Genomic DNA, 121,896 nt, shown 5'->3' on the forward strand with positions numbered 1-121,896 from the left:
GAAGCCCTTGCCTCTGCACTGTCCACTAGGTCATGCCACTAGACTTGCCACTAGGCCATGCGGCTGCTAGAGCCTACCGGATAGCACTCAAAGGGCAACACTTCTTTATCGAGGTATTTTTAAAATACAGTGTGCCATGGACTGTATAAAACACTGAGATAGATCCAAGAGAATTAGATCAATCTGTCCAACAAGGGGCTTACACTTTGAGAGACTGGGAGAGTGGGAATTGATCCTAATTTTACTAAGGCCTAGAGAAACTAGGTGACCTCCCCATGATCACGTAACAGACCAGTGACAGAGATAGGATTAGAAGCCAAATCTCCTGATTCCAGCCCCAGGCTCCTACCATTAGGCCACAGCATCTCATTATTCAATTTTATCAATGGCTGGACAACGCTTCAACTCAACTTAGCCCGGGTGGCGTGGTCAAGAAATTGGCAGCCATTGTGGAGACCAGCAATATTTTATGGCTTAAACAATACAGAGATGATAAAGAAATTGGTAATGGGTGGCTTGAAAACTAGCCACATCAGAACAACTGATAAGCGGGTTACATTTAAGCCTTCCCACCAAGGTCATAAATCCTTCCAGCCTGGGCAGGTTGGTTCTGAGTTCTCCACCCTACTCAGGACCAACCTGTTTGTACTTGGAGTCCCCCAGGCTGCATATTTACGGGCTCACAGAAAAGGCAAGTAATAAAAAAAGTTAATGTTTGAATAGAGTGAGCCAGTAGGAGCATTGGCACAGACTTAAGGTGCTGAGGGGTCGTTGCCTCTCCTGTGAGACAAGACCATGTGCCTCCTTGCACTAACCTTCGCCAGGGCAAGAGGGGGAATAATAATAATAATAAATATGGTATTTGTTCAGCGCTTTCTATGTGCCAAACACTGTTCTAAGCACTGGGGTAGATACAGGGTAATCAGGTTGTCCCACATGGGCTCACAGTTCTAACAATAATAAGAATAATAATAATAATGGCATTTGTTAAGCGCTTACTATGTGCAAAGCACTGTTCTAAGCGCTGGGGGGGATACAAGGTGATCAGGTTGCCCCACGTGGGGCTCACAGTCGTCATCTCCATTTTACAGATGAAGTGACTGAGGCTCCGAGAAGTTAAGTGACTTGCCCAAGGTCACACAGCAGATGTGGGGGAGCCGGTATTCGAACCCATGACCTCTGACTCCAAAGCCCGTGCTCTTTCCACTGAGCCACGCTGCTTCTCTAATCCCCATTTTACAGATGAGGTAACTGAGGCAGAGAGAAGTTCAGTGGCTTGGCCAAGGTCACACAGCAGACAAGCGGCGGGGCCAGGATTAGAACCCATGACCTTCTGATTCCTAGGCCAATGCTGTAGCCACCAGCCATTCTGCTTCTCAGGAGTGTCAGAAAGGAGTGCCAGTCAGTCCTGGGGGCTAATGAAGCAGCACTTCATTATTGAGTCTGGGAGAAGAGCCTGAGTTAGCCAGGCTGAGGCCTATCAGCTGGGGCATTTCTCCCAGAGGCAGCGCTCAATAAATCATCAATCGTATTTATTGAGCGCTTACTATGTGCAGAGCACTGTACTAGGCGCTTGGGAAGTACAAATTGGCAACATATAGAGACAGTCCCTACCCAACAGTGGGCTCACAGTATAAAATAAATGCAACTGAGCCACTGATTGAGAAATGGGGAATGGAGAGAGATACAGTGTGATTGATCTACAAGGAACGACTCTTATCTCGCCTGTCTTGCTGCAGACCTCTGGACCACATCCTGCTTTTGGCCTGGAATACCCTCCCTTCTCAAATCTGACAGACAATTACTTGCCTCTGCTTCAAAGCCTTACTGAAGGCACATCTCCTCCAAGAGGCCTTCCCAGACTAAGCCCCACTTTTCCTCATTTCCCACTCCCTTCTGCATCACCCTGACTTGCTCCCTTTGCTCTCCCCCCTCTGCTCCCACCCCACAACACTTTTATATATATAAATATAAAAGATATATATGGCCCTATATATATAATATATATAATATATAATATATACATATTATATAAATATATATAGCTGTAGTTTTATTTATTTGTATTTATGTCTGTCTCCCCCTCCAAACTGTGAGGTTGTGGTGACCAGAGAATGTCACTGTTTATTTCTGAATTGTACCTTTCCAAGCACAGGCTCTGCACACAGAGAAGCAGCGTGGTTTAGATATAAGAGCCTGGGCTTAGGAGTTAGAGGTTGTGGGTTCTAATCCTGGCTCCGCCGCTTGTCAGCTGTGTGACTTCGGGCAAGTCACTTCTCTGTGTCTCAGTTAACTCATCTGTAAAATGGAGATTAAGACTGTGAGCCCCAGGTGGGACAACCTAATTATCTTGTATCTACCCCAGCGCTTAGACCAGTGCTTGGCACATAGTAAGCACTTAACAAATACCATCATCATCAGTAAGTGCTTAATAAATATGAATGAATGAATGAATTCTGGTTTTCTGACTGGAGTAGGGGGGTGAGGGCAGGGAAGAGGACTCAGTCCTTCAAATGACCTGACTTCCTCGTCCTCTTCCTTCCTCTCCCCCTCATCCCCCTCTCCATCCCCCCCATCTTACCTCCTTCCCTTCCCCACAGCACCTAGTATATATGTTTGTACATATTTGTTACTCTATTTATTTATTTATTTATTTTACTTGTACATCATCTATTCTATTTATTTTGTTAGTATGTTTGGTTTTGTTCTGTGTCTCCCCCTTTTAGACTGTGAGCCCACTGTTGGGTAGGGACTGTCTCTATATGTTGCCAACTTGTACTTCCCAAGCGCTTAGTACAGTGCTCTGCACACAGTAAGCGCTCAATAAATACGATTGATTGATTGATTGACTTGCCCTTGGTGTCACCTGGCCATGCCGCCCTTCAGAACTGGCCTCTGGTAGGGACAGCTGGAGTTCTGGCACTCTGACCACAAGGAACGACTGAGGCAGAACAACTCAGCATTGTTGAAAGGAAAGTTAATGAGAACAGCCAGCACAGCCTACAGGGGTGCTTGGTAGGGAGTCAGGAGAATCAGTCCGAGGTGCTACTATGCCACTGACCCGCTGGGTCATCTTGACAAGATTCAACCTCTCCAAACTACCATTCCTCCATCTTGAAAATAAGGATTCTTGGGACCTCTGTACTGTGCATTGCACTCCAAAGCTCAATAAATCCCCTGTCTACTACTCCTTCGGTCCCAACAATCACTGTATCTGCCACTCACAGGAGTGTGTGCACAGGAGAAGCAGTGTGACCTGGTGAATAGAGCACGGGTTTGGGAGTCAGACGATCTGTGCTCTAAAACTGTCTCTTTCACTTGCCTGCTGTGTGACCTTGGGACAAGTCACTTAACTTCTCTGGGCCTCAGTTTCTTCATCTATAAAATGGGAATTCAGTTCCTATTCTCTCTCCTACTTAAACTGTGAGCTCTATGTAGGATAGGAATGTGTGTGTATTAGATCTATCCCACTGCCGTAACACTTGGTAAGTGCTATACAAATACCATTATTATTATCAGGTGCTCAAATAGTGTTTCTTTACTTATAGAAGGGACTTAGCTTGTTAAAGGATTTCACTAATGCCTTTGTTTGCAAACGTGGGTTTCCTCTCCAGAGTGAAGCTTTCCATAAAAAGGGTCTCCTAATTGGCTGCTATAAGACCCATGTGCTCTGGTTCACAGATAAAAGGCTGTAGGTCAGGGGAGTGCCTGGCCTTTCTTTAACTCCCTCTTTAGTTCCTAGCCCAGGTGGCTCTGAGTTCAGTATCTTATGTCTACCCCATTATTTGACCCATAAGCAAGTGCTTAATGGCTTTAATCAAGCCATACCCTTGTGGAGAGACAACCCTACCATAGTGTCAGCAAAACCACTGTTTTATGGCCATTTCCATCCTGACTTGAAACTTGAGCCAAAAAGTAAAGGTGGAAGCCCAAAAGTAAAGGACAGTTGCAGAGAAACTGCAGGCCTGCCAGAACTGAAGACATAAAAATCAGACACAACTGCAGGAAGAAACTGCCGAGTTCACAAGTCATGGCATTGAAAGGTCACATCCTGGAGATCTCTACGTTTTGAAGCTTCTGTTGCTCAAGGTGGGGTGAGTGATTTCTTTGATGTACTAAATTTCCATTTGCCTCTAAGAGAAAAGCAAAATAACAACTTTATCTGTAGCTTATTTTAATGCCTGTCTTTCCTGAGAATGAAAGCTCCTTGTGGACTGGGATTGTGTCTACCACCTCATATTGTCCTTTCCCTAGTGCTTAGTACAAGTATTCTGCTCAATATATACCACTGATTGATTAGCAGGAATGCAGGCAACCCAGTGCAATGGACTTAACGCTCTTAATGGTGATTGTCATTATCTTCTGCTCTGCCTTTCAAGGGTTGGCCTTTCGATCACCCCTCTGACCAAGGGCCCTACTGGAGAGACCTTGGTTCAACTGTTGTATCTGTTGAATCTGTTCTGGTTTGTATTTTTGATGTCCTGCAAGGCTTTCCCATGACCAGGACTCCAATCATGTATGGTATCTTTAAGCGTGACTCATGGCTTTTTAGGCTGTACAAGTACCAACATAAAAAGGCTAAATACTGTCATTTCCCTAGGTGTGGACCGTTGGATAATTTAAGGGTGGGGAAAACACTAAGCATTTATTCACCTTTCCATTTTTCCCTTCTTTTTTTTCCCCTCAGCAGTAAATCATTTTGTTCCTGCCTTTTCCATTTGACTATATGATCTTGGGATTATTATTATTGTATTTATTATATGATAATATTTTATAATTTGCTACTTGTTAAGGGCTTACTGTGGGAGCACTGTTCTAAGTCTGGGACAGATAGAAGTTAATCAGGTTGGGCACAGTCCCTTTCCCACTCAAGGCTCAAAGTCTAAGTAGGGGGGAGTAGGATTAATCCAAGTGCTTAGTACAGTGCTCTGAAAATAATAAGCACTCAATAAATACAATTGAACGAATTCCCATTTAACAGATGAGGAAATTCAGGCACAGAAAAGTTAAGTGGCTCTCCCAAGGTCACACAGCAGACACCTGGCAGAGCTAGGATTAGAATCCATTTCCTCTGACTCCCGGGCTCTCAGGCACTCTTGACACTGTGTCTCCTACCTCGACTGTACTTTCTCCAGTGCTTGTAGTAGTAGCATGTATTGAGCATCATCTAGGTGCAGTGCACTGTACTAAGTGCTTAAAATGAAGTGTTTTTTCTGCCCACTAGAAGCATCCACTTTAGTTCTCTAGTTTTGTGGACCAGTTTGTACGGGGATCCTCAGCTTTAAGGGAAGAGGGATTTTGTTTTGGTTTCACTAGTCCCTTTTTACAGTTGCAACCTACAAGTAGGAGTACTTAACTCAATAAACATCAGAGCCTTTTCTGTGAATCTCTAAAGGGAAGGACAGCGTGGCAATATCTGCAGTTTACGGGTGGGTAGTTCATATGCTTAGCTTGACCTCTGATGTAAAAGCACACGGTCGTGCTACCACGTAAGTGATTCATTTCTTAAAGGATCTCCCAGAGTGACTTTCATTCATTCAATTGTATTTATTGAGCGCTCATTGTGTGCAGAGTACAAGTCAGCAATGTATATGACTTTCCTTCATCACTGTGTCACTGACCCAGTCTGTGAAGCTCTATGGTTCTGGAGTCTTGTGGGCTGAAATCCCTGGGACAGCAGAGTCACTGCCAGGGGGCCGCATCTGAGTGGCTGGGCACTATCTCTGCCCCCAAACATTTCTGAGTTATTGAGTCCTAGTGACTCTGCCCAGATTGGCAACTGTATTTCTGGGACTACCTTCTTCCTCATGATCTCGGTAGAGGAGGGGGCAGGGGGAGTCTCAGCACTCTAGCTTTACATCCATGACTTTCCTGTTATTGCTTTTGTTCCTGTTGCCTGCAGGGAATAGGGGGTCACTCAAAACTCCTGTGAGTTTCCCCACCAAAGAAAAAAGATGCATCACAGTGCGTGTGCTCTGAGTGGCAGAACCTCTCCTAAGCATCGGAGGTTGAATCTGCAATTTTTTTTAAAAAAAATAGCATTTGTTAAGCACTTACTATGTGCCGGGCACTACTAAGCACAGGGGTAGATACAAGCTAATCAGGTTGAAAGAGTGTAAGGTTTTGGAGGGTAGGAATCATGTCTACTCTCAGTTGTTCCCTCGCAAGTACTTAATACAGTGATCTGCAAACTGTAGGGGCTTACAAATACTATGGATTGATTCTGAACCCTAGGCCTAAAATTCACCAATTTGTAGTGAATGACTCAAATGAGCAATAATGAGCATTTCTGCAGTGTTTGGCCCCTTTTGGATGTGGTTCCAGGATCTTGAACCTAGTGACAGAGGCAGATTGGCAACCCAAGATCTCCTGCCTGTGTTGTTACCAGACTCAAAAGCAGCAGCCTTTCCCCTAGTCTTCGGTCTACCACACTGGATATTTGCCCCACAACGCTTCTGTTCATATCTGTAATTTATTTTAATTTCTTAATGTAAGCTCCTTATGGGCAGGGAATGTGTCTACCAACCCACTTGTATTGTTCTCTCCCAAGTGCATAGTACAGTGCTCTGCACACAGTAAGTGCTCAGTAAATACCATTGCCGGATTGACAGTAACCAGCATTAGGTGGTTGACACGTTAAGGAGTTTATATTGTACTCACAGCCTCTCGGAGCCCCTATGTATATAGTGATTGATGTACTCCATTTTGATTCTTATCGATCCACTTATCCACCGTTCCATTCTCTCAGAATACAGTCAGACACCCTCATTGTATTGTCAACTCCTGGAGGGCACACACTTTGCTTATTGTACTCTCCCAAGGGCTTAGTACAGTGCTCTTGCACACAGTAGGTGCTCAGTCAATCCCTTCATTCATTCATTCGTATTTATTGAGCACTTACTGTGCGCAGAGCCCTATACTAAGCGCTTGGGAAGTACAAGTCGCAACATAACATTTGTAGTGTTAAAGGAGAGCTTTAACCGCCCCTCACCACAATTCCTAGTCCACAGTAGTCTGGGTTAAGCAGCTGGCAAGTGTGACTTCCCGTACAACCCCGAGGTGTGTTGCAGATGTTCGGCTCCCCAGACCTCTCCCCGAGCCGAGCCCCAAAAGTGCTTACCCACAGTTGGTCTCTACAGCCCAAACCAGATTCCATAATTTAATGTGAATTTCCTGCATTTACAGTGAACATTTCCATTCCAGCATTTAGACAATAAATATGGAAATTCTAGACAGGCTCCCATACTGACGAAAGGGGAAATCAAAGGAACCCTGGAAAGTTTGGGTGAATCGGCGGTGCAGAAGTGAATCAATCACCACAGGGGTAAATTCTGACAAACTCAGAGACACCAGGAGTGTGTGTGATTGAGGTGAATGGATGAGTCCACAGAGAAATCCCAGAGTTGCTGATGCGGGGCTGAAGGCACCAAGGCAGTTTCAATTCATTGTCTCTGATGAAACCGAGCCAGAAGTCCTAGAGCAATTTTGGAGGCTGTGTTGGAATTCTCCTTCCCAGACTATGTCCCTTCTGGTCCTACGATGCAATATGTCCACTTTGCCCCTGAATTCCCAAGGGTTCCTTGTGTTGCTGGGGCAAAGCACATCCTTCCTCTATGGTGATGGACGGAATCTTACAGGAGGGTTAGATGAGTGAATTCTGGGGAAGACTTCCTACTCGATAAGCTACAAAAGGGGTTATCTTTGAAAGGGGAAAATGGACCAACCCCTCCAATGTCTGTATTCAGCCTTCTTGAGTAGGAATGCTCTTTCAGGGAAGGCAGGGAAAGGATTCCAGACCCAAAGAAACTCAGCCCAAACTTCCAGCCTCATTTAACTGCTCTTGTTCCCGCAGAGGAGTGCAGGTTTGCTCCCTTCTGGACTCCCTCCAGGATCAGAGGCAGGTGTTTGAGTCCCCGCCGAGGTGACCGGTGACTTGAAATTCACATACTCGCTTCTCCAGGATGGAGAGCAGCAGAAGGAAACCATTCTCTCCATTCTGAGAGCTCAAAACCCCTCTCACCCCCCACCCCCAAGTCATCTTTTCCTCCACACCCTGCCCCAGTGGAATGGGGAGGAGTTCCATGAATCAGCATGAGGCAGGAAATCACATTCCAGAGGAATGGCCTCAAGGGCTATCAACTTGGTTCTTCTAAGTTGTCTTTTCTGGTTTTCTTTTCCCCCAGCTACTGTCCAGAGAAACCACTAAGGCTGTGATAGTAGGGTGGCCACTGCCGGAGTCAGGAGCAGAGAGCAGGTGATACTCACACCAAGCTAGGAAGCCCAAGATTTCTTCAGAAACCACAGCTAGAAGTTGGTGATGACAGGTTGGAAAACTAGCTTTTTGAAGAATCTTCTGATGACCCAGGCAGGAAGTGTGCAGGCAGGGTTTCCTAATAGACAAATTCTTTTATCAGCACACCATTGCTGAATCCCACCTGTTGTTCCCAGGATTAGCACAGTCAAGGCCCAGCCTGAAAATGTTAGGTTTGTGGTTTTCTGACCTTCCTTTTTCTGCCTGTACCCTGGCCCTAACATAGCATGGCATCGTAGTGGAGTGGGGAGAAGGTTTTAGCAGCAGCAGGGAAGCGTTAACCTGAGCCTTTCTGGAAAGATGCACGTGGCAAGAACATGGCATGAGACTGAAGCCTCAGTGAATGAGGAAATATGCCTGTCGAGGACCATGCCATAGGCAGCTGGCCCATAACCAAGATGGTCTTGTGCCACTGGATCGGGGGTACCTCTCCTTGTTCGGGGGTGTTGGAAAGCGACTAGGCCCCATGTCTTACTCAGAACTTCCAGGCCCAGATGCTTTTCTGTTGGACGCAGCAAAAGAAAGAGCTGAGGCGATGACTCTTCACCCCTGGGACGCGTCGTGCTTGAGCTAGGAAGGACAAGAGCTGAGGGAATGCTCGGCTGTTCTGCAGAGGGGGAAACGCCTGCAAGTCGAGGCAAGAGACACGTACAGTCCAAGGCAAATTTCTTCTCTTGCCCCACCGGCCAGAAAGCGGGTTCGGGCCGGGAAAGGGCTCAGGCATTGGAGGAGTCAGCATCCTCCTTGACAGCTGGCTTGTAAATCACTCCCTTGTTGTCCTCTCCTTTTTTGGTCCTGAAACAACAACAGGGATTATTAGCCAATGGTGTTAAGCTGTGGGAAGGTGGTGTGTGGGACAGCTGTCTTCATAATACCATCATTATTGTTACTAGTTGGTTAAGATTAGGGGGGCACAGGAAGGATAGATGGTTCTGGAATCGTTTCTCTCTGGGCTGGACTGGTGCTCAGGGACACCATTCAGCAGTAAGTGCAGTAGGATTGGCCAACTGATCGTAATACAAATAATAATAATAATAATGATGGCATTTGTTAAGCGCTTACTATGTGCAAAGCACTGTTCTAAGCGCTGGGGAGGTTACAAGGTGGTCAGGTTGTCCCAAAGGGGGCTCACAGTCTTAATCCCCATTTTACAGATGAGGTAACTGGGGCACAGAAAAGTTAAGTGACTTGCCCAAAGTCACACAGCTGACAATTGGCAGAGCCGGGATTTGAACCCATGACCTCTGACTCCAAAACCTGGGCTCTTTAAATGGGCTCTTGGCTACCAGAGTCTAGGGAAGAAATGCCCTAAGGTAATCAGCTTCCACTCTGCACTAGTAGAAGTAGTAATAATAATAATGATGGCATTTATTAAGCGCTTACTATGTGCAAAGCACTGTAGTAGCTCAGTCAAGTGCTCACTTGATGTGATGTGCTAAGCAGGAGGGTGTGTGGGACTGGTTGGGTATGATAATAATAATATTAATATATTAATTGTGGTATTTAAGTGCTTACTATGTTCCAGCCATTGTACTAAGCACTGGGATGGATACAAGGAAATCAGGTTGGGCACAGTTCCTGTCCTGCATGGGGCTTACGGTCTTAATCCCCATTTTACAGATGAGGTAATACGGAAGCACAGAGAAGTGAAATGACTTGCCCAAGGTCACACAGCAGACAGGTGGTGGAGCCAGGATTAGAACCCATGACATTTTGAGTCCCAGGCCGGTGCTCTATCCACTACGCCAAGATGGTATTTGTTAAGCACTTACTATGTGTCAAGCACTGTTTTAAGTTCTGGTGTAGAAACAAGATCTTCAGATTGGACACAGTCCCTGCCCCACATGGGGCTCATAATCTCAATCCCCAATTTACAGATGAGGTAACTGAGGTACAGAGAAGTGAAATGACTTGCCCAGGGTCACACAGCAGACAGGTGGTGGAGCTGAGATTAGAACCCAGGTCCTTCTGTCTCCCAGGCCTGTGCTCTATCCACTAGATACTTGCTAAGACGCTTACAATGTGCCAACCATTGTACTAGTACAGTACAAGTGGTGCCCAGCTCCACCACTTGTCTGCTGTGTGACCTTAGGCAAGTCACTTCACTTCTCTGTGCCTCAGTTCCCTCATCTGTAAAATGGGGATTGAGATTGTGAGCCCCACATGGGACAGGGACTATGTTCAATGTTATTTGCTTACATCCACCCCAGAGCTTAGTAAAGTGCCTGGCACATAGGAAAGGCTTAACAAATACCACAATTTATTTTAACTAAACTTTGGGGTACAAACAAGACAATCAGGTTGGGCACAGACCCTGTCCCACATTTCACCCTGGTTGGGATCTGGAACCCAAAGCTTGCTGTTCCTTAGAGGCAGATCCCAAGTTCAGCCCCTCTGACCTTGCATATGTGGCTGAAGTCACTGGACTTCCTTTCAGGAGAGCGTGGACATTCAGTTACTTCCCAGGATTGGAAGGCTTATCATCTGCTTCTTGCCCTGTGCCAAATCCTGTCAGGGGCAGGACTTGAAATTCACATACTCACTTCTCCAGGATGGAGAGCGGCAGGATGAAACCATTGTCTTGTGAGTAGGGTTGAATCCTCATTTTACAGATGAGGAAACTAAGACACAGAAAAGTTAAATGACTTGCCCAAGGTCACAAGGAGGGCAAGTGGCAGAGCTGGGATTGGAACCCAGGTCCTCTGATTACTGGACCCGAGCTCTTTCCACTAGGCCACGCTTCATCAATGTTGCCCCAGTACTGCTGGCTGAGAGATTGGGGGTGGAGCTTCTGGCAGATGGGAGAGAAATTTTAACCTCCTTACCAGTTTCCACAACTTAAAGCAGATTCTTTCATTCATTCAATCGTATTTATTGAGCGCTTACTGTGTGCAGAGCACTGTACTAAGCGCTTGGGAAGTACAAGTTGGCAACAAGCAGAAATCTCAGCCGGGAAAAATGGGCCCAGAGCAAAGTGTATGTGAAGTGGGCGGATGGAGGAACTGAAGAGAAACTGGGAACGTGACTCCCCCAGACCCCGCTGTCATCTCTGCGGCTGGGGGACGTGATGGCTGCGGGAAGAAGGCTTGTTCCAGTTACTGTCTGTAGCCACCCTCCCTTCTGGGGCAGAGGGGCAATGAGGAGGGGGAACTGTGTGCTATAGCCGGGGCAAGGGCATGGCCCCGGAGAGGTAAGATGAGCCTGGCTGTGCCGGTTGCCATCGTGGGCGGGGGAATGGATCACTCTCTGGCCTCAGGAACAGCCAGTCAGTCAATCGTATTTACTGAGTGTTTACTGTATGCAGAGAATTGTACTAAGCGCTTGGGAGAGTACAATATAACAACAAGCAGAAGCAGCACGGCGTAGTGGATAGAGCACACTGGGAGTCAGAAGGTCATGGGATCTAATCCCAGCTCTGCACTTGTCTGCTGTGTGACCTTAGGCAAGTTACTTCACTTCTCTGGGTCTGTTACCTCATCTGTAAAATGGAGATTGAGACTGCGGGCCCCATGTGGGACAGGGACTGTGTCTGACCCTATTTGATTGTATTCACCCCAGCGCTTGGCACACAGTGCTTAAAAATACCATTATTATTATTATTGTTACCAATAATAATAAACACACACACACATTCCCTGCCCACAATGAGTTTACAGTCTAGAGGAGGCTGACAGGGTCAAGGGTGAAGAATGCTTTCCTGGCCAGATGCATTTGACTACTGGAGCAGGAAACAAGGGACCACAGAGGGGTACCCCACCTTCCCTCTCCCCCAAACCACTTACCGCTTCATCCTTCTGTGCAGCCAAAGTGACACGGCAAGGACGAGGCAGACTCCAAGGACGCAGGCTAACACCACCAACAGAATAATACCTGGGAAGGAGAAAAAGTACAGACACGAGGCAATTGGTTTTCCTTCCTTCTGGCTCCATTTCACCCAGTGCGGGGGAGTTCGGATATGACCCTGGATCCTGCTACAGTATCACCCGAAGATAAGGAATCTTAAGTGGAGACATGACACTAAGCTGGTTCCAATTCTGTTTTTGATGGAAGGAACCAGCTGGATGTCTTCCTGGGAGAACTCTTGTTGGAAATCTAAAGTCACAGGTTGGCCCAGATGAGACTATGCACTCTGTCTCATTCTGTGTCTCTAGCTCTGTGTCTTCCTTCCCCACACCCTAATCTGCTGGATCTGGGGTACAGGAGATGGGGAAGGGGAACTGCAGGAAGAAGCTCTCATTAGCGTTGCTTGTGATCAGGCCCGCTCCCAAGCCCCCTAGAGCATGCACACCCTTACCCTATCTTCCCCTCTCCTTCTCTCCCAACTCTTTGGCGTTGTACTCTCCCAGGTGCTTAGTACAGTGTGCTGCACACAGTAGCCACTCAATAAATACCATTAATTGATGACCCCCACAGCTTTGCGGGCCACTCGATCCGCCTTGTTTTTATCTGCCTCAAAGCAGAATCTCCCAAATCAATCAATCAATCAATCAATCGTATTTATTGAGCGCTTACTATGTGCAGAGCACTGTACTAAGCGCTTGGGAAGTACAAATTAACACATAGAGACAGTCCCTACCCAACAGTGGGCTCACAGTCTAAAAGGGGGAGACAGAGAACAGAACCAAACATACCAACAAAATAAAATAAATAGGATAGAAATGTACAAGTAAAATAAATAAATAAATAGAGTAATAAATATGTACAACCATATATACATATATACAGGTGCTGTGGGGAAGGGAAGGAGGTAAGATGGGGGGATGGAGAGGGGGACGAGGGGGAGAGGAAAGAAGGGGCTCAGTCTGGGAAGGCCTCCTGGAGGAGGTGAGCTCTCAGCAGGGCCTTGAAGGGAGGAAGAGAGCTAGCTTGGCGGATGGGCAGAGGGAGGGCATTCCAGGCCCGGGGGATGACGTGGGCCGGGGGTCGATGGTGGGACAGGCGAGAACGAGGTACAGTGAGGAGATTAGTGGTGGAGGAGCGGAGGGTGTGGGCTGGGCAGTAGAAGGAGAGAAGGGAGGTGAGGTAGGAGGGGGCGAGGTGATGGACAGCCTTGAAGCCCAGGGTGAGGAGTTTCTGCCTGATGCGCAGATTGATCGGTAGCCATTGGAGGTTTTTGAGGAGGGGAGTAATATGCCCAGAGCGTTTCTGGACAAAGATAATCCGGGCAGCAGCATGAAGTATGGATTGAAGTGGAGAGGGACACGAGGATGGGAGATCAGAGAGAAGGCTAGTGCAGTAGTCCAGACGGGATAGGATGAGAGCTTGAATGAGATGAGATGATGATGTAGCAGCTTTCTCTGGCAAAACGGTTAGATCTCAGGGGTAGGAAAAAAGACAGGATAAGGTGGTCCTTGTGATTTGGTGGAAGTTAAGCAAGCCATTTAAGGGTTAGTTTCTTTGGGACAGATGCTCTGAACTGATTGTCTTTGTGGTTTGTGCCCTAATGTATTTTGACTGGGTTTTCGAAAGGTCAACTCAGTGCCCAGGTGGGACGCCTGCCTCTGGATTTCCCCACCCCAGGAGGTCGCTGGTGACGGCAACACATGAGGTGGTGCCAAGGGCTGGCCAGCTGCCCTTGCCCCCTGGGCCTGATGGAAGGTGCCCAGCTTTGCCTGCTGAAGGGCAACCTGGGGAAGAATGAGCCCCCTTAGAGTCTGGTCCCGTTCTTTTAGACTATGAGCCCACTGTTGGGTAGGGACTGTCTCTATATGTTGCAAACTTGTACTTCCCAAGCGCTTAGTACAGTGCTCTGCACACAGTAAGCGCTCAATAAATATGATTGATGATGATGATGATGGCTCTGCGGCAAGTGGGTGACAAAGGTGGTGGAGGTTGGGATGGGGGTGGACTTTCACCACCTACTGTCCCAAAGGCACAGGACAGTACCAGTCCAAGTCAAACCTCCCCACTGCTGCAAGTCAAACCCGGATCATGCTTCATTACAACCTCTCCCACCCTTGAGAGGCTCCGTGCAGTCCTGAGTCATTCAAGCTTTCATTGTTTCAGCTCTGATTGGCAATTCATCTTCATTTGCAATTTGAGAGCTACCCACAGCAAGGAGGCAGGCAGGCAAAGAGCCAGGTCAACAGTGCAGAAAAGCCAGGGGGAAAAGGCCAAGGTTATTACAAGCACGAATCACAATTTTGAATCACAGGGATCACGGCTGTAACTCAACAGCCGGTCACCAGTTACGTACCCATGCTCAGTCCTGCGGCTACAGGGTCTTGGTCTTGAAGAGTGGGGAAGAAAAGAGTCAAAATTAACCTAAAGGCAAAACACTCCTGATTGGACCAACATGCTCCTCTGCTCTGTCCCCTTTTCCGAGGGAGGGAGGAGCAGTTGGGTATTTATTGAGCACTTACTGCTTGGGGAGCACTTCACTGAGGACTCTGGAATGTACAATACCATAGTTGCTAGACATCCCTGCCCTCAGGGAGCTTCCATTCTAGTGGCTGTGGTCACTACGCCAAGTTTGGAAGGGTGGTGCCAAGATGGTACCAACTTGCCAACTTGTACTTCCCAAGTGCTTAGTACAGTGCTCTGTACACAGTAAGTGCTCAATAAATACGATTGATGATGATGATGATGGTGGAGAAGCCCTTTTGGAAAGTGAGCCCACTGTTGGGTAGGGACTGTCTCTATATTTGTGCCAACTTGTACTTCCCAAGCGCTAGTACAGTGCTCTGCACACTGTAAGCGCTCAATAAATACGATTGATTGATTGATTGAAAGATGAAGTGGCTGCAGCTTAGTGCCGGTGCTGGGCTGTGGCTCAATGGAAAGAGCCCGGGCTTTGGAGTCAGAGGTCATGGGTTTGAATCCCGGCTCCGCCACATGACTGCTGTGTGACATTGGGCAAGTCACTTAACTTCTCTGAGCCTGTTACCTCATCTGTAAAATGGGGATGAAGACTGTGAGCCCCTCGTGGGACAATCTGATCAACTGGTATCCCCCCAGCACTTAGAACAGTGCTTTGCATATAGTAAGCGCTTAACAAATGCCATCATTATTATTATTATTATTATTATAAACCAGCAGACAGTTGCCTTGGTAGCTACTGTGCCTTTCCCCACACACATCAGCCAGCTGTATTTTCAGGTCCTGTAAGACTGTAAGCTCCTTGAGGACAGGGATCATGAAATACAATTGATTGATTGATTGACTATTAACTCTGTCCTGAATACTTAGTACTGTGCTCTGCATACAGAAGTTGCTTGATAAGAGCTATCGATTTGATTGATTCCTGCTGGGCATGTAGGTGGAACCTCCCAGGTGGTTCTTGGGTCAGAAACCTTTCACCACGGATGGCACAGCTCCAGCTGGCTTTCCCTGCTTACAGAGCTGGGGCTACAAATGCTGAGTCTCCTGATTCCCAGAGCCACATCATATTTTAATGTCTGTCTCTCCCAGAAGGTTGTAAGCACCTTGTGGGCAGGAATCAGCTCTACCGATTGTTCCGTAATGAATGTTCTCAGGTGCTCGGTCCAGTGCTCTGGACGTGAAATAGAGGAAGAGCGTGGCCTAGTGGAAAGAGCACAGGCTTGGGAATCAGAAGGGCATTCTAATCCCGGCTCTGCCACTTGTCTGCTGTGTGACCTTGGACAAGTCACTTCACTTCTCTGAGCCTCAGTTACCTCATCTGTAAAATGGGGATTGAGACTGTGAGCCCCACATGGGACAGGGACTGTGTCCAAATCAATTTGCTTGTATCCACCCCAGCTCTTAGTATAGTGCTTGGCACATAGTAAGTGTTTTATTAATATAATTATTATTAAACCCGCAAAAAACTCCACTGATTGATCATCCACTGGATCAACAATAGGGCAGGGCTGAAGACTATAAGCTCGCTGTGGGCAGGGAATGTGTCTGTTGCTGTATTGTACTTTCCCAAGTGTTTAGTACAGTGCTCTGCACACAGTAAGCACTCAATAAATGCAACTGAATGAATAAGTTACGAGGACGAAAACCACCAGGGTCCATGCAACCTGGATTCGTCACCAGTCATTCATTAATCCATCTGGGCAGGAGTTGCATGCAGTTGGAAGGGGTCAAAGGAGCATGGTGTAAGTCCCAAGGCCCAGCCGGCCCAGAACTGCCAAGACCCGCCTCTCACCTGCAGGCTCAGCTGTTTGTTTTCCTGGAAATGAGCTTCAGTTCCCAAACTGCCAAGGGGGTTGTGTCAACTACTGATACTCATCCCCACTTCTGCCCTTGTACTGATGATGATGATGTTGGTATTTAAGTGCTGACTATGTGCCAGGCACTGTTCTAAAAACTGGGGTAGCTTGTATCACAATATTAATCCCCATTTTACAGATGAGGTAACTGAGGCCCAGAGAAGTGAAGTGACTTACCCAAGGTCACACAGCCGACAAGTGGTGCACACAAAATTAGAACCCACGTCCTGACTCCCGGACTCGTGCTCTATCCATTAGGCCATGCTGCTTCTTCTCCTCACCCCCAGCCGATCCCCTTTGCATTCATTCATTCATTCAATCGTATTTATTGAGCGCTTACTGTGGGCAGAGCACTGTACTAAGCGCGTGGGAAGTACAAGTCGGCAACATATAGAGACGGTCCCTACCCAACAACAGGCTCACAGGCTAGAAGGGGGATAATAATGGCATTTGGTAAGCGCTTACTATGGGCAAAGCACTGTTCTAAGTGCTCGGGGGATACAATGATGATGATGGCATTTGTTAAGCCCTCCTCTGCCTGTAGCTATGGGACTCTGTAGTCTCCTCTGAGCTCAGGGAGGTCACACCAGGGCCCCCACTGAGCGGGGGACGCATGTGCCCAGGACAGAACCCTAGCTGCTTCTCAGAGGGGTGGCTTGTCTTGTCTGATTCCATTAGGTTCTAGGTGCCCAAAGGCAGTGATGGTGTTTTGTACCTTTGTTGTTCTCTCCCAAGTGCTCAGTGCAGCACTCCAAACATAATAAGGGCTGAACAATTAGTTCAAGGCACTAGGCAACTCTAAAAATTCAGCTTTTGTTTCTTTCCATTTTCTCTGGCCCCAGACTGCTCTTTTCAGAAAGGAATCCGTCCACTTCACCTCCTGCAGTTAACCCATCCACCCTTCATTCCATTAATGGGACTGATACCCGCCTGGAAGCAGGGACATGGACCACCAGCCCAGGTAGTCCAACCCATCAAGAGCAGAGGACCAGGTGGAGGAGGGGGCTCCCTATCAAGGCCTTCTCCATTCTTTCCCTCTCTCTGCACCTGAACCTGGAAAGGAGTTAGCAGGGTGCTGACAGCTGCCCACGTGAGGACACTGCCCAGTTGGAAAGGAGCACATTCCAACTCCCAAGAAGCAAGTCAAGCTGAGCCGGGGGGAAATAAACATTAAAATGTGCTGTTTATCTAAGCTCCTTGTGGGCAGGGATCATATCTCCCATCTCTATTATTTTGTACTTTCCCAAACGGTACATATGCTCTACACAAAATTAGCACTCAAATACCATTGATTGTTTGTTGAGCCATGACTATGTGCCAAGCACTGTGCTAACCACTGGGGTAAGCACAACATAATATGAGACACAGTCCCTGACCAATAGGGCTCAGAGTCCACACGGGAGGAAGAAGAGGTATTTGATCACCATTTAACAGCTGAAGAAAATGAGGCACAGAGAAGTTAAGTGACTTGTCCAAGATCACACAGGAGGCAAGTGGTAGAGCTGAGTATAGAACCCAGGTCTCCTGAGTCCTAGTCCTGTACTCTTTCCACCAGGCCATGCTTGAGGGAAGGAGGAATGAGCCGCAAAACTCTGCTGAGGACAATTAAAAGCCACATAGTGAGCTGCAAGAAATCTGGGACTGAAGCATGCCGGGACTGTTTGCCCTTAGGAGGGTATCAATGGGTGCTCAAGTAGTCTGCAGGCCCAATCTTTTTTTCCCAAGCCCAACCTGAGTCAAGGGGAAATTCAGGAGAGGAGAAGGGGAGCTCTTGGGGCATGAGTATTTCCTGGAAATAAGCAGTTCCCCAAGTCTGTGATAGAATGGTTGTGACCACCACCTCTGTCTGAGTGCCCCCCCCCCGCCCCCCCCACACACACGAAGTTTCCATTCCTGAGGCAATGATGCCATTTCTCTGTCCTACAGCTATTCTCGGTGGACACTCAAGTCCATTTCCAACTTTGCATTACAGGGAGTCTGTATTTGGAAAATTATAAAGGACCAGAGGAAATCTCACAAGAGGTTAAGCTTGACACCTAGAAGTAATCACTTGTGATACTGAGTTGTTGCATGAGTAAAAATTAGCCATCTTCTTAGATTGGCCCAGTCTAAGGTCCACCATCACCACTTGCTGCCAACCCTAGGGGTGACTTGGCATGTAATTAGCTGAGGGACAGATGGAGCTTTGCACTGCAGCCAGCTCTCTAAAAAGCTGCCCCCGGTTTCTGCTTCCAGAGCTCAAACTCTGCCTTGACTTGGTGAAAATGCCACCCTGTGCATCTGAGGATTGATTATAGAAACAGGGCCAGGCAGTCCAAAATCTCTCTCCTTTCCAGAAGAATGATCAGTTGGCAGGCCTGGGTGGTACTTACTTAACTTTCTTCTCTCTCTCTCTCTCTCTCTCTCTCTCTCTCCATTTCTTTTTTTCTCTCTTTTTCTTCTTTCCTTCTTTCTTTCTTATTTCTTTCTCTCTCTCTTTCTTTTTTTCTCTCTTCCCCGCCCCCACCTTGCTGGGAGGTGCTTCCTCAGTGGAGCTGACCCGACTAGAGATTGTGAGATCCCTGAGAGCAAGGATCAATCAGGGGTATTTATTGAGTGCTTACCATGGTAGAACACTGTACTAAGCACCTTGGAGAGTACAGTAGAGTAGACAGACATGAGCCATGCCACAAGGAGTTTACAGACTAGCGGGAGAGGCAGTTATTAAAATAAATCATAGATAAGGGAAATGGGAGAGTACAGGGGTATGTACATAAGTGCTGTGGGACTAATATTAAGTGCTTAAGGGGTAAGGATCCAAGTACTTAGATGATGCAGAAGAGAGGGTGAGCAGAAGTCCACTTGGAGATTTGATTTTAGGAGGGTTTTGAAGGTGGGGAGTGTGGTGGTCTTTCAGATATGAAGGGAGAGGGAGTGCCTGGTTAGAGGGTATGGTCAAAGGATTGGCAACAAAATAGGCAAAATCAAGGTACAGTGAATAGGTTGGTGTTAGAGCAGCAAACTGTGCAGGCAGTGACCTCCTACTTTGAAGTAGGAGGTCAGCAAGGCAAGTTGGATGGGAATGATGACTGAATGCCTTAAAGCAAATGGTAAAGAGTTTCTTTTTTATGCAGAGAGGGATGGACAACCAGTGGAGTGCTCTGCACACAGTAAGCGCTCAATAAATACGATTGAATGGATGAATGAAGTGGATAGAGCACAGGCCTGGGAGTTAGAAGGTTGTGGATTGTAATCCTGGCTCTGCCACTTGTCTGCTGGGTGACCTTGGACAAGTGACTTCACCTCTCTGGGCCTCAATGACCTCATCTGTAAAACGGGACTTGAGACTGTGTCCAACCTGATTTGCTCGTATCCACCCCAGTGCTTCATACAGTGCCTGGCACACAGTAAGCACTTAACAAATACCACAATTATTATTAACTTCTCTATGCCTCAGTTACCTCATCTGTAGAATGGGGACTACGGGATTAAGACTGTGAGCCCTATGTGGGACAGAGGCTGTGTTCAACCTGATTATTTTGAATCTATCCCAGCTCTTGGTGCCTGGTACACAATAAGCGCTTAAAAAATACCTCCCTGCCCCGCAACTAAGGAGCATCCAGAGAGATAGGAGGAGAACCAGGAGAGGACAATGTCAGTGAAGTCAAGTTTGGATAATGTTTCCATGAGAAGGGGTTAGTCCACTGTCAGAGACAGCTAAGAGGTTGAGGATTAGGATGGAATAGAGGCTGTCGGATTTGGCAAGGTGGTTGTTATTGGTGACCTGTTTTCTTGGAGTGAATTGGGCAGAAGCTAGATTGGAAGAAGTCAAGGACAGAATTGGAAGAGAGGAGGTGGAAGCGGCGGATGTAGACAGTTCGCTCCAGGAGTTTGTGAAGGAATGGTAGGAGGGAGCTGAGTGCAAAGCACTGTTCTAAGCACTGGGGAGGTTACAAGGTGATCAGCTTGTCCCACATGGGGCTCACAGTCTTAATCCCCATTTTACAGATGAGGTAACTGAGGCACAGAGAAGTTAAGTGACTTGCCCAAAATCACCCAGCTGACAATTGGCGGAGCTGGGATTTGAACCCATGACCTCTGACTCCAAAGCCCGCGCTCTTACCATTGAGCCACGCTGTTAGGGGCCAAGGGAGGGTTTCAGTTTTTTTTCTTTTAGAATAGGTGATGCATTGTGCCTCAGGCACTTAATACATTGCTCTTTACCTAGTAAGTGCTCAGTAAATACCACTGATTTATTGACTATCCCTTTTCCACCACAGCCAATTATGGCAAGCCCCCTGGCAGCAACCTGACTTAAGTGGGGTATTTCAGCATGGGGCGAAATACCCCAAGGGGAAACCCCCTTGCACCCAAGTATGGTTACAGCTGGGACCTGATTGAGTCCCTCCCGTGCCCGCCCCCCCAAACAAGTCTCAACCTCAAGCATGGGCCTCTTCAGAAATGAACCATTAAAGAAGACTGGTGGGTGAGGAATGTGGACTCCATTTTGGTATTCATGATGGAGTGCAGGCCCTGTGGTCCAAACCAGTTCACGTTAGTAGGGAACTAAGGAATCAGAGCAGGCCTTTGGCACAACCCTAGAGGGGATTTACGGGAGACTGTTTGGATTAAGGCCTACAATACAGTGTCCAGTTGAAAAGGCAAGGAGCAGACAGATTCAAGGCGATTGGCATTATTCTACACCTTCAGGCTAAGTAACACGTTTCCTCTAGCAAGTTTCCAGGATAGAGAGGGCCCATTTGTTCCTATAATCAGATCCTCAGCTGGCTTGCTTCCCTAAACTAGATGCAACCTACAGTAGAGTCTAGCTAAAAATCACATTAATGTCCAAGAGTTGTGAAAAGAGGATCCCATTTTTCCTCCCTGGTGCGAATAAGAACATTGTGAAAATGCTAAGGTTCGCATCAACTGCTTACTTTAGTTAACTTACGATTATTGGAATTTACTTGAACGAAAAACATTTTGAAACATCTAGAGCAGAAACCATGAAAGCTTAAGAAACTCAGTGATTAAATATCTGTTGAGGAATGAGCTGAGGCATGTCTGGGGTTATTTTGGAGATTAACTGGGTTTGCAACTTGGCCTGGTGAGAGTTAGTGAGGTTCTCCTGGAAAGGAAGCCCTGCTTTGACCTAAATGTCCTTGCTGATTACCCAAAGCTCCAAAGAGCCTAGAAATAACCCAAAGCTAAGATGGCTAATTTTTCAGTAAAATAGCATTTTGTCTATGGGTTTTGGAAACCACTCGAGGGATTATTTTTCTGCTTCATAATTTATCATTTTGAAGCATGCTCAATCAATTGCAAATAAAGGATCCAACTTGGTAATTATTGCCTCATGACTTCTAAATAATTACAAATTTTGAAGGAGCCATATGAAACCACTTTCAAAATACTGAAAGTATTTTGAAACAGAGAGTAAAGTCTAACAGGTTTGGAACAGCAGGTAATGTCTCCCAAAGCAAAGGGGTTGTTACAGTAGGGTATAAAAATAATTATGGAACTTGTTAAGTGCTTATTATGTGCTAACCATTGTATTAAGCACTGGGGTAGATATAAGATAATCCCACTGGACACAGTCCCTGTCCCACATAGGGCTCACAGTCCAAGAGAAAGTAGCATATAATCCCCATTTTACAGATGAGGTAACTGAGGCATAGGGAGGTTAAGTAATTAGCCTAAGGTCACAGTTGCCACAGCAGACAACTGTGTGAACCCAGGTGCTCTGACTTCTGGGCCACTCTCTTTCCACTAGACCACAGTGCTTCTCTAGGTTATTCACTAATTGATTAAAAACTTACTCTCAGTGGAAGATATTATTAATAGCGGGTCCACACTGTCATAACTAGGCTCCTTTAATGCGGCAGATCATTTTTAGAGGAGAAGGGCAGAGGAGAGGAAAGGGGAATAACAGACTTGGATACAGGCCACCTGCGTCCTCAATGAGAACTGGTTCTCAGTCCCCAAATTTCCATTTTTTAATAATTACATTTCTCTAGAGCCAATATACCAATTCTCTTGTCTCCAAACAATTAATACATTCATTAAAGAAATGCTAAAGATTGCAAGAGCTAGCAGTTTATTTTCATTTAGATAATCCTCTCTTACTGGATTTACAGACTTAAAGGTCTAGAAGATATTTTCCAACTGACCCTGTAATGTTCCACTATCGCTCTCGGTAAAAAAAAAAAAAAATGAGAATAATAAATTCCCCACCATCCCACCATCCATCTGTCCCATGTGGTTTAAGTCACTAAGGAAACCTCTGAGAGGAACTGGAATCCTTGGAACCCTGGATCCTATAGGTAGGGTCAAGTGTCAAGTGGTCTAAGGAATATTGGTGGATTTACTCTGGCCCAGACTCAGTTTCCCCAGGATTGATTTAGCATTTTACTAAGGGATGATCCAGAGGTGCTTAAAAGCTGAGGAGTTAGGCATATTTTTCCCAGATGTCTTTCAGGGACTGTGTAGATTTGAAATCATCCATGTGTTTGAAATCACGGCTGTCCTACCTCCTGTTTCCATTAAAATACAGGGCCTTGTTTCTGTAGTCTATCAGCAAAGAACTGTAAAATAATATTTCCTTTAAATGTTAAAGAAGCATGTATTGAGTTCAATACATGTCCCTAGAGAATATCAGTAGCTGCATGCTGTTTGAGCAAGTGTGTCTCTGCCTCATTGAATTTTCTGAGTTTACCCTCTGAGGTGCTGGAGATCCTCATGATGCAATAACCAGCATCTCACAATTCAGCCAGATGACAGCATACCTCTCCGTTCCTGCCACCAAGGAGTGAGCAAAGAACCAGGTCGCATTGCCAATGTAGCAGCCAGTATGAACAAATGCCCTTCAGAAAGTGCTCTGCAAACTCACCTGAGTTTACAGCATTTCAGAAGACAGCTCTTAGGCATTTTGGATAACTGTTTCCAAACGGATTTATCTGTGTTTGGGCCTTTCCAAAGGCAAAATTTTGTGTATGTGTGTGTCCTGTCATCCTGTCTCTTCAGTGTGAACATTGAGATGCTCTTTCTTGGGTTCATCTACCCAGATCACTAGCCCACTGCATCTGCTTGACATCTTTGCTTTGACCAGTCACCTCCAGTAAGCTTTGTCGCAGAGTCTGAAGAGCATATCTGCCTGATCTCTTAGTTCAGCTGAATCGAACTAGCGACTTCGATTTCTCCTTTCTAATCCTGTTGCTCAGTAAAAAGGTTCCTCTTCTTCCCTGCCTTCCTCTTCTACCCTCGCTGCGGTCAGCTAGACCCTTAGATAAACAGATTCTGTTCTCACCTTTGATCACTTCCTCAGCTTTCCTGTTTCTGACAGGAAATGGTCCTGCCTCACTCCAGAGCTCGTTTTTCTTCTTTCGTCAGTGTCACCAGGGTGGGCCCTTCCTACCTCATGGAGGAGAAATGATTCCTAGAGTTTTCTCTGTTCTGTTTCTGTGCTGGTTACTGCTTTCACCCTGGTTGGGATCTGGAACCCAAAGCTCAGAGGCAGATCCCAAGCTCAGCCCCTCTGACCTTGCATGTGCGGCTGAAGTCACTGGACTTCCTTTCAGGAGAGCGTGGACATTCAGTTACTGCCCAGGATTGGTGGGCTTATCATCTGCTTCTTGCCCTGTGCCAAATCCTGTCAGGGACCTCTTGCTGCTCCTTTGCTGACAGGACCACCTCTTGGTTGACTAGTTGCTACAGCATCTTGCTGTGAATCCTCTCTTTGTGAAAGCCAAGCCTGTGTGCTACCAGCCCCTAAGGGGAGAAGCTTTTTCCAGGGCCTTTTTGCTGCCCACTGATTCCAGACAAGATGGCTGTTCGCCAGTCTTTACACACCTGTAGCATAGACCTCCCCTGGAGGGGCATTCTTACTGCTGAGGAGGCACAATCGCCAGCATGCCGCTCTGATGGCTGTTTCCTTCTTGCTTGGAAAAAGCCATATCTGTCTTCAGGCATCCAAGCCTGTGAGCAAAAGCTTTTCTTTCTCCCTTGGCCTCAACCTCTCACTTCCCCGAGTCTCCATAACTGTTTGATGTCAGTTCCCTCATACCATGGAGCTGGAGTTCAGCAGCCCCTGATAAACTGGGCTCCAATGGGCTCTGTCAGAGAAGCAACACTGACTAGCCACCATCCTGAGGCTCCTTCTTCAGACTCTGAGGGATCATCGAAAGGGTGACTCTTCTTTTCATTCTCTCGTTTGGTCTCGTGACCTGGCTTACTGACGAAGACTGGTCCTGAGTTGGGCTTGGAGAGCCCCCTGCCCAGGGCCTGCCCCTGCAGGGACCAGTTTCTGAGCGAAGGATGATGAGCTTCTGCTCCTGTGGCCACTGAGCTGAGGGCCAAGAGAGTCATTCGGGAGCTCACTAAATACTTTATTTTGATGTACAAACAAATCAGATATCTTTAATTTCAATCTCACTTTGCCCTATAAGTTGAAAAATATTGGTTTTGAGAAGCTGGAGGAAGAAAGAATCTAATGTCAAGCCTGACGCCAGCTTCACTGCCCAGAAAGTGTCATCCCCAGCCGGAGGTGGGGAGGAAATTCCTGCTTTCTAAGGCCCCTGATACACTGAGTTGACTCATGGTGTATTAGGATAGGTGGGGGAGAGAAGGGAGGAAGGAAAGTCCCTTTGGTCTTGGCTTCTCTGTCTCCATGGTCAATGCCCCAGAAAGCCCTCACATTCACCCAAAGGGTTAGGATTGGCTGTTGGCCAAACAGGGCTTGAAACTCAGGATGTTTGAAGTAGTCACCAAAAAGGTGGCTTTAGGAGCTTTAGGAGTTTGGGAGACTGAGGCACATGGGCACTTGGAAGGGATGGTTGTCCATTAAAGCCAGCCTGGAATTCTGAACCAAGAATGAGGGGCCAGTCCAGCAAGGAGCTGGGAAAAAAAAAAACAAAAACAGGAGGAGGAAGATTTCCTTTCCCTATTTTAGCACCCGGCCAGAGACCCAAGCATCCTCAAACACAGCGGGCCAACCCTTGTGTCCAGAGGGTAACTGAAATAATAATTCAGAGAAGCAGTGTGACTCAGTGGAAAGAGCATGGGCTTTGGAGTCAGAGGTCATGGGTTCAAATCCCGGCTTCACCAATTGTCAGTTGTGTGACTTTGGGCAAGTCACTTAACTTCTCTGTGCCTCAGTTACCTCATCTGTAGTATGGAGATTAAGACTATGAGCCCCCCATGGGACAACCTGATCACCTTGTAACCTCCCCAACGCTTAGAACAGTGCTTTGCACATAATAAGCACTTAATAATGCCATCATCATTGTTATTTGTTGAGCGCTTACTACAAAGAGAGGAGAATCTGGTCAGAAAAAGCCGCTCTTCTGCCTTAGTTGTATGGGTGAGGGGAGGGTGGTCTCTCAGGCAGGTGGGCCCCTTCTGTCCCTACAGCAGCAGATCCCACTTTGAGACCCCAATTCCCCTGGGCCCCGAGACCCCAACACATCAGCTGTGCGGTGGGGATTGGGTGAAGCCAGGGGGCTGAGACTTGCAGGAGTCAGCCGGCTCAGCTCACTCAGTTCTGAAGCCCCAACAATCCGTGTGCGGAGCACTGTACTAAGCACTTGGGAAAGTCCAGTACAATATAGTTGGTAGGCATGATTCCTGCCCACAGGGAGTTTACGGTCTATAGGGGGAGGCAGACATTAAAATAGATTACCACTAGGAGAAATAGGAGAATATAAGAATATATACATAAAGGCCCTGGGCCTGGAGTGAGTATAAAAGTGCTTAAGGGGTACACAGCTGAGTGCATAGTCAATGGTGAGGGGCGGGTGGGCGTGTGAAATGAGGTCTTAGTCAAGGAAGGCCTCCTGGAGGAGATGCAATCTGAGGAGGACTTTGAAGATGGAGAGAGAGGTGGCCCAATGGACATGACAGGAAAGGGAGTTCCAGGCCCAAGGGAGGATGTGGGCAAGGGGTCAGTGGCAGGATAGATGAGAATGAGGTACAGAGAGTAGGTTGGCATCAGAGGAATGGAGGATGCAGTCTGGTTGTAGTATCGGAGGCCACAAGGATCAGCCTCAGGAGCCAAGAGCAGATTTGTTCTGTTGTCTGTCTCCCCATTCTAGACTGTGAGCCCACTGTTGGATAGGGACCGTCTCTATAGGTTTCCAATTTGTACTTTCCAAGCGCTTAGTACAGTGCTCTGCACACAGTAAGCGCTCAATAAATATGATTGAATAAATGAATCATTGCCGAGCAGGGGGCAGGGCTGGCCTTCCAATGCCAATGAACTTTTTTTGAAAAGTTCAGAGATTATCTCTTTCAGTTGTCTAGTGAAGAACCTGAGCTTGAGAGAGGGGCGAAGGCATGCCCAAAGTGGTTAAGGGATGAGAACTCAGAAGACGATTACTTGGCTCGTTCTTATCCTTTAGAAGGACCTCTCAGCCGATCGAACAGAATATATATCTGGCTTCTCTTTGGACAGGTTATAGAGCTCTTGTGACTGGGACAGGCTTGGGAAGCACAGTCCTGGTACAGAACTCGGTCCAGCGGCGGTGAAAGTTACCCCCTTCCCATAAGATGGAAGGAGGAAATCTGGCCCTTAAGTGATGAGAGAAAATCCTGGCAGAAGGGCCCAGAAGGTCCTCAGGGATGGAGAGGATGCTCCAAAGAGAAGGATGAGGTCTACCTGACTCATGGAGAGTTTCTCCTTATAGTATGCTGTCAATGGCTCTGCAGCTGTTCTTCCCTGCTTGCCATATGAGGGGCTAGCTCAGCCCCCTTAATTTCACTGGACAATGGCTTGGTCTGGTGGTTACTGAGGGGGATGTCTTGATCTGGTCCAGGAACTCCTCCTCTGGCCTCCAAGAGGCCACAAAACAGTCGGCACTATTGAGAGAGATACTTTATCCTGGAAGATATCCTGGGGCTTGCATCACACACATCACTTCCATTGTTTTGTCTTGGGCATGGAAGACCAAAAGGGTAAGGGGGTTGGAGACCAGAAGAAACTGGAAAACAAACTGTTCCTTCTGGACCTCAGCTCAAGAAGCCTTGGCATACCATTAAGACACTTTTATCCCTCTGTGGTGGCCATTTCAAGAGGAAGTAACTGGCTTGAGCCCAGTGAGGTAGGATTCAGGCAGCAAGGCAAAACAGTGGATTGCCACAAGTGATCAAACCAAGGGGGCTGAGACTAACCTGAGCCTGAAAAGCCGGTGAGAAATCCTGATGAACATAAACCACATCCTTCAGGGGCCAGTGCCTCTGCTGGAGAGAGCACTTGAGGTGGCCCACAACCTCTCTGCATTCTCCATGCACCCAGGGAAAAGTGATCCTGGAGGTCTGACCCTACCATGTCACCTTGGAAGTCCAGGCTCATGGACTTTGATGTATGTTTGACAAATAGAAAAGCAACCTCTACTAGCCAAAAGAACAGATTAAAATATCAAGGGTGGGGTGGGGGGCAGTTGCGTGTGTATGTAGATACTGTGCCTCTTGTGTGTTGTGAGCCCCTAACATACTGAGAGTTTTCAAATATGAAACCCCAGGCATGATTCTGGAAGTCTTCTGGGAACACTTAAGCTGATGGTGACAATAGAGGTCTGGAAGCAGCCCATGGGTGGCTGAGCCCCCAGTTAAACCTGGTGGGAGAATCATGGCTAATGGGCTAGGAAAGGTAGGTTCATGAATAAGCCCAGGAGTGGAAAGAGGTCTATGGCTTCTTAAGGTTACTTCTGGATCAGCCCTTAGGATCAGGAAAATGCCAGAGAGGACTCGCTCCTCTCACCCTGAGGAGTTTTCCAGATTGTTCATGGCCTGGGTTCCCTGATTATTACTCCTTTAGTTGGGGAAGGTCTGATGCAGAAAAGAGTCAGGATGGGTAGAGATGGTATGGGAATCCTGGAATTCCTGAGGTAAGAATGGCCTATGTAATCACTAAGTAGTCACAGGTACCAAATCCCCTACTAATCCTAAAACCTCTAACCCGATCCTTTCTTGGCTCAGTGTTAACAGAAACAAATATTACTTTTTTCCTCCCAAGGCTTACCCAAGATGGCAATGGAATTGTCTCCACCCCCCTCAAACCATTTGAACCCCTTACCTTGGTGGAAAGAGACATACACAAATCTCTCTTTAAGCTCTTGGACTTGCCGGTAGTTGTTAACCATTTCTAAGGGAGAAGGGTCATCCATGAGCGTGCAGTAGAAAGCTGTCTCCAGGGCCAGCAGCTGTGGGGAGCGAGCAGACACAAGAGTTCAGCTGCCACTACTGGCAGAGAGAGGGCCCGGATTTGGATCTGCTCACTTAGCCCCGTGTGATGAGGAGGGTGCTCAGCTTTTGGCCTGCCTCCCTCACTCCCTGGGCTTCTGGGAGGATCTTAGCAAACCCTACACAACTGGGACCTGGTTTCCTATGTTTTCCCCTTCTCAGCCCTTCCCCACAGCTATTTCCAGGCCAGTCAATCTGCAAAGAAGTACTAGATGCTGGACTCTTTAGTGCCAGTGTGGTTAAACTCTATGTTAGGGTTGACGTTGGAATGCGTTCCGGGAGATCTGGGGGTGGTCAAAAGGGAATATTGACTTTTTCTGTGGGTAAACTCTGCCCATAGTCACACAGTAAAATGGTAGAAGGACCAGGATTGGATTTCAGGACCAGAGATTGGAGGTTCCCAACTAGAAGCTTCATGAGGACCCCCAAGCAGAACAAGCAATCACTAGAAGGGACCACGAGCTCATTTGTTATGATCTGGCACTAATTTTCATACCCCTGTATTGATAGGGAATGGTTTCAGCAGTTTTAGAGTTAATGCACTACCTAGGACATACAGGCATTTGCTGTGGGAATTTATTGGCATTCTCCCTCCCTTCCATCCAATCTTTTAAAAAAATTATTATTATAATAATTTGTTAAGTGCTTATTATGTGCCAGGCACTGTATTAAATGATGGGGGTGGATAGAAGCAAATCGAGTTAGACTCAGTCCCTATCCTGCATGGGGCTCACAGTCTTAATCCCCATTTTACAGATGAGAGAATTTAGGCATAGAAATGTGAAGCAATTTGCCCAAGGCCACACAGCAGACAAGTGGTGAAGGCAGGATTAGAACCCATGACCTTCTGACTCCCAGGCCATAAGACCATAGTGGGCAGGGAACATGTTTCCCAAATTTATTATTTTTAGTAGTAATATTGTATTTGTTAAGCACTTAATATGACCTGGGGCAGGGGAAGCTCAGGACTCCCAGGGACTGCAACCCAGCTGGGAACTTGCCTGGTCCTGGGAAATCTTGATGGTTTCTCGGAAGACGGTCCAGAGAACGCTGGGATAACAGGGAGGGGTGGTCAGGGAGCCATTGTAGCGGTAATACTCATCCAGCTGGTCAGGGAGGAGTTCTTGGAGATCAAAACCCTGGATGGTGACTTTCTGGTCTGAAGGAGACACAACTCACATTTCACGCTGCTCCAGGCAGGCGCAGCAGGAACGCTATGGATCAGAGTTTTCAGGGAAACAAGGGGCCGAGGCTCCCGGGTTACAACAAAGCCGGGAAGTCTGACAGTGAGAGAGGTGACGTAGTCTAACAGTGCATGACAATGACTCAAGAGACCTGTGTTCTAATCCCAACTCTGCCGCTGGCCTCTTGTTTGATCTTGGATACATAACAACCTCTCTAGACTTCAGTTTCCTCCTCTGTAAAATACAGAAAAGATACCTATTCTTTGTAGCTCTTAGACCTCCCTCCTCTCAAGTGCTACTCCATTCACCTGTGCTTCAGACCCCATTCCCTCTCATTTTATGTAGTCTCTGGCCCCTTCCCTCCTCCCCTCCTTAACTTCCATCTTCAACCGCTCACTCTCCACTGGTTCCTTCCCCTCTGCCTTCAAACATGCCCACATCTCCCCATCCTAAAAAAACCCCTCTCTTGACCCCACCTCCTCTTGTAGTTATTGCCCTATCTCCCCCCTACCATTCCTTTCCAAACTCCTAAAACGAGTCGTCTACACCCGCTGCCTCAAATTCCTCAACACCAACTCTCTCCTTGACCCCCTCCAATCTGGCTTCCAACCCCTACACTCCACCGAAACTGCCCTCTCAAAGGTCACCAATGACCTCCTTCTTGCCAAATCCAACAGCTCCTACTCTATCCTAATCGTCCTCGACCTCTGAGATGCCTTTGACACTGTGGACCACCCCCTTCTCCTCAACACGCCATCCAACCTTGGCTTCACTGACTCCATCCTCTCCTGGTTCTCCTTTTATCACTCCGGCCATTCATTCTCAGTCTCCTTTGTGGGCTCCTCCTCCCACTCCTATCCCCTTACTGTAGGGGTTCCTCAAGGGTCAGTTCTTGGTCCCCTTCTGTTCTCTATCTATACTCACTCCCTTGGTGAACTCATTCGCTCCCACGGCTTCAACTATCATCTCTATGCTGATGACACCCAAATCTATATCTCTGCCCCTGCTCTCTCTCCCTCCCTTCAGGCTCATGTCTCCTCCTGCCTTTAGGACATCTCCACCTGGATGTTTGCCTGCCATCTAAAATTCAATATGTCCAAGATTGAACTCCTTATCTTCCCTCCCAAAACCTGCCCTCTCCCTGACTTTCCCATCACTGTAGATGGCACTACCATCCTTCCCGTCTCACAAGCCTGCAACTTTGGCGTCATCCTCGACTCCACTCTCTCGTTCACCCCACACATCCAATCCGTCACCAAAACCTGACGGTCTCACCTCCACAACATCACCAAGATCCGCCCTTTCCTCTCCATCCAAACCGCTGCCTTGCTGGTTCAATATCTCATCCTATCCTCACTGGATTACTGCATCAGCCTCCTCTCTGATCTCCCATCCTCCTGTCTCTCCCCACTTCAGTCTATACTTCACTCTGCTGCCCGGATCATCCTTGTGCAGAAATGCTCTGGGCATGTTATTCCTCTCCTCAAAAATCTCCAGTGTCTGCCTGTCAACCTACACACCAAGCAAAAACTCCTCACTCTCAGCTTCAAGGCTGTCCATCACCTCGCCCCCTCCTACCTCACCTCCCTTCTCTCCTTCTACAGCCCAGCCCGCACCCTCCACTCCTCTGCCGCTAACCTCCTCACTGTACCTCGTTCTCGCCTGTCCCGCCGTCGACCCCCGGCCCACGTCCTTCCCCTGGCCTGGAATGCCCTCCCTCCACACATCCGCCAAGCTAGCTCTCTTTCTCCCTTCAAAGCCCTACTGAGAGCTCACCTCCTCCAGGAGGCCTTCCCAGACTGAGCCCCTTTTTCCTCTCCTCCTCCTCATCCCCCCAGCCCTACCTCCTTCCCCTTCCCACAGCACTTGTATATATATTTCTACAGATTTATTACTCTATTCATTTCACTTGTACATATTTACTATTCTATTTATTTTGTTAATGATGCATATATAGCTTTAATTCTATTTGTTCTGATGACTTTGACACCTGTCTACATGTTTTGTTTTGTTGTCTGTCTCCCCCTTCTAGACTGTGAGCCTGTTGTTGGGTAGGGACTGTCTCTTTATGTTGCCAACTTGTACTTCCCAAGCGCTTAGTACAGTGCTCTGCACACAGTAAGCACTCAATAAATACGATTGAATGAATGAATTGTGAGCCCCATGAGGGATATAGGGGCTGTGTCTGATCTGACCCACCTAATAGGTGCTTAATAAAGACTCTAGCTAACATGGTCCTGGGGGAATGGTAGCGGCTGCAGCCTCAGATTCCGCAGAGATCTCCCTGGAGAGTGATGACGGACAGGGATTGAATGGGTTTTCCTTCTCAGCATGCAGCTGCCCTTCTAGGATGCAGTTTATCCCCTTCAAGATATACCTGTGCCATTCCTCCGGACTAGCTTTAATGGAGAGTATTTAGTATATACACTTCTTTATGCATGTGTCCCTGAGTGGCTGTGTGTATATAATCTTCTGATGCAGTCCGGTTAAAACCTGGATGAAATGTCAGTGGAAGGAAATGATCCCAAGGAATATGGGATAATAACATTTACTATCAGCTGTAAAAAGCCACACAGCAGGATATGCATATATATTGATTTAGAAATGCACTGGGCACAGCCCATGACCACCTCCCTCTCCCGCAACCCCTTTTTCTCTCTCTCCTTTCCTCCTCCCCCTCTCTCCGATCCTAATGCTCTAAACCCTTACCTACTAAAACACCCCACTGGTTACCACTGAATTTCCCTTGTCAGCTAAAAATACCCTTTGATTTGGTTTCCAAACACCCCTGCCCTATGAGAAAGGAAAATCCACAGCACATTGCACACAGCTGCTGGAACTGTGGGCCAAACTTTGGCCATTTTTCTAAGTGTCAGTCAATCACTGGCATTTATTCAATGCTTACTGTGTGCAGTGCACTGTACTAAGAACTTGGGAAAGTACAGCACAATAGAGTAGGGAAAGGGATTAAAATATGTTTCAGATGGGGAGGGAATTCTGACATATCCTCCAGAAAAATGAAAGTGCGAGGTAGCCCTTGGGTTACTCACCTTTGTATTTAATGTTCTGAAATTGACTGAAGATCTTATCGTATGATGGATTGAAAGGGCCCACCTGCAACACAAACCAGACCACTGAACCATTTGGGCTGAAGGAAAAAGAAGAGAATTACGGTCCGAAACTCTCAAGAGATGAACAGGTCCTTACTGCCCTGCTTTTCCCAGCTCAGATGGTCAGAGTCCCATTCCACGGAAGGTGGCATTGGCAGAACTATCAGTCAATGGTATTTAATAATAATTGTGGTATTTGTTAAGCGTTTACTATGTGCTAAGCGCTGGGGTGGATACAAGCAAATCGTGTTAGACACAGTCCCTTTCTCACATGGGGCTCACAGTCTTAATCCCCATTTTACAGATGAGGTAACTGAGGCACAGAGAAGTTAAGTGACTTGCCCAAGGTCACACAGCAGCTACCTGGCAGAACAGGGTTTAGAACCCAGGTCCTTCTGACTCCAGGCCCTTGCTCTATCCACTAGGCCATTCGGCTTCTCCATGTTTCTTTATCACCATCGAGTGCAGGACACTCTACTGAGCACTTGGGAGAGAGCAATAGAGGTAAAAGACACGATGCCTACCCTCAAGAAGTTTACTGTTTAACAAGGGAGATAGACTGAGACAAAAATATTTACAGCTAGGATGAAAGAGAGATCCAACTTGTTATAACAAGAGAATAGAAAGATGGATAAGGGAATAAAAAATTGCTTAAATAGAATGTGTAAATCAGTATATAAGAAAGTGCTGTGGATGGCTGTAAGGGCATAGGTGCTGAGGAGATAGATTGGGAGGATACGATCTGAAGAGCAGAAAGTGAATCAGGGAAGGCCTCTTGGAGGAGGAGGAATTCCCAGTTCATTCATTCAATCGTATTTATTGAGCACTTACGGTATGCGCAGAGCACTGTACTAAGCGCTTGGGAAGTACAAATCGGCAACATATCGAGACGGTCCCTACCCAACAATCGGGCTCAATCAATCAATCGTATTTATTGAGCGCTTACTGTGTGCAGAGCATTGTACTAAGCGCTTTGTCTAGAAGGGGGAGACTTTGTCACAGTCTGGAAGGGGGAGACAGCTGCTTCAGGACTGGCAGAAGAGCCTGCCGTCCTGTCACTGGAAACATTAGCCCTGTGCTTTCTATTGCACCTGCTTCCTCCAGCGTCACAGTCCGGGTTTTCTCATCTCACCTATGGGGCCCTGGCTCACCCTCTCAGCAGTCTCATCTAGGCATTTGAAGCTAATGGGAGGGAACATCTAACCATTCCCCCTCTCCATCCCCCCCCATCTTACCTCCTTCCCTTCCCCACAGCACCTGTATATATGTATATAAGTTTGTACACATTTGTTACTCTATTTATTTATTTATTTTACTTGTACCTATCTATTCTATTTATTTTATTTTGTTAGTATGTTTGGTTTTGTTCTCTGTCTCCCCCTTTTAGACTGTGAGCCCACTGTTGGGTAGGGACTGTCTCTATATGTTGCCAACTTGTACTTCCCAAGCGCTTAGTACAGTGCTCTGCACACAGTAAGCGCTCAATAAATATGGTTGATGATGATGATGAACCAGAATGTGACAAAACCCTGCCGCCTCTGCAGGCAGCTCAGTTGTTCACGGTGAACCTACCATATAGGGACAGAGAAAGTCCTACCTAAATTTCTTCCAGTGTACAGAAAAATCAATCATATTCGCTGAGTGCTTACCATGTGCAGAGCCCTGTACTAAACACCTGGGAGAGTACAATACAATATAGTTGGTTGAGAAGCACCGTGGCCTAGTGGAAAGAGCACAGGCCTGCGAGTCAGAAAGACCTGGGTTTTAGTCCCTGCTCTGTCACTTGTCTGCTGTGTGACCTTGGGCAAGTCACAATTTCTCTGTGCCTCAGTTACCTCATCTGTAAAACGGGGCTTAAGACTGGGAGCCCCATAAGGGACAGGGACTGTGTCCAACCTGGTTATCTTGTACCAGCCTCAGACCTTAGTACAGTATCTGCAACATACTAATCATTTTAGCACAGTGCTCTGCACACAGTAAGTGCTCAATAAATACGATTGATTGATTTTACAAATACCATCTAAAAAAAAAAAACCAACCACAACAAAAAACGGTGGTAGGTACTTTCCTTGCCCTCACTGAGTTTACATTCTAGAGGAAAGACATGGGTCCCTCCCACACACAGCCTATCCCACCTGCAAGGCCAGGTGCAGAATCCCTGTTGCACTTGTCCATTTGTAACCTCAAAGATCTGAATGCCCCCAAGATGGGGCTTTAAAGGGGGGAGCAGAGGAGGGTGGGACTAAGCATTGCTTAGAGAAGCAGCGTAGCTTAGCGGCAAGAGCCCGGGTTTGGGAGTCAGAGGTTGTGGGTTCTAATCCCGGCTCCGTCACTTGTCAGCTGTGTGACTTTGGGCAAATCACTTAACTTCTCTGGGTCTCAGTTATCTGAAAAATGGGGATTAAGATTTTGAGCCCATGTGGGACAACCTGATGACCTTGTATCTACCCCAGCACTTAGAGCAGTGCTTGGCACATAGTAAGCGCTTAACAAATACCATTATTATTATTATTATTATTATTGCATCTTACCTCAATAAGAAAAGCCAAAACAGCCAGTCCGTCTGGTTTGTCGGATGCCGTCGCTGCATCCGGGTAACGGTCTGAATTGTAATATACAATGTGCAGCTACGGTGAGGAAGAGACAGCCAATTAACAATAATATTGGCATATTATTAGCATCCAGTGGATTCCCCAAACTAGCTGGAACCTGGCTCTTCCAACTAATCAGTCAATCAGTAGGATCTATTAAGAGCTGACTCTACGCAGAGCACTGTCCTAAGCATCTGGGACAGTGCAAATAGAGTTGTTAGACATGATCCCTGCCCTGCAGGATTTTGCAATCTAGCAGGGAAAGCAGACACTAAATTAAATTACAGATTGGAGGGAATGGTAAAGTATAAAAAATAATGCATAACTGTTGTGAGGACTCAAGGGCTTAGGTGTGGCTTAACTGCCACCCCTAATCACTCCCTCTAACAACTGCTATGCTCCTACCACCCCCCGGCCATGTGCTCTAGGGCGACTGACACCCTCACTTACCAGCTCAAATCGGTCCTACCTTAGTCCACACGTTCACTGGGCTTAGAGTTGATCCTCTTTAGCCTGGGTTGATTTCTCTTGCCTAACTGAGCAAACCTCTAGCATGGCGTAATGGCTAGAGTACAGTCCTGAGAGTCAGAGGCTGTGGGTTCAAATCCTGGCTCTGCCACTTGTATGCTGTATGACCTTGGGCAAGTCACTTTAGTTCTCTGTGCCTCAGTTACCTCATCTGCAAATTGGGGATTGAGACTGAAAGCCCCACGTGGAAAAGGGACTGTGTCCAATCCGATTTGCTTATAATAATAATAATTTATATTATATAATTTATATATAATAATTTATATTATGTATAACATGTATTATATTATAATTATAATTTATTAAGTGCTTACTATGTGCAAAGCACTGTTCTAAGTGCTGGGGAGGTTACAAGGTGATCAGGTTGTCCCATGTGGGGCTCACAGTCTTAACCCACATTTTGCAGATGAGGTAACTGAGGCACAGAGAAGTGAAGTGACTTGCCCACGGTCACACAGCTGACAATTGGCGGAGCCGGGATTTGAACCCATGAACTCTGACTCCAAAGCCCGTGCTCTTTCCAGCGAGCCACGCTGCTTCTCCACTCCAGAGCTTAGTACAGTGCCTGGCACACAGTAAGCGCTTAACAAATACCACAGTTATTGTCTAGACTCTTTCCAATTGGTGGGGTTTGGATCAGAGGTGTTGCCTCAGATGGCTCAATTCCAGGGAAATTTCAAGATCATTTCAAATCAGCTATCTTTGGGTAATTAGGCATTCTTTTGAAAAGCCTCCTTAATTTTCAGCCCATCCTTCTCCAACCCAATAAATTTTTTATCATCTTGGCATCTCTAGCTATGCCTGTCGCTCTTCCCCTAATGCCTGGAACCAAGGGGTAGGGCTTCACAAAAGGAAACAACTAGAAACACCTGAGGATGCAACACCCTCCCTGCGCCTCCCCCTAACCCCCATGCCTCACTTGCACCTACTTGTCTCCAGATGCCCTGGCCAGGGGAATCTCCATATGGCAATTAGCCTGAAGTTAATTGCAGTGTATGAGGAGGCTCAGAGAGGGGCATGGACCGAAACATATGGACCTCCGATAGACCCATCATATTGAGTCAGGAATTAGATTTCTTCCCCACCTCACTTTCTCCTAGACCTATGGTTTGCCTGAGACGTGAAACAGTTTAGCGGTTATGGACTGAGGAATATTAGCATGGAATTATTTAGAGTGCAGTCCATTAGGTGATCGGTACTGTTTATCTCCTTATAAACAACGTGAATGACTCCTGTTCATAAATAGGGGCGGGAGTGAAATACCATGACAAGCGAAAAATTGGCCAACGTCAGTAGAGAACAGCCATTTTGGACTAATGGGTTGGGGTTAAACAGAAGGGCAAGTCATGCTAACAAAATTCTTGGCAGTTCTCAAATATAAACAAAACGCACGCCTCTGCCAAGCTGTGAAAGTTTGCTTTTTCTCTTGCAAGGAGGACTGGTTCTTCCGCGGTTTCTGAGACCATATTGTCACCACTCGGCTGTTAGAAACGCAAGTGGGAATAGTTGCCCACCAAGGTCAATCAATCACTGGTGCTTTCTGTGCCCCTTCTGAGAGCAGAGGGAGAGAACGGAAGCACGTTCCCTGCCCTCAAAGAACTTGCAATCTAATGGGTCCTCAATGACGGGCACCGCTGGTACATTGTTAAGCACATCTGACACACTCTCCGGGGTCAAGGAACAGAGGCGACCAAAGCACACGGGTGGAGGTGTTTCAATTAATAGAAGTAGTATTTACCAGCACTTAGAACAGTGCTTTGCACATAGTAAGTGCTTAACAAATACCATCATCATCATTATTATTACTAAGCACAGAAGAGCACTGTACTAATCACCGAGAGAAAATACACAGGTAGGAGTTTGACGAAATTCTGATAAAATTCACTGGATGCTTGGTCGTGGGCTAAGGTTCTTCATAGGCTGGGCTTGGCCTGCCCACCCCACAAGGACCTAGGTGTGAGGGGCTGGAAGAGGCCAACATGAGTCCTTTTAGACTGCACCCCCCCTTTTAGACTGTGAGCCCACTGTTGGGTAGGGACTGTCTCTATATGTTGCCAACTTGTACTTTCCAAGCGCTTAGTACAGTGCTCTGCACACAGTAAGCGCTCAATAAATACGATTGATTGATTGGGTCAAATCCGGTTGGGTTCAGTGCACTCAGACAGCTCCCTGGATCTCTGATTTCCCAGTGCTCCTTTCTCTCCTCAGACACGGGAGGGAAGCCTAATAATAATGATGACATTTATTAAGTGCTTACTTTGTGCAAAGCACTGTTCTAAGCGCTGGGGAGGTTACAAGGTGATCAGGTTGTCCCACGGGGGGCTCACAGTCTTAATCTCCATTTTACAGATGAGGTAACTGAGGCCCAGAGAAGTTAAGTGACTTGCCCAAAGTCAAACAGCTGACAATTGGCGGAGCTGGGATTTGAACCCATGACCTCTGACTCCAAAGCTCATGCTCTTTCCACTGAGCCACGCTGCTTCTCTAGTAGTAGGAGGCAGGAAGCTACGGCTCTGAGGGCATGGTGTGGCAGCCCTGCAGCAAAGTCCCAACATGATTAGTCAGCACAGTTAATAATGACAATAATAATAATAATTGTGGCATTTGTTAAGTGCTTACTTTGTGCCAGGCACTGTACTAAGTGCTGGGGTGAATACGAGCAAATTGGGTTGCACACAGTGCCTGTCCTATATGTAGCTCACAGTCTCAGTCACAGAGACCAGGGGGAAAGGCCCAGAGATGTCTAGAACAAGAAACCGGCTCAGCCCCTGGAGAGTACCCATCCCGGCTGGAAGTTGCCATGGACACTAGGATCCTGGTTTGGCAACCTGGGCATTTGACCTCAGTAGGAATCGGAAATATCCACAGATGGTTAAAAAGCTGGCAGAAGCCGGGAGCAGCGATTGCAGCTACCTTGGGTCCTGCCTGCAGGGGCCTCCAATTTTCAGGGAAAAATCAGATGGACGCCTGGAGAGAAGCAGCACAGTGTAGTGGATAGAACATGGGCCTGAGAGAAGGTCGTGGGTTCTAATCCAGGCTCTGCCACTTGTCTGCTATGTGACCTAGGGCAAGGCACTTTACTTCTCTGGGCCTCAGTTACCTCATCTGTAAAATGGGGATTAAGATTGTTTAACCCATATGGGACAGGGACTGTGTCCAACCTGATTAGCTTGGATCTACCCCAGTGCTTAGAGCCGTGCTTGACACATAGTAAGTGCTTAACAAATACCACAATTATTATTATTTGGCTTGAAGGTTAAGCGGACGGGAGGACTGCACCAGCAAAATAATAATAATAATAATAATAATGGCATTTGTTAAGCGCTTACTATGTGCAAAGCACTGTTCTAAGCGCTGGGGCGGATACAATGTGATCAAGTTGTCCCACGTAGGGCTCACAGTCTTAATCCCCATTTTTACAGATAAGGTAACTGAGGCTCAGAGAAGTTAAGTGACTTGCCCAAGGTCACACCAGCAGACTTGTGGTGGAGCCGGGATTCGAACCCGCGACCTCTGGCTCCAAAACCCGGGCTTTTTCCACTGAGCCACGCTGCTTCTCTGTTTTGTAAAACATTTTTTGTAAAACATTTTGTAAAACATTTTTTGTAAAACATTCTTTTTTGCAAAACATTTTGCTACGGAAACCTCTCCCCCTTCTCTTCCTTTTCCTCCCCCAACCCCTGTGCTGGAAGGGTTCCCAAGCCAACAGAATCCCTGACACCAGCCCTGGGGCCCCAAAGCTCTTCAGCAGGTTCCCTGTTTTCTGCCCTGAGTCCTCACTGGTCTAAAACCTGGCCCCTGAGCTGTTGGGAGGATGACCTCTCCCAGGACCCCCAAGGGGGAACCATCCATACCACCCGGAGGCCGGCTTTGGCTCTCAGCCTCGAAGGGCGGATGGATCCGGAGGGGCAGGATTCGAAACGGGGATTGAACAGGCTGAAGAGAGCCAGACCCCGCTTCCCGACCCAGGTGATGGAGCGGAGGGGAAATATGGTCAAAGCTCCAGGGCAGCGGGAGTGGGGAGAGGGACCAGCCCTGGGACAAAGCCCAACCCTTGACCTCAGCAACCTCGCTGGCTTGTGTTACCTCAGCTGCAAAGTGTCTGCCGGCAATGGTGTGTTCGGAGCCGCGCGGGTTGTTCGGGTTCCCCCAGTGCAAGTGCAGCTGGGCCGCGCTGTACCGGGCCGGGAGCCCACGGATGTGCAGGTGGGCGGGAAGGCTCAGTTTGACTTCAGGGAGAGAAGAAAAGGGAAAAGAACGTTTCAGCAGCGATGGAAAAGGCCAAGATGTGAGCGCTCACGGCATCTGAAGATAAGAGATTGGAGCTGAGCCTCACAAAAGAAATGGAGGGTAATGTAGACTGTGAGCCTCATGTGGGAGGCTGTGAGCCTGTGCCTGCTCTGATTATCGTGTATGTATCCCAGCACTTAGTAAAGTGCTTAGCACACAGTAAGGACTTAACAAATGCCACAGTTGTCATCGTTGTTAGAACAGAAGCAAGGGTGGCGGGATGGGGATCCGAGTTCAGGAGCACCTCATTCATTTGGGTCCCGAATCGGAATTCATGTGGATTCGGACTTTTGAATCAATCATTCAAACGATCGATGGTATTTATGGAGCACTTACTGTGTGCAGTGCACTGTAATGATGATATTTGTTGAGCGTTTACTGTATGTCAAGCACCGTTCTAAATGCTGAGGTAGATAGAAGCTAAACAGGTTGGACACGGTCCCTGTCCTACATTGGGTTCAGAGTCTTAATTCTAATTTTACGCTGTGAGGTAAATTCATTCATTCACTCATTCAATCGTATTTATTGAGTGCTTACTGTGTGCAGAGCACTGTACTAAGCGCTTGGGAAGTACAAGTTGGCAACATATAGAGACGGTCCCTACCCATCACCAGGCTCACAGTCTAGAAGGGGGAGATAGACAACAAAACAAAACATATTAACAAAATAAAATAAATAGAATAAATATGTACAAGTAAAATAAATATTCATTCATTCATTTATTCATTCAATCATATTTATTGAGCGCTTACTGTATGCAGAGCACTGTACTAAGCGCTTGGGAAGTACAAGTTGGCAACATATAGAGACGGTCCCTACCCAACAGCGAGCTCACAGTCTAGAAGGGCGAGACAGACAACAAAACAAAACATATTAACAAAATAAATAGAATGGTAAATATGTACAAGTAAAATAAATAGAGTAATAAATCTGTACAAACATAAATACAGGTGCTGTGGTTAGGAGAAGGAGGTAGGGCAGTGGGGTGGGGAGGAGGAGAGGAAAAAGGGGGCTCAGTCTGGGAAGGCCTCCTGGAGGAGGTGAGCTCTCAGTAGGACTTTGAAGGGAGGAAGAGAGCTAGCTTGACGGATATGCAGAGGGAGGGCATTCCAGGCCAGGGGAAGGATGTGGGCCGGGGGTCGACGGCGGGACAGGCGAGAACGAAGCCCAGTGAGGAGGTTAGGGGCAGAGGAGTGGAGGGTGCGGGCTGGGCTGGAGAAGGAGAGAAGGGAGGAGAGGTAGGAGGGGGCGAGGTGATGGACAGCCTTGAAGCCGAAAGTGCGGAGTAAATGAGGCCCAGAGAAGTTAAATGACTTGCGCAGGGTCCCACAGCAGACATGTGGCAGAGTCTGGATTAGAATCCAGGTTCTTATGATTCCCAGGCCCATGCTCTATCCACTAGGCCCTGCTAACCAAGCTTCTGGAAGAGTACATTACAACAGAGTTGGTAGGCGTGTTCCCTGCCTATGTTTCCTCTCCGGAGTTAATCTAGTTGCCTTTAGGCTACAGTTGACAGAGCGTATACAGATGGCAAGAGAGAGTTGGAACATTTTAGGAGAAGCAGCATGGCCTAGTGGCAAGAGCACAGGACTGCTGGAAGTCAGAAGATCTGGGTTCTAATCCTAGGTCTGCCACTTGCCTGCTGTGAGACCTAGGCAGTCGCTTGACTTCTCTGTGCCTCAATTTCCTCATCTGTAAAATGGGAGTTAAATTGCTGTTATTATTATTATCATCATCATTAATAATAATAATAACAACAATGATATTTGTTTCCATTGAGAAGCAGAGTGGCTCAATGGAAAGAGCACGGGCTTTGGAGTCAGAGGTCGTGGGTTCAAACCCCGGCTCTGCCAGTTGTCAGCTGTGTGACTTTGGGCAAATCACTTAACTTCTCTGTGCCTTACTTACCTCATCTGTAAAATGGGGATTAAGACTGTGAGACCCCGTGGGACAACCTGATCACCTTGTACAACAGAATCCACCTACCCGAATGTCCGTTGTTAGTCAAGTTGAAATTTCCGGGGTGGGATGCGTTGTAGCCTTCCAGTTCTAAGGCTGCGAGGGTGGAATCATACTTGAGGATATCGCTGTGAAAGTCGATAGGAGATTGTAACTGTCCCCCACAGGAGGGGTAGGACCTTGACCACGCTTTTTCTCCATCAGGACCTGGGAAGATTAGAGCAAAGGCATTTCATAGGTAGATTCCTCTTAGTCCTACTTTCAGTTTAATAACCTTACTAGTTCCTTTTTCCATCCTCTTGATCCCCAGAACTCAATTCTCAAAGTTATTTTATTAGTTTGGATAATTACTAAGTGCTCACTATGTGCTAAGTCCTGTAGTTGGTACACGATCATAATAATAATAATTAAAGTATTTGTTAAGCACTTGTTACATGCCAAGTACTGTTCTAAGCGCTGGGGTAGGTATAAAGTAATCAGGTTGTCCCACATGGGGCTCACAGTCTTAATCTCCATTTTAAGGATAAGGGAACTAAGGCACAGAGAACTGAAGTGACTTGCCCAGGGTCACACAGTAGAAAATGGTGGAGCCTGGATTGGAATCCACGTCTTCTGATTCCCAAGCCCAGGCTCTTGTCCTTAGGCCATGCTGCACACATCAGATTAGTCTCTGACCCACACAATCTAAGAGGAAGGAAAAGAAAGTATCACCCCTATTTTACAGAAGAAGAAACTGAGGCACAGAGAGGTTTTATGATGTTCCTAAGATTACACAGAGCATCCAGTTCTCCTGACTCCCATTCTCAAGGTCTTTCCACTAGGCCATACTTCCTTTGTAAGGCACCATACAGACGTTGTTCAGGGGGACCCTCCTGACCTCTTGATTTTAAAAAATCTGAGCTGCTCGCTTTTTACCTCATTTTGCATTTGGACTGTTTAATATCCAAAAGCCCAGAAATGATCCCTGCAGCTTTCCAGGAAACAACACTTCAACTTCATGAGGTCAGATTGGCCCAGCCCAGATATAAGAAAATGATGATGATGATGATGATTGTATTTGTTAAGCACTTACTATGTGCCAAGCACTGTTCTAAGCGCTGGGGGAGTTACAAGGTAATCAGGTTGTCCCACATGTTGCTCACAGTCTTAATCCCTATTTTACAGATGAGGGAACTGAGGCACGGAGAAGTTAAGTGACTTTCCCAAAGTCACGCAGCTGACAAGTGGCGGAGCCGGAATTAGAACCCATGACCTCTGACTCCCGAGCCCGGGCTCTTTCCACTGAGCCACGCTGCTTGGTGATGGCTAGGTGCAGTCTGTCAATCATTCAGTCAGTCAGTGGTGTTTGTTGAGTGGTTACTGTGTGCAGAGCATGTACTAAGTGCTTGGGAGAGTATAATAATACCAGAGAGTTATTAAAGATGGTCCCAGCCCACAAGGAGCTTACAGTCTAGAGGGTGAGACAGACCCTGAAATAAATTATAGCTAGATGCATTCAGCCTCAACTACCTCCTGCCTTTGAAGTCTAACTTTTATGACCTGATGCTTCCTGACCACAAAAGTACTTGACTTCCACTGCCTAGGTCAGCACTTACATATATCCATCAATCAGCCAATCAGCCGATGATACTCATTGAACACTTACTATGATGCACAGCACTGTACTAAGCACTTGGGAGAGTGCAATGCCACAGAATTAGCAGACACATTCCTTGCCCATAATACTTAATTGCATATCCCATTATTCACCTATTTTATCCGCAAACATTCATATTCTGTTTCTCCTCCTGCTCCCACTATTTATGAGTAATTTTGATCTGCCCGTTTCCCCCCTTATAGATTGTAAATTCCCTGAGGACAGGGCCTTGAGGGACTCTCCTAAGCCTTCAAAACAATGTTGTGCACTCGTTAAACAGTCAATCGAGTAATCAATCATATTTATTGAACACTTACTTTGCGCAGAACATCGTATGAAGCACTTAGGAGAGTACAATACAACAGAATTGGCAGATATGATCCCTGTCTGCAAGGAGTTTACACAAGGAATGTGTGGGGGGATTGACATTAAACTACAATACAGATAGGGGAAATAGTGGGGTATTTCCACGGGACGCAGTGTGGCATAATGGATAGAGCAGGAGCCTGGAAGTCTCAAGGTCATGGGTTTTAATCCCAGCTCCACTACTTGTCTGTTGTGTGACTTTGGGTAAGTCATTTCACTTCTCTGGGCCTCAGTTATCTCATCTGTGAAGTGAGATTGAGACTGCCAGCCCCACGTGGGAGAGGGACTGTGTCCAACATGATTAGCAAGTATCTACTCCAGTGGTTAGAACAGTGCTTGACACATACTAAATGATTAGTAAGTACTATTATTATTATTGTTATTATTATTAGAATATAAGGAGATATCCATAAATGCTGTGAGGCTGGAGGTGGAGTGAATATAAAAGTGCTTAGAGAATGCTGACCCAAGTGCGTAAGTCACACAGAAGGAGGGCAAAAAGGGTGGGAAAATGAGACCTTAATCTTGGAGATGTGATTGACAGATAAACGTTCAACCCAACGAGGAGGCTTGACAAACAGGATTCTGGTTTAATTCTTGGATTTGAACTAGGAAGTGTCCCAATAATAAAAAAAAAAACCCAAAACTTTGGATTAGTATATAAATGATTGAAGAGTAGTAATTAGGGCTGGAGATCTTGGATAGAGGCCTCCAGGGCCCAGGCTCCAGCACTAACCGTTAGCAGGCACTACCTCCCACCAGAAAATAAAAAATAAACAGTCCCCAAGTTCTGATAAACTTTCTTCCTTGTTTCCCACAGGGAAAAGTCTTTAAAGAATGTAGAGCATCTGTTTAAAGGATTATTTCCCATGACAATTAAATTGCTTAGCTGTGAGCTGAGGCTTTCAGAGAGGACCAAATGATTTGCTTGTTGTAGCTCGTTCGACTACTATGAACCCAGGGGAAAGGGGGGCTTGTATGTTTGGGCTGGGGCCACTGGGAGCCAGGATGAGGGCTCCTGATGCAGACTGTGGGCAGGGAATGTGTCTGTTTATTGTTATATTACACTCAGTACAGTGCTTGCACACAGTTAAGCGCTCAATAAATTTGATTGAATGAATGAATTCTGGGGCACGGAGCAGGATATTGCTCCCAGGCACTACCCGATACCCAGAATTAGGCCTGTTAGTGTGTGCTTGGCTGTCTACTGGCATTGACACCTGTCTACTTGTTTTGTTTTGCTGGCTGTCTCCCCCTTCTAGACTGTGAGCTCATTGTTGGGTAGGGACTGTCTCTATATGTTGCCGACCTGTACTTCCCAAGCGCTTAGTAAAGTGCTCCGCACACAGTAAGTGCTCAATAAATACGATTGAATGAATGAATGAATGAGGAGGTGTGTATGTGTGTCTGGGAGGGCAGAGGGGAGAGGTCTAGGGGAAGGGATTGGTGATACAAATGGATTCCTGAACTCTCATTCACTGAGTTGACACCCCATTAGCATTCTACATAAAACCTCCCTCTCTTGTGCTGTCTGCCTTGGAGGTTCAGAGATGAGCAATCTGAGGCCTCCCCGCTGAGCATCATTTGTCTGTTGTCTTAGCGGTTGTACAACAAAAAAAAGGCGTCCACAGTGTCAAAAGCAGTTGAGAGGTCGAGGGGGACTAGGATAATCAGTGGATCAATCTGTTAGTGGCTCTCTTCCCTTCAAGGCCCTACTGAGAGCTCACCTCCTCCAGGAGGCCTTCCCAGACTGAGCCCCCTCCTTCCTCTCCCCCTCCTCCTCCTCTCCATCCCCCCAGCCTTACCTCCTTCCCTTCCCCACAGCACCTGTATATATGTATATATGTTTGTATGTATTTATTACTCTTATTTATTTATTTTACTTGTACATATCTATTATATTTTATTTTGTTAATATGTTTTGTTTTGTTCTCTGTCTCCCCCTTCTAGAATGTGTGCCCACTGTTGGGTAGGGACTGTCTCTATATGTTGCCAACTTGTACTTCCCAAGCCCTTAGTACAGTGCTCTGCACACAGTAAGTGCTCAATAAATACGATTGATTGATGATTGATTGAGCACTCACTCTGAGCAGAACACTGTATTAAGCTTTTGGGAGAGTACAGTGGAGTTTAATAGACACTCTCCTTGCTTCCAGAGACTTCTAGTCTAGCCCCCGAGCCAAACACTAAAATAAATTACAGATTGGGGGAATTGCTACTGGGGAGGTGAGGCGAGTCCCTATGAGCTTGGAACTCACAGACACAAGTGCATAGGTGAATGAGGAGTTGGGTGGGGAAATGGGAGATGAGAGAGAGAGAGGCTTCCTGAAACTTTAGTCAGATTTTGAAGATGGGAAAGTTCCTGGCCAAAAGGAGGGCATCATCATCAATCGTATTTATTGAGCACTTACTGTGTGCAGAGCATGACTTGCTCACTCCTTTCTTCCTTCTGGAACTCCCACCCCCTCCCTCACATCTGGCAGACCACTAATCTACCCATCTTCAAAGCCCTTCTATAACACATCAGGCTTCAGGACAGAGAACCTATGGGGAGGAATTGATTCTATTGCTCGTGCTGTGTGCAGTGCCACAAAGCACAGTCCCTCTAGACTGTGAGTTCATTGTGGGCAGGGATTGTCACTCTTTATTGTTGTATTGTACTTTCCCAAGCGCACCCAGTTAGCACTTAATAAATACGACTGAATGAATGAATGAATCAATGAATCACTGCTCGTGGAATTATTGCAGCATGGCTCAATGGAAAGCGCTCCGGCTTTGGAGTCAGAGGTCACGAGTTCAAATCCCCGCTCCGCCACTTGTCAGCTGTGTGACTTTGGGCAAGTCACTTAACTTCCCCGGGCCTCAGTTACCTCATCTGTAAAATGGGGATGAAGACTGTGAGCCCCCCCATGGGACAACCTGATCACCTCGTAACCTCCCCAGCACTTAGAACAGTGCTTTGCACATAGTAAGCGCTTAATAAATGTCATCATCATCATCATCATCGCCACATGATCTCTCTTCTCCCTTCCAGTTGGGTTTTTGCTAAGGAGGTTACGCTTAGTACGAAGTTGGAGCAAAGGGAGCAGAAGAGGCAGTCATTGGGCTCTGTGCTAGTCTAGGGGTGAGGCCTTTGGTCGAGGTGGGTGGGAGGGGTTCAGTGAGTACAAGATGGTTTTAGTATTTTCTCAAAGAAGAATGCATGGGGATTATAGGTAGAGCACTTTCACTGGGAGGCAGCGTGGCCTAGTGGAAAGACCACAGACTTGGGAGTCAGAGGACTGTAAGCTCCTAATGGGCGGGGATGCATTCCCTACATCTGCCAACTCTGTTGTACTCTCCCAAGTGCTTAATATAGTGCTCTGTCCACAGTTGCTCAGTAAATGCCACTGTTCAGTTGACTGATTGATTGACCTGGATTCCAATCCCAGACCCACCACTTTGCGATGTGGAGTATCAGTTAACTTCTCTGTGACTCTGTTTTCTCATCTGTGAAATGGGGATGAAATACCTGCCCTCCCTCCCCCTTGGACTGTGAGACCCATGAGCGACAGGGACTGTGTCTGACCTCATCATCTTGTATATATACCCTAGTACTTAGTGCAGGGCAGCTTTTCTGTCTAATTTTTTTTTGAAGTAGGCACTCAGTAAATGAACCACTATTATTACACAGGAAGGCACTAAGGAGGGCACTTCAGCAGTCGTAGAGGTGGCCAGATCTCCCTCTGCCTGTAGGGCTGGCTGCAAAGGATGCCAAAGTTCCCAGAAGCCTCAAGCCACAAACACATTCCTGTCTCTGGGAAGGAACTTGACACACAGCACAAATCCCTGGCACTTGTCACTGTGGTGGTGGTGAGCAATGGTGACTCAGTTCCTTGGAAGCTCCTCGACTTTTCCTTCCCAAGAAGCATTTGCTCAGCTTTGCATCTGGCAACCACAGCAGCCAAGAGTCAGCCTCCCTCACCCCATTGTATCTGTTATATTGTTATACTGTACTCACCCAAACAGTACAGTGCTCTGCACACAGTCAAATGCTCAATAAATGTGACTATATTATGCAGATCATTAACAACAATTTTGGTATTTGTTAAGCGCCAAGCACTGAATTGGACAGTGGGGTAGATACAAGATAATCAGGTTGGATGTAGTCCCTATCCCACATGGGGCTCACAGTCTAGGTAGCAGGGAGTAATATTTCATCCCCATTGACAGATGAGGAAATTGAGGCACAGAGAATTTAAGCGACTTGCCCAATGTCACACAGTGGCAGAGCCGGGATTAGAACCTAGGTCCTCTGCCTCTCAGGCTCGTGCTCTTTCCATTAGGCCATGCTCCTTCTCAATATTTGACCTCAATTATACAGCTATTTAAGATGAAAATGGCTTTTGCTTTCAACTAAGAGTCTAGACCTACCTTAAAAGTTTCCCTGGAAGAGTTCACCTTATTCTACTCACCTCCCTCAAACCACCTGGCTTCACCTGGAGTTAATTTCAGGATTTCTTAAGTATTTACTATCTGCTGAGGGCTGAGGAAGGTATAGAATAAGCGGAGAAGGGACAGGTCCTGTCTTATAATCTAAGAGGTAGGGAGTAGGGACCGTCTCTATATCCATTCAATCGTATTTATTGAGTGCTTACTGTGTGCAGAGTATGCTTTGTATGCTGCCGACTTGTACTTCCCAAGTGCTTAGTACAGTGTTCTGCAAACAGTAAGCACTCAATAAATATAATTGAAAGAATGAATGAGAACAGGAAAGTCACCCCCTTTTACAGTTTATTGAACTGAGGCTCAGAGAGGTTCAGTGATTTGCCCCAGGGCACACTGGAGTGTAGTGGCAGAGTTAGGATTGAAATTTATCTACTGATGCACCATCCCATGTTTTTTCCACTAGGCCAAGTCACCTGGAGGGTTGCTGTTCACCGGGCCATTCATTCATTCATTCATTCGTATTTATTGAGCGCTTACTGTGTGCAGAGCACTGTACTAAGCACTTGGTAAGTACAAGTTGGCAACATACAGAGACGGTCCCTACCCAAAAACGGGCTCACAGTCTAGAAGGGGGAGAACTTCCTAGTGACCCTGGGCAAGTCACTTAACTTCTCTGTGCTTCCATTTCCTCAGCAGCAAAATGGGGATTAAATTACTGTTCTTCCTCCTACTTAGACTGTGAGTGAACCCCATGTGGGACAGGGACTGTGTCCAACCTGATTAATTTGTATCTACACCAGTGCTTAGAACAGTGCTTGACACATAGTAAGCACTTGGCAAGTTTAATAATAATAATAGACTGTGAGCCCGTTGTTGGGTAGGGACCGTCTCTATATGTTGCTAATTTGTACTTCCCAACCACTTAGTACAGTGCTCTGCACACAGTAAGCACTCAATAAATATGATTGAATGAATGGTATTTGTTAAATATTTACTATATTCCAAGTGCTGACTAACTGCTGTGGTGGATAAAGGATAATCAGGTTGGACACAGACCCTGACCCACATGGGGCTTATGTCTAAGTAGGAGGGAGTACAGATGTGGAATCCCCATTTTAGAGATGAGGAATCTGAGGCACAGAGAAATTAAGACCACACAGCAGGCAAGAGACAGAGCCAGGATTAGAACTTACGTCCGTGCTCCTTCCAGTAGGAAGGAAGCCACGTCCTGAATTTGAAGGAATTAGGGATGAAGAAGTCATGAGAACAGAAATCCCACTTTAGAGACCTGAGCCTTGAGGCCTACCCGAGTCACAAAGGTCAAGGGGGAGTTCAGGATGAGTAGAACAATCAGTAAACCATAGGACGTCAGAAAGCACCCACTTAGAAACTGTGTAAACCCTAACCTGATGATAAACTGATCTGGTCTGTTGGATTCAAGTTCCAGCTGATGGCTTCTACCCAAGACTTACTTGGTGTTGGAGCTTGTCGGGACTCAGCTCCAGCCCCTTTAGGCAAAAGCCCGGTGCCTTTAATAATAATTCTAGTATTTGTTAAGCGCTTACTTTATGTCAGGCACTGTACTGAGCACTGGAATGCATTGAGTACAGAGGGATCATTGGCTGGAGCTGACCGACTCTCCCAGCCCTGCCTGTGATGGGTCTTGAAAGCAGAAGTATTTGAGCTCCTCAAACCATCTCCCATCCCACCCTGCTTAAGTCTTCTGGCCAGGAGAGATTCAACTCAGCAATGGAAATTAGGAAACTGCTGGTGTTTGGGTGGCAGCTTGGCCTAGAGGAAAGAGCAAGAACATGAGAATGGGAGCCAGGAGACATGAGTTCTATCCCCAGTTCTCCCACTGGCCTACTGTGTGTCCTTGGGCAGAAGAAGCAGCGGAGCCTGTTGAAAAGAGCCCGGGACTGGGAGTCTGAGGAACTGGGTTCTAATCCCGCCGTCGACCCCCGGCCCACGTCCTTCCCCTGGCCTGGAAAGCCCTCCCTCCACACATCCACCAAGCTAGCTCTCTTCCTCCTTTCAAAGTCCTACTGAGAGCTCACCTCCTCCAGCAGGCCTTCCCAGACTGAGCCCCCCTTTTCCTCTCCTCCTCCCCATCCCCTCCGCCCTACTTCCTTCCCCTCCCCACAGCACCTGTATATATATTTGTACAGATTTATTACTCTATTTTACTTGTACATATTTACTATTTATTTTGTTAATGATGTGCATATAGCTTTAATTCTAATTGTTCTGACTATTTTGACACCTTTCTACATGTTTTGTTTCGTTGTCTGTCTCCCCCTTCTAGACTGTGAGACCGTTGTTGGGTAGGGACCGTCTCTATATGTTGCCGACTTGTACTTCACAAGTGCTTAGTACAGTACTCTGCACACAGTAAGTGCTCAGTAAATACGATTGAATGAATGAATGAATCCTGGCTCTGCTACTTGTCTGTTGGGTGACCTTGAGCGAGTCACTTTACTTCTCTGTGCCTCAGTTCCCTCAACTGTAAAATGGGGATTAAATCCTACTCCTCACGGCTTAGGCTTGGAGCCCCGTGTGGGACAGGGATTGTGTCCAACCTGATTATTTTGTATCTACCCTGGCATTTAGTACAGTGATTGGCATATAGTAAGCTCTTAACAAGTACCATTTATAAAAATCACTTAACCTCTCTAGGCCTCAGTTTCCTCATCTGAAAAATGAGGGTAAGATCCCTGTTCACCCTAACTCTTAGATAGCGAGTTCTGGGTAGACCTGCATATGATCTGATCTGACTGTGTCCAGCTGGATTTGCTTGTATCCACCCCAGCACTTAGTATAGTGCCTGGCACGCAGGAAGTGCTTAACAAATACTACAGCTATTATTACTGTATCTCCCCCAGCATTTGTCACATTGCAAGTACTTTAATAAATGACATAGTTATTATTCTCCCAGTTCAAATTATATACCGCTTTTAACCAATCCTCCTGCCCTTTACCTGAGAATCGTAGCCTTTACATCCTAGGCCGTGGTTTATGAGCTCAGTCCTTGTCCCTTTTCTGCCAAGACTAAACTCTCTGCAAACTTTTGACAGGATTGGCTACCACAACTAGAGTATCATATTTAAGTGACTCTTTGAAATGCTGAAGTTCTTTCTAGCTTGCATGTCATCCTTCCATCTGTTTGATTCTTACATGGTGGTCTGGGTGAACTGATTTAAAATACATATAAGCAACTCCGTTTTCTTTTCAAGATAAAATCAAAAGTCAAATTTTCCCCATCTTTGTAATTCTTCAGCTGGAGGCCCAATAGAGGCCAAAGAGGCTCATTATGTTGGGCTGGAATAGGAGAAGAACACGGGCAATTCTAAATGCCTCTTCTGTGTCATGGTTTGCAGTGTTCTGGGGCTCAGTAAGGCATGTCATAAGCTGGACCTTTTCTCTTTCTGTAGAAAAGCACTCAAAACGATTGTTGTGTCAGGGGCTGGGATTTATCGATATGGGGAACACCAGCCTGAGCATTTGGGGGCAGATTCCTGTGAAGTCAAAAACCAAAATCATAGATCCTGAGAATCTCCCACAGAGAGTGAAGAACACCAGAGAAAGCAACTCAGATGACAGCAGATGGAGACTGGAAGCTCATTGTGGGCAGGGAATGTGTCCGTTTAGTGTTAATAATAATAATGGTACTTGTTGAGCACTTACTAAGTGCCAAGCACTGTTCTAAGCACTGAGGTAGATACAAGTTAATCAGATTGGATGCAGTCCATGTCCTACATGGGGTTCACACTCATCCCCATTTTACAGATGTGGTAACTGAGGCACAGAGAAGTTATGTGATTTGCCCAAGGTCACACAGCAGCTATGTGGAGCCAGGATTAGAACCCAGGTCCTTCTTACTCTCAGGCCTGTGCTCTATCCACTAAGCTACACTACCAAGTGCTTAGTACAGTGCTCTGCACTCAATAGATATGATTGACTGACTTTTGACTGGGCTGGTGAAAATTAAAGTAGAGCTCTTTAAATATCTTTAGGCTGCTCATGTTTTCTTTCCCTATTTGTGGAATGGTAAGCCAACAAACTGAATCCAGCTGGCTGACTAGCCCATTCCTATGTTCCTCACTTTTCCCTCTGCCCCGCTCATGACTCTGGCACTGACTTAGACATAACAGGTGGAAAGAACACAAGCCGGGAAATCAGGAGACTCTGGTTCTAGCCTCAGCTCCACCATTTTCCGGCTGCATAACCTTGGGGAATTTGCTTAAATGCTCTGTGCCTCAGTTTCCCCATCTGTAAACCATTTTGATTATGCGCCCATGTGGAACAGAGACAGTGCATGATTTGACACACAGTAAATGCTTAATAAATACCATTTAAAAACTCAAAATACCAATTATATAAAGAGAGAGAAGGAGACTCCCCACACCCCCTAAAATCTGACTGAAGGTTGGATACTTCTGATAGCCTTAAAATAAAATTGATTCAGTGAAATTTTTTCTTCCTTATCAATTTTGTGTCTTAAATATTGGGGCTTTAGTGTGTGTTTTTAAGTTTGCAAGTATAAGTACATAAAATTTGCAAATGACCACTTTGTAGGGCAAGTAACCTTTTAAAACAAGAGTAATAACAACTGGTGACATATATGTTTTTCTGTCTCAGTTCATCCGGTAAGAGACTGAGCTGGAAAAAAATTCATTGTAAATCTCTCTATGTATACAAACTGCTTCTAGCTGACCATCAGAGTTACTGAGCTCCTTAAGAAGAGCTGTATAATTTCATGGTAGAGTATGTCTCTTCTTTTTTATTGATATTGTACTTTATTGAGCTCATGAAAAAGAGTGAAATGATCTGGATTTTATAAAAAGGAAATTGATGTTACTTCAATCTTGGGCTACTTGTGATTTGAGATAGAAAACCTCTTATCATAGTTCTACTGTGAAGCACATTCATTCATTCAATCGTATTCATTGAGCACTTACTGTGTGCAGGGCACTGTACTAAGCGCTTGGGAAGTACAAGTCAGCAACATATAGAGACAGTCCCTACCCAACAACGGGCTCACGGTCTAGAAAGGGGAGACAGACAATAAAACAAAAAAGCAGACAGGTGTCAAAACTGTCAGAATAAATAAACTGTCAACTATGTGACTTTGGGCAAGTCACTTAACTTCTCTGTGCCTCAGTTACCTCATCTGTAAAATGAGGATTAAAACTGTGAGCCCCCGTGGGACGGACAACCTGATCACCTTGTAACCTCCCCAGCGCTTAGAACAGTGCTGTGCACATAGTAAGCACTTAACAAATGCCATCATTGTTATTATTATTATACGAATTTTAGCTATATGCACAGCATTAGTAAAATAGAGTAGTAAATATGTACAAGTAAAATAAATAAAGTAATAAATATGTACAAATACATGCAAGTGCTGTGGGGAGGGGAAGCTGATAGGGCAGAGGGAAGGAGGGGGTGATGGGGAGGGGAGAAGGAGAGGAAAAAGGGGGCTCAGTCTGGGAAGGTGGAAGGCCTCCTGGAGGAGGTGAGCTTTCAGTAGGGCTTTGAAGGGAGGAAGAAAGCCAGTTTGGCGGATGTGTGGAGGGAGGGCATTCCAGGCCAGGGGAAGGACGTGGGCCAGGGGTCGACGGCGGGACAGGTGAGACGGAAGCACAGTGAGGAGGTCAGCGGTAGAGGAGCAGAGGGTGCAGGCTGGGCTGTAGAAGGAGAGAAGGGAGGTGAGGTAGGAGGGGGCGAGGTGATGGACAGCCTTGAAGCTGAGGGTGAGGAGTGAGCACATCTTATTAAATACACTTTCCAATGACATCATCCCTAAATATCTCACACATTATCCAGCTTTTTTTCTTTTCTTTATCATCGAGGCTCAGTGGAAAGAGCCTGGGCTTGGGAATCAGAGGTCATGGGTTCTAATCCCGACTCTGCCACTTGTCAGCTTTGTGACTTCGGGCAAGTCACTTAACTTCTCTGTGCCTCAGTTACCTCATCTGTAAAATGGGGATTGACTGTGAGCCCCATGTGGGACAACCTGATCATGTTGTATCCCCCCAGCACTTAGAACAGTGCTTTGCACAGAGTAAGTGCTTAACAAATACCATCATTATTATTTAATGGGCACATATGTGTGATTTCATGTAGCATTTTATGGAGGTCTTGGGTTTGAAGGTTTGTAATATATAGCTATAGAAATGCCTTTCTGAAATTGTGTAAGCAACAGTCTATAGTTTAAAAATCCATTAGTATTAATAAATAGCTATGATATATACAAGGAGAACTTCTGATCCATCCAATAGAATATCAATTACATTGACCTCAATATTGTCCTTCCTTAATATTAAGCTACAAACATAAGCATTAAAGACCAATATTCAATCTAGAAGGAAATGATGGTAACTGGGGTTAAGGGTTAATAATTAATGGGTAGGGTTTTATTGCTTGTAAACCAAAAGCAGGAATTCAATAAAAGGAGAAAACTTTTACCTAAGGTTTTCTGCTACTTCTCAAAAAGATCACAAATGGACCAGAGAATCACTCCCTCCTCTCTGAAATATTGTACCTGATCAAGGATCCCACTGTCTTGCTTATTTCCTGAATGCCTGAGACCCCAGTTTTGACTTTCAGTGAAAAATGCAGGTCAAAGCTCCTCCATGGCCCCCTTCTCCTTGACAGTGCCCCTTCAGTTCCCCATTCAGAAGAAACAAGTTGATGAATTACCAACTGGGCTAACCCCAAATCTGGCCAGTGTGAACCTGATGGCCAGGACAGAGGCTTGTCTGCCATAGTTGGCCTAATGATCAACTTTGCACTCTAACTGCACTGCTCTTTGTTGACCTCCAAAAAGCTGATGTCACTAAACCTTCAGATTAGATTACTGACATTTGCCCTCCCCCTGCCAATTTACCAAACTGCCACATTAGTGGTCCCAATAAAGTCATTTCTCACCTCACTGTTTGGGAGACAACAGTAATAACTAACTCCCTTACCCAGACCTGGTGACACCCCGCAAAACCAAAGCTCTGGCTCTGACCCCTTGCATGAAGCATCTGCCTCCTATCCCTAAATTTCATCCCTCCCACTTCAAATCGACCGGGCCACAGCTCTCTCCATCTACAATGCCTTCCTGAAATCCCACCACTATCATTTTGTCTTCCCTGATTCACACCTGGATTAATCAATAAATGACATTTATTGAGCACTAATGATCTTTTGCCAAGGATTATACTAAGAGCCTGGGAGAGTACAACAAAGTAGGAGTTGATCATTGGTGATCTTGGAGAATGCTGTCTCAGAGAAGGTGAGGGTCCAGAAACCTGAAAATCGTAGATCAAGAAGAGAGCTGTTGGAGAGCAAATGGTGGATGTCCACAACTTGTTTGAGGAGACTGTTAGAAGAGAGAGACAGCTAGAGATTCAGAGATGGCTTGTTCAAACTCGAACAAATTTAGAATCAGCAGAAAAAGAGCCAACTGAGAGTGAGAGGTTGAAGATATCAGTAAGGGAAGGGCAGAGAATGGGAACAGTTTTTTTTAAATATCTAGGAAGGAGAGGGTGTAGACTTAGCAGACAACAGACCTCCTCTTGAGAAGCAGCTAGCTGGGCAAAAAAAGAAAGACAAGAAGAGTGACTCCCCCTTCTAGACTGTGCGCCCGTTGTTGGGTAGGGACCGTCTCTATATGTTGCCAACTTGTACTTCCCAAGTGCTCTGCACACAGTAAGTGCTCAATAAATACGATTGAATGAATGAATGAAAGAAGGTAGCAGACTGGTGAGGAGGGGATGGTGAGATTTTGGGACGTTCTCACCCAATCAATCAGTCGTATTTATTGAGTGCTTACTATGTGCAAGGCACTGTACTAAATGCTTGGAAGAGTACAACCCAACAATGCTATCTATTTCATGAACAAGGCAGTTGGTGAGATCATCATGGGTTAGGGAAAAAAGAGGTGGGAGAGCTGAGGGGGAGGTCTCAGAGTTAGAAATTTGGAATACTTGGTGTGGGATTTGGGAATCAATGACAGACGAATAGAAGAGCTATGGAGCAGAAGAGAGAGGGGAATGTGGTTGGACTAAAAGCTCGGCGAGTGGAATCACTACAGGTTCGGGGGGAATTCTCATACATGGAACTTGCACCTCTGGACTCCCAAGATAATAATAATAATAATAATGGCATTTATTAAGCGCTTACTATGTGCAAAGCACTGTTCTAAGCTTCCAAAGGGGAGAAGGCTTCAGGAGGGTAGGGAGTTGTCCAGGGTTATCTGATCTCCGATTGGCCTTGGAAAGAGAATGAGACCTGAAGTCAGGAGTCTTGGGTTCTAATCCCAGGTCTGCCATTGGGCATGTCACAATTTCTCTGGGCCTACTTCCTCATCTGGAAAATGGGAATAAGACCCCTGCTCTCCTTACCTCTCAAGTTATGAGCACTAGGTGGCCGAGGCACTGTGTTTTTTTGTTTGTTTGCTTTTTAATGGTATTTCTTAAGCACTTACTATGTGCCAGGTACTGTATTAAGCACTGGGATAGATACAAGCTAATCAGGTTGGACACAGTCCATGCCCCACGTGGGACACACAATCTTAATCCCCATTTCACAGATGAGACAGAAGTTAAGTGACTTGCTCACGGTCACCTAACAGCCAAGTGGAGGAGCTGGGATTAGAAACCCAGGCCCATGCTCGCTATCCACTAGGCCATGCTGCTTCTCATGACATGATTATGTCAGACCTGGAATATTGTAAGCACTTAGTGAAAACCACTATCAATTAAGCTCAGTGCCGGCTCGAATCTGCTCCCAAATGACTTCTATATAAAAATACTAAAATGGAAGCACACATGTCATATAGTTTGGGCACCAAGTTTTCTCCCTGTGCCCCTTCACAGACCACTAGATTAAATTATCTGGAGGTCTTGGGCTAGACCTGGCCCCAGCTGGGTTCTAACTGACTGGCCCTCCAGGTTGTGGAGTGATGAATCTTTGCTCCTTAATGTTAAAAATAGCTTGACAGTTGGATAGAAACCAGCCCACTCACCAAATCTGCTCATTGATTGCACGAAGGGCAGAAATTTGGGATGTAAGCTCAATAGACTGAAATTATTAACAGGAAGGCCAACAGCCGCCCCAGTTCTTTTGTGTTGCAAATCTATAGATAATTAACCCATATATTTCACTTAGTTGAGAAATGAAGGCTGCTTAAGTGGAAAGGTCTCAAATGTTTTTGAGTTGGGCTTCCTGTTTGTCACATTTCAAAGCTGAATTTGGCATTGGAGTTAAACATTTGACTAGGTGAGATGCCTGGGCCTTCCCAGACTGAGCCCCCTCCTTCCTCTCCCCCTCATCCCCCTCCCCATCTCCCCCAGCCTTACCTCCTTTCCCTCCCCACAGCACCTGTATATATGTTTGTACATGTTTATTACTTTATTTATTTGACGTACATATTTACTATTCTATTTATTTTATTTTGTTAATATGTTTTGTTGTCTGTCTCCCCCTTCTAGACTATCAGTCCGCTGTTGGGTAGGGGCCGTCTCTATATGTTGCCAACTTGTACTTCCCAAGCGCTTAGTACAGTGCTCTGCACGCAGTAAGTCCTCAATAAATACAACAATGAATGAATGAATATGAACTGACTTGTGTAAGAATTAAATTGACACCTGCTACATGAGTAGCTGATCGGAGGAGATTTTCCTCTTGTTTGGAGATTAGTGCATAGAATGGAATTACCTTTTTTGGAAAGAAAACTCAGGCCAGCTTCCTAGAGAAACTGAGGAGTTAATGAAAAAGGCAGTTAGCTGTGTGCAGATTATGAATGAAAAGAAAACTTCAAAAATTGCAGCCCCATCGAGAGTGTTTGGGCCTCTTAGATTGTGAACGCACTGAGGGACAGGAACTGTGTCTAATTCCCAGCCGTATATTCTCTCCCAGTACAGTGCTTTACACACAGAAGCGCTTAGTAATACTATCACAACTATCATTACCACTGAAAAGTCCACTGGGAGCAAGGCTATCGCCATTGCTGGCAGGAGGAGGGTGGCTATAACGAGAAGTTTAAACATTTAATTGGGTGACTTTTTTATTCTGTGGAGAGACTGGAACAGCAAATCCTTGACAAAAAAATTGTTTGTCTTTTCTTTGTACCTGTCCACCCCCATCGTGGACACCTATAACAACTATAATGTTTTTGTCATGAGGAGAGACTGTGGGTGATGAGTGAAATCATAATCCTGGGAAGTAGTCAGAGTTCAGGCTAACCAGGTGTTCAGACTTAATATGGGCTTCACTTTTAGATCTTGTAAAAGCAAGTCATGTGAGCAGTGAGATTTACTTAGCATTTTAACATGGTTTTGAGTTGCTCAGTTTGTAATTTTGAACTATTATTAGCTAGGCTCGTGGTTAAAACACTGGCAATTTGCTAAATCTTTATGAAAATCTCGAAGAATGATGATTCCTAGCCCTCCAGGGGTCTTCGGAAATCTTTTTATCCATCCCCCTGTCTCCATGAAGGAGCATTTTCCAAGCATTCCGAGCAGATGGTGTCTTATCTTTTAAAGGGGCTCTCATGAAGAACATTTGAGCACATGCCCTTGGTTTCATTTCGGCACCTAAAAATCATCAAAATCTGGAAGTTCTTCCTTCAAGCTAACCTATCGTGCTACTGCTCTAATTCTAACCCATGTTCTCTTTGATAGAGCTGGAAAACATTTCATAATTATCTTCTTTTTAATCATATTTCCTGCATTATTAGGTCACCTTTGCTCAGTCTCTTCTGGGTGCTTAGACAGTGCTTGGCACATAGTAAGCACTTAACAAATAGCATAATTATTACTTTTGGATTGCTATCCCAGCTAATCATTTAGTATTATTTATTGACTATCCACTTTGCGCTTAGCTCCTTTTGTTTTATGGTGCTTGCTAAGCTCTTACTCTATGTCAAACACTTTTCTAAGCAATGGGGTAGGTACAAGTTAATTGGGTCAGACATGGTCACTACCCCACATGAGACTCACAGTCTTTAGTAGGTGGGAGAACAGGTATTGAATCCCCAGTTTACAGTTGAGGAAATTGAGGCACAGAGAAGTTGTGATTTACCTAAGGTCACACAGCAGGCAATTGGCAAAGCAATTGGCAGAGTTGGGATTAGAACAAAGGTCCTCAGACTCCCAGGCACATACTCTTTCCGCTAATAATAATAATTGTGGTATTTGTTAAGCGCTTACTATGTGCCAGGCGCTGTGCTAAGGACTGGGTTTGATACAAGGTAATTGAGTTGAACACAATCCCTGCCCCACATAGGGCTCACAGTCTTAATCCCCAATTGACAGATGAGGTAACTGAGGCATAGAGAAGTTGTGACTTGCCCAAGATCACACAGCAGACAAGTGGCGGAGCCTGGATTAGAACCCAGCTCCTTCTGATTCCCACGCTGCTTCTCTAGCCCTGTCCTAGAAACTTGGGAGTTTATAACTGAGTGAGGGGAAAGACACCAATTATATACACAAAATTAATTACACCTGTTTAGGTGAACAAATACATGCTTTAAGGGTAGAATATGGAAATTGATATGATTATGAAATCCTTCAATACAGGGGTCATGTCTACCAACTCTGTGGTGCTCTCCCAGGCGCTTACTACAGTGCACTGAGTAAGCAGTCCATAAATAATAATGGCATTTATTAAGTGCTTACTATGTGCAAAGCACTGTTCTAAGCGCTGGGGAGGTTACAAGGTGATCAGGTTGTCCCACGGGGGGCTCACAGTCTTAATCCCCATTTTACAGATGAGGTAACTAAGGCCCAGAGAAGTTAAGTGACTTGCCCAAAGTCACACAGCTGACAATTGACGGAGCCGGGATATTATTGACTGACAGAAGTAGCATGGCCCAGTGGAAAGGGCACGGGTTTGGGAGTCAGAGGACTAATCCCACCTCTGCCACTTGCCTGCTGTGTGACCTTGGGCAAGTCACTTAACTTCTATGTACCTCAGTTTCCCCATCTGTAAAATGGGGATTAAATCCTACTCCCTCTTACTTAGTCTGTGAGCCCCATACTGGATAGAGACTTTGTCTGGCCTGATTATACCCCAGCACTAAGTACAGTGCTTGGCACATAGTAAGCTCTTAACAAATTCCACAATTATCACTATGTACAAAAATGCTGCCATCTGGGGTGGTGAGGGCATTTATGTGCTGAGGTGGCAGTTGGGAGGAGAAGAAAATGAATCTGGGAAAGCCTCCCATTTCTTCTCATTCTTTCTCACAGATCCTTTTTTTTCCCCAACAGGGCATTCTGTTTCAGGCTGGGATTTCAGCCGGGCCCCCTCTCTTTCTCGGAGCGATGCCTTCTCATTTATCAGGTAAGCCTGCCTTGGGCACACTTGGGCACACTCCCTGGGCTGTTAGGCTTGGCGGTTACTCTTGGACTTTGGGCAGCATTTTTTACAAGAGGAAGCAATGCTCGCATTCCTCCCATCTACGGCTTGTTCCCTTCCCCAACCGACGCTCAGAAGTCGTTACCCGCTGAGACTCCTCATATCCACCTTAGGCCCTGGAACAAGTTTAACAATTTTGTCTTCTGCTCCTACGGACTCATGCAAGATACCCCACGGAGTTCTTCCAAGCATGTCATTCTCTGCTGCCCCTTGGCACTCAGTGATTGTGGCATTTAAGTGCTTACTATATGCCAAGCGCTGGGGTAGGTAGATATGAGGTAATCAGGATGGACACAGTACCTGTCCCAGTGAGATTCACAGTCTAGGCAGGAGGGAGAACGGGTACTGTATTCTCATTTTGTGTGAGGAAATTGAAGCACAGAGAAGTTAAATGCCTTGATCAAGGTCACAGAACCGACAAATGGCAGAGCTGGGATTAGAACCTAGATTAGGTCTGTTCTCTCTCCAATGAGCCGTGCCGCTTTAAACTCTACTTCCCGAGTATCTTGTTTTTTCTCACCTTCCCCGTTCTCCAGCTCTGCAGCCAGCCCCTTATCCAGTCCTCCTTCTGCATATTCGATTATTTTTTCTGTTTGTATACTTGAAGTCTTTCCCACTTAAGTCCTGTTCACCTATTTTGGTCCTGTTGTCCCTACCGACATGATTGCCAAACTCCTCACCCAGTTAGTCTGCCCCCGAGATGTCAGGCCTCTAACAAATCTTTCCCCACTTGACATCTCCCAATAAACTCCTTTATCACTATGCCCACAGGCTTTAATTGATTTTCTTCATCAGTCAACCCTCTGTTTTGTGACTGTACCTTGATCTACCTTTCTTTGGAGTGGATCACAATGAATCCCTATGGAATGCTTTATTTATGACAAGAGATGCCATTAGGGATTTTGTTCTTCAATTCCCTAAGCTTTCTGTCCTCACAGAGCAATGAGGTGTTAGTGTGGCCTGACTGGTTTTTGACAAATCCATGCTGCCTGCTTCCGCTTTTCACCATCTTGCTGCAGCCTGAAAAGCTGAGAACTTGAAAACTTCATTCTAGCGGTTTTACAGGTCTTTCAGGTCCTCGTACGGTCTCCCATCTTCTTGCCCCCCACCCAACAATAAGCCCACTGTCTATCCTCCCTCCCCAGGCTCCTGAAGTTTCAACTGGAAGTTTTCCATCAGAATTGCAGCTGATACCTCTAACCCCTCTCCCCAGCCACAAGCTGCTTTGTCAGGATCTCACAGCTCAGAGCTAGACTATTGAGATAGCAGGCATTTTCTGCAGACTCTGCTGAGACCATTCATGGTAAATGAATCAAACAAGACCAAGCGGCATTTCGTGAGGCTGAAGGTGCAGTGTGGTCCAGACCCAGGCAGTGATACATTTGGAGCCTTGCTGTGGGGGATTAGGTGGCTCTGTTCTTATCTTCCTGCTGGTACTTCTCCAGAGAGGCCAATGCCCACCCAAAGGTTACAGGGATCGATTCATGGTTGTAAAACAGTATGAAAACTCGAGGTTTGCAGAAGTGCATTTTTGCTGGGGGGTTTTGTTGTTGTTGTTGTTGTTGTTGTTGTTGTTTTAAACTCTGCATTGGCCAACATTCCCCGTCCCCACAGAGGACACGAGGTAGTGAGCAGCAACTCCTCAAATGCTATGCAGCAGCTATCGCCTGAGTAATAATAATAATTGTAGTATTTAAATACCATCCATCAATGTTATTTATTGAGTGCTTACCTGGATAATAATAATAATTGTAGTATTTAAATACCATCAATCAATCAATGTTATTTATTGAGTGCTTACTATGTGCAGTGCATTGTATTGAGCCCTTGGGAGAGTACAACAGAATTAGCAGACACATTCCCTGCCCATAATGATCTTACTGTGTGTCATGCATTGTGCTTAACACTGGAGAGGGCACAATAGAATCAGATCAGACATGGTCTCTGTCTCACAGGGAGCTCACAATTTAAGGGACTGAGTCTAAGCTGAATCAGAATTGAAGGCAATGGGAGAGGGAAGAGGGAGAAGAGGAAGGAAAAAAGAGATGGGAGTTGAAAATTGGTTCTTCCCTCTTCCGATGGTTCCTCCCCGCAAAAGAAGAAAGATCAGCAGGTCTACATCCCACCACTGATCCCACAGCATTCTTGACTGCTATGACTAGACTCAGGAGATACAGGGGGATCCTAGCAGTTGAGGAATAGAGGCCATGCCATGTGACCCTCCTAATTGAACTGAGTTCCTTCTCCACCTCTGTGCCAAATTTTTTTGTGTTTGGAAATAGCCAGCTCAGCTCCCTCCTGCATGTTTCTGCGTGACATAGACAGAGACCAGGTTGCATATACTTGAGTTTGGGTCATGACTCATGGTTGGATGGGGACTGACTGCATGCATCTTCCTCTTGATTGAGGCTAAATCTGTGCCAGGGCTTGTAACGGGGCTTAATCTATGCTGGGGCTTGGGCCAGGGCTCAAGCCCAGAATCTCTGGACAATAGCTCCGGCACCTGGGGGTCTGGGAGGAGATGTGGAAATGCATTCATTCATTTGTATTCATTGAGCGCTTACTGTGTGCAGAGCATAGTACTTAGGGCTTGGGAGTGTACAATATAGCAATAAACAGACACATTTTATGCCCATAATGAACTTACAGTCTAGAGGAGAAGACAGACAATATATATAAATTACAGAAATGTACAGAAGTGCTGTGGGGCCGGGAGGGGAGATGAATAAAGGAAATATGCACCAGAGTTCACCGGTCTTCAAACCATCCCAACCTGCTCCTCGTCCCCCAACTCCCCAGCCATGGAGGTGGGTCTGATGGCTTTTTCCCTGTCCCCTCTTTCAAGATCTTGACCTCTTTCTTCCATCTTTAGGGTGCAGGTAATAGAACCTGAAGCTCAGACTCAGGATGAAACTGGGAATCAGACTCGGGAAATGCTGCCAAGGTGGCGGAGAGCTCTCGCTGAAACAATCGCAGATTGGTTCCCTTCCACAAGCAAAACCAGTTTTTCCAGGTTCTGCCCTGCCCAAACCTGGTCTTTCTGTCACGTAACCATTCTCGTTCCAGTTCTTTCTTTTCTACGCCATTTTCTAGGTCTTGGAACCTCCTTCATACTCTGCTTGCAGATGGTGGATGCGTCTGCTGAGGCATTCCTCCAGACTGAAATGTTTAAGTGTTTTTGAACCAAAACCATTCACACACTAGGTCTAGGAAGCCATATTGTTTATCTTTGACCTAAGGCTGGGAGGGTTGTGCTGTGGGGCTTTAGTGGAAACCAGTTAAATTCCTGGAACCCACATAGTTCAGGAGGAAGCAGAAAAAAGTGTACTTATGGGGTACTGGTAGGACACTGGGCGGGAGTCCCTATTCCCTGGCCTTCTCCTGCCTCTTATCGTGCTCTGAGAGGTTCAGATTGAGCATGGATCCCAAATGCTTATTCCAGCTCTGCCACACCTCAGATGAGCATTTCCCTCCTGGGAACCCGATCCAACCTGATCATTCCATCTCACTGGAAAGCGGGATTCATGGCCCCTGTATGGTGGGGCTCAAGGGCAGATCCTGTATCTCTACTAGAAACTGTAATAGGAGGCAGGGAAGCTGGGTAAGGCAGCCTGCACTATGAACTGGACAGTCTGGTTTTTGTTTGACCTGTCCCATATCTGGTACAGATAAGGTACCAAAATGCTCTAGTGCCTGGGGTTGTCATTTTCAGCACCCAGCTTCTCTCCACATCTCTTGTAGCCAAGTTCCACGGCTCGGAAATGGTGCCTGAGATTCCACGGGCCTGGGAGGGGAAGGAAACGGATCTGGAATGACTAGGTAGGTTGGACTACCCTCTAGGTTTGAGCTGAATGAGGCTGGATTGGGTGGACTTCTTTGCAAGGGGCATCTGTAGGATATCATGTGACACTGTTATGTGCGTCATAGGGTCTGTTTTTTTCAAGTTCCGACATTGGCAACCTTAAGGTGTGGCGATGGCGCCAAGTCCCTTGATTACAGAGTTGGCACAGGGAGTGGGGGACTTGCCCTGGCTCAAAAGATAAGGAAGCACTGCCCCTGAGGCTGGCTCAGCCCAGATGGGAGCCAAGGGGTGGGTAGCTTGCGGCGGGGCCTGCGGGGCCTATGTCATCTGTTGGGGCAGGGAAAACCATCAAAATGCAGGTTCAGTTCTGGCCCGAGCGCCAATGGGTCCCTCTGTGAGCACGTGCGGGGATCACATGCATGTATGGGTTTCCACGCCTCAGAACTGCAAGTCGTCAGCTCCAGAAGATCCACGTGCACACATGAGCTGTTCTGCATAGGCCTAGCTCCCCTTCCCCACAACTGGAAGTGAAATCCCCCTCGTCCCCCTCTCCATCCCCCCCATCTCACCTCCTTCCCTTCCCCACAGCACCTGTATATATGTTTGTACATATTTATTACTCTATTTATTTATTTATTTATTTTACTTGTACATATCTATTCTATTTATTTTATTTTGTTAGTATGTTTGGTTTTGTTCTCTGTCTCCCCCTTTTAGACTGTGAGCCCACTGCTGGGTAGGGACTGTCTCTATATGTTACCAACTTGTACTTCCCAAGCGCTTAGTACAGTGCTCTGCACACAGTAAGCGCTCAATAAATACGATTGATGATGATGATGATGATGATGATGATGATGAAATCCAACAGCCCAAGTGACCTGAGAGAAGCAGTGTGGCCTAGTGGATAGCATGGAGCCTGGGAGTCAGAAGGACCTGGGTTCTAACTCCAATTCCCTGCCTTGTCTGCTGTGTGAACTCTGGCAGGTCATTTCACTTCTCTGTGCCTCAGTTACCTCATCTGTAAAATGGGGATTAAGGCTGTGAGCCCCATGTCGGACATGGACTGTGTCCAACCTGATCATTCATTCATTTAATCGTATTTATTGAGTGCTTACTGTGTGCAGAGCACTGTACTAAACGCTTGGAAAGTACAATTCGGAAACAGATATTATCTTGTATCTACCCCAGTGCTTAGTACAGTGTCTGGCACAAAGTAAGTGCTTAACAAATAACAGTTTTAAAAAGTGGATCAACCTTAAGTACTTGGGTGAATTTACACCCAGTCGGTTATTTATTCAGCTATTTGATTCTGACATATACTCCCACTACTATTTTTTTAAAGGTATTTTGTTAAACACTTACCATGTGCCGGACACTGTTCCAAGCACTGGGGTAGATACAAAGTAATCAGGTTGGACACAGTCCATGTCCCACATGGGGCTCATAGTCTGAAACCCCATTTTACAGATGAGGTAACTGAGGCAAAAAGAAGTTAATTTAACTTGCCCAAGGTCACAGAAAACATGTGGTGGATCATGAGCCCCATGGGGAACAGACACTGCGTGTCCAACCTGATTGTCTTGTATTTATCCCATTATCTATCTTTAGTAAAGTGCTTGCCCATCTCAGGGTCGCACCTGGAGAGTTTCCAGTACTCTACCAGTCTTGACTATGGGAGGAAGAGTCAAGCAGAGGCCTACCCATTCCATTCCTAGCTTGAGCAGTGACCAGTGAGTGGAACGCAATCTGCTACAAGTCAAAACTCCCCTGTGCTGGGCAGCAGCAGCATGGGAGAGAGCCGAGGGTGGAGACTTGAGTTTACTACATGGAAGGAGGCAATGGTAAACCACTTCCATATTTTTACAAAAAAAAATTATACGGATGCACTATCAGAACGATTGCAGATAGAGATGGGGCATTCCGGGAGAGATGTGTCCATGGTGCCGCTATGGGTCGGAGATGACTTGACAGCATAAGGCAAGACCAGTATACTGCTTGGTGCATGGTAAGTGCATAACAAATACCACAGTGCATTATTTATTGTTATTATTATTGATAAAGCTAATTGTTATTAATTACCACATTCTTATTCTTATTCTTGGTCCCACTCTTTGTAGATAATTGATGTCTGTCTCCCCCATCAGATAGTAAGCCCCCTGAGGGCAGGGACCAGACCTTTTACTTTTATTATTATTATTATTATTATTATTATTATTATATTTAAGTGATTACTATGTGTCCAGCACTGTTTAAGCCTCTTTCTTCTTCTTAATGGCATTTGTTAAGCACTTACTATGTGCCAGTCACCATACTAAGCCTTGGGGTAGATACAAGGTAATCAGATAGGACACAGACCCTGTCCATCATGGGGTTCACCGTCTCAAGAGGAGAGTGAACAGGCATGGAAACCCCATTTTACAGTTGAGGAAACTCAGGCACAGAGAAGTGAAGTGACTTGCCCCAAATCACACAGCAATCAACTGGCACACTGCTTCTACTTCTGGTGTATTTTTCCAAGCATTTAGTAGAGTGACTGATTATGTTCTTCCCAATCAGGGGGGTCTACCAAGGTACAGGCTAGCCTCTCTGGGATCTCAACTGGGACTGAGCCAGGCACTAGGATTTCAACAGCCCCCTCTAAATTCTACCCCACTATATACTCAAGCCCAGAGTCCTTCTCTGAAACTTGGCAAATGCATGTGGCTCATGCTTTGCCAGAGCTACTCTGGCTTTAATAATAATTATAATGGCATGGGTTAAGTGCTTACTATGTGCCAAGCACTGTAGTAAAGTGCAGGAATAGGTACAAGATAATCAAGTTGGACATAGTCCCTTTCCCAAATGGGGCTCACGGTCTAATCAATCAATCAATAAATCAATCGTATTTATTGAGCACTTACTTTGTGCAGAACACTGTACTAAGTGCTTGGGAAGTACAAGTTGGCAACATATAGAGACAGTCCCTACCCAACAGTGGGCTCACAGTCTAAAAGGGGGAGACAGAGAACAAAACCAAACACACTAACAAAATAAAATAAATAGAATAGATATGTACAAGTAAAATAAATAGAGTAATAAATATGTACAAACATATATACACATATACAGGTGCTGTGGGGAAGGGAAGGAGGTAAGATGGGGGGATGGAGAGGGGGACAAGGGGGAGAGGAAGGAAGGGGCTCAGTCTGGGAAGGCCTCCTGGAGGAGGTGATATCTCAGTAGGGCCTAAGTAGGGTCTAAGTATGAGAGCCTAAGATTTAACACCCATTTTACAGATGAGGAAACTGATGCCCAGAGAAGTCAAGCTAGTTGCCCAAGGTCACACAGCAGGCAAGTTGGCAGAGCTGGAATTAGAACCCAGGTCCTCTCTCCCAGGATAGTGCTCTTTCCACTAAGCCACACTGCTTCTGCTTTACTCTTATGGGGACATTTGAAGGATAATCTTGCCAAGACTATAACTCTTCCTCTGGCCAGCCCATCTGATTGGGTTTGGATAGCCCATAAACAAGCATTTCTTAGCTGCGGGGAGATGGAGACGGCAGGGAGTGCAGTTCTCTCCGAAATCACCGCAATGCAGGAAAGCCAAGAAATAATTACAAGTGAAGCACACCTCCCCAAATCCAAACAGGACCAGGATGTCATCAACTGACATAATTGGCTGCAACTTCAATTAGAGGACAACTGGAATTATGGGGCAAGTTTAATGACAATGGCTCAGATTGATAGGCCACAGCATGGGAAGAAGGATGGGATTACCTGGAATGAAATTTGGCATAGCCTTACAGGGGTCTCTTGATGTTTCCCTTCCTGTGTCTTACTCAAAGAGGAAATAATCCAACAATCCCTTCCCTTTTTTTTTAATAGTATTTGTTAAATGCTTACTATGTGTCAAGCACTCTTCTAAGCACTGGGAGAGTTACAAGATAATCAAGCCAGATACACGAGGCTCACAGTGTAGGTAGGAGGGAGAACAGGTATCGAATCCCCATTTTGCAGTTGAGGAAACTGAGGCACAGAGAAGTGAAGTGACTTGCCTGAGGCCACACAGCAGGCAAGAGGCACAGCTGGCATTAGAACCTGGGTCCTGTCCTCTGGCTCCCAAACCCATGCTTTATCCACTAGGCAGCATGGCTTAATGGAAAAAGCCCAGGTTTAGGAGTCAGAGGTCATGGATTCTAATCCCGCCTCTGCCACGTCAGCTGTGTGACTTTGGGCAAGCCACTTGACTTCTCTGTGCCTCAGTTTCCTCATCTGTAAAATGGGGATGAAGACTGTGAGCCCCACAAGGGACAACCTGATTACCTTGTATTTACCCCAGTGCTTAGAACAGTGCTTGGCACATAGTAAGCACTTAACAAAAACCATCAGTATTATTATTATTATTCTGGGCTGCTTCCTAAAATATTTCAGTCCCAGTCCTAAATTAAATGCAGGTGGATTCCTCAATGTTCTCTGTAAATACTTTTCAGGCAATCCCTCCATTTCTTTTTGCTTGTGTTCCTCATTAGATGGCAAATTCCTCAGAACAGAGATCCTGTCCTCCAAATACCTACTACAGGGTTCTGTATAAAGGCAAGGGGAACAGTATAGCCTAGTGGGTAAAGCACAGTCCCAGTAGCCAGAGGACCTGGATTCTAATCCCTGCTCCACCACTTGTCTACTGTGTGGCCTCAGGCATGTTACTTCACTTCTCTGTGCCTCTGTTTCCTCAACTGCAAAATAGGGATTCAAAACCCATTCTCCCTCCTACTTAGACTGTGAATTCCCATGAGGGACAGGGACTATGTGCAACCTGATTAACATTTATCTACCCCAGCTCTTAGAACAGCTTTTAATGCAGAGAAGGCACTAAACAAATAGCATAAAAAAACAGGCTCTCAGTAGAGATAAAAGTCACTGATTTGGCTGTGGAGGAATATTTGGCTGCGGAAGCTCAGTGAGACCTCTGCAACTTTTGTGAAAATCAGTACTAAATTAAATCAACCCTCTAAATGCATTTGCTCTCTAACTGAAGAGGAATCGGATCCTTGGGTAACTACTCTTTTTAACTGTCCCTTTGACTCCTACCTAAAGTCTTCTCTGGATGCTGCAATTTCAGCCTGAAGTCACCCAAATCTTTATTTCTGCGAAAGGATAGGTTGTAAAGAGAAAAAAGAGCATGTTCCCAGTTGTCTGGGATTTTCTTTCAAGTGCTTCAGTTGCTTGAAAAAGAGGGTGGGGAAAGGGTTTTTTTTTTCTTTTCCCCTGCAGCTCTTGCAAGCTCCCTTCGTTGCAGCTTAGTATTCCAACAGCTGTAGATCAAAACGCCTGCCATTGGGAAGGGCAGGGACTGCACGAGGACCCCAAGAGACGTGAGCCTGAGGTTTCTCTTAATGGTGGTTCCTGAGGCTCTCAAGACAGAGACTGTATTGTTCACTGGGGCCGCCCGGCCGTGATGACAGGAGGTGGGGCCCGGGCCAGGCGGGAGAAGTAAGGAGTAAGGAATGTCAGTCCTCACTCCCGATGGCAGGAACACTTCTCCACGAGCGACATTTCCATTCTGTGCCTTGCTCTGAGCAAGCCGCGAGAGAGGGAATCTCTGAGGTCCCAGCTGCCAAAGAGAAAACCACTGAAACCCCGGGTTTGCCAACTTCAGAGGTACCAGATGCCTCGGGAAAGCTGTGGGCTGGGAGAAGCTGGGGCTTCAGATCCTATGTTCACTCACGGCCCGTTCAGTGGTTCCCCAGCCTCCCTTTGGCCTAATCGGGTCTGGGTGCCTGCCAGTTACCATGGGATCACCTCTAGACTTAACGGCCAGAGTCTCCACGTCAACCTGGTCTTTGATCTCCTGGCTCCCTTCAATGGGGCTAATACCTGTGTGGCAGGGCTAATGAATGATAATAGTAATAATTATGGTTTTGTTAAACACTTATGTGCCAGGCACTGAACTAAGTGCCAGGGTGGATACAAGCAAATTGGGTTGGACACAGTCCCTGTCCTGTGTTCATTCATTCAATTGTATTTATTGAGCGCTTACTGTGTGCAGAGCAGTGTACTAAGCGCTCGGGAAGTACAAGTTGGCAACAAATAAAGATGGTCCCTACCCAACAGCGGGCTCACAGTCTAGAAGGGGGAGACAGACAACAAAACAAAACATATTAATAAAGTAAATAGAATAAATATGTACAAGTAAAATAGAGTAATAAATATGTACAAACTTTTATACAGGTGCTGTGGGGAGGGGAAGGAGACTCACAGGCTCAATCACTGTATTACAGATGAGGTAACTGAGGCCCAGAGAAGTGAAATGACATGCCCAAGGTCACACAGCAGACAAGTGGCGGAGCTAGGATTAAAACTCTGGTCCTCTCACTCCCAAACCCATGCTCTATCCACTAAGCCATGCTGCTTTCCTAAGCCATGCTGGTGATGTTGGTCATGGGGGTGAGGATGTTTTACTCCCACCTCCACACAAGATTATTTTGTACAGATCTGTCCTTGACATGGTTAAATCACCAATGTTTTGGGTCAGATTTTCCCAGCCACTGGGCTCAACTTCTGTTTAGAAGATGGCCAGGTATTGAGTAAATGGGACATCTCTGCTCCATCTTGTCTATTCCTTGGCAGGCAGTGGTTCTTCTGGGGCATTTTCTAAGCCTCCAGTAGTGAGGAATCGCTGGAAACAAGGCAGGGAGTTCTGACTGCCTGAGGCTTTGCGTGGGCAGCACTCCAACCCTATGCCCTGGGTTATATTCCTTCGCGTGCAGCCTGGTGAGCTAGGAGACAATGAGGTGAATCAAATGCCTCCTCCCTTGCCCCACCTCCTGATCCGCTTGGATATCCCATTACAAAATGGGCTCTGGGCCACTTGACTCTCCCGGTACAGGATACTGACTCAGCAGGGTGCATTGTAAGGGAACTCAGGCCCTGGGGAAAGCTCCGGTATGGGCTTAGTTGACAGAGGTCATTCAGCAACTTGGTCAAAATGGCACCCACTAGTACGCTAATAAATGGAACCTACTCTAGCTTTAACTGGGCCCTGCTATGGGTACTTCTTTTCTTCCCTGACTAGACTTGCAAAGTGACTGCCTTGGTTGGGCCCCATATTTTCCTAAGGGAGGTTCTGGACCAGTGATTTTCATTTTGTGGGTGGAAGCCCCAAATCGCCTTTTGTTTTAACCCTGAAGAATACTTGAAGTGTGTGGATTAAATCAATCAATCATATTTATTGAGCGCTTACTGTGTGCAGAGCATTGTACTAAGTGCTTGGGAAGTACAAGTTGGCAACATATAGAGACAGTCCCTACCCAACAGTGGGCTCACAGTCTAAAAGGGGGAGACAGAGAACAAAACCAAACATACTAACAAAATAAATAGAATAGATATGTACAAGTAAAATAAATAAATAGAGTAATAAATATGTACAAACATATATACAGGTGCTGTGGGGAAGGGAAGGAGGTAAGATGGGGGGATGGAGAGGGGGACGAGGGGGAGAGGAAGGAAGGGGCTCAGTCTGGGAAGGCCTCCTGGAGGAGGTGAGCTCTCAGTAGGGCCTTGAAGGGAGGAAGAGGGCTAGCTTGGCGGATGGGCAGAGGGAGGGATTAAAGCTCCGTCCTGCGACTCCTCAAAAAGTGAGCGGCACTAATTGTGGAGTTTTGACTCATGGGGTTTCAGGATAGTAAAATCAGAGAGAGAGAGAGAGAGAGAGAGGATGCAGTGTGGCTTTTGGTTGGGCTTGTGGTGGTTAAGAAAAGAGAGTCCGGGACCTTGTCAGCACGGCCTAAGAGAGAGTCCCAAGTCACAGCAGACAACCCCCATTTTTCCACAAACACCTCTGTTTGTCAATCCCTACCAGGGTCAGCCAGGTACATGATACTTCACTCTTCAGCCCCACTGGCTCTACTTTGGGAGGGACTTGATCTAAAGTCAGCATGTTTTCCAAGAAAGTCGCACATTCCTAGAGCACTCTGAGAAGAAGGTTGGAAAGGAAAGTATCAATATCTCTATTTCTCAGGAATGAAGAAACAGGTCTGGGGAGGTCAAGAGTCACAACCCAGGCCCGGAACTCAAGATCTATGTGGCTTCAACCTCCTGAGACGGCCACCAGATTGAGAGGCCCACGACTGGCTACCGCAATAACATGCCTTCTGAGGCAGCAGGCGGACTGGCGCAATTTAATCAGTCATATTTATTGAGCACTTACTGCGTTGAGAGCACCATACTAAGCACTTAGGAGAGTAAATAAAACAGAGTTAGTAGATACATTCCCTGCCCCAACCATAGCTGTCCATGGTGACTTCTTGGAATATGTAGGTCAGCACACTTCCCCCTGCTTCAAAGCACTACTGAAAGCTCACCTCCTCCAGGAGGCCTTCCCAAACTAAGCCCTCCTTTTCCTCTGCTCTTCCTCCCCTCCCCATCACCCTTACTCCCTCTGCTCAACCCTCCTCCCCGCCCTACAGCACTTGTGCATATATGTACATATTTTTCTATTTATTTTATTAATGATGCGCATATATTTATAATTCTATTTATTTAAATTGATGCTATTGATGCCTGTCTACTTGTTTTGTTGTCTGTCTCCCCACTTCTAGACTGTGAGCCCATTGTTGGCTAGGGATTGTCTCTATTTCTTGCTGAATTGTACTTCCCAAGGGCTTAGTACAGTGCTCTGCACACAGTAAGCACTCAATAAATAGGACTGAGTGAATGAATGAATGAATGAATGAGCTCATAGTCCAGAGGAGGCAGGCATTAATCTAAATAAATCATTTATAATGTATAATTTATAGGTATGTATAGAAGTGCTATGGGACTGAGGATGGGGTGAATACCCACTGGTTTGGCAACCCCAGATGGTGCCAGCTGAGCTCCCACACGGGGTCTAACTGTGGTTCCAGGAACCGCAGTAGACTCGTGACCCAGCTCTGACTGCTGATGCTTGGCCTCGGGCCTCCCTAGGGCTATCCCCGACAATAACCCACACTTATCTAGGCCCGAGAAATGGATGGAATTACGGGCCGCTGGTAATTAATCTTCCACTTGCTCTAGTGAGCCAGTGTGATGCTTCGCGGCCACTCACCCACCCCCTCAAGTGTAGCAGACTCAATTCTGCCCTGTGATGGGTTGACCTGCTGCATAATGAGTGCCTAGTGGTTATTTTTTTCAATTAAATTAAAAAGGCTTGCTCTTGGGCTACGTATGGATCAGCATATAATAATAATAATAATAATAATAATGGTATTTGTTAAGCGCTTCCTACGTGTCAAGCACTGTTCTAAGCGCTGGGGGAGATACAAGGTAATCAGGTTGTCCCACTTGGGACTCACCGTCTGTATCCCCATTTGACAGATGAGGTAACTGAGGCACAGAGAAGTCAAGTGACCTGCCCAAAGTCACACAGCTGACAAGTGGCGGAGCCGGGATTAGAACCCACGACCTCTGACTCCCAAGCCCGGGCTCTTTCCACTGAGCCACGCTGTTTCTTCAAAGAAGAATATGCTTCTCATATGGGAGATGCAGTGTGGCCTAGTGGATAGAGTACGGGCCTGGGACTCAGAGACCTGGATTCTAATCCTGGCTCCTCCACTTGTCTGCTGTGTGACCTTGGACAAGTCACTTCACTTCTCTGTGCCTGTTACCTCATCTGTAAAATGAGGATTGGGAGATGGACTGTGCCCAACATTGTATCTACCCTAGCACTTAGTACAGTGCCTGGCACATAGTAAGTACTGGACAAATACCATAAAAATAAAAATCAATGTCTTCACTGGTATGGTGTGAAGTATAGCAGGAAATGGTAGGCAGGTAATCACCAGATTGTTTGCTCCTTAAGGACAAGGACCATGCCTACTAATCCATTGTTTTGTACTCTCCCAAGCAATTAATACAGCACTCTGCACACAGGAAGCGCTCAGTAAATCCCATCAATTAATGGATACTGAACTGGAGTAAGTATCAGCAGCTAAGAGCGTCTCCCTCGGGAGTTTATTACACCAAACCTTTCGGCCTGGGGTGCCATGTGTTGCCTGGCTTGGTGTTTCTGCATCTGCCATCCCACAACTTCCAGATGTCTTCACCCATCCCCGTTTGCCTGGACATCCCCTTCCTGTCCTTGGCAAATGGGATTCGGGGGTTGGGTTGGGACCCTGAGAACACTGCTGCTGGGGCAGAAAAACGTTGGAGTTCAGGAGCCAGAAGAAAGGCAGCCATTTCATAGCTGTGATCGGAAGCTGCTACTTCGGAGGGGATATGGGCCCCCTCCTCACAGAGGAAAATGAGAAAGAGGAAATTCTGCTCTGTCAGGCTAAACTTCTGGGGAGAGGGAGTTAGCAAACCAGAAGGATCAGCCAATTAATGGGATTTACTTATTGAGCATTTAATGTGTGCAAAGTACAGTGCTAAGCCCTTAGAGTAAATTAGAGGTAAACTCTAGACTGTAAATTTGTGGACAAGGAATGTGTCTGCTAACTCTAGACTGTGAGTTCACTGGGGGCAGGGAATATTTCCACTTGTTGTACTTTCCCAAGCGCTTAGCACAGTGCTTTGCATACAGTAAGCACTCAATAAACAGTACTGAATGAACTCTGTTGTACTGTACTCTCTCATGCGCTTGATACAGTGCTCTGCACATAATAGGCACTCAATAAATACCACTGATTGATGAACACAATCAAGAAGTTTTCAGTTTAGATCTTGCACTGGTGCTCCTTCTCCTCTCCCAACTATTTGTGAATGGCTTGGGTCTGCTGATCTCCCCCATTAGATCGAGGACTTTCTCTCCAAAGCGTTTAGTACAGTGTCCTGCTAATAACAGGCACTCAATAGCTGCCACTGAATGATATCTTCGGTTTCTGCTCCACAACTTTGGCTGCTGGGTGAATCATTCCGTTTCACTTCAATGGGAATGGGTTCCTAAATCCTGTCAGAAGAACCGGGGTTCTAATCCCAGCTCTGCCACTTGTCCGCTGTGTGACCTTGGGCTAGTCACTTAACTTCTCTGTGACTTAACTTCTCTGTGCCTCAGTTCCCTCATCTGTAAAATGAGGATTAAGACTATGATCCCTATGTGGGACAGGGACTATGTCCAACCCAATTATCTTGTATCTTTCTCAGTGCTTAAAACAGTCCTTGGCACATAGTGAGTGTTTAAATACCACAATTATTATTATTATTACTGCCAAATCCTGCCAGTTCTTACACAATATGTTGCAACTCTGTCCCTTCCTCTCTAATTAGTTAATTCGTCGGTAGCAGTTACTGAGTGTTTACCGTGCAGAGCACACAGGAACCACTGGGGTACAAAGTCTGATAATATCACGGATAGATTATTTACCAGCCTCCACACTAATCTTCCTGCTTCCAGTCTCTCCCCTCCCCAAAACATGCTGCATGCTGAGGTGAGGATCTTCTTCCCGAAGTGTCGCTTCGCTCCTCTAATGCCAGCCTACTCACTCGAGCCCATCTATCTCACCACCAACCCCTCACCCACATCCCACTTCTGGCCTGGAATGCTCTCACTCTTCATATCTGACTTCATATCCTCCTGTCTCGCCCCACTTCAGTCTATACTTCACACCGCTGCCCGGATCATCTCTGTGCAGAAACGCTCTGGGCATGTTACTCCCCTCCTTAAAAATCTCCAGTGGCTACCAGTCAACCTATGCATCAGGCAAAAGCTCCTCACTCTCGGCTTCAAGGCTGTCCATCACCTCACCCTCTCCTACCTCACCTCCCTTCTTTCCTTCTCCAGCCCAGCCCGCACACTCCGCTCCTCTGCTGCTAACCTCCTCACCGTGCCTCGTTCTCGCCTGTCCCGCCGTCAACCTCCGGCCCACATCCTCTCCCTGGCCTGGAATGCCCTCCCTCTGCCCACCCGCCAAGCTAGCTCTCTTCCTCCCTTCAAAGCCCTACTGAGAGCTCACCTCCTCCAAGAGGCCTTCCCAGCCTGAGCCCCCTCCTTCCACTCCCCACTCCCTGCCCTACCTCCTTCCCCTCCCCACAGCACCTGTATATATGTTTGTACAGATTTATTACTCTATTTTACTTGTACATATTTACTATTCTATTTATTTTATTTTGTTAATATGTTTTGTTTTGTTGTCTGTCTCCCCCTTCTAGACTGTGAGCCTGGTGTTGTGTAGGGACCATCTCTATATGTTGCCAACTTGTACTTCCCAAGTGCTTAGTACAGTGCTCTGCACACAGTAAGCGCTCAATAAATACGATTGAATGAATGAATAAATACGAATGAATGAATGAATACGAATGAATGAATGAATAAATACGATTGAATGAATGAATCTGACAGACCAATACTTTCCCCACGTTCAAAGCCTTATTTAAAGCACACCACCTTCCCTTCTGTGTTGCCCTTGATTTAGAAGCAGCGTGGCTCAGTGGAAAGAGCCAGGGCTTTGGAGTCAGAGGTCATGGGTTCTAATCCCGGCTCCGCCACTTGTCAGCTGTGTGACTTTGGAGAAGTCACTTAACTTCTCTGGGCCTCAGTTCCCTCATCTGGAAAATGGGGATTAAGATTGTGAGCCCCCACGTGGGACAACCTGATCATCTTGTAACCCCACAGCGCTTAGAACAGTGCTTTGCACATAGTAAGCGCTTAACAAATACCATCATTATTATTATTATTATTACCCTTTATTCAGTCCTCCCTCAGCTTCACAGCAGTTATGTATCTATCCAGAATTTATTTTTATTAATGTCTATATCTACTTCTCAGCTATAAGCTCACTGTGACAAGAAACCTACCAACTCTATTATACTGTACTCTCCCAAGCACTTAGTACAGCATTCTGCACACCGTAAGCACTCAGTAAATACAATTGATTGATTGATCTCTTGACATACACCTTTCTGCTCCTCAAAATCCTATAGTGGGTCCATATATCCCTCCGCATCCATCAGAAACTCCTCTCAATTGATTTCAAGTCTCCCCACCAACTCAACCCTTCTTACAGATCTGTTCTTTTCACTCTCTACTCCTCAACCCACTCTCAACTGACCTTCTAACTGTAGCTAGCTCTGGACTCTCCCATCTTTATCCCCTGGTTCCCACTGCTCCCTTGGCTTGGAATCTCCTCCTTCCCAGATTGTGAAAGACCACAGCCCCTGCCACCTATATTCTAAATCCTTCTCCTCTAAGTAACCTTCCCTGATTACTTTCCAGCATCTTAATTCAAATAAACCCATAAACCAGCTCTAGCACTTATGTATTTACTTAAACCCATCCTCAGCACTTATGTATATATACTTATTCAACTGTATATTCAAATTTATTATTCTGATAGCTCCATTTGTAATTACGCTTTTGTCTGCTTCTCCCATTAGTGAAACCAATCAGTGGTAGTTATTGAATGCTTATTTTGTGAGGAACACTGTACTAAGTGCTTGAGAGAATACCATAGATTTGGAACCTCCTGGTGAGCAGGGGATGTGTCAGTTGCATGTTTTGTACTTTTTTAAAGGTATCTGTTAAACATTTACTGCTTGCCAGGCACTGTACTAAGCACTGGGGTGGGTACAAGATAATTAGATTGGACACAGTCCAAGTCCCAAATACGATGCTCGGTCTTGATCCCCATTTTACAGATGAGGTAGGTGAGGCACAGAGAAATTAAATGACTTGCCCAAGATCACCCAGCAGACAAGTGACAGAGTCAGGATTAGAGCCCACATTCTCAGATTCTCAGGCCTGTGCTCCTTCCACTAAGTCATGCTGCTTCACCAGAACTTAGTACAGGGAACTGCACTCTGAAGGTGCTTAATAAATGCTATTACTACTATGATAACTCCAATCTTACCCTTTTTCTCTGTTCAGTTATGCACCCAGCATCGCTTATCACCTTTCACTTCTGCCTCTCCAAGGAGCCATGATGTGCAATCTGTTTTATAGGTCAAACAAGGGCCATTTAATGACCACAAGTGTATGCTATATTGTTCTCTCCCAAGCACCTTAGTAATAATAATAATAATAATGGCATTTATTAAGCGCTTACTATGTGCAAAGCATTGTTCTAAGCGCTGGGGAGGTTACAGGGTGATCAGGTTGTCCCATGGGGGGCTCACAGTCTTAATCCCCATTTTACAGATTAGGTCACTGAGGCACAATAAAGTTAAGTGACTTGCCCAAAGTCACACAGCTGACAATTGGCAGAACTGGAATTTGAACCCATGACCTCTGACTCCAAAGCCCGTGCTCTTTCCACTGAGCCATGCTGCTTCTAATACAGTGCTCTGTAAATAGTAAGTGTTCAATATATATGATTGATTCCCAAGTCACTAAGAGATTTACAGTTTGTGGATTGATGGTGCCGAGGTTGGTGGGTGAACTGGCAGCCCTAGAAGCTCAACTTAATTATAATAATGGTATTTGTTTAGCACTTACTATGTATCAAACACTGTTCTAAGCACTGGGATCAATGCAAGGTAATCAGGTTGGACACAGTCCCTGTCCCACATGTGGCTCAGTCTCAATCCCCATTTTCAAGATGAGGTAACTGAAGCATAGAGAAGATAGATGTCTTGCTCAAGGTCCCCCAGCAGACAAGTGGCAGACTCAGGATTAGAACCCAGGTCCTCTTAACTCCCAAGACCTTGCTCTATCCACTAGGCCATGATTGCCACCAGTGTTGCTGGAATGCTGCTGGGAAATGAACACTTTCTGTTCAGTGCCACTATGGTCTGAAATGGGGGTGCTTTAGGGGACAGGGGACTGTCCGTAACCCAGCCTGACCCAGAAATAACTGCAGCACAGATGCCATGGGACCCACAGGCTTTCCCAAGCCCGTGCTACCACCATGTGATCCAGGGACCAGGGCTCAGGACCAGAGGCTCCCAGAAAGAAGTTTCACAGACCCACTGTAACCTAATATCATCATTAGTACTATTGTTATCATTATTATTATTGGTGTTAAAAATGATAACTAGTATACTTAAGTGCTCACTATGTGTCAAGCCCCGTACTAAAGTGCCAGGGTGGATACAAGTTAATTAGGCTGGACATGGTCACTGTCCCGCAAGGGCCTTACAGTTTAAGAGGGAGAACAGGTATTGAATCCCCATTTTACAAATGAGGAAACTGAGGCATTGAGAAGTTAAACGACTTGCCCAAAGTTACATAGCGGGCAACTGGCTGAGCTGAGATTAGAACCCAGGTCCTCTGACTCCCATGTTCCTCCCACTAGACCAGGCTGTTCCTCTCCTCCCCATGGCTCAGCCCAACAAGACCACTGGATTCTGCCTGGATGTCCTGTGGTTTTGTCCAATCTGAGCCCCATTCATTCATTAATTCACTTGTATTTGAGAGCTTACTGTGTGCAAAGTACTGTACTAAGTGCCTGGGAGGGTACAGTACAACAACAAACAGACCTGTTCCCTGCCCACAATGAACTCACAGTCTAGAGGGGGAGACTGATGTTAATATAAATGAATAAATAAATTACATATACATATGGTGCTGTGAGGATGGGAGGGAGGATGAGTGAAGGGAGCAAGTCAGGACAATGCAGAAGGGAGTGGGAGAAGAAGAGAGAAGGGCTTAGGGAGGAGGAGGAGATGTCAAGAAAAGGTTTTAGGTTCCAAGGAGATGCCTAGGCCCATCCAGTCCCGATTAAACTTTGGGCCAAATGATTTGATCAACAGGGAGAGCTGTCCTATCCTGTTCCCGGCTTCCCTGAATGACTCCCTTGCCGGGGGACAATCGCCCAGTGTGAGACTCCCCAGAATGAATGCCTCCACTGGCTCGGTTCAGGCGGTGGGGGAAGGGCAGATCAGGGAACAGTTTCCTGCACAGAAAAGTCATTCTCGAAAGCCCCCCTTCCTCCCTACCTACTAGGAGGATAGACAGGCAGCATGGACTAACAGAAAGAGCCTGGGACTGACAGTCAAGAGGCCCACGTTCTAGTCCGAAGCTCTGCCACTGGACTCACTGTTTCATCTTAAAAAGGCATTTAACTGCTCAGTCTCCTCATCTGTAAAATGGGGGCAAGATATCTGCTTACCCTACTTCTCAGGTGGTGAGCCCCGTGTGAGGCATGGAATGTTCTGATCTAATTAACTTGCTTCTTCCCCCGCAAATAAATAATTCTGGTATTTTTAAGCACTTACTATGTGGCAGGCACTGTTCTAAGTGCTGATGTGGATGCAAACAAATCAGGTTGGACACAGTCCCCGTCCCATGTGGGGCTCACAGTCTCAATCCCCATTTTACAGATGAGGTAACAGGCACAGAGCTGTGTAGTGACTTGCCCAAGGATACACAGTGGACAAGTGGTGGAGATGGGATAAGAACCCATGACCTTCTGACTCCAGCTGCGTGCTCTATCCACTACGCCGTGCTGCATGGGTGCTCAGACTACATCAAGGGTTTAATAAATACCCTAACTAATAGATATGTTCCCTCCTTCCACCCCATGAACCAAGCTCTGGAGAACAGCCCTACCCAGACATGCCACCCCAGGGCCCCCAGCCCTTGGTCAAATGTCCATCCCAGCTTTCAGTCGTCAACTTGGGAGACTGTTTTGCTTCTCCAGGTTGAGGAGACAAGAATCTAGAGGTGGGAAAGAGGGAGAGGCCAGGTGAGTGGGACAACTTCCCCAGGTGCCAGACTCAGTAATGGCTGTAGATAGTGGCTCCCTCCCCCTGGCTCCAAAGCCATGTGCAAGTGGCCTAGTCAGAGGAAGCAGGACGAGGAGTTGGGGGGGACAGGGAGGTGGCAGAGGAGGGGCATCCAGAAAGGGAGGACAAGCTGTGGCATCCTCCCTGCTTTCAGGCTGGTGACTGCCAAGCCCCTTCCCTTCCTGCATCCTCTCCCCACATCTTCCCCCAGCCAGAGGACCCTACCTGCACCCCAGGGCCAAAGTGGCAGGGCCTGCGCTGGTACTGCTGCCACCCTCTGCTCTCCAACCAGCTCGAGTAAGTGGGTACCGCCCAGAAATGGGGAGAGGGGAAGATGACCCATAGGTGACAGCCCCGCTTTTAAGGCCATGTGAAGGGATTCATCCATCCATTCATTCATTCAATCAATCGTATGTATTGAGCACTTACTGCATACAAAGCACTGTACTAAGCGCTTGGGAGAGTACATTATAAAAGCTGACGCATTCCTGTCCACTGTAAGCTCACAGTCTAGAGGGGGAGACAGACATTAATATAAATAAATTACAGATATATACATATGTACTGTGAGGATGGGAGGGAGGATGAATGAAGGAGCAAGGGCGGTGCACCCCCCTAAAGGGTGAGCACTTTAGACAGGACTGCTAGCAACAGAAATAATAATAACAATGGCATTTATTAAGCGCTTACTAGGAGGACAGGGGGAAGAAATAAAACACAGAGAGAGGGTGTATGTCTGTTCTCCACCTGCTCACCTGCAACCACTGCCATAGTTTTCTTCTCCCATCACAGCTCTTGCCTCCCTGCTCCTCCCATCCTGTTAAGCTACACTGGATAAAGCAGCCAGGGCCAGCTGAGACAATGAGACTTTTGAAATTGCTTCTGCTTGAATGGCAATGGCAGCAGTGACCCCAGATCGACTTGGCTCTTCTGGGCTGTACCAGGAGAGGTGAGGATAGAGGCCCCTGGCTCAGTCATACATTGAGGGCTCCTACCCTTATAAGACTCAGACTCTCCTGTAAGCATTGATTTTTCAGAAAGGCTTGGTAAATGTACATAGGGGGACAGATCCTCAGATTCAGGGACATTTCTACCGCAGTCACGGTTTCTGAACATCTTTCAGTCACCCCAGCACCCCAATCGTGAGCAGCTCTGGCTGGGAGTTCAGGGGAAAAGTTACAACTTTGTACATTATTTGCCATTGAGTTAACTCATGTGCAAATGGGCTTGGGATTTAGGGAATGATCCAGAAAAGATGGTGGCAATCAAGAAAGTGCTGAATTTTTGCCTAGTCGTGTAGTCCATGGAATGACCTCAGAGAGGACCTGCTTTCTAAAGAAGTGTTCACCTTTTTCCTCCCCATCCTACCAACTCAACCCTTCAGCTCTATGGGACTTACAGGAATTAGAAATGGAGCTAACTCTGTATGCCAATACAGAGACCTAGCGATTCAAGGGGGCAATCTGATGCCCAAAACCTGATTCTTATCTCTCCTCTGGAGTCTTCTGCTTATCATATTCCTCCTGGAGATCCTGACTTTGCAAGCAATTGAGTCTTTCTATCAAATCTTCAATCTTGAGTCTTCAAATCTCTGCTGAACAATAAGGTTTGCTTCACAACAACCCCACTAAAAAAGCCTTAAGCATTCTTTTTATGGTAGCCATGACACCTGCTGATTCTTCTGCTGAGTGCTCTGCCCGACTCTACAAACATCCAGCACAAAGCTTAATTTTTGACGTTTTTCTGTAGTACTGTTTTCCCACGATAAAGGAACTAAAATTTCTACTTACCCCCATAAGTCCACTTTGAGCCTGCAAAAAGACAAGAAAGAACAGGTGAGGTAAATTGGAGCAAGTAAGAGAGTGCAACCCCAGTGAGATGTCTCAGTCTTAAGGTGAATTAAGAAGTATTAAACTTTGTATCTCCTTGTGCCTCAGGGTAGGGAAGGCAAATCCATGTCCTGCTGTTTTCTTCTCTCTCACTCTCTCCCTCTGTCTTCCTCCTTTCTCTGTCCCTCATATCCCAGTCACTACCCAGCTCAGCTTTTTCTCAAACATGCAATGAATTTCCAATAATTTAATTATGGCATTTTGTAGCATCACTAATGGTATTTATTAAACATTCACATTGTGCCAAGCACTGTGCTAAGCACTGAGAGAGTACATGCACTGTGCTAAGTCCCAGGTGGAAGATGCAAGATAATCAGATCAGACCCTAACCCACACAGAGCACATGTCAGTCAATTATGCTTACTGAGTGCTTACAATGTGCAGAGCACTGTACTAAGCACCTGGGAGAGTACAATATAACAAGTTGGTAGACATGCTCCCTGTCCACAACAAGCTTATAGTCTCTGCTCTTCTTTCCTCTTAGAAAATACCACCCCCACTTACACATGAGGAAACTGAGGTCCAGAGAGGTTGTGACTTCCCTGAGGTCACATAGCTGGTCCATGTAAAGACCTGGAATTAGAATTCAGGTCTCCTGAATCCCAGGCCCACCCATCCTCTTTCCACTAGTCCACATCTTCCACTTTCTTCTGAAAAACTTCTGAGGGCATTTTAGGTCACAGACTTCAGAAATGGGCTACTGGATTTTCTACAAGTTTCCCCACTGCAGAACTGGGGGCAAGGGAAAACATCATCCAGGAATAACAGAAGCTTCCTCTGGGCTCCCATCTTTCCCCGCTTCAATCCGCTTGGGTTTGTCACACTGGGGCATATGTTTCAAGTGCACCTGTAGATGCTGAGAGAGGATGGATATTCTGGATCTCTGCTGAGCAGATTCTCTTCTATCAATCTCAGTAGTTTCTAGGGCCAAGGATTCTCTCCTTTAATAAGGCTCTTAGCCTAGGCTGAAGCAACAGCCAAATATTTCAGACACCTCAGAGGCAAGGCTAATGTTAGTGGCTGTTCCCTTTATTTTAGGGATGGTTTCCTGAGAATCACCCTGGACACACCTGGCTGGCTGGGGGTTTGATGCTGGAAGGGAACAGCAATGCAGTTGTATCTCTTACTCTTTGCTCCTTGCTCTTTCCTACAAATTCATCCCTTCTGTGCTCTAGCATTTTTAGTAATAACTCTGGTATTGCGGTAGATATGGGATAATCAAATATAATCTCTGCCCATCATGGGGCTCACAGTCTAAGGTGAGGGAGAATAGGCACTGAATCCCTATTTTACAGAGGAGGAAACTGAGGCCCAGAGAAATTAAGTAACCTGTCCAAGGTCATACAGCCGGCCAGTGGTGGAGCCAGGATTAGAACCCAGGTCTCCTGGCTCTCAGGCCTTTGGTTTTTTCACTAAGCCACATTCCTTTCCCTGTTTCTGACTCTGGGAACAAGAGAGGGCTGGGTAGGAGGAGCCACAGCTCCTCTAAGGAAAGTAATCCTGAGTCAGAAGAAACTCCAACCCAGCTTTGTTTACTGGGGCAGATAGAGATCCCATCAAACCCCGATTTCTTGCTTCCTGAGGTCATGCTTCAGGCCCGGACCTGACATGTACTTTAATTTGGAAACAAGTTTTTGGGGTTCTTGTAACTTGCACAACTTGCACAATCAATACAGGCTTTAAGTTGGGGGAAGCGGAAGGACTGCAACTTAATTATAGCATTTAACTGCTTCCTATGTGCTCAAGCATTGAGCTAAACACTGGGATAGGACTTGGCTCTGCTTTAGTTTATTCAGGTGATTTGAGGCCTGTGGCCAGCCGTATCCCATTTGAACATCTTGTCCCATTCAAGAAAAGTCTCCAAAATCAGAGAAGCAGCATGGCCTAGTGCCTAGAGTGTGGGCCTGGGTTCTAATTCCAGCTCCACCACTTGTCTCCTGTGTGACCTTGGGTAAGTCACTTCACTTTTCTGTGCCTCAGTTATCTCATTTGTAAAATGGGGATTAACACTATAAACCCTATGTGGGACAGGGACTGTGCCCAATCCAATTTTGTCTCCACCCCAGAGCTTAGTACAGTGCCTGGCACATAGTAAGCACATAAGAAATACCATATAATTATTATCTACTTGGTGAAAAAGTGGATTGGCAAAACCCAGGTCATAGGCTGGGGAGACTTTAGAGCTCTCTGTCCTCTGTGAATTCTCTTACCCCTGCTTCGACGCTGAGATGCTGGCCGAACAGCTCAGCTTCCCACAGCAAAGTTCAGTAAAAACTGGTTCAGACAGATTGGGTTTGATTTTGCAGAATGAATTAAAATGTCTCTCCAGGCAGCCACCCGTGCAGGAGGACTACCAAGAGTTTCTTTACCTTGGATTCGATTTTCACCTTTTTCTCTTTTTTCAATGTCCTTCTACTGACATTTCCTCTTTCCTCGTGCTTGGCCTTGGTAATCAGCAGTTCCGAAAAACACAGTGATGAAACCTAGTTCCAGCTCCACCCCTTACCTGCTGTGTGACCTTGGACAAGTCATTTAACTTTTCTGAGCCTGTTTCCTTATCTATAAAATGAGCATAAAATATCTGCTCTCCCCCTTAGAATGTGGGCCCCATGTAGGGCAGAAACTGTGTCCAGTCTATCTTATAACTGATCTAACTTTGAGTCCAGTACTTGGTATATTGCAAGTGTGTAATAAATGCCATTTATCATTATTGTTAACATCATTACTACTATTATTACCCCAATATAATCCTCAACATAGAAAAGTAAAACATGAATTTATGCTTTGCTCTGTCCCTCCAAAGTCAACATGCTTTTAGTGTTCTTAGGCTCTGAGGCTACTTTGAACTAAAGGGGCAGTAAAATAAATAAAATGAAAATGGTGTTCCTCAAATACAAGGGCAATTTCTTGAAATTTACTCATGCTGTCCATCCCGAGACAAAGAACAAACTCTTTCAAGCTCCTCCCTTCCCCCAACCCTTCCCCCACTACACACACAAAAACAAAACAAAACCTCTCAATCTCCCTGTGACCCCTCTTTGGGGGAATTAAAATGTCACTTTTAACTCAGTCTCTTTGGGACGGGACCTGGATTCTCAACTGTGGCTCCAACCACTAGAGTGGAAGGAAAAGTTCCAGGGAACAACAGCTTCTACTGCGAGACAAATCAACTCTAAAAGAGAGGGATTTTTTTTGAAGGAAAAGGAGAATTACTACACATTCCTTTAGGCACAGTTTATATAGCCTTTTATGTGATGGATTCCTTAGCCCCTTTGTTTCTGCCCTCCTCTCTCTGCCACTGTCTCTTTTTCTCTTTCACACACACAATCACACACACTCACCCTTCCCAGCACGTGGCAGGTAATACCAAGCACTGAGTGTTCTAAGTCAGTTACAAACCCACTGAATGCCAAGTCTCCCTGCATGGCAAGTGACTGGACTAATTCCCATTTGCCTGCTCCACGGGATTTTCCCCTGGTGTTGAATGGATTTTTCAGCTGATTGTTCCCTCTTCTCCAGTTCCCTTCAACTCTCTGCTCCCCACTGCTCCCTCAGACTGACCATTGCTGTAAACCCCTCTCTTGCCCAGCCCCGCTGACACGGGTCCTAAATTCATCCTCAAAACCAAAGCCGTCCTGGAGAAGCACACAATCCATCCAGATGGAAGAGAAGCGGTACAGCTTCCTGGCATCCTTCTCCCTCTCCAAAAATTAACTTGAGAACCTGCTTGGCAATGTGGTGGTTCAGCAGAATGCACTGACCCTTACCTGGGGGGGTGAGGGGGAGCCCACTGTTGGGTAGGGACTGTCTCTATATGTTGCCAACTTGTCCTTCCCAAGCGCTTAGTACAGTGCTCTGCCCACAGTAAGCACTCACTAAATACGATTGATTGATTGAGGGTGGGGAGAGGGTTTCCCTTGACCACAAACTGCTGTTGTTGAACTTTGCAAAGGGCCAGAGAAGCCCTCCCTCAAGGGGGGAAAAATGGGGAGAGGGGAAAACGGGGACCCTGTTCAGAGAGGGAATGCACACAAACTGGCTCTGCTTTTCCAAGGAAAAAGTTTGCACCCTGGATTCCTCTCCCTTCCAAGAAAAGCATCTGCTTCCAAAGTGCTCTTAGGAGAGGCCCCCCCTTCTCCTGAAGACAAAGGCAGAATGTTACCGTTAAAGGGAGCTGAAGTTGCTGTCTGAGCCTCGAAGAGGATGAGCAGGGTGGCCCCAGCCAGGCGGAGGCCCGGAGCTGCCATCTCCTGCGAAGCGCTCCGCCGGGGAGCTCGCACGCTCCTCGAGGTCGTCCTCTCTCTGCTCCGGACAAAAACCTCTGCTGGAACCAGCTGCAAAAAGAGCCAGCCGATGACCACGTGTTTGCAGAAGCAGGAGAGAGAGAGAGAGGGAAAAAAAAAAGAACAGGAGAGAGCTGCAATCAACCTTCAGACTCTCAGCTCCTTTGGGGCTGTTTCTTTTTCTTTTTATAGGGGACCTCTCCAAGACGCAGCCCCAAATAAATGATGTAACCGCCCAGCCAAAGAAAACCCAGCCTCCCCGGGAACCAATTTCTGGAAAATCGCAATCCCACGGATCTCCCCCTTTCCCCGGGGCTCGCTGACGGGATGGGGTGGTTGCCAAGACGCTTCCCAACTAATCTGAGGGTGGAGAGAGAATAGCTGATGAGCACTCAATAAGTGCGATTGAATGAATGAATCAATGGCTTATTCTCTTACAATACCTCCAAGGTGTATCTAATGCTTTTTATCAATCTTTTAGACTGTGAGCCCACTGTTGGGTAGGGACTGTCTCTATATGTTGCCAACTTGTACTTCCCCAGCGCTTAGTACAGTGCTCTGCACACAGTAAGTGCTCAGTAAATACGATTGATTGATTGACGCTCGAGAGTTGTGGCAGAATTGGGACCGGAATTTATGATCTCGAACTACCAGACTCAGGTTCTTCCCACTTTTCTGTGATCTTTCCCTTTCTTCTGCTCTTGTCATTCTGTGCCGGGAGGAACCTCAGTGGTTGTCTATGGGAAATCAATGGGCTACTCTGTTTTGTTTGGGTGAGGATCTGTGCCTCAGTTACCTCATCTGTAAAATGGGGATTAAAGACTGTGAGCCTCATGTGGGACAGGGACTGTGTCCAACTTTATTAGCTTGTATCTGCCCCAGTGCTTAGTACAGTAGCTGGCACATAGTAGGCAGTTAGCAAATAACATAAAAAAGGATGTAATCTAGGAAACCAGGCAGCTGGTAGCACTGACATCTCCTGTCTGTTATGCAAAACCTAGGTCTCGTATTGCTCTTTGGGTTGTTTCAAAATTCTTTAGGTCTTCCTTTTTTTTAATGGTATCTATTAAGCCCATACTATGTGCCAACCACTATATGAAACACTGGAGTAGATACAAAATAACCTCAACCTTGATTATCTTGTATCCACCTCCAGTGCTTAGTATAGTGACTGGTGCATAATAAGCACTTAATAAATATTAAAAAACAAACAAAAAAGGCAGGTTGGACCCAGTCCCTCAGCCACTTGGGGCTCACAGTTTAAATAAGTAGAACAGAGTCAGAGTTATTCCCCATTTTATAGATGAGGTAACTGAGGCAACAGAAAAGTTAATTGATTTGCCCAAGGCCACCCAGTAGATTTGTGGCGGGGCTGAGATTAGAACTCAGGTCCTCTGACCCCCAGGCATGTGCACTTTCCATTAGGCAGCTCTGCTTCTCCTTGGTCAAGTGCCTTGGCTATTTTAACTCTGTCAAATTACTGCAGAGTCAAATTACTGCAGTTTGTGTTGGCAGTTCCGCAAGAGGGTTCCTCCTTAAGGGCAGGGATTGTATTTTTTTTACTATTAGTACTCTCCCAAGCATCTAGTACAGTGCTCTGCACATAGCAAGTGCTAATTAAGTGCTTTTAATGGATTGATTGTTTGGGTCCTGTAACTATTCAACAGAGTTACAGCTAGCTGTACCTTCCACTCCTGAGCATAAATCAGGGCTAATAATAAATCAGGGATGGTTGTAGAGTTCTTTATCCTGTACCAGAGTAAGGCTTAGTAATAATTTTTAGAATCCATTAAGCATTTTGAAATCCTTATATGAAAGAGGCAATCATTACTGGAAGCATTTTCAGATGGTTCCATGACAACAGATTTGACCTTGCTGTCTCATTGGCTGTTCTTGTCTGAGAAGTCAAGGAAGAGGTATAGTATCACAGCCACACAGGCCAGTTACGTCCTAAGGAAAAGTAATATTATTATTACTATTATCGAAAATACCACCTGGGTCAATATTAATACCATTAATTTGTTTCAAATAATCAATGTAGGAGTGGAAAGGAGCTACAGAAACCTATAGGAGAGTATTTAGAATGAAATAGCAGTTAGGAGGTTGCTTTGGAGATATGGTAGGAAGGGTGGGAAAGAGGGGATGAGATGTGTGTCTTTCTATCTGCCTCTGTCTTTCCCATTCTGTTCTTTACTTAATTGCTCATCAGCTACAAGAGGGGAGTGGGTGCACAAAAAGTCTTTTCAGGGATTTTATTATTATTATTTTTTGCTTTCTTAGGGTAACAAAGAGTCACCAGAGAAAGCAGAAATGGTGATGAAATGCAACAGCTTCCAAAGGACATTTTTTGAGTTTAGTAGCAAGGAGCTCCAAGAACACCAGACCAAACCGAACCTGTTTGAATCCAAGTGAGTAACAGAAGGGTGAACTCCAAGGGGATGCTTTAGCAGAAATTCTAGCACCTGCTAGGCCTTGATTTCTGAGGGCAAAGTGTTAGACCTCGCGGCCTTGGACAGAGCTGTGGTCAGCTAATAAGCCACCTAATCTCTGTCAGCGGAGAAAGTGGGCTTCTGGCAAATGCCTTTCCCGACCTTGTGCTGTTGGGCAATCGGGAGTAATTGTAGCCACTGAGGGGTTGGATCAGAAGGACTTGGGTTCTAATACTGGCCCTGCAACTTGTCAGCTGTGTGATCCTGGTCAAGTCACTTAACTTCTCTGTGCTTTAGTTCCCTCATTTGTAAAATGGAGATTAAGACTCTGAGCCCCATGTGGGACAAGGACCATGTTCAACCCAATTTGCTGTATCAGTAATAATAATAATAACAATTGTGTTATTTATTAAGTGCTTACTATGGACCAGGCACTGTACTAAACACTGGGGTGGATAAAAGCCTGGCATATAGTAAGCGCTTAACAAATGCTACAGTTATTGTTATTAGAAAGGTGTGCTGGAGAACGAACCCTGTAAACCTTAAATTTTGGGATGAAGCTCATATGTCAGGGGATACAATATGATCTGGAAGTGTCTGCAAACTCCAAGCAGTTGCAACTCTGGGTCTTTGTGAGCCGGGTCTTTGTGACCCAGTTCTTAGGGGAAGAATCTTGTTCTGCTTTTTCTCCCAAGCACCTCCAATACAAGTAATAATAATAATAATAATGGCATTTATTAAGCACTTACTATGTGCAAAGCACTGTTCTAAGCACTGGGGAGGTTACAAGGTGATCAGGTTGCCCCAGTGGGGGCTCGCTGTCTTAATCCCCATTTTGCAGATGAGGTAACTGAGGCACAGAGAAGTTAAGTGACTTGCCCAAAATCACACAGCTGACAAGTGGCAGAGCTGGTATTTGAACCCATGACCTCTGACTCCAAAGCCCGTGCTCTTTCCACTGAGCCACGCTGCTTCTGCAGCTCTGCCCCTCACACCCCCAGATTGATCCCTGGCTTTTCAAGTGAAAGGATCAGATTGGAAGGTTCTTGGATTGAAAGGAACTTGGATTGACAATAATAATAATGGCATTTGTTAAGTGCTCACTATGTGCCAGGAATTGTTCTAAGGTCTGGGGTGGATACAAGCTAATTAGGTTGGACACGGTCCCTGTCCCACACGATGCTCACAGTCTTAATCCCCATTTTACAGATGAGGTAACTGAGGCACAGAGAAGTGAAGTAACTTACCCAAGGTCACACAGCAGACAAGTGGTGGAGCAGGGATTAGAACCCACATCCTCTGACTCCCAAGCCCAGGCTCTTGCCACTTGGCCATGCTGCTTCCATATGAGACAGAAAGGCCTTTCTGTCTCAATTGGAACTTACATCAATCAATCAATCGTATTTATTGAGCGCTTACTGTGTGCAGAGCACTGTACTAAGCGCTTGGTAAGTACAAGTTGGCAACATATATACATCATGACCTCTTTTCAGCTTGTCCAGTAAAATACGCATTCTTTTTAATTTTATTGTATTTGTATTGTATTGTAATTGTATTTGTTAAGTGCTTATTATGTGTCAAGCACTGTACCAAACTCTGGAGTAGGTCCAAGATAACCGTGTTGGACATGATCCCTGTCCCACTTAGGACTCAGCATCTTAAATCCCCATTTTCCAGATGAGGTAACTGAGGCACAGAGAAGTGAAGTGATTTGCCTAAGGTCACACAGCAGATAAGTGGCAGAGGCGGAATTGGAACCCAGGTCCTCTGACTCCCAGTCCCGTGCTCTTTCCAATAGGCCACGCCTCTTTTACATTCTTGTAAAATGTCCATCATTGTCTATTAACCCTAGGGACCCTTATTGTTGTTCTGAGTGATGGGCTGCGTGCTCCCCTGTAAGAAGCATCTGGGGATTGATTCCTACTCCCTCTTATTTAGACTGTGAGTCCCATATGGGACAGGGATTGTGTCCAAACTGATTAACATGTACCTTCCCCAATGTTTAGAACAGGGCTGGGCAAATAGTAAGTGCTTAATAAGTATTATTATTGTTATGCATCACACAGAACTCAGCAAACTTGTTCTCCACCGGTTGCCTCTGTGTAGCTAGATATCTGAGCCCTTTCCAGTAAACAACCCGCCTGCCAAAGGTAGCAGTCAGTGAACTAGGAACCGAACGTTCTTGAGCAGCTGAGCAACAGAATCAGAGTCCAACAACAGATTTCTCATTGTAATAATGACCCCTGTGGTCAAATGGAGAAATCAGGCAAAAGAGATGACTCCGTATCCATGGAAACATTCATCAGGGAAACAGAGGATGCCTCCGCCTGTCCTCCAGGTCTTGGAAACATTTCAGGTTTGGTTCTTATCTTCTTATCTTATCTTGGTTCTTCATCCCCCTAGCCTAGAATGCCCTCCCTCCCAACATCCGCCAAGCTAGCTCTGTTCCTCCCTTCAAGGCCCTACTGAGAGCTCACCTCCTCCAGGAGGCCTTCCCAGACTGAGCCCCCTCCTTCCTCTCCCCCTCGTCTTCCTCTCCATCCCCCCGTCTTACCTCCTTCCCTTCCCCATAGCACCTGTATATATGTATATATGTTTGTACATATTTATTACTCTATTTATTTATTTATTTATTTATTTATTTATTTATTTTACTTGTACATATCTATTCTATTTATTTTATTTTGTTAATATGTTTGGTTTTGTTCTCTGTCTCCCCCTTCTAGACTGTGAGCCCACTGTTGGGTAGGGACTGTCTCTATATGTATAGTACAGTGCTCTGCACACAGTAAGCGCTCAATAAATACAATTGATTGATTGATTGATTGATTCTTATGAGAGCCAACAGTAGCCTCTTCCCCTGTAGTTGACGGTTGTTGCAAAATCTCCCCAGCAGCTGCTCTACAGGCACGGAGTGTCAACTGGAGGCTTAAAATTTAGAGTGGATGAGTTGATTTCAATTTTGGCCTACCGATTCCTCCCAAATTAAAAACTGGATTCTAATAAGGAGCCTTGAGTTCCAATTCCAGCTTTATCCCTAGCCCACTCTGTGGCCCTAGGCAATCAATCAGAAGTACTTATTGAACACTTAGTGCAGTGCTCTGTGCTTGGGAGAATACAATTATGGTAAAAGACAGGATCTCTGCTCTCAGGGAATTTTATAATCACCAGTTTACGCCAAGGAGTGTAAGCTCCTTGTGGGTAGGGAATGTGTAACTCTGCTGTTCTGTACTTCCCAAGCACCTAGTACAGTACACCATAACAAGTAGGTGCTCAATAATGTTGTTACTACTACTATTACTACTACTACAAAAGGGACGACTCCCCTTTAGATTGTCACACTAGTCCTTTTCTTCCACAGTTTCTTCATTTGTAAATTGAGGATAACAGCATAATTGATCCTTAGTTACTTTTGGTATTTATGAACTGCTTACTATGAATGAAGTGCTGGAGTAGATGCAAGATAATAATAATTATATGGTATTTGTTAAGCTCTTACTATGCACCAGGCATTGTACTAGGCGCTGCAGTCGATACAAGTGAATCAGGTTGGACGCAGTCCTTGTCCCATGTAGGGCTCACAGTCTCAATCCCCATTTTATAGATGAAGTAACTGAGGCACAGATAGGTAAAGTAACTTACCCAAAGTCACACATCAGACAAGTGGTGGAGCTGGATTAAGAACCCATAACCATCTGATGCTCAGGCCCACTCCATCCACTGAGCCATGCAGCCCTGTCCCACGCTGGCTCACAGTCAAAAAAGTATGGAGAGCAGGTATCTTATCCTCGTTTGACAATTGAGGAAACTGAGGCTCAGAGAGGTTAGGTGAGTTGCCAAAAGTCATATAGCAGGCCAGTGGCAGAGCTGGAATTAAAGCTCTGGATTGCTGACTTCCCATCCCAGCCTCTTTTCATTACACCATCCTGCTTAAGGAAAGAACAGAATGGGAAAGAAAGAATATAGCAGAAAATGAATATATATATGTATATATTTTCCTGAATAATATATTAACACATATATTTTTCTTTAAAGAGAGGGGAAAAGCAAAAGAAAGCATGGGAACGGGGGAATACAGCAGAAAAGGAAAAATGTACGTATAAAGTGATGGGGAAAGGCAAAAATAGAGGCCAAAATAAACCCCCAAAATGATAAGGGAAAGACATGAAAGAGTCAGAACACAAAAATATCAAATTAAATTTAATTCTAAATTTAAATCACATTTAAAATCAAGAAAGAGCTAGAACCCAGAAAAACCACATTAAGGGAAATGCAAGAAAAGATCAGTAAAAATGGAAGAAATATAAAAGGTTCAATCAATCAATGGTATTTATTGAATGCTTACTGTATGCAGAATACTGTAAAAGGAGAAAATAGGAAGAAGAAGAAGGAGAAGAAACATGAGAAAAGATCAAGAAATATTGAGGAAAGGAAAATTTGGGAGACCAAGCATGATCATTAAATGAAAGAGAAGGAAAAAGGAAAGGAAAAGGACAAGAAAAAGTGGAGAGTTAAAGTGGCAGAAAAAGATACGGGGGTTGCAAAGTGGAGGAATGTGTGTGGGTAGAGTAGGGAGGTGAATGTGGTTGATGGATCACTGAGGAAAAGAGGAGGGTGGATTTCAGAGAATAGTCCGTTTGGGGTTTTAGTGATACAGTGAGTTCTGCTGTAAATTCAGCAATTGTACACTTGAAGAACATTATGTTACAGGAAGAAATGGATTATAATAACCACTGACTCAGTGAGAATTAATGGTCTGGTTAGAAGATACCACCATGACTGATTATTTTTGATCCAAATTCCTATATAACCATGTCCACTTACAGCAGCATGCTAATACACCCTGGCCACTCATTGCTATATTACTGACTTAGAAATGTACAGCTAGAAAAGCACAAAGAGACACAAAATACTGTTATGATACAGAACAACAAGGCCGAGACAGAGGCTGGGAAATGGAGTAGCAGCCGACCTTGACCGACTCCGTAATGCTTATGTGCACTATGATTTCTTCCTACACTGAATCTACCTGCACCAACGTGGATCGTATTCAACCCAGAGCAGACAGAACAGTCCTGAAAGAACATCAGGTTATATCCAAATTGGGTAATAAAATATGCATATGTCAGAAATGACTGTATTTATGGCGGCATTTGCCCCACCTAGGATTTAATGTTAAATCCTTGGTCCTGGGAATTATATGAATGTCACTCCGTGTGCTTATTATCTCCACCGCTGGCTTTATGATCATTGCATCATTCAGATTTCAAAAATTTACTGTCATTCATTAATTCTCTGTAGTGTCTCTGTAATTTGGTTAAAACCCTATCTGGAAGACACCCCTCTGGGAAATCCCAACCCATAGAGGAGAGGTGTCCCACACTGAACTTGAGAAAATCATGTCACTTTTAGAAACCAATTATTGTTCACCTGCTCAGTGACAGAGGCCAAGTAGACACAGTTGAGATTAAAAGGGGCTGTAGCCATTATGTACATATCCAGATACTGCCCTGCTTCCCCTATTTGTAATTTATTATAATGTCTGCCTATCCCTCTAGATTGTAAATTCCTAGAGAGCAGGGATTATGTCTACCAACTCTGTTGTACTTTCCCAAGAATGTAACACAGTGCTCTGCAAACAGCTCACTCAATAAAAGTCATCGATTGAGGGTAGTTCTTCAGTTTGACAATGACACTGTTGACGATGAAATGGCATCCAAGAGTGTCTTTGAGAGAGAAGCACTATAATATAGTTCCAACATACTACTCAATACAGTGTTTTGTCATTGATGGTACCCCCATCTCAGAATAAAAGGAAATGAACCTGGAAATCTGGTCAATCTCAGACGGTTTCTAATTAAAATTTAGGCATACTCGGTTTCAATTATCAAATTTAAATATGCTGAAGGTGTCTGATGGTTTTCTCATTCCTTTTTTATGGTATTTGATATGTGTTTATTTTGTGCCAGACACTGTACTAAGTGCTGGGGTAGCTACAAGCTAATCAGGTTGGACACAGTTCATATAATAATAATACTAATAATGGCATTTATTAAGCACTTACTTTGTGCAAAGCATTGTTCTAAGCGCGGTTCATATCCCACAAGGGGCTTACAGTCTTGATCCCCTTTTTACAGATGAGGGAACTGAGGCACAGAGAAGGTAAGTGATTGCTTAAGGTTACACCGCTGACGTGGAAGTGCTAGGATTAGAACCCAGGTCCTTCTGATTCCCAGGTCTGTGCCCTATCCACTAGTCCATGCTGTTTCTCACTTCACACTCCAAGCAAATAATGATGCCTTTGCTTTATGATAAAGTGGGATTGTTTATGGCAAAAAATTCCTCTAATGAGCCTGCTCTAACCATGGTGAATCAAGTTGGTAATAAGACACCGGAAAATAGGCAATATTTTGTATACCTGGGGAAGAAAATTTCCACAGAAAGTCTACATCCCATCAAATGTACAAAAGCAGCCTTCTGGATGATCAAGTGAGGCAACATTGGCTCTGAAAACATAATTATGGCTGAGAAGGCAGCCATAATTCTTCCCCTCGCTGATCAGAGCTGACGTATGGATCTTGTGCAGATGCAACTTAAGATGCAGAGAAAGAGAAATCATTGCTAATAATAATAATTGGGCTATTTACTAAGTCCTTATTGTCCCAGGTACTGCACTGAGAGCCGGGGTGGATCCAAGCAAATCAGAGTGGACACAGTCCCAGTTCCACAAGGGGCTCACAGTCTCAAGCCCCATTTTCCAGATGAGATAACTGAGGCCCAGAGAAGTGAACTGACTCACCCAAGGTCACACAGCAGACAAATGGTGGAGCCGGCATTAGAACCCACCACCTTCTGATATGCTCTATCCCCTATGCCATGCTGCTTCTACCTGTGGCAGGTAGTCTTTGACTCAGATGGGGGGACCAGCATCAATATGGACACCCTCTTCCAGGCCCAAACTACAAGAATCAAGGCAGGGTTAAACCCCGGGTGGACCGAACCTGCGATCAGAAAGCTTGTGCCTCGGCTCCCAAGCCAGGCTTCTTCCCATCTTGAAACCTTGACCAAAGATTATTTCTCAGGGAAGAATAATGCGATGTGAAGCATCCAGCTTTTTGAAACCTTTCCCTGTTAGAGAAGAGGCAGAGAGAGAACAGTAAAAGCAGCCTGGTGTGGCGGATAGAACACGGGCATGGGAGTCAGAGGTCATGGGTTCTAATCCCGGCTCTGCTACTTGTCTGCTGTGTGAAATGGGGATTCACTTCACTTCTCTGGGCCTCAGTTACCTCATCTGTGAAATGGGGATTGAGACTGTGAGTCCACAAAAGACAGGGACTGTGTCCAGCCTGATTTGCTTGTAACCACCCCAGCACTTAGTACAGTATCTGGCATAAAGTAAGCACTTAACAAATACCACAATTATTATTATTACTATTATTATTATTATTATTATTAGTAGTAGTAGTAGTAGTAGTAGTAGTAGTAGTAGTAGTAGTAGTAGTAGTAGTGTAGCAATGGAACAAACTAGAATTTGGGGGATACATTTAAGCTCAAAGTAATCCAGCTAAGAATTCAGGATACGAATTCTGGCACCTCAAACCCTGATCCACTGCACACAGACCTGTGCATCTCTGATTTCTGGAGGGACAGGAATACAGGGAGAAGTAGAGAATCCTTTCCAATATTCCTATCTAGCTATCCTCTAGACTGTAAGATCTTTGTGGGCAGGGAACCTATCAATTCTGTATATTGTACTCTCCTTAGTGCTTAGTACAATGGTCTCCACCCACTAAGTGCTCAATAAATACCATTGATTGACTGATGCTTCCTTTGCCCTTGCTTCATACATTAGTCTCTCAGTGGTAAAATCCCATCAGGTCCCCTTCCAGTTCTTCTACTGTGGGGGGAGGGAAGAGCAAATCAATCAATTAATTAGTAGTATTTATTGAGCAACTTCTGCCTCCTGAGTAAATAACTAGCTAACTAAACACTTGGGAGAATTTAAAAGAGATAAGAGGCAGGATCCCTGCCCTTGAGGAGGAGGTAGGTAGACAAAAAATTATTTTTGTCTTGTCATGCCATTGAGTCATTTCTGAACCATAGCGACGGCACGGACACATCTCTCCCAGGACGCCTCGCTCTCCATCTGCAGTCATTCTGGCAGTGTATCCTTAGAGTTTTCTTGGTAAAAAACAGAAATGGTTTACCATTGCCTCCTTCCACCCAGTAAAGTCTCCACCCTCGACTCTCTCCCATGCCGCTGGGTGAGTTTTTACTTGTAGCAGATTGCCTTCCATTCACTAGCCTTTGCCCAAGCTAGGAATGGAATGGGTAGGCATCTGCTTGACTCTCCCTCCATAGCCAAGACTGGTAGAGAACTGGAAACTCTCCAGGTGCGACCCTGAGAGGGCCAGAACCATTAACAGATAAGATAAGAAAGAAAATGGGATGATGGATAAGTGAAGAAGTGCTTAAATAGTCATAGTAGGTAGGAAAAGTGATGCATATGAAATAACTATGGTTTTGAAATGGTAGTTCAGAAAATATGATGTCGAGAAAATTAATTGGGGACTGTCTCCTGGAGAAGATGGGATTTCAGGAGGGTTTTGTAGCGAGGAGAGCTCTGGTCTGGCAGGTTTGAGGAGGAAGGGAGTTTCAGGCAGAATCAATCAATCAATCAATCATATTTATTGAGCGCTTACTGTGTGCAGAGCACTGTACTAAGCGCTTGGGAAGTACAAGTTGACAGAAGGAAAGGTGCAAGCAAGGAGCTGGATATGGTGGAATCAATCAATCAATCAATTGTATTTATTGAGTGCTTATTGTGTGCAGAGGCCTGTACTAAGCACTTGGGAGAGTACAATGTAACAGAGTTGGTAGACATGTTACTTGTAAACCATGAGCTTACAGTCTAAAAAGGGATACAGACATTACAGAAATGAGAAGCAGCGTGGCTCAGTAGAAAGAGCAAGGGCTTTGGAGTCAGAGGTCATGGGTTCAAGTCCCAGCTCCGCCAATTGTCAGCTGTGTGACTTTGGGCAAGTCACTTCACTTCTCTGTGCCTCAGTTCCCTCATCTGTAAAATGGGGATTAAGACTGTGAGCCCTCTGTGGGACAACCTGATCACCTTGTAACCTCCCCAGAGGTTAGAACAGTGCTTTGCACATAGTAAGTGCTTTATAAATGCCATCATCATCATCATCATCATCATCATTACTATAAAAAATAAATTATGGTTATGTACATAAATGCTTTGGGGTTGAGAGAGGGGTGAATAAAGGGAGGTAGAATCAAGAACAAGGGGCAGTGCCTGGGAGGAGTGTAAGGCTGGACTGGTGAGATGATCTCCACCCACCAAACCTGAGAACTAATATGGTTTTTGGCAACTATTAAGCCTCTCGCCAACCATGTTCTTTAGCCGGAGGCCAGGCTCAGCAGGTCAGCAATGTCCTGGGGAGAGCACATTCCTTAAACGGTAGTTGACAACTTCCATGGTGCCTGTCCTGTAAAGCATAACTGCCTCACAAGGCCAGAGGAGGGTGAGAATCAGCATGGCCTAGTGGAAAGAGTCCACGCCTGGGAGTCAGAGGATATGGGTTCTAATCCCAGCTCTGCCACTTGTCTGCTGTGTCTGCTAGCACAAGACACTTAACTTTTTCATGCCTCAGCTACCGCATCTGTAAACTGGGGATTATTATTTTTACTAGTAGTAATAATAATTATGGTACTTGTTAAGTGCATCAGCCTTCTCTCTGATCTCCCATCCTCGTGTCTCTCCCCACTTCAATCCATACTTCGTGCTGCTGCCCGGATTGTCTTTGTCCAGAAACGCTCTGGGCATATTACTCCCCTCCTCAAAAATCTCCAGTGGCTACCAATCAATCTGCGCATCAGGCAGAAACTCCTCACCTTCGGCTTCAAGGCTGTCCATCACCTCGCCCCCTCCTACCTCACCTCCCTTCTCTCCTTCTCCAGCGCAGCCCGCACCCTCCGCTCCTCTGCCGCTAACCTCCTCACTGTGCCTCGTTCTCGCCTGTCCCGCCGTCGACCCCCTTCCCACGTCATCCCTCGGGCCTGGAATGCCCTCCCTCTGCCCATCCGCCAAGCTAGCTCTCTTCCTCCCTTCAAGGCCCTGCTGAGAGCTCACCTCCTCCAGGAGGCCTTCCCAGACTGAGCCCCTTCCTTCCTCTCCCCCTCGTCCCCTTCTCCATCCACCCCATCTTACCTCCTTCCCTTCCCCACAGCACCTGTATATATGTATATATGTTTGTATATATTTATTACTCTATTTATTTATTTATTTATCTTGTACATATCTATTCTATTTATTTTATTTTGTTAATATGTTTGGTTTTGTTCTCTGTCTCCCCCTTCTAGACTGTGAGCCCGCTGTTGGGTAGGGACTGTCTCTATGTGTTGCCGACTTGTACTTCCCAAGCGCTTAGTACAGTGCTCTGCACACAGTAAGCGCTCAATAAATATGATTGATTGATTGATTAAGTGCACTCTTCTAAGCAATGGGGTAGGTACAAGTTAATCAGGTTGGACATTGCCCCTGTCCCACATGGGGCTCACACTCTTAAATCCCCATTTTACAGATGAGGTAACTGAGGCCCAGAGAAGTTAAGTGACTTGCCAAGGTCACACAGAGGACATGTGGCGGAGCCGAGAATAGAACTCACATCCTTCTGACTCCCAAGCCTGTGCTCTATCCATTAAGCCATTCTGCTTGAGAATGGGAGCCCTACATGGGACACTGACTGTGTCCATCCTGATTATGTTATATCTACCCCAGAGTTTTAGTACAGTGCCTGGCACATAGTAAGTGCTTAACAAATACAATTTTTTTCAAAACAAGGAACTGCCCTACTGAGAGCACTGTACTAAGCGCTTGGGAAGTCCTCCCCCTGGCTTGGAATACCCTCCCTCCGCACATCCGCCAAGCTGGCTCTCTCCCTCCCTTCAAAGCCCTACTGAGAGCTCACCTCCTCCAGGAGGCCTTCCCAGACTGAGCCCCCTCCTTCCTCTCCCCCCTCCATCTCCCCCACCCTACCTCCTTCCCCTCCCCACAGCACCTGTATGTATGTTTGTACAGATTTATTACTCTATTTTACTTGTACATATTTACTATTCTATGTATTTTATTGTGTTAATATTTTTTGCTGTCTGTCTCCCCCTTCTAGACTGTGAGCCCGCTGTTGGGTAGGGACCGTCTCTATACGTTGCCAACTTGTACTTCCCAAATGCTTAGTACAGTGCTCTGCACACAGTAAGTGCTCAATAAATACGATTGAATGAATGAATATGTTTGTACAAATTTATTACTCTATTTTACTTGTACATATTTACTATTCTATATATTTTATTTTGTTAATATGTTTTGTTTTGTTGTCTGTCTCCCCATTCTAGACTGTGAGCCTGCTGTTGGGTAGGGACCGTCTCTAGATGTTGCCAACTTGTACTTCCCAAGCGCTTAGTACAGTGCTCTGCACACAGTAAGTGCTCAAAGAATATGAATGAATGAATGAATTAACAACATGTTTGAGGAAAACTGGCAGTTATGCTCTGATCCAAATGTTAGGCATGTTGAGAAGTTGTCAGCAGCACTTACTCAGGGCTTTTTTCCATTTCGACCTCTGTTTGTACAGGACTGGAGGGTGAGCCTCCACTTAGTCTGTCCTACAGCCAGAGGGTTTGGCTTTGTGGGCTGTGTTGTGCTGAGTTATTAGCTTTTACAGTTAACCAAAGGCTGTGCATGCGGGTGCAAGACTCTTGGTTTTCATTGCATACACTCACCACCAAGTTTCCCAACAGTCTAATCAAGCTGCTCTTAATTGGCCAAAGACCAAAATCTTCTAAAATCCAAATTCCTCCTTAACCCTGAGAAAGGTACCTGGTATCCCTGCGTGGTTTAGTGGAAAGAGCACAGGCTTGGGAGTCAGAGGTCGTGGGTTCTAATCCCGGCTCCTCCACATGTCAGCTGTGTGACTTTGGGCAAGTTACTTCACTTCTCTGGGCCTCAGGTACCTCATCTGTAAAATGGGGATTAAGACTGTGAGCCCCACGTGTGACAACCTGATTGCATTGTATCTACCCTAGCGCTTAGAACAGTGCTTGGCACATAGTAAAGGGCTTAACAAATGCCATTATTATTATTAAATTAGCACAGCAACAATGGCCAAAACTAATCTGTTGCTGCCAAGCTTAAAGGGACTTCACTGTTAGAGATAACAATCGTGCAGTGGGTATAATTATGTGTGTATATGTACTCACAGAGATATCTTTCTAAGTGTATGTGTGTGTGTTTATATACACAGAGTAGTATGGCCAGGTGGAAAGAGCACAGTCTGCGAGTCAGAAGATCTGGGTTCTAATTCCGGCTTCACCACTTACCTGTTGTGTGACCTTGGGAGAGTCACTTAACTTCTCTGAACCTCAGTTCTCTCCTCTGCTAAATGGGGATTCAATACCCGCTCTGTAAGACTGTGAGCCCCATGTAGGATCTGATGATCTTGCACACACCCCAGCACTTAATACAGTGTTTGGTACATAGTAAGGGCTAAACAAATACCACAATTATTACTATTGCTATCTTTTGGGCTGGAAGATGATACTGCTGATGGTGAGATTTTAATCAGTGAGTGTGTGAGTTGTGTGATCAACGGTCCCTCCACAATGTGTACATACAGTCCCCCTTGTCCTGTCGAGCTTACTATGTTTCATCTGTCACTGTGTCCTTTTCCATATTTTCCACCACAAAGCAACAATTTGGTTTTCCTGCTCTCCTCCATTTCCCTCACACTTTCTACCTAGCCAAGATGTGACATAAGGAGCATTGCTTTGGAACTAGTAGATTGGCTTTTCTAGGACCTGGCTGACTGTGATTCCATGACGGTAAGTGTGGCTCATTGTGGGTACGGATGAAAGTTTTGAGAAAATAGGATAAGTCAAGGTTTCAAAGGCATAAATGAAGGTTAGAGCCTAATGTTAGACTTTCAGTTTACTCTGAAGCTCAATGCTGTGTTAACGTCATATTCTACCAGTCTCTCAAGAGACAAAAGATTTTCTACTCTTTTTGTCTATCCTTGCTGGCATGTGATGTCTAGGTAGCAGAATTCATCAATAGCTTTGGCTCTGTATGACTGATGGGGAATCCTCCACTAGGTATTCAGTTGCCAGCTACAAGCTGGGGCATAATTTCTGTCTTTTTGAGGATAATTGTCAGTCCTTACTGTTTTCCAAATCCTGAAAAATGGGTCATAATCATCACCAGCATGTCTTCATATGTATTTCCTTCTTGGGCTCAGTACTGTTCAACTAATCCGAGGATTTTCAAGGATTTTTTCAGAGAAGCAGTTTGGCCTGGTGGAAAGAGAATGGGCTTGGAAGTCAGTGGACCTGGCTTCTAATTCTGGCTCTGCCATTTGTCTACTGTGTGACCTTGGACAAGTCGCTTCACTTCTCTGGGGCTCAGTTTCCTCGCCCGTAAAATGGGGATTAAATCCTACTCCCTGCTACTTAGACTGCAAGCCCCATGTGGACAGGGATTATGTCCAACCTGATTATCCTGCATTTACCCCAGCAGTTAGTACATAGCAGTTAGCACATAGTAAGAACTTAGCAATTATTATAATTATTATTTTCTTAGCTAGTAGATTTCAAACAGTTTATCGGAGGATCCGAATCATATTCTATAATCAGATTTTCTATTGCAAACTGCTTGACCTGATTATCTTCTATCAACCCCAGTGCTTAGAGCAGTGCTTAACACATAGTAAACACTCAACAAATATCATAGTTTGAGAATAATAATAATTGTTAATAGTAATAACAATAATTATTATTGTTAATAATTGTTAAGCACTTACTATGTGTAAGGCACTGTACTAAGCGCTGGGGTAGACACAAGCAAATCGGGTTGGACACAGTCCCTGTCCCACGTGGGGCTCACAGTCTCAATCCTCATTTTACAGGTGAAGGTAACTGAGGCACAGAGAAGTAAGGTGACTTGCCCAAGGTCACAAAGCAGATAAGTGGCGGAGCTGGGATTAGAACCCATGACCTTCTTACTACCAGGCCTGTGCTTTATCCCATCTCCTAATGGAAAGAGCATGGGCCTGTGAGTTAGAGGACCTTGGTTCTTTTCCCAGCCCTGCCACTTGTCTGCTGTGTGACCTCAGGCAATTCATTTAACTTCTCTGTGCCTCGGTTTCCTCATATGCAAAGTGGGGATTCAATACCATTCTCCCTCCTATTTAAACTGTGAGCCCCATGTGGGACTTTATTATCTTATATCTACCCCAGCGCTTAGTGCAGTGCCTGACAAATAGAAAGCCCTGAACAAATACCATTATTATTATTATTGTCATTATTAATATTGCTAGAGCTATTTAGAATAGGTTGAACAAATCTGGACCTAATGTACAGTCTTGCTTTACTCCCTTGGTGACAGAGGAAGGATAAAACAAGAGCCCTTCACTTCTTGCACAGCCAATTATATCATGGGGGAATAATTTTAAGATTTAGGTTGTGAAATACACTCCCCAAATCAGACAAGATTTCAAGAGAAGTTTTACCTGCATAATTAACTTCTTGACAGTGACACTGTAAACCACAAATTATCCCAAATGAATATGCTGGAGTTGTCTTCCATGGGTATGAATGAACTGAACATTGCTGGCTGTTAGAGAATGAGATGATGATTTTCATGTTCTGATGTGTAGTGATTCTACCTTTAATCTCTGTCTATCTCAGTTTCTTTTTTTCCCAACAGGGATAAAGTCATTCTGTGTTGGTGAATGCTTTCTGTTCCTCAGATGAAAATATTGGGTGAGACTGTTTCTGGTTGCATCTAGAGGTGATTTCAGAAGATAAAAGGAGTTAGGGTCAAAAGGTGGTGGAGGAATTGGAGGTGAGCAATTTGAGGGATGGTTTGTGCTTCAAGATGAGCTGAAAGGAAAAGAGAATGGGTGGAATGAAATCCTTCTAAAAATCCCATCTCTGTCTTGATTAAGAGCCAAAACTGCAAGTCAGCCCCAGTTACCTCAGACCTATCTGTATGTATACCAATACTCAAAATTTATTCATTCATTCATTGTCGTATTTATTAAGCACTTACTGTATGCAAAGCATTTATGTACATATGTGTACACATACACATATATAAATGTATGGTATAAGTGCTTTGAATGTGCACGTGAATATGTATGTAAACATATTCATTTGTACATTCAAAACATAGTCATGTGCATATATATATTCACATGTACATATATGTTTATGGGCATGTGTGCCTGTATTCACATGTACATTCATTTTATTCAGTTATTTCATCCTGACATATTCTGGTTGCTATGTTCTTATTAATTCTCCTATTTCCAATCTGTGGAAACACCTAAAGGGAGGGTCTATAAAAGTCACCCTAAAAGGCTCCCTTCCACCTTCCAGTCCCACCCTCTTCCTTCCCCCCTCTTCCCACCCTCATCCTTCACAGCTGAATCTCAAAAGGAGATCTCCCACCTCTTAAAATCTAGCCCTTCCACCTGTGCCCTCATCCCCATCCCTTCTCACCCTAGCAAAACTGTTGCCCCATCCCTTTTTCCCTCCAAGACTATCTTCAACTGTTCACTCTCCAGTGGCCCCTTCCCTGTTGCTTTCAAACATGCACATGTAAAAAACCCACAAAAACTTGGCTTTGACCACATGACACCCTCCGGTTACTGCCCCATCTCCCTCCTACCCTTACCTTCCAAATTCCTCTAGCAATTTGTTTACACCTGCTGCCTTCGCTCTCCTCTAATTTTCTTTTTGATCCCCGCAATCTGGCTTCCATCCCTTCACTCCACAGACGCTACCTTCTCTAAAATCACCAGTGACCTCCTTCTTGCAAAATCCAAGAAATTTAACAATTTCTCTACTCCCCTCTAATCCTTCTCGACCTCTCAGGTGTTTTCAATTCTGTGGACCACCTCCTTCTCCTGGAAACATTATCTGACCCTGGTTTCATTGACACTGTCCTCTCCTGGTTCTCCTCCTATCTCTCTGGCCACTCTTTCTTAGTCTTTTTAGCCTGCTCCCCCTTACTGTGGGAGTCCCTCAAGGTTCCGTTCTGGGTCCTCTTGTGTTCTCCATCTCCACACACTCCCTTAGGGGATTCATTCACTCTACTGACTTCAACAACCTTCTCTACAAAGGACTATTCCCAAATCTACCTCTCTAGCCCTGACCACTCTCCTTCTCTGCAGTCTCATGTTTTCTCCTACCTTTAGGACATCTCTACTTGGTTGTCCAACCGACACCTTAAAGTTAAAATGTCCAAATCAGAACTCCTCATCTCCCCACATAAACTCTGCCATCTCCACTACTTTCCAATCACTGTGGACAACACCACCATTCTTCCTGTCTCACAAGTCCATACTCTTGGCATTTTCTTCAATTTGTTTCTTTCAACCCATGTATCAGTCTGTCAGTTTTACCTTCACAGCATCACTAAAATCCACATTTTCTTCTCTATCCAAACTACTTATCCAAATGTTTATCATCTGCCTCTACTACTGCATCAGCTTACACACTGACTCCCCTGTCTCCAATCTCTCACTATTCCAGTTTATACTTCATTCTGCTGCCCGGATAATTTTTCTTAAAAAAAAAATTCTTCAGTTTATGTCTCTCCATGCCTCAAAATCCTCAAAAGGTTGCCCATCCTTCTTTTCATTAAAAGAAAACTCGTTACTATTTGCTTTAAGGCCTTAAATCAGCTCTCCTCAACCTACCTTGCTTTACTGATCTCCTTCTACAACCGGCCTGAACACTTTGCTCTTCTAAAGCCTGAACCTCCATCTCATCTGGTTCATGAACAGTCAACTCCTTACCCACATCCTCTCCTCTGGCCTGGACCTCCCTGCCCCTTCATATCTGATAGGCCATCACTCTCCCTACCTTCAAAGCCCTACTAAATCTCTTCTCCCCAACCTATTTGCCCACCCTCATGCATAGCCCATTCACTTGGATCTTGGATGCACTTGGAGAGAAACAGCGTGGATCAGTGGAACGAGCACGGGCTTTGGAGTCAGAGGTCATGGGTTCAAATCCCGACTCTGCCACTTGTCAGCTTTGTGACTTTGGGGGAGTCACTTCACTTCTCTGGGCCTCAGTTCCCTCATCTGTAAAATGGGGATTAAGACTGTGAGCCCCCCCTTGGGTCAACCTGACCACCTTGTAACCTCCTCAGTGCTTAGAACAGTGCTTTGCACATGGTAAGTGCTTAATAAATGCTATTATTATTATTATCTACACCCTTTAAGCACTCTGATGCTCATCGCATCTCCAGCTCCACAGCACTTATGTACATACCCATGTGCACTACCGTTTCCCCTATCTAGAATTTATTTTAAAATCTGTCTCCCATGCTAGACCATTAGCTATGTGAGGACAGGTATTGTGTCTTCCAGCATTATTGAATTGTACTCACCCAAGTGTTTAGTAGAGCACTCTGCACAAGTTAATCCCTCAATAAGTACCAGTGATTGATTGATTTGGCTTCTGATGTACTCTCCCACGTGCTTTGCATAGGGCTCTGCATGCAGTACATATTCAGGAAATATAATTGATATCGATGATTATGATGTTGAAAGGATAGATGGTGGCTAAGGGAGTTCCTGATTTTCTTTGAATTTTTTTTTGAATGGTATCTTTTAAGCACTTATTAAGTGCTAGACCCTGTCCTTAGTGCTGGGGTAGATACAAGGAATCAGTGTGGACACAGTCCATGACCCACATGGGGCTCAAAGTCTTATTCCCCATTTTACAGATGAGGGAATTGAGGCTGAATAAAGTTAAGTGACTTGCCCTAGGTCACACAGCAGACAAGTGGGGGAACAGGATTAGAACCCAGGTCCTTTTGACTCTCAGGCCTGTGTTTTACCCACTAGACCCCACTGCTTCTCATGGGTTGGGAGATCCTTGCTTGTGAGGAAGAGGGATGGAGTGGAAGCAGTGTGGCCTAGTAGAAAGAGCATGGCCCTGGGAGTCCAAAGACCTGGGTTCTAATCCCAATGCTGCCACTGTGTGACCTTGGGCAAGTCACTTATCTTCTCTGTGCCTCAGTTTCCTCATCTGTATAAAGGGGATCAAATACCTGTACCCTCCCTTCCCTTTATACTGTAAGCCCCATGGGGACCAAGGCTGTGTCTGACCTGATTATCTTGTATCTACCCCAGTGCTCAGATATGCTTGGTGTATAATAAATACCACAATTATTATTTGAGGAAAAACTTAAATGCCTGGAGAGCGTAGGGATAGACCATCAGTGTGGATGCAGATATGCTGTTGCAGCATGGTTCAATGGAGCAGCGTGGGTCAATGGAAAGAGCACAGGCTTTGGAGTCAGAGGTCATGGGTTCAAATCTCGGCTCCACCAATTGTCAGCTGTGTGACTTTGGGCAAGCCACTTAACTTCTCTGTGCCTCAGTTACCTCATCTGTAAAATGGGGATTAAGACTGTGAGCCCCCTGTGGGACAACCTGATCATCTTGTAACCTCATCAGCTCTTAGAACAGTGCTTTGCACATAGTACAGTGCTTAATAAATGCCATTATTAATTAATTACTGTTGCCCAGCACCAGTTAAAGGGGAGTTGGAGTGAGCCAGGGCAATACAGTTTCTGTAGAGTTTGGCAGTAAACATCTAGCCCCCCTCAGTGGAAATGGTGACCTTGGGCAACTCACTTATCAGCATGGGTAGCGTGTCCCTCTTGGGGACAGGTGCTATATAAACCCCAGGACAGTGTGGACCCTTGTTTCCCAATCGGAGTTTCCTAGCTAAGACATTTTGCAGTAAAAAAAAAATGCACCTGCACAAACCAACATGAAGGGGAAAGCGGTAGTCAGCAGGAGACCATTGGACTTCCCGGGGCTCAACTACTTAATTGTGCTCACAATTAAGTACTTATGTGGGTGTATTCTGCCTAAACAACAAAGAAAGTGTATTTAGCTAATTGCAGGGGGAAGCGCTAAAGAAAAAGGGAGGCCCCCTGAGGCCCCATTTGAAATTCTGGACTTCAGTGTCTAGCAGAGCAGTTCTATTCAGTGAACCTACCAGGGAGCCTCAGAGAAGGATTACAAGGAAGGAAAGCGCTGGGAAATCAGATAGCTGTAAGAGGGTGGGTTCATAATCTGTCATAGCCTTACAGTGATTTGCCTTTGAAGAATTCAAAGCCCTTTCTTTCTATTTATAGCATCTGTTCTTAGTATTCCTTTGAGGTGGATATTCATTCAATCGTATTTATTGAGCGCTTACTGTGTGCAGAGCACTGTACTAAGTGCTTGGGAAGTACAAGTTGTTAACATCTAGAGACGGTCCCTACCCAACAGCGGGCTCACAGTCTAGAAGGGGGAGACAGACAACAAAGCAAAACATATTAACAAAATAAAATAAATAGAATATGTACAAAAAATAAATAGAGTAATAAATATGTACAAACATATATACATATATACAGGTGCTGTGGGGAGGGGAAGGAGGTAAGGCGGGGTGGGGGGGGGGATGGGAAGGGGATCCTGGGGATCCTCCCCAGTGCTTAGAACAGTGCTTTTTGCACATAGTAAGCACTTAACAAATGCCATCATTAATTAATTAATCACTTTGCATGCCCCCCGGCGCTTTGAACAGTGCTTCACACACAGTAAGCGCTTAACAAATACCACCATCATTATTGTTCTTCTCTGGGCCTCAGTGACCTCATCTGTCAAATGGGGATTAATATTATTATTCCCTTTTGAGAAAATTCAAAATACAAAATTCAGCCGTGAAGATGGATCTAGAACCATTGTCTTCTGTCTCCCTGTGATGATACTACTACTCACAGTATTTATCAAGTGCTTACTGGGCACCATGCATTTGGGGTGCAGGGGATACAGCATAATCAGATCAGACACAATGCCTGTCCCATACAGGGCTCATTTCTAAGGAGGTAGAACAGGTAGTTTACCCCATTTTACAAAAGAAGAAACTGAGGCACAGAGAAATTAAGTAACTTGCCATTAATCGAAGCACTTATCCTCTCCGGCCTTGATTACTGCAGCAGCCTCCTCGCTGACTTCCCTGCCTCCTGTCTCTCTCCACTCCAGTTCATACTTCATTCTGCTGCCTGGATCACTTTTCTACAAAAACGTTCAGTCCACATTTACCCATTCCTCAACAACTTCCACTGGTTGTCCATCCACCTCCATGTCAAACAGTAATTCCTTACCACCGGCTTTAAAATATTCAATCGCCTTAATGCCTCCTACCTTATCTCACTGCTTTCCAACTATAACCCAGTCCAAACACTTCAATCTTCTAATGCCAACCTACTCACTGTACTTCGATCCCATTTATCTCACTGCCAACTTCTCGCCGATGTGCTGCCTCTGGCCTGGAACACCCTCCCGTTTAATATCCAGCAGACAATCACCAGCCCCACCTTCAAAACCTTATTAAAACCACATCTCCAAGAGGCCTCCCCTAACTAAGCCCTCATTTCCTCTTCTCCCACTCCCTCCTGCATCACCCTTGCTCTTGGATTTGCACCCTTGACTCGCCCCTCCCTCAGCTCCACAGAACCTATGTCCGTATCCATAATTTCTGTATTTATATTAATGTCTGCCTCGCCCTCTAGACTGTAAGCTCTTTGTGGGCAGGGAATGTGTCTGTTGTACGGTTGTTGGTACTCTCCCAAGCATTGGCTGCCAGTCAACCTACACATCAAGCAAAAACTCCTCACTCTCGGCTCCAAGGCTGTCCATCACCTTGCCCCCTCCTACCTCGCCTTCCTTCTCCCCTTTCTACAGCCCAGCCCGCATCTTCTGCTCCTCTGCCCCTCACCTCCTCACTGTGCATCATTCTCACCTGTCCTGCCATTGACCTCTGGCCCACATCCTCCCACTGGCCTGGAATGCCCTCCCTCCATGCTTTATTTTATTTTACTTGTACATATCTATTCTATTTATTTTATTTTGTTAGTATGTTTGGTCTTGTTCTCTGTCTCCCCCTTTTAGACTGTGAGCCCACTGTTGGGTAGGGACTGTCTCTATATGTTGCCAACTTGTACTTCCCAAGCTCTTAGTACAGTGCTCTGCAGACAGTACGCGCTCAATAAATACGATTGATGATGATGATGCATCCACCAAGCTAGCGCCCTTCCTCCCTTCAAAGCCCTACTGAGAGCTCACCTCCTCCAAGAGGCCTTCCCAGACTGAGCCCCCTTTTTCCTCTCCTCCTCCTCATCCCCCCACCCTACCTCCTTCCCCTCCCCACAGCACCTATATATATGTTTGTACAGATTTATTACTCTATTTTACTTGTGCATATTTACTATTCTATTTATTTTGTTAATGATAATAATAATAATGGCATTTGTTAAGCACTTACTATGTGCAAAGCACTGTTCTAAGCTCTGGGGGGGATACAAGGTGATCAAGTTGTCCCACGTGGGGCTTACAGTCTTCATCCCTATTTTACAGATGAGGTAACTGAGGCTCAGATAAGTTAAGTGACTTGCCCAAGGTCACACAGCAGACATGTGGCAGAGCCGGGATTCAAACCCATGACCTCTGACTCCAAAGCCCGTGCTCTTTCCACTGAGCCACGCTGCTTCTCTTATTATGCATCACATAATATTGTCCCCTTAATTTTCCATTTTCTATGCCTACATTTCAGCCCAATGCTCAGGCAAATTTAGAAAGAGTTTTTTTCTATTTATTTTAACCATTTAAATAACATGTGAATCTTGAGGCCACTAGGTTCCAGAAAAACCTCATTCATCCATGTGCATCTAGCTTTATTTCTATTTGTTCTGACGACTTGACACCTGTCCACATGTCTTGTTTTGTTGTCTGTCTCCCCCTTCTAGACTGTGAGCCTGTTGTTGCGTAGGGACTGTCTCTATATGTTGCCAACTTGTGCTTCCCGAGCACTTAGTACAGTGCTCTGCACACAATAAGCGCTCAATAAATATGATTGAATGAATGAATGAATTTAGTACAGTGCTCTGCAAACAGTAAGCACTCAATAAATACCATTGATTGATTGGTTGATTCCTGAAGTTCACACTGCTGGCAAGTGGAAGATTAGAACCCTTGGCTCTTGACTCTCCATCCCATATGCTCTTACCACCAGGCCCCAGGGAAGATCAGTCATTCCTGTTGCCCTCTAGATTTAGGATGAATGAGGTTTTTCTGGAACCTAGTGGAGTCAAGATTCACATGTTATTTAAGTTGTTAAAATAAATAGAAAAAACTAACTCTTTCTAAAATTTCCTGAGCACTGGGCTGAAATGCAGGCATAGAAAATGGAAAATTAAGGGGATAATATTATCTTTAAAGGCATAAATTCCTAGTTTTAAAGTGAATAGAGACTTTGAATTCAAGAGTAAATAATCCTTGGTGAGAACAGTAGCCACCAGAGACATTTTAACTGGAGGTAGGGAATGGGGAAATAAGGTGAACTTTGCAGTGTGAGCTGGAAAAGTTTGAGTTTAGCCCCAGAGCCTTGAAGAAGATTGACTGTCTCACCCCAGTTTGGCAACCCTGCTTGTCTCTGCTGAGCACAGAGATCCAACTGAAGTGAACAGAAATTCCCCTCTGACAGGTAAGAAAAACTTTTGCAGTGGTCTCAGTCATCATCATCAATCGTATTTATTGAGCGCTTACTATGTGCAGAGCACTGTACTAAGAGCTTGGGAAGTACAAATTGGCAACATATAGAGACAGTCCCTACCCAACAGTGGGCTCACAGTCTAAAAGTGTCAGTCTGAGTGTCCTGATACAGCTGTGCTCTTTAGAGGAAATTGAAGGGCCACACACATTTTGCTGATGGTGAGAATACATGAGAAAAGTAAAGAGCAAACTGAACTGAATCTCCAGTAATAGTAATAATAATAATGGGATTTATTAAGCGCTTACTATGTGCAAAGCACTGTTCTAAGCACTGGGGAGGTTACAAGGTGATCAGGTTGTCCCACGGGGGGCTCATTTTACAGATGAGGTAACTGAGGCCCAGAGAAGTTAAGTGACTTGCCCAAAGTCACACAGCTGACAATTGGCAGAGCCGGGATTTGAACCCATGACCTGTGACTCCAAAGCCCGTGCTCTTTCCACTGAGCCACGCTGCTTCTGTCAGGACACAGGGATTCAAAAAGTGAATCAGCACTAACTCAAAGGCATCCTTTATGGCTTCTGTATTCATGTCTCTCTTTATTGGCGAATTGTACTTTCCAAGCGCTTAGTACAGTGCTATGAACACAGTAAGCGCTCAATAAATACGATTGAATGAATGAATGAAATTCCCTTTAGTTTGTGGTGACACCTAGTGGCACTGTGTTAAAGGCTTGGCTAGATTTTTTTCCATTTCTTGGTGACTGGAAATCTCTGCTCAGTTTTAGTGGGTAAGAAAGGAAGGGGCTTTGAATGAATTTCAAAGAGAAGTTCAGCCAGTAACAGAGGAGTTGCGAATCCTAAATGGAGAAACCAAAAACAGCATTCTGGATTTTGGGACAAATGGTCAGGGATCTGATCTTACCCACTGTGTTTTCCTACCCTGCTGGAGCTCTTCCAACCGGTCCCGGACATGGGAAGGGAAGTCCCATCTGAGACTTGAGAAAGTCTTGGGAGTAAAGTAGCAGTGGCCCATTGCAGAATGAGGAGTGTGATGTGTCTGACTGATGCAAAATTTGGCTCTATGCAAAGAGCAGGGGATTGGGATTCAGGAGACCCAAGTTATAGTTTCGGCACTGCCACAGACCTGCTGTGTGACTTCGGGCCCATCAATTAGCCTCTTTGGGCTTCAATCAATCAATCAATCATATTTATTGAGCGCTTACTGTGTGCAGAGCACTGTAGAAAGCGCTTGGGAAGTACAAGGTGGCAACATATAGAGACAGTCCCTACCCAACAGTGGGCTCACAGTCTAGAAAGGGGAGACAGAGAACAAAACCAAACATACTAACAAAATAAAATAAATAGAATAGATATATACAAGTAAAATAAATAAATAAATAAAGTAATAAATATGTACAAACATATATGCATATATACAGTTTTCTCATCTGCAGCTTCAGTTTTCTCATCTGCAAAATAGGAATAAGAAACCTGTTCTCCTTACTTTTTAGACTGTGAGTGCCATGTTAGGAGTGTGTTTGATGAGATTATCTTGTAACTCCCCCATTGCTTGGTACACAGTAAGCACTTAATAAATTCCAGAATAATTATTACTATTTTTTAATCGTTACAATTCTAAAGAATCTTTCTTCTCCCTCCCTTTCTTGCCTTTACAACTCCAGGTTATTCTTGTTTCTGTTTCCTGTATTATCAGTAAACCAAACTGAGTTTACCCAAGTACAAAAGTCTGTAATCTTAGTAATTCCCTGCAGTACATTGTCTGGTCAAAAAGTCAGTTTGATTTATAACATTATGTTTGCGGTTAATCTGACCATGTAAAAATATTTCAGGCTTTGCATTTCCTATTTTTAAACTGGATCTTAGGCTGTTTGAAACACAGCTTCTACCACATCGTGAAAGTAAGAAAGAGACCACATTCTGGGTTTCTAAACCTGGGGACAAGAGTCAAACCTCTGACGGAGTGGTTGGGTCTAGATGGTTGGGGATCTGAAGGCACCACCCTTGAAGAAAACAAGACTGTTTCATTGATAACACCAGATGCCCGAATTAATTTTAGTGGTGGTAGTGATGGTAGTTGGTTTTAAAGAGACCATATAAGGTTCATCTCTCCTTTGAAATAACACTGTATTGTGGCAGGAATTAATTTTAGTGGTGGTAGTGATGGTAGTTGGTTTTAAAGAGACCATTTAAGGTTCATCTCTCCTTTGAAATAACACTGTATTGTGGCAGGAATCAATTTTAGTGGTGGTAGTGATGGTAGTTGGTTTTAAAGAGACCATATAAGATTCATCTCTCCTTTGAAATAACGCCAGATTGTGGCAGGAGAGTTTGTGTACGCTGATGTAACTTAGAGCTATGCCATATGGGGCAACCCATAGTGGAAAGATCTAAGCCAAAGTAGTAGACAAAGTCAGTTCACCTGTGCTGGGCAGCAGCCGGATAAGAAAGTCAAAGGCAGATAATATAAAGTGATAAAACATTGATCAAAGACAATGGCAGAGAATCAAATTTTAATTGCATGGAAGAAGGCAATGGTAAACCACTGCCATATCTTTACCAGTAAAACTCTATGAATACACATTTCAAAATGACTTAATGATAGAAGATGGGAAGTTCTGAAGAGAGTGTGTCCATGGAGTCGCTATGGGTCAGAAACGACTTGGCAACATTTGAACAAGATTAAGGTGTATGGGGTCAAACTTTTCATTTGTGGGCCGGAGTGAGGAGGGGACAGGGATTTTAGGGGAAGGTGGGGGGCTGGGAAGTGTTTACAGGCCAGAAAGCCACCATTTTATGTCAACCTTGACTGGAAACTGTCAGGTCTAACTTACTGTGGACAGGGAGTGTGTCTACCAACTCACTCCCAAGCTCTTAGTACAGTGCTCTGCACATAGTCAGCACTAATAAATACCGCTGATTGACTGATTGACTCATTATCAGAGACCTGGGCTGAGCGAGGCTGGGGGACCAGTTCAAGGAGCTGGAAAGGAAAGTCCCCATCATTACTTTTGTGGAACTGGCACCTAGGATGAAGTGGATGAGGCACTAAGGAAATTTGAAAGTCAGAATTTGAGCCAGAGGGCAGCTTGGCAGAATAAAGTGCCCTGAAAACTGGCATCCCGTTAGTTGACAGAGATTTAGACTTTTATTATTATTATTAGAGTAGTTGTTAAGCGCTTTCTATGTGCCAAGTACTGTTCTAAGCACTGGGGTAGGTACAGGGCAAGCAGGTTGTCCCACCTGAGGTCTTAATCCCCATTTTTACAGATGCGGTAACTGAGGCACAGAGAAGTTAAATGACTTGCCCAAAGTCACACGGCTGATAAGTGGCAGAGGCAGAATTAGAACCCATGACCTCTGACTCCCAAGCCCATGCTTGTTCCACTAAGCCACGCTGCTTCTCCACTAAGACTGTATGAACCCTTTCCTCTGCCTCGCTCCTGAAGGTGAAACAGAGGGTGACGACTGAGATCTTCTTTACCTTGGCAGACAAAAGACTAAACAACATGATGAGGAAATATTTGGATTAGGAGCTGCAAGAAAGCCACTTGGAGTCACATGACCTCATCATCATTATCAGCGGTATTTATTGAGCACTTACTGGGTAACGAGCATAGTAATAATAATAATAATGCTAGCATTTATTAAGCACTTACTATGTGCAAAGCACTGTTCTAAGCACTGGGGAGGTTACGAGGTGATCAGGTTGTCCCACAGGGGGCTCACAGTCTTAATCCCCATTTTACAAATGAAGTAACTGAGGCACAGAGAAGTTAAGTGACTTGCCCAAAGTCACACAGCTGGCAGTTGGCGGAACCAGGATTTGAACCCATGACCTCTGACTCCAAAGCCCATGCTTTTTCCACTGACCCACGCTGCTTCTCTGCTAGACACATGACTTCGCTGGTCTAGCTCCAATTGGGGTTATTTTTAATAGTATTTATGAAGCGCCTACTATATACCAGGTATTTTTCTAAGATCTGGGGTAGATATGAGCTAAGCAGGTTGGACACAGTTCCTGTCCCACATGGGGCTCACAGTCTTAATCCCCATTTTACAGGTGAGGTGATTGAGCCACAGAGAAGTGAAGTGAGATGCCCAGGTCACACAGCAGACAAGTGGCAGAGCTGGGTTTAGAACCCAGGTCCTTCTGATTCCCAGGCCTGTGGTCTATCCACTAGGTCATGCTGTTTCCCAAGGCTTTCACAATAAAATATAAAATGCCAGCCCCTCATTTACCATCCCATGACAGCTGACCAATCAATCGATCATATTTATTGAGTACCTCTGAGAGAGTGATTCACTCTCTCAGTGAATCAAGCAAAAATCAAGGCTTTGAGGCAGAAGCTGAAGGTGCCCATCAATCAGAGATGCCCATTTTTCATTTTTTTCTAATGTAATAATGATAATAATTATGGTACTTTTAAGTGCTTACAATATGCCAGGCACTGTTCTAAGTACTGGGGTAGATACAAGGTAATCAGGTTGGACGCAGTCCCCGTCCCATACGGGACTCACAATCTTAATCCCCAATTTACACATGAGGTCACTGAGGCACAGAGGAAGTGAAATGACCTGCCCAAGGTCACACTGTATACAAGTGGCGGAGCCAGGATTAGAACCAGCCCCGCCACATGTCTGCTGTGTGATCTTGGGCAAGTCACTTCACTTCTCAGAGCCTCAGTTCCCTCATCTGTAAAATGGGGGTGATGACTGTGAGCCCCACGTGGGACAACCTGATCACCTTGTAAACCCCCAGCGCTTAGAACAGTGCTTTGCACATAGTAAGCTCTTAACAAATGCTATTATTATTATTATTATTATTAATAACCAGTGACCTTCTTTCCACAAAGCTGCTTCCTTAGTAAGTATTAAGCACATACTTTGTGTCAAGCACTATTCTAAGCACTGAGGTGTAGATACAAGTTAATTAGGTCACAGTCCTTGTCCCATAAGAGGCTCACTGTCAAGTGGGAAGGAGAACAGTTATTGAATCCCCATTTTGCAATTGAGGAAACTGAGGCACAGATAATTAAATGACTTGCTCAAAGTCACAAAGCAGGCTAGTATGCTGATCCTCTGGCTCCCAGTTCCATGCTTTATCCTCTAGACCGTGATGCTTCCCACAGTCAATCAATCAATCAATCATATTTATTGAGCGCTTACTGTGTGCAGAGCACTGTACTAAGCGCTTGGGAAGTACAAGTTGGCAACATATAGAGACAGTCCCTACCCAACAGCGGGCTCACAGTCTAGAAGGGGGAGACAGAGAACAAAACCAAACATATTAACAAAATAAAATAAATAGAATAGATATGTACAAGTAAAATAAATAAATAAATAGAGTAATAAGTATGTACAAGCATATATACAGGTGCTGTGGGGAAGGGAAAGAGGTAAGACGGGAGGGTGGAGAGGGGGACGAGGGAGACAAAACATGGGGGTAATTTGGCGGGCAGAGCATCAAGGGTTGGGACATTGGCCGTATGGCCTTGGAAGAAGCGAGGGGAAAAAAGGAGCATGGTGTAGTGGATGGACCATGGGCCTGGGAGTGAGAAGGTTGTGGCTTCCAGCCCTGTCTCTGCCACTTCATCAATAGTATTTATTGAGCACTTACTGTGTGCAGAGCACTGTACTAAGCGCTTGGGAAGTACAAGTTGGCAACATATAGAGACGGTCCCTACCCAACAGTGGCCTCACAGTCTAGAAGGGGGAGACAGAGAACAAAACCAAACATATTAACAAAATAAAATAAATAGAATAGATATGTACAGGTAAAATAAATAAATAAATAAATAGAGTAATAAATATGTACAAACATATATACATATATACAGGTGCTATGGGGAAGGGAAGGAGGTAAGATGGGGGGGTGGAGAGGGGGAGGAGGGGGAGAGGAAGGAGGGGGCTCAGTCTGGGAAGGCCTCCTGGAGGAGGTGAGCTCTCAGCAGGGCCTTGAAGGGAGGAAGAGAGCTAGCTTGGCGGATGGGCAGAGGGAGGGCATTCCAGGCCCGGGGGATGACGTGGGCCGGGGGTCGATGGCGGGACAGGCGAGAACGAGGTACGGTGAGGAGATTAGCGGTGGAGGAGCGGAGGGTGCGGGCTGGGCTGGAGAAGGAGAGAAGGGAGGTGAGGTAGGAGCGGGCAAGGTGATGGACAGCCTTGAAGCCCAGGGTGAGGAGTTTCTGCCTGATGCGCAGATTGATTGGTAGCCACTGGAGATTTTTGAGGATTTTTGTCTGTGTTATGACCTTGGGCAAATCACTCCACTTCTCTGTGCCTCAGTTCCCTCATCTGTAAAATGAGGATTGAGACTGCAAGCCCCATTCATTCAATCGTATTTATTGAGCACTTACTGTGTGCAGAGCACTGTACTAAGCGCCTCCCATGTGGGACAGGGACTGTGTCCAACCTGATTTGATCGTATCCACCTCAGCGCTTAGTACAGTACCTGGCACACAGTAAGCTCTTAACAAATATAAAAAAGGGAGGAAGGAAGGAAGAAGGGAGAGAGGGAGAGAAAAGAAGGAACACGTATTCACCGAAGCTTCTCCTCTTCCTCCAGTCTGCTTTGGGATCCTTGCCAGGTGCCAGGGCTGTGAGTGGGGAGGTTTGGGGGAGCAGGGGTGGAGGACAGGGCTGTCTGGGCACACCCAGCTAAGAGGCAGCCAATTCTCGCTCCCCTGCTCTAAATTCCCACAGGAAGGAGCCGTGTTGGCCTGCTGGGATCTTCTAGACTGTGAGCCCACTGTTGGGTAGGGACCGTCTATATATGTTGCCAACTTGTACTTCCCAAGCGCTTAGTACAGTGCTCTGCACACAGTAAGCGCTCAATAAATACGATTGAATGAATGAATGATGGAGCCCACCCAAGGTGCCCTATCTGGCAGTACCAGTGCTGCCTCTCAACTGTAGTATTTATAAACAACTTCACAATGGGCCAAAATACTGAACCCGAATGCTGGAGTACACAGGACTCATAATCTAAGAGGGAGGGAGAACAGATATCCCATTCTGCCTCATCTTGTCAGGAGGAACAGGGTGGATTTTAACTAGTTAGACATTCCTGATACTTGTGTAGCTTAGCCTAGTACTTGTACTTTCCAATTGTACTTTTGAATTGTACTTTCCAAGCTCTTAGTATGGTGCTCTGCACACAGTAAGCGCTCAATAAATACAATTGAATGAATGAATGGGCAGCCCTCTGATCCTGAAGTGAGCTGGCCCTGAAATCAGGGTAGAGTGGGCGCCCAGGCCCTCAGAGGTATTTGTTGAGCGCTGCAGAGCACTGAAATGGATGCTTAGGACAGTTCACTGTGGGCAAGGAACGTGCCTACCAACTCTGTTGTACTGTACTCTCCCAAGCGCTTAATTCAAAGCCCTGCACACAGTAGTGCTCAGTAAATACCATTGATTGATTGATTGAATCAAGTAAGAGAATGCAAACTAGTGGGAGAGGAAGATCGAGACTTCATTTCTTTTGTCTTTCTCTCTGGGGCTCAAGGCCTTTCCAAGAGTCTGGCAGGTGATGCCTCAGGCCAGAAATGCCTAGGCCTTGATCCTATCTACCAGGAAAAACCCTCATTCTTGACACTGAAACTCTGCCTGACCTCTTAATCAGTTTGGAATCCTAGATGACACTATTTTTTCCGCAAAGCGAGTCCAAGCCCTGCTGTGTGACCCTGGGCAAGTCACTTCTCTGTGCCTCAGTTGCCTCATCTGTAAAATACTGATTAAATTTCTGTTCTCCCTTCCCCTTGGTTTGTGAGCTCCATGTGGGACAGAGACTGCGCCTGGCCTGATTATCTTACCGCTAGGCTTAATACAGTGATTGGCATATAGTAAGCACTTAACAAATACCACAATTATTATTACTATTAGGTTACAGTAGCCTCACTTCAGCAGTTCAGTGCCTTTCACTCACCATGAGGAGGAGTAACTTTATAGATCCTATATCTATATATGGAGAGAGAGAGAGGGAGGGAGAGAGAGAGAGAGAAGTAGTTTGGCCTATTGGGATAGATCATGAGCCTCAAAGTCAGAAGAACCTGGGTTCTATTCCCCACTCTGCCACTTATCTATTGTGTGACCTTGGACAACTCACTTAACTTCTCTTTGTCTTAGTTACCTCATCTGGAAAATGGGGATTAAGACTGTGAGCCCCATTTGGACATGGACTGTGTCTGACCCGATTAACTTGTATCTACCCCAGGGCTTCATACAGTGCCTGGCACAAACTAAGTGCTTAATAAATACCACTTAAAAAGCTAAAACTGGGAAAATGGAGGCCTAGGAAGACTCTAATCAATTGTCTAAATTGTCACATAATCCTCTACTAGAACTTCCCATTCAAGTTTCTCATTCCCCACTTTACAGAATAAAGCCATCAATCAATCAATCAATCAATCGTATTTATTGAGTGCTTACTATGTGCAGAGCACTGTACTAAGCGCTTGGGAAGTACAAATTGGCATCACATAGAGACAGTCCCTACCCAACAGTGGGCTCACAGTCTAAAAGGGGGAGACAGAGAACAGAACCAAACATACCAACAAAATAAAATAAGTAGGATAGAAATGTACAAGTAAAATAAATAAATAAATAAATAAATAGAGTAATAAATATGTACTCATGTACATATGTAGCCATGTAATCATATGACCACATGGAGGGTAGTTTCTTGATCTACGTACTGAAAACCCTAGTCAGAACTAATTGAATTGGCCTGAACTCTGGTTTTCAAGTTGGGGATAACTGTAGAAGATCAGCAGCGGTGGTAATAGTAGTAATCATTGGGGTTGTTATTGAGGGCAATTCACTGTACTAAATATTTCGAAAAGTATAACAGAAGCAGACCTGGAAAAACCTCATGGAACCTTGGGGATGTATTACATCTGTCCATTTCTGGAGTGAATAGTCCCCCAAACCTGATGCTATGGACTTAAATATAATTTTTGAATTTCATAGTCTTATTCTGGGGCGGCAGGTTCTCCCTTTAAAAGATTTTTATTCAATCTTCT

At 45.5% G+C, this 121,896-nt stretch overlaps 1 protein-coding gene and 2 non-coding genes across 3 annotated transcripts; 1 reads left to right on the plus strand and 2 right to left on the minus strand.

The window, feature by feature from the left end:
- Window positions 1-7,145: 7,145 nt before the first annotated feature.
- On the minus strand, window positions 7,146-87,913 carry CA12 (carbonic anhydrase 12). The gene is made up of 11 exons (XM_038746462.1): window positions 87,672-87,913; window positions 83,411-83,431; window positions 42,391-42,570; window positions 40,201-40,343; window positions 35,527-35,622; window positions 32,936-32,999; window positions 29,703-29,860; window positions 28,535-28,661; window positions 14,508-14,540; window positions 12,094-12,181; window positions 7,146-9,106 (listed from the first exon to the last, which is right to left on the minus strand). The coding sequence occupies exons 1-11, from the start codon at window positions 87,754-87,756 to the stop codon at window positions 9,028-9,030; spliced, it is 1,074 nt and encodes a 357-aa protein (XP_038602390.1). The 5' UTR covers window positions 87,757-87,913; the 3' UTR covers window positions 7,146-9,027.
- LOC119929286 lies at window positions 66,626-66,763 on the plus strand. Its single transcript, XR_005451418.1, has one exon. It is a non-coding gene; the product is annotated as a small nucleolar RNA SNORA7 (small nucleolar RNA).
- Window positions 87,914-98,495: 10,582 nt separating the features above from the next.
- On the minus strand, window positions 98,496-98,632 carry LOC119928986. Its single transcript, XR_005451130.1, has one exon. It is a non-coding gene; the product is annotated as a small nucleolar RNA SNORA7 (small nucleolar RNA).
- Between the last annotated feature and the right edge of the window lie 23,264 nt (window positions 98,633-121,896).

Source organism: Tachyglossus aculeatus, chromosome 5 (assembly GCF_015852505.1).
Source record: "Tachyglossus aculeatus isolate mTacAcu1 chromosome 5, mTacAcu1.pri, whole genome shotgun sequence".
NCBI classification, from domain to species: Eukaryota; Metazoa; Chordata; class Mammalia; order Monotremata; family Tachyglossidae; genus Tachyglossus; species Tachyglossus aculeatus.

Coding starts and splice junctions, on each gene's coding strand:
- CA12 (XM_038746462.1), bottom strand. CDS start 87,756: ATGGCAGCTCCGGGCCTCCGCCTGGCTGGGGCCACCCTGCTCATCCTC. Junction 14,541..28,534: donor GTATGTCTCTTTCCACCAAG/GTAAGGGGTTCA, acceptor CCACTCTTCAAG/ACCAAGACCCTGTAGCCGCA. Junction 9,107..12,093: donor CTGCACAGAAGGATGAAGCG/GTAAGTGGTTTG, acceptor TTGTTGTTTCAG/GACCAAAAAAGGAGAGGACA.